This window comes from Schistocerca americana, chromosome X (genome assembly GCF_021461395.2).
Source record: "Schistocerca americana isolate TAMUIC-IGC-003095 chromosome X, iqSchAmer2.1, whole genome shotgun sequence".
Taxonomy (NCBI): Eukaryota; Metazoa; Arthropoda; class Insecta; order Orthoptera; family Acrididae; genus Schistocerca; species Schistocerca americana.
The window spans coordinates 885,730,640-885,874,818 of record NC_060130.1 but is presented as its reverse complement, the minus strand read 5'-3'; the positions used below and the strand labels follow the sequence as shown (position 1 = coordinate 885,874,818).

At 40.0% G+C, this 144,179-nt stretch overlaps 1 protein-coding gene across 2 annotated transcripts; it reads right to left on the bottom strand.

The window, feature by feature from the left end:
- Positions 1 to 43,832: 43,832 nt before the first annotated feature.
- Positions 43,833 to 101,083, bottom strand: LOC124555359 (UPF0669 protein C6orf120 homolog). 2 transcript variants are annotated; one of them, XM_047129242.1, is made up of 7 exons: positions 100,871 to 101,083; positions 91,668 to 91,781; positions 72,967 to 73,157; positions 72,717 to 72,833; positions 61,849 to 62,026; positions 45,662 to 45,754; positions 43,833 to 45,566 (listed from the first exon to the last, which is right to left on the bottom strand). In XM_047129242.1, exons 2-6 carry the CDS (start codon positions 91,698 to 91,700, stop codon positions 45,677 to 45,679), a joined length of 597 nt encoding a protein of 198 aa, XP_046985198.1. In that variant the 5' UTR covers positions 91,701 to 91,781; positions 100,871 to 101,083; the 3' UTR covers positions 43,833 to 45,566; positions 45,662 to 45,676. The 2 variants fall into 2 exon arrangements, with proteins under 2 accessions (XP_046985198.1, XP_046985199.1); XM_047129243.1 differs by lacking the exon at positions 91,668 to 91,781.
- Positions 101,084 to 144,179: the final 43,096 nt, after the last annotated feature.

Below are 144,179 nucleotides of genomic sequence, written 5' to 3'. Positions count from 1 at the left end.
GAGGGCAACAGATGTGGGACGTTTTCCAGTGAGATCATATAGTGTAATCAGATTTCATTTCCCCCCCCCCCCCCCCCCCCACGCCCGTGATGTAAAAATCCAAGATGGCGGGTCTAGATCATTTTCCCTAAATATAAAACTGCGGCGAATCCAAAAACGGCGTAAAAAATCCTACGTTTCAAAATATGTGTTTTCCCACCCCTCTGCCACTATAGCTCACTGGGACACACAAATTCAAAATCTGTGATACTCACTGTCTGAATTAGCATATTAATGACATTCAAAACCCACAGGAATGCTTGCTTATAAATGTTACTTTGTACCATACTCATGTGACCCTGTAGGCAGATGAGTAATCTCAATGTATGACCGATTAACATGGCAGCACCCAGTGTGTTCACTGTGAGTTCCAGAGCCCAACTGGCTTAGTTCATATCGTCGCCGCCAGGGGACGCTACTGTGACATTGGTTGATGACACAAGATTGTCTGCTCTCTCTCTCCTGGGCGTTATAACCGGACACGCGCCACGTCAGCGGCCCGCGAGCGAGTGTCCAGCCTAGACTTTTATACTCATGCCAGACATAGTCTTCTGTAAATATGCTAACGAATTTAACTGAACACATGTGACACCAACATCGCTCATCTTGAATAACTGCACTTGCATCATGACATCATGCTGGCGCCCTCTGGTGGCGACGATATGAACTAAGCCAGTTGGGCTCTGGACTCAGTGGCGAACACAATGGGTGTGGCCATCTTGAATAACGCTACTTGCAACAGCACCTGACGTCACGGTGGCGTCCTCTGGTGACAACAATATGAACTAAGTCAGTTGGAGTCCAGACCCAGTGGAGAACACACTTGCTTGAAATTGGTTAAATATTTAACACAAGTACTTTTTCCCCGACCTTTTTTTTTTTTTTTTTTTTTTTTTTTTTTTTTTTTTTTTTTTTTTTTTTTAGAGACAAGAGTGGTGTGGTATGGTGTGGTGTGCTGCTGGAATTTGAATTTCGCGCCACTTTTCTGGGGGAGGGGGGCGTGGCACTTTCCCGTCAAAATCCACCATCTTGACTGACGTAACAGCCACCATCTTGGATGACGTCGTCGCCGCCATCTTGGATAACGGTACTTTGGACTGGTGCTGGCTTTGTTCAAATACTATGGTGAAGCTATCTGGTCATGTATAATGGGTGTAGGTGAAATCAAGTTAGTTGTTGGATGCTTTTATTGGCCACCCAATTCCACTATGACAGTTCTAGAGTCATTCAGTGAAAATCTTCTGTTGGTAGCACGTGAACACCCTGGTCATGCAGTACTAAAGTGCGCGTCATTTATGTTGGCGGCTGAGTTTAGGTTCGTTCTGCGCATCTGACGTCACAAAACACAGTCAGCCAATGAACAGAGAACGACGTTGCCACATCTCGACTGCAGTGCAGAGCATGGACGAGTGTCTTCAGTTTTGGAAACGTTCAGTCATAAATAAAGTGATAGAACAAAAGCAGTGTCTTGATAGCAGACATTCTTTTATAGAAAGTTTGGAAAAAGCATTCTTTCTACCAATTGCTTCATATTCTATTAATTAATTAAACCAAACAAGCAATAAGACTCCTAATTCAGGCGATAGCAAGGAAAGGTGTTTGTATCACTCTCACGAACCGCTTTTTCGCAATAAAGAACAGCGGTAATTGTTTATTTCCTATTGTACTTCGACGAAGCGTGAGTAATTCATAGTCATACCAACAGTGTTTGTCAGTATTTTGCGTGACGTGTTATACTCCTCATGGCGTTAAGTGGTGAGATGAGGTGCGTTAGCGTAACGGTTAAAGTGCTGGGCTGTTACGCAGGAGGTTATGAGTTCAAACCTTGTGCGTTGCTTAATATTTTCATTATTTAAAAAATGTCGATGTGCCTTACTTCTCGAGTTATAATCGTTTGAATGGAATTTTTTGAAATTTCTAGTGCTTTGTCTCTTCATTAACCCTTTTGCTGCTGCAGACACGTGCTCGCCGCATTCCGCGCTGTGCGCGATTTTGTCATCACTGCACTGCTCGCCTGTGCAGACACATGGTGTTCCCACTGCTTTGACACATTTATCAATCGATTTCACAAAAACTATTTGGCCCAAAAATTTGATTTTTACACGTCTTCTTGACTGATACCTTCCCCCCATAAATGACTTAATTTTGTTTTAATGTTCAACGCAGTTATTATGCAGCTTTAAATGTAGTAAACCATTGCACGAAATTTTTAAGAGTTTGCAGAGGTAGAAGTCCATAGCGTATAATTTCCGTATGGTCGATTTTAGTTGCCACAATGCTGAGAATGAAATGTGGACAAGATACCTAAATTTCATATAAAATTTACTGTATAACAATATATCATTTAATTTAAGCACGACGTACGTGTCGTATGTAATATTGAGAAATATTCCGTCTTTCGCGACTGTAATAAAAGTATTATTTACACCGGACGCGTTTGGCTTTATTTTAAAGCACTTCAATCAAGGAAAGGTATGGCACATACACAACGGTACTCATGTTCTCTTTCTTGTTTTTGTTCCACTGTCGCAGTTTTACCAATGGTACTGAAATATATTCCTCTTCTGCAACTGTAACAAGGGGCTTATTTAGACCAGACGCGTTTCTCTCTTTTGAAGCAGCTTCAGTGGACAGTATTTTGTCTCCTCCACTGCCAAGTCACCTTTCGTAGTTTTGTGCTGCGGTAACACAATATTCAACGTTTGTGTTGGCAGATCAGTGTTTTAGCAAATAAATGATGTTTGTGTGTGCCACACACAAAAATTATATTTGACATAGCTCCGAGCACTTCACTAATAGACGGTAAATAGTTTTGTTTAAAATGTATTTTGTCTACTTCCTTTTGATTGATTGAAGAGCTTTAAAATAAATCCAAACGTGTTCAGTGTAAATAAAACTTTTGTTACAGTCGCGAAAGACTGAATATTTCTCAATATTACATACGACACCTATGTGATACTTAAATGAGCTATTGTTATACAGTAAATTTTATATGAAATTTAGGTATCTTGTCCACATTTCATTCTCAACATTGTGGCAACTAAAATCGACCATACGGGAAGTATACTCTATGGACTTTTACCTCTGCAAACTCTTCAAAATTTCGTGCAATGGTTTACTATATTTAATGCTGCATAATAACTGCGTTGAACATCGAAACAAAATTAAGTCATTTATGGGGGGAAGGTATCAGTCACGAAGATGTGTAAAAATCTAATTTTTGGGCCAAATAGTTTTTGTGGAATCGATTGATAAGAGTGTCAACGCAGTCGGAACACGATGTGTCTGCACAGGCGAGCAGTGCAGTGACAAAATCGCGCACAGCGCGGAATGCAGGGAGCACGTCTTTGTAGCAGCGAAAGGGTTAATGCGGCCGTGGTGGCTTTACTTCATGAACTGCGCGCTCCCCCCTAAACGTAAGCTTGCGAACTATGCTATACTATGGCGCTGCTTCTATTGGCGCGTGCGTCGTGTGCAAATGGCAACGCAGCAATCTCCCGCGTATGGGCGGGCATGCGCGAGCCGCCAAGGTAAATGAATTGAACTATAGTTGGAGGCGACTTTAACCTACTCAGTATTGACTGGGATGTCTATGGATTCATTGTGGGCGGTGCAGACACAGTCATGCAAAATATTTTTGAACACGTTTTCTGAAAACTGTCTAACGCAGCTATCTCGGCAGCCCACACACAATGAAAATATCTTATACCTTGTAGCTAGGCCGGACCTTATCGACAATATCAGAATAGAAATGGGGATTAGCGATCATGATGTCATATAGCAACTATGGTTACAAAAGTTAATAAATCAGTGAAGATGGCTAGGAGAGTGTTTCTGCCGGATAGAGCAGATAAGCAGTTGTTAGCATCTCACTTCGACAGTGAACTGCCAGCACTTAATTCCAGTAAGATGGACGTAGAGGAATTGTGGGTGAAGTTTAAGCAGATTGTAAATCGTGGTCTGGAGAGTTATGTACCTAGTAACTGGATAACCTACCATGGTTTAATAACGAAATTCGGAAAATGCTGAGGAAGCAGAGGCTGCTGCACTCTCGGTTCAAAAGAAAATGCACAGATAACGACAAGCAAAGTTTAGTAGAGATTCTTGAGTCTGTGAAAAGATCTATAAGCGAATCATACAACTACTACCACCATCATACCTTAGCAAAAAGATCTGGCAGAGAACCCGAGAAAATTCTAGTCCTATGTAAAACCGTTAAGTGGGTCCAAGGCTTCCATCCTATCTCTGTTGACCAGTCTGGTGTGGCAGTTGAAGACAACAAAACGAAAGTCGAAGTTTTAAATTTCCCGTTCAAGAAATTGTTGACACAGGAGAATAGTACAAACATACCGCCTTTTGACCATCGGACAGTCTCCCGTATCGACCACATAATAATAAGCATCCCTGAAGTAACTGAAAGATTTGAAACCAAATAACTCACTAGGTCCGGATAGAATCCTAATTCAGTTTTACAAAGAGTGCTCTACAGCATTAGCCCTTGCCTAGCTTGTGATTATCGTTAATCACTCGCACAGCACGAAGTCCCAAGCGACTGAAAAAAAGCGCAGGTGACTATTGTATATAAGAAATGTAAACGAATGGACCCGCAAAATTACAGACTAATATTCATAACACCGGTTAGCTGCAGAATCGTTCAACATATTGTCAGTTCGAATATTGTAAACTTTCTTAAGACTGGGAAGCTTAAGTCCTCGACTCAGCATGGTTTTAGAATGCATCACTCGTGTGAAACTCAGCTTGCGCTTTTCTCACAAGATATGCTGCGCACTATGGATGAATAGCAACAGGCAGATTCCATGTTTCTACATTTCTAGAAAGCATTTGACATGGTGCCCCATTGCAGGCTGTTAACGAAGGTGTGAGCATATGGAACAAGTTTACAGATATATGAGTGGTTCGATGAATTCATAAGTAATATAAGCCAGTATGTCGTCCTCGGTGGCTAGTGTTCATCAGAGACAAGGCTAACGTCAGGAGTACCTTAGGGAAGTGAGATAGGACCGCTGTTGTTCTCAATAGACATAAATGATCTGGTGGACAGGGTGGGCGGCAATCTGTGGTGATTTGGTGATGATGCTGCGGTGTCTAGTAAGATGTCGAAGTTAAGTGAATGTAGGAAGATACACTATGTCATCAAAAGTATCTGGACATCTGGCTGCAAATGACTGACAAGTTCGTGGCGCCCTCCATTGGTAATACTGGAATTCAATATGGTGTTGGCCCACCCTTAGCCTTGATGACAGCTTCCACTCTTGCAGGCATACATTCAATCAGGTGCTGGAAGTTTTCTTGGGGAATAGCAGCCCATTCTTCACAGAGTACTGCACTGAGGAGGGGTTTCAATGTCGGTCGATGAGACCTGGCACGGAGTTGGCGTTCCAAAACATCCCAAAGATGTCCTGTAAGATTCAGGTCAGGACTCTGTTCAGGCAAGTCCATTGTCGTGTAACCACTCCCCCACCGGCCGTGCATTATGAACAGGTGCTCGATTGTGTTGAAAAATGCAATCAACATCCCCGAATTGCTCTTCAACAATGGGAAGCGAGAAGGTGCTTAAAACATTAATGTAGACCTGTGCTGTGATAGTGTCACGCAAAACAAGGGATGCAAGCCCCCTCCATGAAAAACTTGACCACACCATAACACCACCGCGTCCAAATTTTACTGTTGGCATTAAACACGCTGGCAGATGACGTTCACCAGGCATTCGCCATACCCAAACCCTGCCATCGGATCGCCATATTGTTCAAAAATGGCTCTGAGCACTATAGGACTTAACATCTAAGGTCATCAGTCCCCTAAAACTTGGAACTACTTAAACCTAACTAACCTAAGGACATCACACACATCCATGCCCAAGGCAGGATTCCAGACTGAAGCGGTTCCAGACTAAAGCGCCGAGAACCGTTCGGCCATACCGGCCGGCGCCATATTGTGTACCGTGATTCGTCACTCCACACAACGTTTGTACAGTGTTCAATCGTCCAACGTTTAAGCTCCTTACACCAAGCGAGGCATTGTTTGGCATTTACCGGCGTGATGTGTGGCTTATGAGCAGCCGCTCGACCATGAAATCCAAGTTTTCTCACCTCCCGCCTAACTGTCATAGTACTTGCAGTGGATCCTGATGCAGTTTGGAATTTCTGTGGGTTGGTCTGGATAGATGTCTGCCTGTTACACATTACGACCCTCATCTACTGTCGGCGGTCTCTGTCAGTCAGCAGACGATGTCGGCCTGTACGATTTTGTGCACTTCACTATCACATCGGAAACAGTGGACCTAGGGATGTTTAGGAGTATGGAAATCTGGCGTGCAGACGTATGACACAAGTGACACCCAATCACTTGACCACGTCCGAAGTCCATGAGTTCCGCGGAGTGCCCAGTTCTGCTCTCTCACGATGTCTAATGACTACTGAGGTCTCTGATACGGAGTACCTGGCAGTAGGTGGCAGCACAATGCACCTAATATGAAAAACGTATGTTTTTCGGAGTGTCCGGGTACTTTTGGTCACACAGTGTACAAGACGACTTAGATAAAATTTCTAATTGGTGTGATGAATGGCAGCTAGTTCTAAATGTGGAAAAATGTGAGTTTATGAGGATGAGTAGGAAGAACAAACTTGTAGCGTTCGGATACAGCATTAGTAGTGTCCTGCTTCATACAGTCGAGTCGTTTAAATATCTGGGCGCACCTTTGCAATTCTATATTAAATGGAACGAGCATGTGAGAACTGTTGTAGGGAAGGCGAATGGTCGACTTTGGTTTATTGGGAAAATTTCGGGAAAGTGTGGTTCACCTGCATAGGAGACCACATATACGATGCTGGTGCGACCTATTCTTAAATACTGCTTGAATGTTTGGGATCTGTTCAGTTTAGATTGAAGGGAGACATCAAAGCAGTTCAGAGACAGGCTTCTAGTTCTGTTACTGGTATGTTCAAACAACACATGTTATGGAGATGCTTCGGGATCTCAAATGGAAATCCCTGGAGGGAAGGTGACGGACGATCTTTTCGAGAAACACCATTGAGAAAACTAAGAGAACCAGCATTTGAAGCTGACTGCTGAACGATTCTATTGCCGCCAACATACACTGCTCGTAAGGACCACGAAGATAAGACACGAGAAATTAGGGCTCATACAGGAGGTATATAGACAGCCAGCTCTCACTCTACTGGTGAGTGGAACAGGAAAGGAAATGACCAGTAGTGGTACATGGTACCCTCCGGCACGCATCATACTGTGGCTTTCGGAGTATCTATGTAGAAATAAATGTAGAACATAGATGGAGTTACCTCACAGGGAACACCTAATGTAACTCCATATAAGATTGTTTGTTCAGGATGTTATGGCTACAATGATTTGTTAGCAATGTCAAGCTCGCTCCATGTTACAAATTCACCACCTAGATATCATGGTGAAGTGTCGTCGTAAGAATGATTACCTGTAAGAGTTACCTTCCTCATCAATGAAAATATCTCCATTGTATGGAAAAATCCCACTCATAGTGTGGAATTACTGCTGTTATGATTTACACTGCACTTCACATGATGTCTTAGGGTTGCCAGCAGATCGAGCATGCTAACAGAGTGGTCCTACAGTAAATTCTTCCAGTTTTCGGAAGGTATATAGCATTGTGTTTTCCCAACTCGCGTAATTTGCAGGTGCCTAGCTGACGTTCAATAGCGTCCCACATACGTTCAGATAAGACGAGTTTGATGGCTATGTTGATGTGATTCCTTCAACAAAGTCACTACTGATTTATACCATCATCACTATGGTAAAGCATTTTATCTCTAATTATCTTAGTGCAGATGGTACATTAACACATTGACTTCCATGTGGCCGCCGGCAGCCGCAGCAGGCAACTCTGCTACGCTGCTGGCGGCCTTGTGGAATTCAGTTTGTTAAACTCCTACCTTTGACGAAGGTGTAGAAACATGCTAGATGGCAATGGTGTATTGAACGGCGTCACTGGGGACAGGAATGGCATCAGATAGTGTTTTCAGACGAATCCAGGTTCTGTTTATTTGAAAATGATGGCCGCATTTTAGTTCACCACAGAGAAGAGGAGCGGCATCACAGTGACTGCATTCGCACAGGATGTACAGTGCCAACTCGAGGTCTTATGGTGTTGGATGCTATTGGGTACAACCATAAATCACAGTTGGTGCATGTCCAGGGCACTGTGACCATTGTAACCTACATGAATAACATTCTGCGACCTGTAGCCATTCCCTTTCTGTAGAAAAACGTAGACACCATTTTTCAGCAAGACACTGCACGACCACATGTCGCTACACGAACACATGCCTTCTTCGTGTCACAGGATGTCAGCTTCTTGCCCTGTCCCGCCAGAACACCAGACTTGTCGCCAATCGAAATCGTGTGGGTTATGGTGAAACTATGGGTGCAGCACTCTGAGCCAATGCTAACCATCAGAGACGAACTTTGGAACCAGGTGAATGCAACATGGATGGCTATACCACAGGACGCTATTGGCACCTTATATGTGTTGATGCCATCGCGCGTGGAACACGTTATCAGGGCCCACAGCGGTCCCTGTGCCTATTAGGCAACAGGACACATGCTGAACCAAGGTGACTGAAATGCTAATCATTTCTGCAAAACCTACTAATGTACATGGACTGTGAATATGAACATCCTACCTCTAGTCGTTCAAGGTGTTCTGTTTTTTTCCGAACGCACGTGTTTTATACTATTGTCAATAAGTGCTATTTGCATGCTCAAAACCATGGAGGTAAGAATAGAGGGAGACGCCGTGACGTCACAGCTGCGAAGCTATGTGAAGCCGAGGGTAGCCATCTCAGTCCGACCAAAACATTGCTGCTGTAAGCTTGTGTGCATAGGCTTGTCGCTCGCTTTTGGAAGGATTTTGCGCTATTATGGTGACTTGTGTGGTGTTCGGATGTAAGAATCGTTCTGATTGTGATGCGAAATCGAAGGGAATAACATTTCATGCGTAAGTTGTCTCGTTAAGTGTGATTTTACAACTTCATTGTGAATGAACGTGTGCTACATCGGTATTTGTACTATAGCGTGTTTTTCTCCTGTATGATTTTAGATTTCCTAAAAATGAAAGTCGGAAAGCTCTGTGGGAGAATGCCGTGAGGAAGAAGAATTGGCGTGCGTCTAAATGGAGCACTATATGTTCTCAGCATTTCCGAGAAGAGGACATAGACCGAACTTCCCTTTCAACAGTAAGGCTCCGAGAAAATGCTGTACCATCAGTTTTCCCTACCCACCCAAAACATTTGCAAAAGGTATGTTAATTCAAAGAATTAAATTCTTAGTTTTCAAGTTCACGTTTCAGTATAATACGTACAACTCACTTTGTCTTCATCATGCACCAAATTAAAAGCTAACACTACATTAACTGGCGTAAAGTATAGGCCTAAACAGGACACTGTGTAGATTTGCCATTCTATGTACCGTATTTTAGTAAATATTGGTGGTAATGAACAGTGTTTCCCAGTAGTGTAACGTAACTGAAATGTCCCAGTACGTATTACAAACAAGATGTATTTATGGGGCTTTGGAGGGAGGGTATAGCTAACTCAGTTTTCAGTTTCTATTATTTAGTTTGTGATACACGTTTATTACTGAATAAACAAAATTGTATCGTTTACATTGAAGGCTAGCTATTCGTAATATTACATTAAAAACTATTTTTAATCAGAAGAAACAAGGAATTTCGCCTTTACGAGATTTTATTTTAAATAAAAACTTTGAAACAACGAATCAGATGACGTTACATGCGTATATGGTGCAATTAGCGACTGTAATACACGCAGCGCTATAGCACACTGGCAATGTTTTGGTCAGAGTGTCATGGCAGCGAGCCACGCCCCCATGGCTTCAAAACGTAGTACGGCTGGGATACGTAGCGCCATCTCCCCTTATTCTTACCTCCATGCTCAAAACACTGTAGCGTGATTTGGACCCTGAACCAAAGAAGCTATCCTGCTGAAAGACATCAATCAAGAAGAGGTGCGAGCATGAGGCTGGATAAAAGACATTGCCTGTAGGATTGACTACAACTACTCCAAACGAAATGGTCATATGTAGTACAGCGCATATATACAGTAAATTTTACTACAAATTTATGGAATTTTGTTATTTTTCCTCTATACTTTCACTGGTATTGTATAGCTTTATGCAAAGAACTCGGAAATCTGACTATTATCAATATGTAATTGTATATGTATGGTCATGAAACGGAAGTCTAAGAGAGAGGTTTTCTGGTACAGCATGTCACGCTTTCATCCAACACTTGACTACTGTTGACCTCTTCACTGGAGCGTAAATTCTGATTACCTGTTGGGCTCAGAATTGGTCCTGTAGCTGCCAGTGCGCGTGCTACCGTCATGGTGGTGGTAAAAAGCTATAATATTGGAACTAACAGACTTTGAATGAGAGCAAATCATCAGTGCAATAGGAGGTAATCTTCGCAAATCTCTGGTGATATTGCATCAAGTGTTATGATAACATACACTTGCAACGTGTAATATAGGATGACTAAGTAGTTTATTTAAAGAAGACTGTGACTGATATATATCTAGAAGCTGATAGCCAGGCTTCATATGCTCCTAGAGCATGGTGTCAACAAAAGCAGTAGGACAAGATCTATACCATCAAGCTGATGGCTAGGCTTAATACGCTTCTAGAGAATAGTGTCAACAAAAACAGTGACATAGGAACTTCAAAAAGCATACAACGATGCATGGCGCAATTTGTAACAGTGTTGCTATAGTATGACTATGTATAGCGAAATTCGTTACAATTTCGCTGCAACATGATAATGTAGGGGTAATTTGTTACAATTTTGCAATAAGATGACGATTAATGGGGCAATTTGGGAAGTTTAGAACGTCCTGATAGCGCATACACTTAAATGTAACCTGAGTGGAATGTGACTGGAATTATTTCTAGAGTGCACCCAGCTCAAATTAGAGCCAGGACACATATTCAACCAGGAATTCAACGTTTTGGTAGTACAAACAAGTAAATATAAACTGATTGGGATGCAGCAGCTGTATTATCACAAGAGCTTGTCACACTTTTCCTGTAAAATGAGGCAGCTTGTTGCAGTTTTGCTGTAACAGGGAGCAATTTTACACAACTTTGTTTGATGTTTATCTATAACTGATTATCGAAAAGAACACACACCACGCGTACATATAATTGATTCACCTCGAGGGGCAATAAATCCACAACCTTCAGTTCGACCTCTAAAAGGAATTTAAAATCAGGGAGCATGAAGGACATGGACAGGGACTGCCAATAGGTGGCGTTGGGTGGAAATGTGGGTCAGCCAGGGAGCATACTGAGATAGTGTGGGCATTTGTGATACACATTGTGTATGGCTGGCACAGTGGTTAATGTAGCTAGTAAGCAGGAGATCCCGGGTTCGAGTCCCAGTCAGGCATACATTTCCATTTGTCGCTGCTGGTTCCGCATAAAGTCCTGATGAAGCTGACATCACTAGTTCCTCCCCTTTCCTTTCGCTTCCTTTTTTCTCCCTCCAACTTCAATCACATAATCTAGAGAGTTTGGTTCAGGAAGGGCAATTCTTCTGAAAGGGAAGGAAGACGAAGAGAAAGAGGGGGAGGGAGAGGAGGAGGAGGAGGAGGAGGAGGAGGAGGAATACAAGCAAAGGTGAACATGATGAAGAAGATGAAGACATTAAGGACAAAGAAAACAATGTATTTATGAAATCAGAAGTTGGAGATATTAGAGGAGGAGAAGAGGATGATTACAGTGAGGAACATGATGATGCTATCACTGAAGTATGAAAGGCAACCCGGGAAAACCATGTATGTTGGGTCCACAACCTGTAAATTTAACAACTATTTGATAAAGGTTGGGCATAAAGAATATGAAAGAATGCCAGGTTTACTGAATCGAATACTCTTAAAAACTTCAAATTTGACAAGCTTTCACAGAAAGAAATAGAAACGTATGATCAAATATTATACATGACTGATGAATATAAGAAAACCAATGGAAGAACAAAAAGCTCAAATGGTGTGAAATACAAACGCATTATTAAACTGATATTAGAGGATGGTCTTATCAATAGGATTATTGATATTCAATATAAAAAATGAACAATCGATCCCTGCAAAATACATATATAGTTATAACAATCCAAACACAATAGTTGAATGATTAAGACTGCTTACAGAATTGGGCACTACTGAGAATACACCTCATTTGAATGAAATCATTTCAGTCATTTCATAACTTCAAAAAATATATACAGGAAATGAAATGCCAGCTCAAACATATATCGCTTTCTGCTCATGAGGAGGACTGGAGTTTAATGTGCTGTGTGTATCGAAATCATTGGGGACAAAATGCTAGCTCACACTGAAGAGGCTATAAATTGTTAGCGACCCTGCTGAAGAAACCGCATCGACGTAGCCAGCAAACTTGGCTGATCTTAAAGCATTTGGGCCACTACTGGACATGAGCTCTGCACCTTCAATTTATGGGAATTGTGTGAACATGTGATGCCACACACGTCTGGACACCTAGAAGAGCCCACTGTAGCACTGCTTCGCTAACATGCTCGATTTGCTGACAATTCTAAGCTGTCATGTGGAGTGCAGTGTAAGTCATAACAGCATTGGTTCTACATACTCAGTGAGATTTTTCCATACAACGGAAGTAATTTCACTGCTGGAGAAGATTGCTATCACACGTAATCATTCTTATGATTGCACTTTACAATAGTATCTAGAAAGAATGGTGCATTCATAACATGAAGGAAACCCGAAATTGCTGACACATTCTTGTAGCCATAACATCCTGAAACTTGATATTACTGTGTGCGAACACTCTTATATGAAGTTTATAGAGCCTCCTGGTGCAGGGTGGAATGGCTAGGAACCAGGATGGTGTGAGCAGGTGTTGGAGGTGAGCAGGGAGCCCATGTGGCTCCAGAGGAAGGCAGCTGGAAATGTAACAAGTTTTTTATTGATGCATGTGTGCTGCTTGATATACTGGCCAAGTGGCTGGCTGCTCTCATAGCGCACATTGCTGACACAGTATTACACCGTGTTGATGGTCTCATTACGTAAGCTGGCTGCACGGACCCTGCACCAGCAGTGTGCAAACTTGATGCTTCTATAGCTGCGGGCACGTTCCAGTGGTGTCACAGTGAGCGATGCCCTCTGCACTGTGATGCCCATCTGGTAGTGGTGGATGGTGGCCGGTGTGCTCGGGAAGTTTCCTGCTGCCACTTGGGCAGGAGTCAGCCATGCTGCTGGATATGATTTAGTGTGGCTAGCCACACCGTGGCACTAAGTCCGGGGAGGGACTTAGTGTGTACACAACTTTTGCCCTGCCATGGCCTCGAAGTGGTGACCTCTGCTGGAAGATCCATGTAGCATTTCATCTGGTATCCCTGGTTGGGCTGTGAGACTCCCAATAATTCTGTTACAAAAATAATCAGTACTTACAATCGGCAGTGACATTCTCTATCCAACCCTGACTTTACCTGAATTACATCATTCCAGTACATTGGATTGGAACAGGAGGAGCAGAAGGTGAAATTCATCGCCAGTGGCCTCCAGGGTCTCGAGACCTCAAAAATGGCTCTGAGCACTATGGGACTCAACTGCTGAGGTCATTAGTCCCCTAGAACTTAGAACTAGTTAAACCTAACTAACCTAAGGACATCACAAACATCCATGCCCGAGGCAGGATTCGAACCTGCGACCGTAGCGGTCTTGCGGTTCCAGACTGCAGCGCCTTTAACCGCACGGCCACTTCGGCCGGCACTCGAGACCTCACACTTTGTGGCTTTTATGTGTGGGTTTATGTAAAAGACTGTATTTTTATGCCCCCTATGCCTCGTACGCTTGAAAGTCTGCGGAATCGCATTGTTGAAGCTGTGAATTCGATAACGAGATAGCAGCTGCTTCGTGTGTGGCAGGAAATAAGCCACTGTTTTGATATTTGCCATGTAACACATGGTGCTCACACTGAATGCATAAAAATTTGAATTTTTCTCTTTCCAGGAGCGTTGGAATTGTGTTTCCATCTTTTTTAGTTGGAAGCAATAAATGTTTGATATCTGTTCCGTCTTTTTGGATAGTCCTGTACTTGAAAATGTATCGTAAAGTTCATTGTCTGTAAACTACTGTAAGCAACTCTTGAGTAGTGCATGTCACCGGGTTTCACATCGTTGAAGTAGTACTTACATTACAGTTGGCTTTAGAACCTATATTTTTCCATAACGTATCAGAATATCTTGATTGGCTACCTAGTTGTTTTACATGGTATGGCTATCAAATTACGGGACTGATGCTGTCACAGAGTAAATACGCATGCAGCAAAGATGAACGATCAATAGCTGTGAAGCATGAAGCCTTCTCAGTCAAATGCGGCATCTATGTTCTCTGTAGACAATTTAATGTCGTCGTGACATTCCTTTGTGCAAGGGCTGTTATTCTGTTTCGCTGGAAAATGGTAAGTGTTGTAATTGGGAAACAAATTGTCGTGAAGTTTCACATTAAACTTTGAAAAACTGCTAAACCAATCTTTCAGTAAAAGAAGTGTATGGCGAAGACTGTTTATCACATCACAAGTTTTTGAGTGGTTCAAGCGTTTCCAATATGGCCGAGGAGACGTTGAAGGTGACTCATGGCCAGGACGCCTTTCAACATCAAAAACGGAAGAAAATATCGAGAAAGTAGGTAATTTGATTCGATCTGACCGTCGGCTGAGTATTCGATCGATTGCTGAAAATGTAGGAACTGACGAAGAATGCGTAAGGAAAATTTTGCGTAACTACGCTACTGGCCATTAAAATTGGTACACCACGAAGATGTCGTGCTACAGATGCGAAATTTAACCGACAGGAAGAAGATCCTGTGGTATGCAAATGATTAGCTTTTCAGAGCATTCACACAAGGTTGGCGCCGGTGGCGACACCTACAACGTGCTGACATGAGGAAAGTTTCCAACTGATTTCTCATACACAAACACAATTTGACTGGCGTTGCTTGGTGTAACGTTGTTGTGATGCCTTGTGTAAGGAGCAGAAATGCGTACCATCACGTTTCCGACTTTGATAAAGGTCGGACTGTAGCCTATCGCGATTGCGGTTTATCGTATCGCGACAATGCTGCTCGCGTTGGTCGAGATCCAATTACTGTTAGCAGAATATGGAATCGGTGGGTTCAGGAGGGTAATACGGAACGCCGTGCTGGATCCCAACGGCCTCGTATCACTAGCAGTCGAGATGACAAGCATCTTATCCGCATGGCTGTAACGGATCGTGCAGCCACGTCTTGATCCCTGAGTCAACAGATGGGGACGTTTGCAAGACAACAACCATCTGCATGAACAGTTCGACGACGTTTGCAGTAGCATGGACTATCAGCTCGGAGACCATGGCTGCGGTTACCCTTGACGCTGCATCACAGACAGGAACGCCTGCAATGGTGTACTCAACGACGAACCTGGGTGCACGAATGACAAAACGTCATTTTTTCGGATGAATCCAGGTTCTGTTTACAGCATTATGATGGTCGCATCCGTGTTTGGCGAAACCGCGGTGAACGCAAATTGGAAGCGTGTATTTCATCATCGCCATACTGGCGTATCACCCGGCGTGACGGTATGGGGTGCCTATGGTTACACGTCTCGGTTACCTCTTGTTCGCACTGACGGCACTTTGAACAGTGGACGTTACGTTTCAGATGTGTTACAACTCGTGGCTCCACCCTTCATTTGGTCCCTGCGAAACCCTACATTTCAGCAGGATAATGCACGACCGCATGTTGCAGGTCCTGTACGGGCCTTTCTGGATACAGAAAATGTTCGACTGCTGCCCTGGCCAGCACATTCTCCAGATCTCTCACCAATTGGAAACGTCTGGTCAATGGTGGCCGAGCAACTGGCTCGTCACAATACGCCAGTCACTACTGTTGATCAACTGTGGTATCGTGTTGAAGCTGCATGGGCAGCTGTACCTGTACGCGCCATCCAAGCTCTGTTTGACTCAATGCCCAGGCGTATCAAGACCGTTACCGCGGCTAGCGGTGGTTGTTCTGGGTACTGATTTCTCAGGATCTATGCACCCAAATTGCGTGAAAATGTAATCACATCTCAGTCCTAGTATAATATACTTATACGATGAATACCCGCTTGTCATCTGAATTTCTTCTTGGTGTAGCAATTTTAATGGCCAGTAGTGTAATTTGACATGAGAGAAGTGTGTGCAAACCTGGAGCCGAAAATTCTCACGATCGAACAAAAAGAAGCTTGTGATAATGTTTGTACTGACACTTTGAATACCATTGAAAATGATCCTAGTTTCTTGGAAAGAGTGATAACATGTGACACGTGTTCCTTTTTCATGTTCGATCTAGATACTAAGCGCCAGTCCATGCTCTGGAAGGGCTCGGTTCACAGTGTGTGAAAAAGCTCGAATGAACAAATAAAAATTCAAAGCGTTAATGATTCTTGTTTTCGATATTGATGGAATTGTATATTCACTTGGTTCCTGAGGGGTCAAACTATTAATCAGCATTACTACCTTGAAGTTCTTGATCATTTCCGTGAGAAAATAAGGAAAAAAGAAACGATTTGTGGAAGTCCCAGTCATGGTTTCTGCGTTAAGACAATGCACCGGCTCAAACCGCATTGTCTGTTAAGAGGTTTATAGCGAGATACAGCATCCCAGTGTTGGATCACTCACTTTACTCGCGTAACCTAGCACCATGCGACCTTTCTCTATTCCCCAAGCTCAAATCTGCATTAAAAGGAACAAGATTTCAGACTATTGAAGCAGTGAACGAACTAGTGGCACATGACATCAAGGAGCTCGTAGAGGAAGACTTCAAGCACTGTGTTCATCAATAGAAAATTCGCATGGAGCGTTGTGGGGATAGAAGAGGGGAATATACTGAGGGAAACAATAAATATGTATGTTTTAGAAAGAATTTTTTTACAGCAATAATTCTGTTATTTTATAGCCACACCTCATAACAATGCATTTGAGCTTCCTCCTAATTTGTCCGTTTTTTTCTAGCAAAGGCATTCATTTGACATTTGTCATGCAACAATGATGCTCAAGTTGAATGCATAAAAATTTGAACTTTTCTCTTTCTGGGAAAGTCAGAATTGTGTTTCCGTCTTTTGTAGTTTGGAGGCAAAAAAGGTCTCAAATCTGTACCTACTTTCTGAGTAGTCCTGTTGATATCGGTGCATCAGCATCCCTCCTCAAGCCTAGTATAGAATGTCTGGTGTTTGTTCTGAGTAAAGACACCAATATGCCAACTCAGTAGCATCTATAGACAATTGATGAAATTTCTAAGCCTACCAATTTAAAAGATTTTCCTTCCAAATGTTAATTATAAAGAGCTCTTTAACCAGTTTGTGGCTTATGTTACATACCCCCCTCCAACTGGACTGGAGAAAAATGGAGTAAAATTCTTGAGCTCACCTGCTTGGGTCCGAGTTTCTCAAGAGCTGAAAGAAATTAAAACTAGCGCCCTGACTGTCTGCTTATATTTTGCGTAAAATGCTTATCCAAGTCGTTCATAAGTACCTCCAGTGTTTCAGAAAACGACTACACGAAAACTACAAGACACAGACAATACACACAACAGTGAATAGAACATCTCTCCACGTTTTAACTCGCATTACAGGTGCTCAATATGGACACAGTTTGTGACGCGGAAAACGTAAATATGTACAGTATGTGCAGATTATTGAACTCGCTACTGCTGAGCCGAGAAAAACGCGACAGCAGCCAGCTTTGGAAATTTATTCTTCGGATTGCCTATCTGCAGGTGCGAACTAATTCGATTGACAGTATGGGGTGGATGATTAGTCTGCATGTTCTGACACGTCTGTTCCCTGTTGGTACAATCTGCAACTACGCCATGGCACATAATGTGACTCGAAACTTGGAAAGCTCCTCTATTCACTAGTACTTGTAATTTTTCTGTTTGTCTTGCAGTTTCTGTGCAGTAGCCTCTGAAGCCCAGGAGGTACTTATGAATAACCTTGTATATGCCGTTCAAAAACTAAATTCTGCTCATACGGCACAATACTCCATTTGGTAACACATCATAAGCCATCGAGAGCAGCTTTGTCACCACCACAGAACTGCCAGAAAATGTGTCTCATTGACAGTTGTGCTTGTCCCCCTCCTTATTAGTGGATGCCGTTACGAAATCGTTCCCAAAGCAAGGAATGAAGATTGGGCTTTAACATCCCATCGTCATCAAGGTCTTTAGCCATGGAGCACACACTCAGAACAATTCATGGATGTCAAAGGAAATCAGCTATGCAATTTCAAAGTAAACACCTAGGCATTTGCCTAAAGCAATTTAGGGAGATCATGAAAAACCTAAATTTGGATCGCTGGACACATTTGAACAATCATCCTCCTGATTGCGAGTGCACTGTGCTAAACACATGCAACCTTGCTCGGCAAAGTCCTTCCCAAACTAACATGAACATGCATATGCAGTACCCCAGTTGCCTCTAGGCCTGTAACTGGTTTGTTATTCCCATGGGAGGATTTTTTCCAGTTCTAGGCAAAGATATACCAGGCAGTATAGGAGCCTAGTACTGCACTACCACTATGTGGGTAGAAAGCTTCTGTCCTGTCACTCATCGACTACTCTTGTGTGGCACTACATCTCAGCAAAAGGAAAGCTAAAGTTATAAATTTTGCATTTAAGAAATCATGCCTGCAGAAGGATCATACAAACAAACTATTATTTGACTGTCGCACAGATTCTCGGTTTGATGGCATTGTAATAGGAATCCCTGGGGGTAGAGAAGCAACTGAAAGAGATGGAAACAAATAAACTGCCAGGTCAGCATTGTAATCCCAATACAGTTTTACAGGGAGTGTTCTATGGCATTGGCCCCTTATTGAGATTGAATTTAATGTGAAAGAAGTGCAATGACTCATGTACATAAGAAGGGTAAAAGAACAGACCTGCAAAATTACAGACCAATATTCTTAACATCAGTTTGCTGCAGAATTCTTGAACATATTCTGAGTCTGAATATAATAAATTCCTTGAGCTGGGTAATGCAAAACTTAGCTTGCCCTTTTCTCATGATATTCGGCAAACAATCGATGAAGGGCAAAAGACAGATTCCATTTTCCTAGATTTCCTGAAAGCATCTAAAATGGTGCCCCTGGCGGACTGTTAAAGAAGGCCCAAGCACGTGGAAAAGGTTCCAACATGTGTGAGTGGCTCAAAGATTTCTTGTGTAATAGAACACAGTACATTGATGGCAAACATTCGTCAGGGACACAGGTATTGCCAATTCTGCCCCGGGGAATAGCGATACGGCCACTCTTATTCGATATATGCATAAATCATTTGACGGATAGGAAAAACAATCTTGTAACGTTCGAATTCAGTATTAGTGGTGTGCTGCTTGACACACACACCTTGATTAATATCTAGGGGTACTGTTGCGAAGCAATATGAAACAGAATGAGCGCAGCAGTAGGGAAGACAAATGGTCAACTTTGATTTATTGAAAGAATTTTAAGGAAACGTCTCATCTATAAATGTGACAACAAATAGAGCACTAATGTGACCCATTTTTAAATACTGTTAAACTGTTTGGGATTTCAGCCACATCAGATTAAAGGAAAACGTTGAAGAAATTCAGAGATCGGCTGCTATATTTGTTACCAGTTGGTTCAATCTACATGTGAGTATTATGGAGATGCTTTCTGAACTCAAACAGAAATCATTTCAGCACAACACTATACAGAAAATTTAGATAACGAGCATTTGCAGAACGATTCTACTGTCGCCATTGTACATTTTGTGTAATGACCACAAATTCAAGATAAGAGGAATTAGGGCTTGTACGGAGGCATATAGACTGTCGTTTTTCTCTCACTCCGTTTGTGAGTGGAACAGGAAGTGAAATGTCAAGTAGTGGTACAAGATATTCTCCACCCTGCATCATACAGTGGCTTACAAAGTATGTATGTAGACCAGATGTGTTGTTGCATTGGCTACAGTGAGGGACCTCTCAACCCTCCCCCCCCCCCCCCCCCCCCTCTTCCTATCCATCAGTGTATCTCACACTTTGTCCAGCATGGTTGGTTTGAGTATCTCTCAGCAAGGTCTGATCTGTTCCACTGCACTTACTGTTCACTTCACTATCAGCTGGTCCTGGATAATGAGATTTTGCTCCTCGGCACTGAATATGCAGTGCTTTGCGTACTCATATCCTGCTCTTATGGGCCATGTTTTTGCACTACCAAGTTACAGTCTCTGAGGAGTGGTCTGCATGGGAGGACTGCCTCACATTCATGCGTAATGACCAGGTATTGTTGACAATCTCCCCAGTCTTTTTTATGTGATCTATCCAAGCAAGGGCTATGAAGACCTTCACATACACTACAGCAGCTCGTTTGTGAAGAGATGTCCCTTGTTGTTGTGAATGTCCTTTCCAGTTTCCCATATATTATAGAAACAGACCATCACAGACGAGGCCAAATTCGCAGCTGTAACAAATTTATTTGCCATCAACAGCCCATCACACTGTAACATTACGAGTCAAGACAGCTGTAACGGAACTTGAATAGCGTAAAGTTATCGTTAAAAACGCACGCCGCGCGATTTGTTACGATTTGGTCGGTCATAATAGTAGTAACATGCTATTGAATACAATTAAAATATAACGGCGATACCTGTTTAGCGTTATTGGAAATAATATGTAATAAATTAATGAGTAAGGTAGCCGATCCTATAAGAAGAGGTAAAATTGGTCATATTAAGGTGTTTTGCTTTATATCGACTAAGCCGACGACACGGCGTCTTTTTTTTCCGTTTACTCTTAGAAGAAAAAAAAAGAAAACAAGTAACGAAGTGCTAATTGTGCGTTGTGAAAAATATAGGGGCGAATTTTAAATAGCTACAGTGTATAATCAGACTAACAAATGGACATTCAATTACGCGAAATAGCGAACAGTGAAGTGTGGTCATTAAATTGAGTACACCTACAGGGCGGTCAATTCCGGGATAAGTCTATTCGCATCTCACGAGGGACGCGGTATTGAGACCGTTTTTTTTTTTTATTATTATTATATCACGGAGAGCGGGCTTCAATTTATAAAAAGGAGAAAAGCTGTATCATTATCATTGACTGTTGGTGTTAAGCAATCAAAACTGCTCATCAAAGGGTTTCGGTGAATGAGTGGTGAATGCGAAATGAAACTGTGAACGAAGTTATGTTAAATAAAGCAGAAGAGACAAGACAGTTTGGTCGTATCTGTTGTTGTTGTTGTTGTTGTTGTTGTGGTCTTCAGTCCTGAGACTGGTTTGATGCAGCTCTCCATGCTACTCTATCCTGTGCAAGCTTCTTCATCTCCCAGTACCTACTGCAGCCTACATCCTTCTGAATCTGCTTAGTGTATTCATCTCTTGGTCGCCCTCTAAGATTTTTACCCTCCATGCTGCCCTCCAATACTAAATTGCTGATCCCTTGATGCCTCAAAACATGTCCTACCAACCGATCCCTTCTTCTAGTCAAGTTGTGCCACAAACTTCTCTTCTCCCCAATCCTATTCAATACCTCCTCATTAGTTACGTGATCTACCCACCTTATCTTCAGCATTCTTCTGTAGCACCACATTTCGAAAGCTTCTATTCTCTTCTTGTCCAAACTGGTTATCGTCCATGTTTCACTTCCATACATGGCTACACTCCATACAAATACTTTCAGAAACGACTTCCTGACACTTAAATCTATACTCGATGTTAACAAATTTCTCTTCTTCAGAAACGATTTCCTTGCCATTGCCAGTCTACATTTTATATCCTCTCTACTTCGACCATCATCAGTTATTTTACTCCCTAAATAGCAAAACTCCTTTACTACTTTAAGTGTCTCATTTCCTAATCTAATCCCCTCAGCATCACCCGATTTAATTTGACTACATTCCATTATCCTCGTTTTGCTTTCGTTGATATTCATCTTATATCCTCCTTTCAAGACACTGTCCATTCCGTTCAACTGCTCTTCCAAGTCTTTTGCTGTCTCTGACAGAATTACAATGTCATCGGCGAACCTCAAAGTTTTTACTTCTTCTCCATGAATTTTAATACCTACTCCGAATTTTTCTTTTGTTTCCTTTACTGCTTGCTCAATATACAGATTGAATAACATCGGGGAGAGGCTACAACCCTGTCTCACTCCTTTCCCAACCACTGCTTCCCTTTCATGTCCCTCGACTCTTATAACTGCCATCTGGTTTCTGTACAAATTGTAAATAGCCTTTCGCTCCCTGTATTTTACCCCTGCCACCTTCAGAATTTGAAAGAGAGTATTCCAGTTAACGTTGTCAAAAGCTTTCTCTAAGTCTACAAATGCTAGAAACGTAGGTTTGCCTTTTCGTAATCTTTCTTCTAAGATAAGTCGTAAGGTTAGTATTGCCTCACGTGTTCCAACATTTCTACGGAATCCAAACTGATCTTCCCCGAGGTCCGCTTCTACCAGTTTTTCCATTCGTCTATAAAGAATTCGCGTTAGTATTTTGCAGCTGTGACTTATTAAACTGATAGTTCGGTCATTTTCACATCTGTCAACACCTGCTTTCTTTGGTATTGGAATTATTATATTCTTCTTGAAGTCTGTGGGTATTTCGCCTGTCTCATACATCTTGCTCACCAGATGGTAGAGTTTTGTCATGACTGGCTCTCCCAAGGCCATCAGTAGTTCTAATGGAATGTTGTCTACTCCCGGGGCCTTGTTTCCACTCAGGTCTTTCAGTGCTCTGTCAAACTCTTCACGCAGTATCGTATCTGCCTTCCCTTCTTTGCGTAGAACTGGGTTGCCATCTGAGCTCTTGATATTCATACAAGTGGTTCTCTTCTCTCCAAAGGTCTCTTTAATTTTCCTGTAGGCAGTATCTATTTTACCCCTAGTGAGACAAGCCTCTACATCCTTACATTTGTCCTCTAGCCATCCCTGCTTAGCCATTTTGCACTTTCTGTCGATCTCATTTTTGAGACGTTTGTATTCCTTTTTGCCTGCTTCATTTACTGCATTTTTATATTTTCTCCTTTCATCAATTAAATTCAATATTTCTTCTGTTACCCAAGGATTTCTATTAGCCCTCGTCTTTTTACCTACTTGATCGTCTGCTGCCTTCACTACTTCATCCCTCAAAGCTACCCATTCTTCTTCTACTGTATTTCTTTCGCCCTTTCCTGTCAATTGTTCCCTTATGCTCTCCCTGAAACACTCTACAACCTCTGGTTCTTTCAGCTTATCCAGGTCCCATCTCCTTAAATTCCCACCTTTTTGCAGTTTCTTCAGTTTCAATCTGCAGTTCATAACCAATAGATTGTGGTCAGAATCCACATCTGCCCCTGGAAATGTCTTACAATTTAAAACCTGGTTCCTAAATCTCTGTCTTAGCATTATATAATCTATCTGACACCTATTAGTATCTCCAGGATTCTTCCAGGTATACAACCTTCTTTTATGATTCTTAAACCAAGTGTTAGCTATGATTAAGTTATGCTCTGTGCAAAATTCTACACGGCGGCTCCTCTTTCATTTCTTCCCCCCAATCCATATTCACCTACTATGTTTCCTTCTCTCCCTTTTCCTACTGACGAATTCCAGTCACCCATGACTATTAAATTTTCGTCTCCCTTCACTACCTGAATAATTTCTTTTATCTCGTCATACATTTCATCAATTTCTTCATCATCTGCAGAGCTAGTTGGCATATAAACTTGTACTACTGTAGTAGGCATGGGCTTTGTGTCTATCTTGGCCACAATAATGCGTTCACTATGCTGTTTGTAGTAGCTAACCCGCACTCCTATTTTTTTATTCATTATTAAACCTACTCCTGCATTACCCCTATTTGATTTTGTATTTATAACCCTGTAATCACCTGACCAAAAGACTTGTTCCTCCTGCCACCGAACTTCACTAATTCCCACTATATCTAACTTTAACCTATCCATTTCCCTTTTTAAATTTTCTAACCTACCTGCCCGATTAAGGGACCTGACATTCCACGCTCCGATCCATAGAACGCCAGTTTTCTTTCTCCTGATAACGACGTCCTCTTGAGTAGTCCCCGCCCGGAGATCCGAATGGGGGACTATTTTACCTCCGGAATATTTTACCCAAGAGGACGCCATCATCATTTAATCATACAGTAAAGCTGCATGTCCTCGGGAAAAATTACGGCTGTAGTTTCCCCTTGCTTTCAGCCGTTCGCAGTACCAGCACAGCAAGGCCGTTTTGGTTAATGTTACAAGGCCAGATCAGTCAATCATCCAGACTGTTGCCCCTGCAACTACTGAAAAGGCTGCTGCCCCTCTTCAGGAACCACATGTTTGTCTGGCCTCTCAACAGATACCCCTCCGTTGTGGTTGCACCTACGGTACGGCCATCTGTATCGCTGAGGCACGCAAGCCTCCCCACCAACGGCAAGGTCCATTCTCGTTGTACGAAGCCTTTATAGACGATCGTTATGACAATTTGCTTTGAAGGGATCTCGTTACGAGTTAAGTTTTGGGGACCTGGTCAACAGGGGATAGTTCGTACATCTTAACTACTGCAGCTATTCTGGAATCAGGTGCTACCGTGACCGTTGTGTGTTGTCAATGGCTTAAGGTCATCTCATGCTCTAAGATCGACGCGCCTTTCCTCTTGGTATAACGGTGTCTCACGGTAACCACGACAACGCCGACGGCGAAGGAAGATACGGTAGAACACTACATTGTTGCATAGTTAATAACTAAGCAGTTTTCCGCTTTTGTGAGCAGAATAACACTGAACATGACCTTATGCCTTAGTTTCCTCTCAATCAAATGCTGAGGGAGTGGAGACAATTCAAAAGTTCAAGTCGTATGTACAAAGATGTTCTAGAGTATCACTGACCTCAATTTGCAGTAGGATATTGGAGCATATACTGTACTCGAACATTATGTATTACCTTGAAGAAAATTACTTTTTGATACATAACCAATACAGATTCAGAAAATATCGTTCTAGTGCAATACGGCTAGCTCTTTATTCCCATTAAGTAATGAGTGCTGTCAACAAGGGCTCTCAGATCGATTCCATATTCCTAGATTTCCAGAAGGCTTTTGATACCGTTCCTCACAAGCGACTATTAATCAAATTGCGTGCCTATGGAGTATCGTCTCAGTTGTGTGACTAGATTCGTGATTTCCTCTCAGAGAGGTCACAGTTTGTAGTAATAGATGGTAAATCATCGAGTAGAACAGAAGTGATACCTGGCATTTCGCAAGGTAGTGTCATAGGCCCTCTGCTGTTCCTGATTTATATAAATGATCTAGGTGATAATCTGAGCAGCCCCCTCAGATTGTTTGCAGATGACACTGTAATTTTCCGCCTAGTAAAATCATCAGACGATCCATTCCAATTACAAAATTATCTAGAGAAAATTTCTGTGTGGTGTGAAAAGTGGCAATTAGCACTAAACAAAGAAAAGTGCGAAGTCATCCACATGGGTACTAAAAGAAATCCGATAAATTTTGGGTATACGATAAATCGCACAAATCTAAGGGCTGTCAATTCGACTAAATACCTAGGAATTACAATTACGAGCAACTTAAATTGGAAAGACCACATAGATAATATTGTGGGGAAGGCGAAACAAAGACTGCACTTTGTTGGCAGAACACTTAGAAGATGCGACAAACCCACTAAAGAGACAGCCTACATTACACTTGTCCGTCCTCTGCTGGAATATTGCTGCGTGGTATGGGATCCTTACCAGGTAGGATTGAAGGAGGACATCGAAAAAGTGCAAAGAAGGGCAGCTCGTTTCGTGTTATCACGCAATAGGGGTGAGAATGTCACTGATATGATACGCGAGTTGGGGTGGCAGTCACTGAAACAAAGGCGAAAATAGTTTGTTGACACCCACCTACGTAAGGAGAAATGATCATCATCATAAAATAAGAGAAATCAGAGCTCGAAGGGAAAGATTTAGGTGTTCCTTTTTCCCACGTGCCATTCGAGAGTGGAATAGTAGAGAAGTAGTATGAAAGTGGTTCGATGAACCCTCTGCCAGGCACTTAAGTGTGAATTGCAGAGTAACGATGCAGATGTAGAACAGAGATGGTGTTGATATTCTTTTGTACTTATCAGTTCATCCATAAAATCCTCTGTGTGGTAGCATCAGATGACGCTCATTTACTATGTGCACTGCAGGTTCCAGATCAGTGGCACCACATTCAGTACAGTGCAGGTGCCTGTGTCTGGACTTACATCTATGAGCATCAGATGATGCAAAGTCTGAGCTGTATTACGGGTGCCCATGGTTGCTGGACGTACTCCATTTAAGTTGAAGGAAGGCTTTATATCTGTTATCAAAAACGATTCTTTCTTCAGGATTACCAGCCAACTTGGGACCCCTGAGATTTCAGTATCTATGGAATCCACTTCGACAATTGCACCATCCTCTACACTGAAAGTTTCACTCGTGTCAAGTATCTACCCAGGTCAGAGAACTGCAAGCTGCTGTGCCTCAGAGCAGCTACAGCTGGATCTATAGAAATGGATCCTGTACTGTGATCTGTCTGTGTAGACAGAGGCTGTTGCTGTGACCCCAATACAAGATATCAAGATTAATCTGGCATGAATCACAACAGACAGGTATTCTTTTAATGACCCTTCTACCCCTCCCCTACCATTCTCTGCAGGAGCCTGCACAAATTTACATGTTTCCTCCCAAATGCGCAAAATTTGGAAGTGGTATTTTTTAAATCCTAATCAGTGTCTAATGACATGCTGAACTCATCAGTAAATACCACTATTTAACTCCAGGAGGGTGACAGTGGCTGTTCTTTTTTGTAGTCAACTTAGAGCGCAGTCACAGATCATCATGTGTGACCACCGACTAGTACAGGGTGAGGCATATAAAAGTGGCCCGGAGGACAGAGTTCCAGGGTATAAAGAAACACAGCAGAGGAAAGGAAATATAGTACTAACTTTACTACAGCAGAAGTTTAAAGTGACAACTGCAGAATGTAGCCTCATCTCCCTACTGTTGTGGCTGGGGGTAAGTGTCCCAGATGTTCTGCACCAGTTTCTCAGTCGGCTCAATTTGCTGGAAGGCCTCAAGAAAACTAGTTCTCCTACATATCTAAGTGAACAGTGTGTCTAACTGCTATTTTGAGGATGTGGGTTCGATTCCTGATACTGCTAAGGACTTTTCCTTGGTTGAAGGACTGGAATGGGGTGCTCTCAGCTTCGTGACGCCAACTGAGAAGCTACTTGAGTGATAAGTAGCGGCTGCAAGGTCAAAAAAGACAATAACGACTAGGAGAACAGTGTGCTGACCCCACACCCTCCATACTGCATCCAATGACATCATGGACAGAGGATGACACAGTGGTCAGTTGGTCCCAATTGCTCCACTAGGACCAGAATGCAGAGCCTGAAGAATATTAAGGGAATAAGAGCACATGAGAAACTAATTCTCCCAATAATGCTCCATTGGCTCCAGTGCCTTAAATATCATGTACAACTCAACATAATACTCTGACAATATGGCTGGTATATGGATCCTGAAGACATGGCCAGGAAAAACACTGAGCAGCCAAGAGAATTACCCTACTTTCGCCCACCTGTATATTATACAATATTTTTATAGTGCTCCTCTAGAATGCAGCACAGCAAAGATCCAAAAAATCACATTTTAAGTGTTTTTCTTTTCCTAATAATACAATCCCCCCCATGAACCACGGACCTTGGCGTTGGTGGGGAGGCTTGCGTGCCTCATCGATGGAGATAGCCGTACCGTAGGAGCAACCACAATGGAGGGATATCTGTTGAGAGGCCAGACAAACGTGTGGTTCCTGAAGAGAGGCAGCAGCCTTTTCAGTAGTTGCAGGGGCAACAGTCTGGATGATTGACTGATCTGGCCTTGTAACATTAACCAAAACAGCCTTGCTGTTGTGGCACTGCAAACGGCTGAAAGCAAGGGGAAACTACAGCCGTAATTTTTCCCGAGGGCATGCAGCTTTACTGTATGATTAAATGATGATGGCGTCCTCTTGGGTAAAATATTCCGGAGGTAAAATAGTCCCCCATTCGGATCTCCGGGCGGGGACTACTCAAGAGGACGTCGTTATCAGGAGAAAGAAAACTGGCGTTCTATGGATCGGAGCGTGGAATGTCAGGTCCCTTAATCGGGCAGGTAGGTTAGAAAATTTAAAAAGGGAAATGGATAGGTTAAAGTTAGATATAGTGGAAATTAGTGAAGTTCGGTGGCAGGAGGAACAAGTCTTTTGGTCAGGTGAATACAGGGTTATAAATACAAAATCAAATAGCAGTAATGCAGGAGTAGGTTTAATAATGAACAAAAAAACAGGAGTACGGGTAAGCTAGTACAAACAGCATAGTGAACGCATTATTGTGGCCAAGATAGACACGAAGCCCACGCCTACTACAGTAGTACAAGTTTATATGCCAACTAGCTCTGCAGATGACAAAGAAATTGATTAAATGTATGAGGAGATAAAAGAAATTATTCAAATAGTGAAGGGAGACGAAAATTTAATAGTCATGGGAGAATGGAATTCAAGCGTAGGAAAAGGGAGAGAAGGAAACATAGTAGGTGAATATGGATTGGGGCTAAGAAATGAAAGAGGAAGCCGTCTGGTAGAATTTTGCGCAGAGCATAACTTAATCATAGCTAACACTTGGTTTAAGAATCATGAAAGAAGGTTGTATACATGGAAGAACCCTGGAGATACTAAAAGCTATCAGATAGATTATATAATGGTAAGACAGAGATTTAGGAACCAGGTTTTAAATTGTAAGACATTTCCATGGGCAGATGTGGACTCGGATCACAATCTATTGGTTATGAACTGTAGATTAAAACTGAAGAAACTGCAAAAAGGTGGGAATTTAAGGAGATGGGACCTGGATAAACTGAAAGATCCAGAGGTTGTAGAGAGTTTCAGGGAGAGCATACGGGAACAATTGACAGGAATGGGCGAAAGAAATACAGTAGAAGAAGAATGGGTAGCTTCGAGGGATGAAGTAGTGAAGGCAGCAGAGGAACAAGTAGGTAAAAAGACGAGGGCTAGTAGAAATCCCTGGGTAACAGAAGATATAGTGAATTTAATTGATGAAAGGAGAAAATATAAAAATGCAGTAAATGAAGCAGGCAAAAAGGAATACAAACGTCTCAAAAATGAGATCGACAGGAAGTGCAAAATGGCTAAGCAGGGGTGGCTAGAGGACAAATGTAAGGATGTAGAGGCTTGTCTCACTAGGGGTAAGATAGATACTGCCTACAGGAAAATTAAAGAGACCTTTGGAGAGAAGAGAACCACTTGTATGAATATCAAGAACTCAGATGGCAACCCAGTTCTAAGCAAAGAAGGGAAGGCAGAAAGGTGGAAGGAGTATATAGAGGGTTTATACAAGGGCGATGTGCTTGAGGACAATATTATGGAAATGGAAGAGGATGTAGATGAAGACGAAATGGGAGATAAGATACTGCGTGAAGAGTTTGACAGAGCACTGAAAGACCTGAGTCGAAACAAGGCCCCGGGAGTAGACAACATTCCATTAAATCTACTGATGGCCTTGGGTGAGCCAGTCATGACAAAACTCTACCATCTGGTGAGCAAGATGTATGAGACAGGCGAAATACCCTCAGACTTCAAGAAGAATATAATAATTCCAATCCCAAAGAAAGCAGGTGTTGACAGATGTGAAAATGACCGAACTATCAGTTTAATAAGTCACAGCTGCAAAATACTAACGCGAATTCTTTACAGACGAATGGAAAAACTGGTAGAAGCGGACCTCGGGGAAGGTCAGTTTGGATTCCGTAGAAAGGTTGGAACACGTGAGGCAATACTAACCTTACGACTTATCTTAGAAGAAAGATTAAGAAAAGGCAAACCTATGTTTCTAGCATTTGTAGACTTAGAGAAAGCTTTTGACAATGTTAACTGGAATACTCTCTTTCAAATTCTGAAGGTGGCAGGGGTAAAATACAGGGAGCGAAAGGCTATTTACAATTTGTACAGAAACCAGATGGCAGTTATAAGAGTCAAGGGACATGAAAGGGAATCAATGGTTGGGAAGGGAGTGAGACAGGGTTGTATCCTATCCCCGATGTTATTCAATCTGTATATTGAGCAAGCAATAAAGGAAACAAAAGAAAAGTTTGAAGTAGGAATTAAAATCCATGGAGAAGAAATAAAAACTTTGAGGTTCACCGATGACATTGTAATTCTGTCAGAGACAGCAAAGGACTTGGAAGAGCAGTTGAACGGAATGGACAGTGTCTTGAAAGGAGTGTATAAGATGAACATCAACAAAAGTAAAACTAGGCTAATGGAATGTAGTCGAATTAAGTCAGGTGATGTTGAGGGAATTAGATTAGGAAATGAGATACTTAAAGCAGTAAAGGAGTTTTGCTATTTTGGGAGTAAAATAACTGATGATGGTCGAAGTAGAGAGGAAATAAAATGTAGACTGGCAATGGCAAGGAAAGCGTTTCTGAAGAAGAAAAATTTGTTAACATCGAGTGTAGATTTAAGTGTCAGGAAGTCGTTTCTGAAAGTATTTGTATGGAGTGTAGCCATGTATGGAAGTGAAACGTGGACGATAAATAGTTTAGACAAGAAGAGAATAGAAGCTTTCGAAATGTGGTGCTACAGAAGAATGCTGAAGATTAGATGGGTACATCACATAACTAATGAGGAGATATTGAATAGAATTGGGGAGAAGAGGAGCTTGTGGCATGACTTGACTAGAAGAAGGGATCGGTTGGTATGACATGTTCCAAGACATCGAGGGATCAGCAATTTAGTATTGGAGGGCAGCATGGAGGGTAAAAATCTTAGAGGGCGACCAAGAGATGAATACACTAAGCAGATTCAGAAGGATGTAGGCTGCAGTAGGTACTGGGAGATGAAGAAGCTTGCACAGGATAGAGTAGCATGGAGAGCTGCATCAAACCAGTCTCAGGACTGAAGACCACAACAACAACAACAACAACAACAATAATACTGTTCTCTATTTCATAAGAAGCCAAGGTGGTGATTTACTCCAAACTTGAATCAAAACAGTAATGCTGGTCACACATAATTCTAAAAGAGTACCAGTACACTTTGCACAAATACCAAAAGACCCCATTGTTCACCAACAACTATTTAAAGTTGTTTCAAGGGTGAGCAAGCAATAGAATGGTGTGGAGGACCTGGCATATGGAGTGTATTTTGAATGCCTATCACACCATTAGGTGAAGTAGCTGCTCACCAGCCTTGGTGCAGAGGACGGGAATGGGGATAGTCCTAACCATCCCTGAAGCTAGCTTAGTTCATGTTGGACTGCTTTCCATACCTGCAGCTATGATTATCTAGCAGATTCATCTAAGTGCACTGATAATCAAGTTGAGATCACATAAAGGCTCTGTAAACCTGGAACAGGCAGAATCAGACTGTTCCCCATGTATCAAATTCTATGCATGTTACAATATTAAGCACTTTGGGGGACCAAATGGCAGCCACGTAAGGTTCTCATTAAAAATGAGTCTCCCATACCACACCAGACCTTCATTCTTTCAAATCAGATTCCTCATTTTCAGATCAGGAAGATTAAACTCGCAAGAGGGTAAAGTTAGAAAGATCACATATGAAATTTTCTGGTAATTTAAAGTCAGTGTTTGTGCTTGTTTCCCCAGCCTCCTACTTGACATCTGCAGGTGGTGTGTACTGCTTCAGGGCTGGAAAAAAACTAATAACTGAAAAGGCATACACAACTAGAACCCTTATCAAAACCCTTTATACTGGAAGTAATACTATCCATAGGTATTAAAAACAGGATCGAACTTGAATCACTACCTTGAGGAAGACCAGTCTCTTGTATGAAATGAATTGGCAGGCTGTCACCGAATATCTGACACATGAGGTATGAGGTGAGGAATAACCACAGGGGGAAAGAAAAGGTAGATGTCCCCAGAAGCCCCATGCATGGATAAACGTTCTCTAATGGATTTTGCAATGACTTGGTGACGTGTTGTGTCATACAGATCCCACATGAGAAGGGGCTGTTGCTAACTTTATTAAGGATATAATTGAAGCTAGTGTGGAAAGCCATATCCTGGCTGGCACTAATGGTCACTGGAGCAAAATGCTCTGCCAGCATATGGATTACGTCTCCTTTGCCTGTCAGAAGGCTACAACTCTTCATTATGACATTAGCAAGGCAACACATCTTGAAACCCTTCTTATGATTTCCCAAACATGCATTGTCTGGTGGAACAGTTGACAATGTTCATGACCTATGCCCTGATCTCTTTTCGCTCTGTCCAAAGGTCGCAAGACTCTCATTAGAACCTCTGTCACCAACTTCAGAGTGACACTCACCACTTATTATGGACTGCCAGTCTTCTAAGTTGCCCTGAAGACTTTGGCATAAATACTTCTGCAGCATGATGGGTCATGATAGGGGTGTGCTCTCTGTCTTCACAAAACAGCAAATTGGGTGTACAGTGTGCATGTCTCCTTTGTGAGCAACCATGTGGATGGTTTTCTTCCTTGAACTGCTTAATCAGTTACATGCACATACACTGTCTGGAAAAAAAAAAAAAAAAAAAAAAAAAAAAAAAAAAAAAAAAAAAAAAAAAAAAAAAAAAAAAAAAAAAGATTCACCCAGAAGGTGAGGAGGAAACGAAATGAAACTTCACAGGTTGCACTGGTGTGTGATAATGCTTCAGTGATTACAAATCCGAGTCAGATTTACAAAGCACTTGACAGTACGAGGCCCATATATCGGTATGATGCTGCATCCACTCTGGCCTGGAATCATGCAATGATTTGCTTAGGAAGGGTGTCATAAAACCATTGTATCTTCTTCTGAGGCATGTTGGCCCGTAACTGTTGTAACTGGTACTTGATATCCTGGGGATTTCATTGGCCATGGGGATACTTCAACTTCATGCAGTCAGTTCATAGACAGATGCGTCATGTGGAGGAGTATTGTCCTTTTGAAAAATGGCCGCATGATTGATACATGAAAAGTAACACAAGGACGCAGAATGTCCGTGATGTACCAGTGTGCAATCTGAGTCACCTCAATCACAACCAGCCATGACCTGAACTCATACCCACTGGTTCCCCACACCATGACAACAGGAGTAACACTACTACACACCTCCAAAAAAACATTCACAGAATGGCCCTTTTCCAGGTCACTGTCATACTCACCAACAATGGTCATTTGGGGTAGTTAGGATCTGTGATTCAGTAATAACACAATGCGATGCCTTTTGTCAGCAGTTCATGCTTCCTAGTCATGGTGCCACTCCAAATGCACCCATTTGTATTGAGGTACTAACAGTAGTCCATGAATGGGATGGTATCTCTCTCAGTTCGACTGCTGCTAGTCTCTGACCATTGGTGCACGATGACATAGCAACTGAGAGTCTAGTACTTGTTCTCAGATTGCAGGTGTAGATGTGAAGGGTTATGATGTGCTTGGTGCACTATGCAACTATGCTCCTTCTTAGTGCCCTCCTTCTTAGGGCTCAGACTTGGTCAACCAGAACTTTGATGACAAGTATGTCTGCCCTCATGTTCCCATGCAGTCTAATATCTGTCCAGTGTCACATCAAAATGCTTCCGAATCTAGACATTGCATGATTCGACTAACCAGACAAATGGAGACACAATGAGGCACCTTTCAAACTCTGTCAGGTGCTGATAATGGTGTCTCACATGAGTACACAGCATCTCCATGTCCTTCATAGTGATCATTCAACATCTGACATTTTTCATGCTCCTTACATACCCCTGGTAACAACACTAAACACAAACACCACTAATGCTCTCAGGTGGCTGTTCTATCTGTCACAGAGAATTGGAACTCTAATCATTTACATACTCTCTGATGGAATATATGTGTACGAAGTTAATTGACATCTGACCATGCGTTCTGGGTGCTTCACTTTTTTCATACAGCTGTGTAGACTGGAATGTGGTCACTAGACTGCAGGTCCTCCACCACTTTCCACTGAGCTGCATGTGCGAGGTCTGGAGAGAATTACGCTAGATCAATGCTGGAACACTTACCAGTGGTTATGTTAAAGTGAATGCTTATATCCACATTCATAAGACACATTTTTTCTGATATCATCAGTGGAGAGCCTCGTTGTCTCAAGCTGCATTAGTGAGAAAATAGGGACATTGTAACTCCATGTTACTCAGAATGTACACTACAGCAGGTGAGAGAAAGAAATTTTAGTATACAATGTTTATAAAGATGACAATAATCACCCCCCTCATGCTATAATATGCTTCACTGCGAAAAAAATAGCAAATAAGAAACAGTAAGATGGTATTGGTGGTGATCGTGGCGATTATGTGTTTAAAGGTACTAAACTACTGGTCCACCGAAAGTGGCACTAAAAAAAAAAAAAGCACTCCGTCTTCAGGCCACAAGTGGCCCATCGGGGCCATCCGACCGCCGTGTCATCCTCAGTTGAGGATGCAGATAGGAGGGGTGTGTGTTCAGCACACCGCTCTCCCGGTCGTTATGATGGTTTTCTTTGACCGGAGCCGCTACTATTTGGTCGAGTAGCTCCTCAATTGGCATCACAAGGCTGAGTGCATCCCGAAAAATGGCAACAGCGCATGGCGGCTGGATGGTCACCCATCCAAGTGCCGGCCACACCCGACAGCGCTTAACTTCGGTGATGTCACGGGAACCGGTGTATCCACTGCGGCAAGGCCGTTGCCACCCACCGAAAGTGGAGGAGTATTATAATTTAGTGTAAAATGTGCTAGTGTAAAATCTGCTCTCTCTCAGGAAATGCAACACTTTGGTAGTGACTGTCTAATCATTCACAAGCTCTGAGGTAGCGAGGTAGGCAAGCAGAGAGCGTGCCACAGATCGGCCAGCAGGGAACACTGAACAACAACATTCACTGTTGTCAGCAGACTAATGCAGCTGCAGTGAGGAGGGTCCTCCCAATGCAGAAGAAACATGTGGTCGCCTCTCATGTGGCTGATGCATAGTGGGCACAACACAATGGCATCTTTTCGAGAGGCCTGGAAAGATGTATGCCACACCTTAGTGGACCCTTTAACTGCTCTCAACTTGTTTTGGGTCATAGTAGCCTGCCATTCCAATTCCCACAGCCTCAAGAATAGTCCTAGCAGGATAAAAATCAGCATTTTCTAAAATCTCAGAATTAAGTGGTCCATGCCCCACAAGGACCAACGTGCAAGCGACCAACGTGGACCATATTCCAGATGTCTGTGAGTGCACAGGGAGAGGATGATAGGAAAATGGTCAATGTTACAAAGATTGCAATGAATGCACCACTGGATAAGTGGTAAGATACCAGGGCTACAAACTGTGAGATCAGTAGCTGAGCATGTTCTGTGGGCTGCACTGAAATGTCTTGTAGCTGCAGTGTTGAGTAGGCAGATGTCCAATACTGAAAGAAAGTGTTCTAGTATGCGGCCTCTGTAAGACATGGTGTCACCGCCCCACAGAGGATTATGAGCATTAAAGTCTCCTAGTAAGAGGAATGGGGGAGGAGGCTGCTCCACTAACTCTAACACCTCATGATACTGGAAAGGTCCATCTGCAAGTGGATAAACATTACATATTGTCATCCACACTGACAGGCAAACACTAACAGCCATGACCTCAGTGCAGTGGTAAGGAGCAACTGCTCATTGAAAGTACCAGAGTGTATGAGGGTGCAGACCCAACTGGACGCTCTTTCAACGTTAACGCGGTTGGTGCAGTACAGCTTGTAGTTTTTTTGCGCTAGGAAGTGTGTTGCCATAAGCCATATTTCCGGAAGTGCTATGCCAATTATGTGGTAAGTAGCCATTAAATGACAGTTTGGTCAGATGGCGATAGTAGCCATTACAATTCCATTGCTGGATTGTTGGTGTCAGCTTCAACAAAGAGGCGAGTGGAAATGAAGGAGGTGATTACTTCGTTACCAGGTCATAGTCCACCTAACTGTGTGATCCATGCATCAGTGTGCATAGGTTCTCTGGTACAGAGCACTGCGGGTTTCGAAGCTGCAGCTGACGGCATTGAGCTCAATGACCACTAGAGGTCTCTGCAACAGTCGCATCGTAAGCCGTGGCTGCACGCACTCCTGGCCCGAGTCTAATGTGAGGGCACCACTGTGGAGCATGTGGTCCCATCGGCCAATAGTGACATACCCTGTCATGTATTAGGTGGCTGCCTCTCACTCAGTGAGGCAGTCTGGTATTCGCATTGAGTCAGTTGATATCTCACTTACAGACATCATGTTTACGTTGCATGTGTTTACTTCTCATTTACAAGTGGACATTGTTTTGATTTCATGAGGTTATCTCTTGTGACCCCACTGCTTAATACTTCATTATTGATCTTGGTGTCTTGCTCAGTTGTCTGTCATTGTGCTTGTCCTTCCATTCCCGTTCATCCGTCTTGTTTGTTCGGGGGCTGCTCCCGTTCGGTTCTGCCAAATTTTCATTTGCAGCAACCCCGTGACCATTCCTGTCGCAGTTACAACATTTTGGCGACTAGGTAAACGGTAGTCATTGTTAGCATGGAGGCTAAGTTGATCTGTCTTCAGGAACAACAGCTCATGCAGCAGCAGCAGATCCAGTTAGACATCCTACAAAAGTGGATGCCAGGGACACAACAGCTTCCAAGTCCTCGGGTGTCCAATGCTTTCTCACGTCTGTCATCATTCCCACCATTTAGTGACCCTAAAGAAGACTGGGAAACATACTTACATTGGCTGAAACAACATTTCACAGCTTTCCAAGTCACAGATGACCCCTTGCAGCAGTCGTTGTTTTTGTCTTGGGCCTCCCCAGACACATTCTTTCTTCTCCACAAGTTGGCACCCTTGTTTGATCCTGTGGCTCTCTCTCTCCAGGAGATATGCCTTTTGCTGACAAACTATTTTTCACAGCGCTACCATGTGGTCATCTCTCGGCCATAATTCCACCAGTACAATTAAACAGCATGGTCAATCATATCATTCCTAGGTCATGGGCTTGCAGGGTCTCACCCCATCGATGCGATTTTACATGCACCAATCAGCAGTGTAAGGCATCGTATACGGACTCCCTGATCTGGGATGTGGTGGTTCAGCTGGCTCCCGATCCTGAGGTCAGAACTGCGGCATTGAAACTCGATAATCCGTCATTGGAAGAGATTCTCCGCATTGCCCACGCATTTGAAATTGCTCAGGTGGCTAATGAGCGTCTCAAGGTGCGGCCACAAGTGGCAGCGATTGATGTGTCTCTGCGGGTTCCGCCCTCATGACATAGACAAGGCCCGGCCAACAGAGGCCAGCGCCATCAGGACTCCTCTTTTTCCAATGTCTCTACGGCATCAGAGCCTCCAGTCGCCATGCGTCACCAGTCGCGCGGCCCACTTCCGTTTTGCCCACAGTGCTTTACCACACACTTTCAAGCTCATTGACCCCACTGCTGTAAAACTTGCACGCTGTGTAGGAAGGAGGGCCGCATCCGATCTGTTTGTCGTAGTCTCTCAACTTGCTCTCATCCTGCTCCTCCTGGGCCTTAGGATACTGTACATGCCCTGCAATTGGTCGTCCTGTTGGAGGACCCATCAGCACGGAAGCTCTTCCTCATGCTCTGCCTTTTTACTGAGGCTGTCAGTCTTCAGATCAACACTGGGGCCACCGTCTTCCTGATTAATATTGCGACATATACCCACACCGGTGAGCAGTATTCAAGCAGTGGGCGAACAAGTGTACTGTAACCTACTTCCTTTGTTTTTGGATTGCATTTCCTTAGGATTCTTCCAATGAATCTCAGTCTGGCATCTACTTTACCGACAATTAATTTTATATGGTCATTCCATTTTAAATCACTCGTAATGCCTACTCCCAGATAATTTATGGAATTAACTGCTCCCAGTTGCTGACCTGCTATATTGTAGCTAAATGATAAGGGATCTTTCTTTCTATGTATTCGCAGCACATTACACTTGTCTACATTGAGATTCAATTGCCATTCCCTGCACCATGCGTCAATTCGCTGCAGATCCTCCTGCATTTTAGTACAATTTTCCATTGTTACAACCTCTCGACATACTACAGCATCATCCGCAAAACGCCTCAGTGAACTTCCGATGTTACCCACAAGGTCATTTATATATATTGTGAATAGCAACAGTCCTATGACACTCCCCTGCGGCACACCTGAAATCACTCTTACTTCAAAAGACTTCTCACCATTGCATTCTGTTATCTAGGAACTCTTCAATCCAATCACACAATTGGTCTGATAGTCCATATGCTCTTACTTTGTTCATTAAACGACTGTGGGGAACTGTATCAAATGCCTTGTAGAAGTCAAGAAACACAGTATCTACCTGGGAACCTGAGTCTATGGCCCTCTGAGTCTCGTGGACGAATAACGCGAGCTGGGTTTCACACGATCGTCTTTTTCGAAACCCATGCTGATTCCTACAGAGTATATTTCTAGTCTCCAGAAAAGTCATTATACTTGAACATAATACGTGTTCCAAAATTCTACAACTGATCAGCATTAGAGATATAGGTCTATAGTTCTGCAAATCTGTTTGACGTACCTTGTTGAAAACGGGGATGACCTGTGCCCTTTTCCAATCTTTTGGAATGCTACGCTCTTCTAGAGACCTACAGCCAGCAGTCAAGCAGAACTTGATTGTATCCAGGCTGCTGGTGTCCTAGAGCCTGTGACATTTAGTGTTTGGGCGACACCATTGGTGGTCATACAGAAACCCAATGGGGTCCCTTTGGCTGTGTGGGGACTTCGGCACTACTGTCAATGCTGAGTCCTTAGTGGACACTTACCACATTCCCTGACAGGAAGACCTTCTCGCCAAGCTTGCTGGGGGGGGGAGTACTTTTCTAAGATCGACCTGGCTGAGGCATACCACCAGTTACCCTTGGATGCCGATTCCCAGAACACCATGGTTATCAACACACCTTTTGGATTATACAAGTACAAGTGCCTTCCATTTGGTGTCTCTTCGGCGCCGGCAATTTTCCAGCGGTTCCTGGAACAGCTCATGCAGCCTATCCCAGCCTGCGTGAATTATCTGGATGACATCTTGGTCACCGAGCGTTCCCGCCAGGAACATTTGCACAACCTCAGCACCTTATTTCACGCTCTGCAATCTGCAGGTTTACACTGTCAGCTGGACAAGTGCTGCTTTTTTTCAACCGGAAGTGGAATACTTAAGCCACTGGCTTAGCAAAGATGGCATTCACCCTTTGGATTGCCATGTCGTGGCCATTGAGGCCCTTCCTCATCCCAAGGACTTATCTGAACTCCAGGAGTTTTTGGGCAAGGTTTCTTATTACTTAAAGTTCTTACCACAAACTGCCTCCGTTGCTCAACCCCTCAATCACTTGTGTCACAAACGGGTGACTTTCGATAGGACTCCTGCCTGTGACCAGGCTTTTCTCCGTTTAAAGTCGATGCTGAAGTCCGCCCATTGCCTTATTCCCTTCTCTCCGGACCACGCCTTGGTTGTGGCAGCTGATGCGTCGGCATACAGCATTGGGACAGATCTCACACACTGGGATACCAATGGCTCAGAACAGCCCATCGCTTATGCATCTAAGACGTTAATCCCCGCACAATAGAACTACCGCCAGATTGAAAAGTAGGCCCTCGCAGTAGTGTTTGCCATCAAAAAATTTCACATCTATCTCTTTGGGGCAAAGTTCACCCTCCTGACGACCATAAACCCCTAGTTATGCTTTTCAGACCCCACTCTCACCTTCCAGAGAGGACGGCTGCACATCTCCAGCATTGGGCGTTCCTTTTATGGAATTACCCTTATCCAGTATAAGCCCACCACCCACCATGCTAACACGGATGCTCCGTCACGTATCCCAACAGGCCGTGATCCTGCGTTCGACCAACAGAAGGTCCTCTGCTTTCACATTGATTCCGCTCACCTGGATGCACTGGTCGGTCTGCCTCTTATGGCTGCTCATATTGCCATGGCTACACGCCGAGACCCTATCTTGAGGCAGGTTCTCCGCTACGTGGTCCACAGTTGGCCGTCCTATATTACTCATCAGATGCGGACCGACTTCAGCCCCTGGTGCCACCTGTACCAGAGGCTCTCCGTGGTCAATGATGTCCTTCTGTTGGCAATGGGAGTCAGGCCTTGCTCCATTTGCTGATTTCGTCACCCTCCCACCCCCGCTCCCGGCCCTCTCAGTGTTACGGCCCTGGTGCAGCCATGTGGGCTCACGTGTACAGGAGCATGGCGGGTTGATTCATAGTCAAAGACGGAAATGCCATAGAATTGTAAATCTCTGCATTAAGGTCACTGTTCTTGACTGGTGAGGTGGTGAGGTGGTCACGTTGGCATGGTCGCCATTAAGTCTGATCCATTTCATTGAAGATCATCTGCCCCCATGCCACTCACTCAAATTGGAGGCTCTCCTCATGAGTGCCACCTGACACAGTAGCCATTGCCCTCAAAGTGGTTAGGTACCTACTTCCTGACACAGGGAGGTTACAGCTCAATCATCAGCAGTGTGGTCCCTGAGGTGTCAGGGGGGAAAGATAGATCCACTTGATTGGTAGGTACAAAAGATAATAGGGCACAGTTGAAAGTTAATGAACCACAATAAAGTGTTTTTCCCCAAATAGCCCGCACTTCTGTAAAATTTGGAAATTGGAGGTCAAACCCAAAATGCATACAAGAATTTAAAAAGTTAAAAATGGTGAGGGGAAAAAGGTATTCAAAAATGAAAAGAGCGAAAACCTTCAGATGTCCAAACAATAGTCAAAATACCAAAGTAAAAACGTGACCAAACAAAAAGACTCCTACTACTCGCAAGGAATGGGGTTGGGTTGTTTGGGGAAGGAAACCAGACAGCGAGGTCATCGGTCTCATCGGATTAGGGAAGGACGGGGAAGGAAGTCGGCTGTGCCTTGTGAAAGGAACCATCCCGGTATTTGCCTGGAGCGATTTAGGGAAATTGTGGAAAACCTAAATCAGGATGGTCGGACGCAGGATTGAACCGTCGTCCTCCCAAATGCGAGTCCAGTGTCGAACCACTGCGCCACCTCGCTCGGTCACGCAAGGAATGGCCATGGATCTAACCTAACCCTAGACACCGTGCAGGGGTATTGGATAATTGAAAATCATATGCAGGAGCAGTGCCCACATGTATACTGAATTCTACAAGTCATGGGGCTGCATATTTTTTTGGAACAAGTTAGGGAATTGAAGACACCATGGAAAATTGATTATGGTGTGTACTACAAAGCTCATGCAACTTAAATCTGAATATTCAAACATGAATTTTAAACTCACTACTTCAGAGCATTAGATACTGTTACAGTTCACTCAATATGTCAGTTTCTCTAAAACAGCTGGAATTCAATGTCAAAAAATATACTGCTAGATGAGTGTAATTGACTGGATTTCCAGTTGTTTATGGACCGTTACCAATTTTACCAGCATCTATACACATTTTATATCAATCCTACTCTAACTACAATAATAAGATAATACTGAATACAGTGGTGCAAAAATCATAAAGTCTTATGAATCAATTAAATGTCTCAACTATGTACTGCCACCTGTTTCAGGTTGCAGTACTAATCCAAATGTCAAATAGGAAAATAAAAATACTAAATAAACTACAAATTGGGAAGTAGCTTCAGTATGTCTGCTCAACACACACAAGACCAGTTGTTGCTAACTATCTTCCTATATCATTCACATAGAAAAAAATGGCATTCCTCGACTGTCATTTTTCTGAGTACCAAACACAATGAGTTTTATCACTTTCACATTTTTCACTACACATAACATGCATGGGTTTTCACTACACGACAAATACAGCCCTTAAAATGCCAATTCCAACATGCATAGACTGCAAGTAATATCTGTCTTGGTTATGTTAACTGTTAACACAAACAAAACAGCACTGATTTTTTAATCATAAATACATGAAAATGAACATACAAATAATTACAAATATTTTATTAACATTTGTGCTTATCAGACTAAATTACAAATAAAAAACCATAGCACAGTATTTCACAAATTTCATAGTACAAGGAAGACAAGGTTTTTAATGTCATTTTGGATGACAACTACAAACATCTCACAGGGAAGAGAAATTGACTGCCTACAAAAAATATAGGTTTTTTAATCAGATGACACTGCCCACCCTAGTTCTGTCATATGAGATTGGTCCTATACAACTGTTCAGTCAGTTTATATCATGCTATGCTAACCTTAATAATAAAAAAAAATATTTAACACAAGATCTCATTCATGTGTGTCATAAAGCAGGCTTCATATGAGGAGTAACACAATAAATATTGATATTTCAATTGAGAATACATACATAACATGCCATAGACACATTCAGTTTAAACAACAGTATGTTAGAACTACACTTCTACTCAATCTTAAAGAAATAACAACCATTTTTGGTATCACGGACAATAGCGATCAAAAGAACAGACCACCACTATCTTTGGACTGACCTTTGACCATTATTTACATTTCAAAAAGGGCTTTCCATTGCTGTAATGATATTAGGGCTAGTTTTCATAACATAATACATTAACAAATACTTTCACTATTTCAACCCACTTGATGAAATGGACAGATAATGCTGAGTGATCAGCCAACCCATTACAACAGTATCTGAATGAAATAGGCAACTAAACATTACCAAAGAACAGAGTGCAAATGATACTCACTGTAAGTAAATAATAAAGCAAGAAGCCACTGACATCCACCATTTTGTCAATGACAGCAACACAGTCCACAGATAAGAGTATTGATTTTGTTTTGGGAATGTACTTTGGAAAGTACCCAAAGGATCTTATGCTTTTGGTGTTTGTGAATATTCTTAACACCACCAGCATTTCAAGTGCTCCATAGGACAATGATAACTTAGAATGCGTGATTCATAAAAACAGGACAGAGAGAGAGAGACACATAATGCGACACCAGTATTTCCAGTTCCATAGTCAATGGACACACGAGATATACCGGATGAGAAAGTCAATTTTGTGTCTCAATAATAAAACACAGCTTCTAAACTTAGGGCAGATCACATACACAAAAGGAATCACATACCGTAGAGAATATTATGTCATCTTATATGTATAGCAACAATGATAAGCATCCAAAAGCTAGTAGGAACCAAAGAAAACTAGAATATACAAACTGAGTAGTCCATGGGTAGCATATGCAACATCAAGGACGACGTGGGCACAAGAGCGCCGTGGTCCTGTGGTTAGCGTGAGCAGCTGCGGAGCGAGAGGTCCTTGGTTCAAGTCTGCCCTCGAGCGAAAAGTTTACTTACTTTATTTTTGCAAAGTTATGATCTGTCCGTTCGTTCATTGACGTCTCTGTTCACTGTAATAAGTTTAGTGTCTGTGTTTTGCGACCGCACTGCAAAACCGTGTGATTAGTAGACAAAAGGACGTGCCTCTCCAATGGGAACCGAAAACATTTGATTGCAATGTCATAGGTCAACCGATTCCTCCACAGGAAAACACGTCTGATGTATTCTATACGACACTGGTGACGGCGTGTGCGTTACATAACAGGAATATGTTGTCGATCCACCTAACTTGCACACTTGGCGAATGGGTAAAAATATTCTTCTACCTTGCCCGATTTAGGTTTTCTTGTGGATGTGATAATCACTCCCAAAAAAGTGATGAAAACGTAAGAGTTTGTCACATAAACTGAAAATAAAAAATTAAATTTTTTGCTCAAGGGAAGACTTGAACCAAGGACCTCTCGTTCTACAGCTGCTCACACTAACCACGGGACCACGGCGCTCCTGCACGCATAGTATCCTAAATATTGCCTATGATGCACATGGACTACTCAGTTTGTATATTTTGCCAATTTTTTCATGGTTCCACACAACTTCTTCCTGTTTTCTCAATTGATCTGCGTTCACTTTTTCAAGGCCTATCTACTGTGCCAACTTATAACTAAATCTGAGGGGGGTGCGATGGGGAGGTTCCCTTGTTAGTAAAAAAGAGACGTTGCCATGTAGGTAGAAACATAAATTACACTGTCTTCAATTACAGACCTGTGACACACAGTTATTACTCTCTCCATTTAAATACATTGAAACAACTAAGAAAAAATATTTACATGAAGCAATATAGAAATGAAATGCCATATTCTGAAGAAAGAGATTCTGAATCAAGAAAATTCAGTATATAAGAATATTCACTTGACATCAGCACTTCGTAGTTTTAGACTGTAGACTGTTGAAGCGTAAAGCAGAGAACAACCCTTTGTGACTGACTTAGGTGAACTAACTGGCTAGATCAGTAGTTCAATAGATTGACAGTGATAAACAATAGTGTTTTTGGTACAGAAATACCAACTCATACAACAAAAATCTGGGAAGTCTGAAAGAGGAAGAATAACCATCCTACCAGAAACTTATAACAATAATCTAAGCACAATAGTTCTCTCTGGCATGCAAAATATTTTAATGTCATTAATGTACCTGACACTACAGTGGAGGGATTGTATGTTGAAATTAAATTTTTTGGCAGATTAAAGGTACATGGTGAATCATACTTCAAACCCTAATATTTGCCTATTGCAGGGAAGCCTCTTTCGTCTGATTCTTCAGAGCATCCTTCAGAGCATCCCACTTACTTTAATTCAAAGCTTCACTCTACTAATACTTACAAACTATTTTTCTAAACACCGAAGAGAGACTGTTGATTACATAGATATATTATTAATATTTCCAAGAGAAACAGACTATGCACATGTTACACATTAGTGCATAGTTTTAATCTGTCAGGTACGTTGACTCAAATACCTTTCTCTCGAATGGCACATAAAACGGGTGGAGTATTAACTGCCCATCAGCACAACGTAAATAATGTTTGACAAAAAACATATTGAAATGTAGTGACTGTGCCACATTTCAGAATATCACACTTTGAAGACATGAGTTGTACATTAAATCATCTTAAAGCATTAACTATACACGATTACCACACTGCACATAATTTCAGCTGTTGCCGCAGTATTTGATACTGGCCACTATTTATTGTACTATCCAGACAATAACACAGTATAGCTACACCAGTGCAGTGTAATTCCACACAATACTCAGTCAAGCCATTATGTCTTACAATTAAACAGTTGAGGGAATTAATGTTCAAATGCTTGAAATATTAATTTCAAGCACAATTATTTAGTGGAAAGTCATCTAAATGGACGAAGTATAAAAATCATCAGACACATTCTGTCACAGGATAATGTGATAATTCATCACAGGAAAGCTCATTATTCACAGCACACTAGCATCACCTTTTAACACCAATGACTGATGTTTCTGGAGGAAGAAGTCCTGAATTCACTAATGAAATACTTTGTTTCATTCACTTCACTGTCCTGGACTCTCAGGAACATTACAAATGCTGCAAAAATAAACACATCAGATCAGTTGTAATTTAGTTCAAAGCTATAGTTGTAAAAACATTCAAAGACATAATTTAAAATATATGTTTCTCACCAAATATCAAATTCGTCAAATAAACATTATATCAAACGCAACTTCAAAAATGTAAAATACGAATGACCATATCACACTTTCGTCAGTTGTGTCCTGAAACAGAAATAACACACTTCACTGTCAAAATCCTACACTACATCAACAGACAATTATTTATTTGATTTTTTGCTTTTAAAATAAATCACAAAAGAACATTTTCTATTCCAAGATGAGACCTCCCCAATATTTACCTGGAAGCAACTTCTGAAACTATAGCACTGAAACTACTTGGATATGATTTTGTATCTGGGTGTTGTGTATGGCACTTGAACTAAATGTAAGCAAACAAAGAACTGTTTTTCTTTGAGAAATCATTACTGATGAATAGGTCCATGGAGATGAAGTGTGTACTCCATCCCATGTTCAGAAGGAAAGAAGATTCGAGTTTAATGTCCCATACATGACAAGATTATCACAGATGGAGTACGGAGGGAACCATTCCGGCATTTGCCTCAAGCGATTTATAGAGAAACCGCAAATAAAACTGAATCTTGGTGGCAAGACGGGGAGTTGCACAGCAGTCATCACGAATGCACGTCTCGTGTCTTATAATCAGCAAGATGTACACTGTTTATGACATCATCAGCATGTGCAGTAGTCATGTGCAGGTTTTGTGTGGTGTGGGAAGAAGCTGGCAAAGACTTGAGGTGACTGCCTCTGTGATCACTTGCCTTGTGTGTCTCCATTTGGAGAACACCAAGTGAATTGTGTATACAACTTAATGACCTATGAGGCTAATATACATCATCATATTCACCTGAAAATCATTGATTGGCAACAATTTAAGATATATGGGGAGAAAAATGGTGAAAAACATAAATTATTAATGAGGAAAGAGAACATTCATGAAGATTGAGTGCATCAGTTCTAAGCCCTTGAGAAGTAGAGTAATAATTGGAGCTCTGTTATATGATTTAATTAGATAGATAAAAGATCTACTCATCAATTGTCGGCAGGGGAACACTTCATGGAATGGTACTTAAATTTGCAAGCTTTTGGTGCCAGTGGCTTCTCCTCCTGGCAGAAGGATTCTCCTTCAACCCTTCTGCTAGAAGACGGAGCCACCTGCTCTGAAAGCTTGCAAATTTAAATACCATTATGTGTGTGTTCTCTTGCCGCTGCTTGGTGAGTAGATTTTTATCCATCCAATTACATTACATTTTCAAAAACTGATTATTTTCATTAATATATACATTAGTGATCCTTAGGTGCACTTGTTGTACACTACTCACCATTTTTGGCATAGTGATAAGAATACAGGCTTCTTGCATTGGTCTCTAAGGGAAAGTGAGATATTATTGTGAACATTGGTGTTCAAAATGTGTTTGGGCCAAATGTGTTGTTAATATTTAAATTGGAGATGAAATATTGTGATTGCATTTCTCATAAGATTAAAGTTAATCCACCACATACCTTTTGCTTTCAGAATGTCGAAATAAGTAATTGGCTTTCACGAAAATGTATTTTTATCAAGAAGTTATGTAGAAATCTAAACTGTGCTCTCTTATTAAAATCAACAATAAAAGATTCCAAACATTTAAAACTGTTGTCATCTTCACAATATATGAGTAATGCCTTATTTAAATGCACTCTATCTCATTTGCGCAACAGTGAACAATATTTACAAAAGAAGAATGTTATATTTACATTGGGTGTGTACCTGAAATTTAAAGGGACAGTTCTGAATTATAATGTTGGATCAGGCTTCTTGTTAGAGTAAAATTTACATGAGGGGAGTGGAGAGGGACAAAATAGTATGAACAAAATGCAATATCCTACATCTTGCTGCAAGTTGGCACCAGTGCAAACATGTAAATAATGTGATGTGGCTGCAGTGCACGGATGACACACCACATCTTGGACATTATCTTCCAGTGTATTATACACTTTGTTATTCAACAATTAACACAAGCAGTCAGTGAAATGTGTAATCTCTCAGACTTCCAAAAAGGGCAACTCATTGACGTGTGGTTAGTGGGAGCATCCGTGACAAAAACTGATGAATTGTTTGATGTTTCCCCAGTGACAGTATCCATGGTATAACAGCATACATTAAACGTGGTAAAACAACATTTGTGAAGAGGCATTGTGGGGGTGAAAGCCAAAGTTAGCTGACAAATATCATTGAGCATTACAAATAATTGTTGACCAGATGGTGTAAAACTACTATAGCAAAAGCGTCTGCAGAACTCGACACTCATTTGAGTAATACTGTGTCAACAAAAACAGGATGGTGGGAGCTCCATAAGGCTAACATTCATGAAAGGGCGGCAATTGTGAAATCTTTAATAATGGAAGCCAACGCAAAACTGTAAAAGAAGTGGTACCACGATCATAAAACCTGGACACTTGATGACTGGAAGAATGTGGTACGACCCAATGGATCTTTGTTTACACTGTTTTCTTCAAACGGCCGGGTTTATCCATGGAGAACCCATAAAGAAGCCTGTGGTCTGGCCTCTTCGTTTCCAACAGTCAAGTATGGGGGAGATTCCATTACGATTTGGGTTGCTATGTTGCGGTATTCAGCTGGTCCTATCATTACCCTCACTTGTTGGATTATTGTGAATTAATGTCTCAACATCCTTGACAAAGAAGTACTTACTATGAGCAGCATATTGCTGCCGAACACTGCCATATTCCAAGATGATAATGCACCCATACACACAGCCAAAATGGTTGATTTTGAAATACTGTCCATGTTCATGAACTTCAGCCTTGACTCAAGAACTGCTTTCCAACACAGAGAGATGTAACAAGCAACAACATTATGCTGTGGTTGTGTGCACTATGGGTAAACTGAGACAGAGTCCATAATTGGTATTGTTTCTTCAATGATGTTACAGTTATCTTATGATGTACATAGAGTGACACTGGAATGGTGTACACAGGAGTAATTAGCATTATTTAGAAAAGTAGGTACTCTTGCTCTACCTCTCTCCTCCTTAAGGTTATTCTTTTTGTAGTTGTAACCACTTCACACAGATGCATTATAAACTTTAAAATGTTTCTCCTGGACACATCTGCACAAAAGTCTTCTCTGCACAACATCTTTCAGTTTCTCAATGGGTATCCTTGTCTGGTATAGGAGTTATCTTAGAGGAGATTTTTTTCTCTTTCTTTTCTTCTGTCTTTCCTCCAATGGAAGTCTTTATGGCAAAGGTATGTTACTTAAGGGATTTGTTGGTTCTGGCATGGTGTAGTGGTTCTGCACAGGACCTTTTAGGTTTTCTGTTGAAACTGCGTTGAGGTTTATTAACAAGCAGCATGTACCATCCTCATGATACAGTTAATTAAAGCCAAAAAATTCTGTCCTGTGTGAGAGACAAGAGTTCAAGAATTGTCCAAAAAGTGGCTGCTGCACATCCAGAGTTTATGGAAACAGGGTACTGGCTGATGGCACTGATTAACAACTAGCTCAAGAGTCCCCAGGTTAGCAACAGCAGTGCTCAGCCGACGTCTGTTTACTCTCCATTCTGGAGAGGGGGGAGAGGGGGGGAGAGAGGGGGGGGAGAGGGAGAGAGGGAGAGAGAGAGAGAGAGAGAGAGAGAGAGAAATGGGTACAATAATTATGATCAGTCCCTATTCTTGTACAACACATGTACTAGTTAATCTTCAAGTAACTTTTGACTACTGATACATGCATATGGTGTCATTAGTTTTTTTTCCATGTGTTGATATATATTTCTTGTATCATTTACTTCTCCCATTTAAATTTTCTGATTAAACATCAATTAAACATCATACCTCTCACTCTTTTACTAAAATCTCCCAAAAAACAGGACATTCTGGCACATACCACCACATGTAATTGCATAATTTACAGCATTTTAAATCCTTTTACTCTAGGCAAATGGGCAATTTAGACTAAATTAAGTGGTTCAGGTTTCTTAATTTGTCTGAAGTTGATGTCAATATCAGTTTACTTTGTATTGCAGACTGATTTTCCGTCACTAGTTTCTCCCTGCAGAATATCACCAGGAAATCTTGTGCTTGTTACAATGTATTCACTATGAAAGACCTCTGCATTTGAATATGTACATCACACTACCATTCACAATGTAGATGGGTTGAAGGAAGGCTGGAATTGGTGCTTATTCAGTAAGTGGAAGAGAGGTATTGGAATGGTGTTCAGACTGTGCACTGCAGAATTTGAGTTGTTAGTAGTGGTACTGTCATGAATTGCCATTAAATGCTGGTTCTGGTAAAGTGACGTAGGGTTGAAACAAGCATCAGTGTGCAATACAGTTGCAGTCAACATGGGTCTGGACAAGATGATCACGGCTTTACTCACAAAGCTGTTTTATCAAAAGTTACTCTGTAACACATTTGGAGAAAACCACATCATTGGCCAATCATTCCAAACTGTGTGGCCTCTAATATCACCAGATTTGAAGCTGTGTGACTTCTGCCTGTGGGGTTGCCTGAAGAATACATTTTATCAGCAGGTCAGTAACACACATCAAAGGTTGAAGATGAGTATAGTGAAGGAGGTAGCCAAAATCCCACCTGAGATGTTTTCGGCAGCAGTAGAGCAGTCTTTAGTGTGGTTCCAGGCTGTCGTGGATCCAAATGGTGGTCACAACTGTAGTATACACATGGCTGCTATTCCTTGGCACGATGTTACACACTGCGGGTTACTGCTCGTAACTCCTGCAAGCGCTCCTCCTTCGGAGACAAACGGTTATGCTTCTCGCCAGTACTTCCTGTGCTTGTATTTGGTACTAATTGAAGCTCAATGAGCACGTGCAGCAACAATGGTGGTGCTGTTGTTACAGACTATCTTATGTCCACATATCACCTGATCCTCAAAGCCCCTCTCTTCTCACCCATGCTCCTTTGCTTGTTTTTCAATTGGTGTCTTTCTCCACCATCTCCGCATCTGGTGCAGTGGCTGCCGCCTCTCCTCCCAGTTTGGCTCGTGTTGCAGCTGACCCTCCTGTCCCCACCACAACCGGCCCCATAGCTACTGCCACTAGCCATGTGACCACCGAATCAACGTCTCTTGTCGCCGGCCTGCCGGCGCCCGGCCTTGTCTCCGCCGCCTTGCCTCTCAATGGCACTGTCTCTGCTGCTGCTGTAGTCAGTCTCCACATCTCTTCGGGCACAACTGAGTGCTCTGGTGCGCAACAATATGCCTACATGCAGTCCCCCATTCTGCCTCACGCACATGCACCACTAGTGATTTCGCTTGTTTCCTTGTGTCCCCTGACTATCACATCATGTTCCGTCATATTTCCTCATGTTGTCTTGCACCATGCCTTATCGTCTGCTTCTCTCTTTCAACAGGTGGCCCTCTGGCAAGTATGGGCCTTCCACAGGCTCTCATCGAGCACTGCTCCGACCCAACTACCTTACCTGGCTGCCCCAACCTGGCCACCAACAGTCTAGTAGTCTCCTTCAGTGCTCCCAGGGCTGCTGTGAAGGAAGTTCTGTCACAAGTCATGGTGGTGTCTCTCCTGCTGGCTTAGGTGGACCAGCTACCCTTCCACGATGATGAAACTATCCTCGCACTGCCTAGCACAGGCCTCTCTTAGGAAGGCTGTGCCATCTACGGGGGAAGGATGGAGTACAGCCATGGTTGGGCCCCTGCTACTCCTGTTCTGGCACAATGCTACACCCTGTGGATTGCTGCTCCTCACTCCTGCAGGCACTCCTCGTCCAGAAGCAAACAGTTATGTGTCTCGCCAATACTTCCTGTGTTTGTATTCGGTGCTGATTGTAAACATTTTGTTTACAGGATCATCACCAGGGACCGCTACCATCGCATACAGACAGTGTGCACAGCAACAGTGGTGGCACTGCTATCACACACTATCTCGGTCTATCTAAACGTCCACAGATCACATGAGCCCTGAAACCTCTCATGTATTTCTGTACCATGGTGTACTTAGCCATGGCGTATGCTCCAGAGGACAGTTGCAGTCACAGCTTCACTTCAGGCCATTCTCTCTGGTCACCTACAGCATTCCATTCATTGGAGCACAGCCAACTATACATATGCACTACACTGCAGCACTCTCTTACGCTGCCCTAGAAGCCATCATCACTCTGTTTGGGACCTGGTACTACAGCATAGTTCTGCAGCAGTGATTACATCATGACCTACATCATGACCTGTGTCAAGATCCAGTACACAACACACTCTTGGTGTTGCTACATTCATATCAATGAAGGACAATCTCATCTGCTACCAGTTTCTTATGTGGAACTTTTTTTTCATTGGTAAGACTGCAATAAATATGAGTTGCCAAACTAGCTGTGGAATCATCAATTTTTGCAGGCAATACAGCCTACTGTCCAACCTATGGACATAAAAACAGTGAGCAACATCTTTGCTCTAGAATGTAAGTACGGCATGCAATTAACAAATGTTAGCCTCTCATGTGGAAACTAAATTGTGTTTCTTTCAATGGCTTATTCAGTATCTCTCTTCCACAGTGCTTAAAATGTTTCTCTAAAGGTTCACTGTCCTATGATCACTCACCATTCATGGGGGTCTACCAAGTAGCGAAAGTTTAACTACAACTACCCTGTGTATTTTTTGTGTTTTCTGTAATATTTGTTTAAGATTTGGCATTCTGATTCGTAACCATTTGGCTTTTGTGTTGGTTGCCTGCATTATGGTTTACTTCTAAGATTCACTCAAAACTGAAAGGTTAACTTACTTCTGGTGGATATCTGATACATGAGGTTGGACTAATTTCTCTGGACCAATTTCTCTCATTCAGGTAGGAAACAGGTGGTCTGACTGTGTGTTTACTTTGTGTTTCATCATCATAAAATTATAACAACTCAAATGGTTCTAAGAGTTTCATGTCATGATTGCATACTCAACACGAAAGTTAAGCTGGCTTATTAACAGATAGTCGAGATGCAAAGTAAATATCTTAGACCACCTAACTACAAACAGAACCAAGTTCCTGAGACTGTCAACAAAGAAGCGGGGATGCTATTAAACTGGAAAGAATCACCAAGAAATCTAGGACAGTATTTATATTTGCTAGAAATGATAGAAAGTCACTATGTAAAAATACATAAACTGACAATACTGGGAGCAAATCTGACTAATGTACATCAGTTTGTCACATTTCCTTCAAATCATAAACAGTGCTCTAAATATGTTTCAATTAAGGTAATGAAAATGGCAAAGAATGGTTTAATGGAACCATTCAGAGACTAACGAATTTGTTTCTGTAGCCATCCTCTGCAGCACGCACCGAAGTATTTCTTTTGTAAATAAAATCACCTTCTCTTGCTGCACTGTATTTTATTTTCCCAGACGCATTGCGGCTTTTTTCACTTTAAGGCATCATCAGTGGAATCTATAATGATTCAACTATCATACACTTTTGTTTTGATATGTATTATTCGTAAATTATAAAAAAAGTTTACTTTTTATGTAAATAAGTGACTGCTTACGGTTCTTCCTGTTTTTAGTTAGCATTGGTGTTTCCTCCCATCTAGTCACGTGAAGGTCGCACTACTGATCTATTTTCAAAACATGTTTTTAGTGTTTTGAACATTTTTCTTCCCACTTTTCATTTTGTTTGCACTTGTTGTTTTAATGTACTATCAGTCTTCTATCCCAATACAGACGTAACACTAATATAGACAGAACCTTTGAGTTCACTGTGTATCTCATCCTGTTTGGTTTGTTCATGTACATGTACATGTTGCCAACCTAACAAAGTATATGCTGCAAACAAACGTCTATTCATTATTGTTCTCTCTCTCTCTCTCTCTCTCTCTCTCTCTCTCTCTCTCTCTCTCTCTCTCTCTGTGTGTGTGTGTGTGTGTGTGTGTGTGTGAGCGCACACGCGCGCGCACGCACGCATCCATTGATTTTTTTTTTTATCTGAGTTTTATTTAAATGTTTTGTGGAGAGGTTCATGGACAAGTGAGTAGAAGGGAGGCCGGGAGATGATGATGATGATGATTATTATTATTATTATTATTATTCTGCTGTAGTCTTACTCTAATATTTTACCTATTAGTATAAACAATGAGTTGTTGGTGTATGTACTTGATCATTCAAACAGGGTTTTATTTTCTGCTTTGGTTTTCTGTATGTGACAATTTTCTTGCAGTATTAGGTGGTGTCTTTAATTGTTGAGTCTAATTATTTTTATGTCTTCTTCTTCTCTGGTGGTTGGTTTGTGACTGTGTTCTCTTAGGTGTTCTGCAAATGTGGAGTGGTTTGTCACACACTTCCAAGCTCTCATGTGTTCCTTGTATCTGACATAAAATGTTCTATCTGTTTGTTCTATGTACGTGCCATCACAAGTGTTACACTGTAATTGATATATACCTGCTTCCTGGTATAGATCTTTGTTTTCTGTCCATTCTGGGATGTACTTTTGGTTAGAATTGTTTGTTGTGTATGCTATGTTTATTCCTGTCTTTTGAAAATGTTGGTGATTTTATGAGTGAGTTTGTGTTTGTACATCATTGTACGCTATCTTGTGTTTTCTCTTATGTTTTCCTGATTATTTTGTGTAGTATTATGGTACTGAGTGACTGTGATTTTGTTTGGTTCTGTTGTGATGCTGTCAATGGTTTTGTGTTTTCCGCTTTTATCTTACTTTTAAATTTGTTGTTTAAGCTTTGTAACTGTTACTAGTGTAGCCAGTGTTTTGGGCTATCTGCAGTATTATATCCAGTTCTTTTTGGTAGTTTTCTTTGTTGAGTGGGACTGTGTTGAGTCTATGGAGCATGTGTTGAAGTGCTGCTTGTTTTTGTGAGTGTGGGTGGTTCGGGGATTGGGGGATGATAATGTCAGTTGCTGTGGGTTTACAGTAAATTTCAGACATATGTTTATTGTTTTTTTATTGTTATATCCAGAAAGTCAATTTGGTTATTCTGTTCTCTTTACATTGTGCATTTTATATTTTTATATACCTTGTTGATGTCAGTATGTAATTTTTCAATTTTTGTTCATGGTTCATCTAATAAGCAGAGAATGTCATTCATATACCTGAACCAGTATAGTATGTTGTATTCTTTTGCTATTATTTTTGAGACAATTATCTGTTCAATGTGGTTTATAAAAGTAGTTGCTAAGGCACCTGACACTGGGGATCACATTGGTAATCCTTCTTCTTGTAAATAAAATTCATTATTGAATTGGAAGTAATTTTGTTCTGTTATGAGCTTTATTAATGTATTTCCTTAATCTGTTCATCAGGGGGTTGGCTATGAGTTTTCAGGTTCTTACTTATAATTGCTATTGAATCTGGTACTGGTATATCGGAATGTATGCTTTCTATATCAAATGAGAGGAGTGTTGCTGGGTCTGGGATTTTTATATCTTTTACTCGTTGTATTTTTAATGGTTCTGTCTTCTTGTACTTTGAAATTTCAGCCAGTAATTTTAAAATGTATCCTGCAAGCTTGTAAGTGGGGGATTTTCTGGAATCCACTATCAGTCTCACAGGAAGAGATCTTTGGTTGCTTCGCAGGACAGATGCAGTGGGACTAATCTGTGTCAGCTTTCTTTTATCTGTGTTATCCAATGTGATGTCTATATTTTACAGAGTGATATTTTTTGTTTGGAATGTTTGTTGGGTCTTATTTCTGTTTTGTAACCTTATTTCGTGAGATGAATTCTTGTTGTTTTCAGTGCATTGTTCTCCGTATATAAGCACTACTGTGTTCCCCTTGTCTCCTTTTGAAATGATGACATTACGATTCTGAAGTTTTAGTTTTTTAAGTGTTATAGTTTCTGTGTTTGTGTTGTTTTTGATTTGTTGTGTTGTCATATTGGTTCTTATATGATGGATTTCTCTTTTTTTAATTAGTTCTCTAGTTAATCCAACATTGACACTGCTGTTTTCTCTCTTATCTTCCCTTGTCAATACACTTTCTGTGTCTATAATTAGATTTTCTATGTAACCTTCATCTATTTCTGAATTTAATTGTATTTTAATCCTTTCTCCAACAGTTGTCTTTATTTACTGTTTATTTGTGTGTCTGCAAGGTTCGGTAATATTGGGTAGAATTTGAGTGTGTGTTTCTGTTGATTGTATGTAGAGCCATTGTGTTGTGATTGAAGTTTTTTGAACTGACTAGACTTTCTTCTATGAACTGTTTCCATTCTCTGAACAGCAGTTTTTGTGTATATATCAATTACAGCGTAACACGTGTGATGGCAGATACATAGAATAATCAGGCAGAACATTTGATGTCAGATACAAAGAACACATGAGTGTCTGAAAACATGGGACAAACCACTACACACTTGCAGAACACCTAAGAGAACACAATCACAAACCAACCACTAGAGAAGAAAAAGACATGAAAATAATTAGACTCAACAATCTCCTAATCCTGCAAGAAAATTATCACATACAGAAAACTAAAGTAGAACTGAAAACCCTGTTGAATGATCAAGTACATACATCAACAACTCACTATCTACACTACCAGATAAAATAATAGAGTAAGAATACAACAGAGGACTATTATCATTATACTAATAATACCATCATCTCCAAACCCCCCTTCCATTCACTTGTCCATGAACCTCTCCACAAAACACTTAAACCAAAACTCAAATTAAAAAATAAATAAATAAATAAAAATCAATGCATGTATATGCGCTCTCTCTCTCTCTCTCTCTCTCTCTCTCTCTCTCTCTCTCTCTCTCACACACACACACACACACACACACACACACACACACACACACACACGCCCGCGCGCGAGAGAGAGAGAGAGACATAAAAGTAATGAATATACGTTTGTTTGCAGCATATACTTCATTAGGTTGGCAACATGTACATGTACATAAACAAACCAAACAGGATGAGACACACAGAGAACTCCAAGTAGTTCTGTCTATATTAGTGCTATGTCTACATTGGGATAGAATACTGGTACTGCATCAAAACAACAAGTACAAAAAAAAATGAAAAGTGGGAAGAAAAATGTTCAAAACACAAAACACATGCTTATAGATCGGTAGTGTGACCTCCATGTGACCAGATGAGAGGAAAAACCGATGCCAACTGAAGACAGGAAGAACCATAAGTAGTCACTTATTTACGTAAAAATGAGACTTGAAATGTTTTACAATCTATGAATAATACATATCAAAACTAAAGTGTATCATTACACGAGGGTCATTCAATGATTAAAGAGACAAACTGGTCTGGGGAAAAACTGTTAGAAGGGCAATTTGGTACTTTTATGGCTTTAAGTTGGCATCACTGGGATTAGCCCTGATCAGCTGATATATCAACATTGTTTTGTTTACAACCTGAAAAATACATTTCAAGATAGGGAGTCCGCTTGAAACATCTACATTAGTTGAACAACATTCTGTTATTCGTTTTATACTTGCTGAAGGCAAGAAACCAGTGAATATATACTGTAGAATGTCTAAAATTAATGGTGAAGGTTGTATGAATCATGCAAATTTTTCCAAGTTCAAAAATGGTCACGACTCAGTGACTGACGAACAATGTTCTGGTCGACTAGTTGCAGTTTCAACTCCCTCACTTGAAAGTCAAATTGATGACATTATTCGTGCCAACTGCCAAACCGCCATGTGACTGTGGAAATGATAGTTGATAAGGTTCAAGTTAGTACTGGTACAGTTCATAACATTATCTGTAACAAGCTAAAGTACTGTAAAACATGTGCAAGGTGGGTCCCAAAGGAGTTGACGTAGCTACACAAGGAAACAAGGTTGAGAGTGTGAACAGAGCTACAGGGATGTTATGGCAAAAGGTGAGCACTTCCTCAACAAAATTTTAACTTGTGGTGAAACTTGGGTTCACTATTATGAACCAGAATCAAAAAGACAAAGCATGGAGTAAAAGCACACCAACTCACCTGTCAAGAAAAAATTCAAAACCAAAGCATCAGCAGGAAAAGTCATGTTGACGGTGTTTTGGAATGCTTAAGGTCCAGTGATTATCTCGAAAAGCAGTGTACAATGAACAGCCAATACTACTCAGATTTGCTTTTAAACAAGGTGAAGCCAGCCCTGAGAGAGAGATGTTGTGGATTTCAGACGAGAGGTGTGACTCTCCGGCAAGACAACGCACGTCCTCATATTGCTCAACTAATCCATGAAACCATCAACAAAATGGGCTGGGAAGTACTGCCTCATCCCCCTTGCAGTCTTGATTTAGCACCTAGTGATTTCCATTTGTTTGGTGCATTGAAGGAGGCATTACGTGGGAAGAGGTTCCTGGACAATGAGGACATGAAAAAGTTTGTGGGTAATTGGTTCAAACATCAAGATAAAGAGTTCTTTGCAGTTGCAATAAAAAAGCTTGTAGCCTGTTGGAACAAGTGCGTGAATGTTCAGGGGATTATGTTGAAAAGTAGAAAAAGTATTGTTTTGTAAAAATAAATGCTTTTCCTCCAGACCAATTTGTCTAATTATTGAATGACCCTCATAGAAATGTGTCTGGGAAAATATAATATAGTGCAGCAAGAGAAGGCATTTTTATTTGCAAAACAAACATTCAGAGAATGTTTCAAAAACAGAGACTTATCTTTTCACTACATAAAAGAATGTAGGGAAACTTGGAGGAAAGTTAATGCTAACCCGTGCATCAATAAGAAGAGCTATTATGAAGATTACAACAACTTATATAGTCAGATAGTGTAAACAGTTCTGTCAGAAAATCCTTCGGGAGTGCTAATCCCACGTAAAAATTATGAATTAATCAAAATTTTTTATGTTGTCTCTCTCATGGATCAGTCGGGTGCTGAAAGTTAAGACAACAGACAGAAAGCTGAATTATTACATTCTTTATTTAAATGGAAAGGCAATGGGAATTGATGAGATTCCTGCAGAACTGTTAAAGTCATTGGAGAAAGAAGGGAAAATGGAGTTGATTGAATTGTCTAATCAAATATACAAGACAGGAAAATGGCCAAAGGACTTTACAGAAAGTATCTTAATACCTATAGAAAAAAAGAACAACAAAAAATGTGAGGAACATAGAACAGTGAGCCTGATATCGCATGCAGCCAAAGTCTTGCTGAGGACGCTCAACAGAAGGCTATATGGAAAGCTGAATTGCGTAACAGGAGATGAACAATTTGGTTTCAGGCAAGGAGTGGGAACTAGAGATGCCACTGGGATACTGAGAGTGATAGGGAAGAGGCACATGGAGAAGAAAGGGAGGGTGTATGTTGTGTTCATTGATCTTGAGAAGGCTTTTGACTGTGTCAGATGGGACATTGACTGTTGTTGAAGGCTCCTCCTAGAGCATATTTTAAGCTTGAACTTTATGATGTCCCTGGAAGAACTTTTCTCAAAGTATCAGCATGGAACCTGGAAAAATTTGAGCCATAAGACAGTACACTTTTTTTCACAAACATTACCTTGCAAATGGTAGATACAGATGAAGGAGGATATATTGTCTTCTTGTATTTTGAAAAGGTAATCCACACTGTTGAATGAGAACCAAGATTTGATCATTTAGAGCAGCTTAACAAATATGACACCCAAAGACTTTTTCACTAATAGGACCCAGTTAGACTGGCACAACATGACTAGAAGAAGGGATCGGTTGGTAGGACATGTTCTGAGGCATCAAGGGATCACCAATTTAGTATTGGAGGGCAGCATGGAGGGTAAAAATCGTAGAGGAAGACCAAGAGATGAATACACTAAGCAGATTCAGAAGGATGTAGGCTGCAGTACGTACTGGGAGATGAAGAAGCTTGCACAGGATAGATTAGCACTGAGAGCTGCATCAAACCAGTCTCAGGACTGAAGACCACAACAACAACAACCAACTGTTCAACAGAAATGAAAGTAACACTGAGTGTGCCTGGAGAAAAAGTAATAACACTGCGGATGTTCTCAACAAACATGCACTCAGATTGTTCAGTCAATGTAAAAAAAGAGTATCATCACTAGATGCTCATAATGAAATGAAGAATGACTTTAACAGTATTTCCACTTAGTGTACTGAATGTCAACTCTCTTTAAAAGTGTAAATACAAGATAATGCCCATAACAAAGAGAAAGAACATGATAATAATCGATTAGAGTAAATCTATGTCTGCATTTACAGCTATATGATTACTCTGCAATTCACAATTAAGTACCTGGTAGAGGGTTCATCAAACCACCTTCAAGCTATTTCTCCGCCGTTCCCCACTCGAACGGCATGCAGGAAGAATGAACATTTAAATTATAATGTGCGAGCTCCGATTTCTACTATTTTACTATGATGATCATTTGGTGGACAGCAACACAATTTTTTCGCATTCAGAGGAGAAAGTTGGTGATTGAAATATCATGAGAAGATCCGGCTGCAACAAAAAATGCCTTTGTTTCAATGATTGCCACCTCATTCATGTATCACATATGTTGCAATCTCTCCCCCAATTCATGATAATACAAAGTGAGCTACCCTTCTTTAAAGTTTTCCCCCAAGTCCTCCACAAATCCTATCTCATGTGTATCCTACACAGCACAGCGATATTCCAGAAGAGGACAGACAAACATAATGTAGGCAGTCTCTTTAGTTAACACTTTTCATTAATTCGAGACAATTGACACTTTTTCCACCACACAGATATCCTGTCCAAATAATTTTTCAATTGGTTTTGATCATTTCAGGGTTTTACAAGATGGTAAATGGCAGCATGATCTGAAAACAATCTACGAGGGCTGCTCAATTGCCTCCTGTATCATTTACCTTGATCAGGAACTGCAAAGGGCCTATAATATGTCCTTGGGTAATGCCAGATATTACTTGTGTTTTACTGAATGACTTTCTGTCAATTACAATAAACTGTGAGGGTGTCAAAAGCCTTCTCGAAGTCTAAAATTATGGAATCGTTTTGACATCCCCAGTCAATAGCACTCATTACTTCGTGAGGATAAAGAGCTAGCTGCTTTTCACAATAATGATATTTTCTGAATCCATGTTGGCTATTTGTGAATAAATAAGTTTCTTTAAGGTAAGTAACAGCAGCAAACTAATGGAGTCTGCCACATTGTTTAAGACAATGCTGTGAGTCAATATGTGAAATCAGTGGTATGGAAAAAGAATAGAAGACTTATATTTGTTGGGAGAGTTCTGTGAAAGTGTGGTGTATCTGTAGGGGAGTAATAAGATAAGAGAGATCAGAGTACATATGGAAGCTTAGAGACAGTCCTTTGTCCACTGCTCAAAACACATATGCAATAGGACAGTCATTAATATTAGTATGGAGTAATTTCATAGTCATGCACTATTTTACTGTGGCTTACAGCATACTTATATATACAAAAATGTAGGTGTAAACATTACCTTTTTTTTTAAAAAAAAAAAAAAAAAAAAAAAAAAAAAAAAAAAAAAAACACCCACTTTACTGAGTGAGCAAGATGATACAGTGATTACACCCTATACACTGTTTTAAAAAGGGTGGGATTCAAATTTCTATTTGTTGATTGTTATTGAGGTTTTCTGCAGTTTCCTGAAACTACTTGAGGCACATGCTTTGGTATTTTCTTCCAAATTAATGCAGCCAATTTGTTGCATCATTGTTTATATGAGTTTGTGGTCCATTGCTTATAACATCAATGTATAAAGCTTGTTAAGATATAACAAAGAATTTCTGAAAGTAACATAACTGCAACAAATTTTCACCAAAGTTTGATCTGTCTCTCAAAATGCTGTTGATATTAGAGTACTGTTTGAGGGGTAGCAAATATAGATATTTGCTAATGCTGAAATAGACAATCAAAACCTATTCACCCAAAAAGTCAAATACAGATTCAAACGGAAAATAATGGATACTGAAAAGTGGAAAACATGTTGAATGTATAACTCAACCCCAAGCAATCAACTAATGGAACAGAGTAATCTATAGCTTATCAAGAATGTAAAAATTCACATAAAAGGAAGTTTACATCACAAAATTAGTACTAAAATACTCAGAACATCGAAGCATTGTGTGTGTGTGTGTGTGTGTGTGTGTGTGTGTGTGTTTTCTGAAAGGAGCAACATAATTCTGGGCTACAATTTTCAGCATCTTATTCCCATCTGCTGTTCAACATCTATTTTACATGGTAAATTGGGGTCATGTTTCTAGTCCACCCAAGTCATTTCATTACTTCACAGAAGGCAATTTTTCTATACTTAGTAATTAAAAGATTACAGGCGTTTAACAACCACTTTTCTTACATCAGAAGCTTTCTTTTTCTTTGGTACACCAGTGCTCCCAGTCTCCACAGTGCCTGAGGAACGGATATCTACATCTCCACTATCATGTTCATCATCAATATAGTATGCTTCAAGACGATATTCACTTCTTTCATGTGACGGATGGCCATAGACTCCAATCCCAACAGGTCGCCTGAAACTTAGGCAAAAATAGAATTTCAGAATACATATAAAGTTGTAGACGAAACTTCTCCAAAAGGTTGATGACCATTAATGTTGAGGCATCTAGTAGTCTTTATGACTATCAGTAATTACATATAACATAAAGAAATTTTAATGATGATAATGTCAGAGTTGTGAAGTAAATAGCATTTATTCCAAAATTATTTTTTTATGCAGACATTGATTATTTAGGGGACATAAAAGATAATTATGACTGAAAATGTAAGTTCTATGACAACATAGCTTCTCCACATTGCAGGTGACAGATGTGATTATAATTGTAGACACTACTGATGATTATTGGAGTAAGATGACAGAATGGCATATGACTCAATCCTCCAACAAATCTTTTCATGCAGACTTGTGCTGAAGATATTCTTATAAGTAGCTGTTCTATTCCTGAGAGCCTCCAACAGAAAATTCTTGACAAAATAAACCATACACAATGTGAAAATGTACTTTCCTTGTAGAGACACAAACATCTGAAATATGTGACAATTTAATCAAATGTGATTACACTGCACCTGGCTTCATTACAATTGAAAGACAAGTGAGAATGCCACTCACGAGAGTCGAGGAAGCGAGGAAGCAGAACAACTTAGCTGCCCCTGAAGACTGGCAATACTACTACTAAATATCATCTTTAACAAAGGGCATGCTTATATATACCATCAGCTGCTCTACATGCTTTACTGAAATGGGCCACTAGTTTTGGTTTACGTAGACCATCTTCTGGCATTGGACAAAAAGTGTTTTTGATTTCTGCTGTATTAAACATATTTGCCTTAGCATAGACTTAAAAAGGCAAGCATCTGAATTTATATTACATGTCAATAACACACTTTTGATAACTGCAGACATCTGTACTCCCACTGGAAAGGCAGCATATACACTTCTTGTGAGACCTATTCATGTTAATCTTATTACATTTACATCACAACTGTTGCAGAAATTTCATAATTTCATTGGTAAAAAACATATTCCACTTGTCTTTGAGTCATCACATTGCATATTTACTGGAACCTCCACTTCTAGAAAGCTCAATTACCACCCGATCATACAGCAAATTTGCAATACAGTCTACTTGTCCAGTGCCAGAAGATGGTCTATATAGACTGAAACTAGTAGCACATTTCAATAAAGTTTATACAGCAACTGAAGATGTATACAAACATTTTCTTTATTAAATACATTATGGCTGTGGAACACCACCTTGTAAAAATAAAGGTCAATAATACTCACTTTAAATCTAATATCTTCCCAATCAAGAACACACTGAATGTGAAGAAATTAATTCACCAACACACTCACGTTATAAATCTATCATAGCAATTCAAAATTTGTGCCAGACCAGGATACGGCCCACAATATCCTGTTTACCTGAGACAGCTGCCTTCAATGATTATAACACCTAAACATGCCTCCTGAACCAACTCAAACCTTCAGTGTCATTCATATATGCCATCTAATACTTCCAAACATTACAATAAGTTTAAAAACGTCTACAAACCATCAATTGACACTTAACTGTATGAAAATACATTCTTGATCACACAGTTACAACAGGGCTTGCATTACACGAGCTCCTCTATTTTTATTATATGGGGATTACCATCAATCAAGAGAACGCTAAACCCAATATTTTCTCTGGCAGGCCTAAGAAATTAACAGACAAAAAGCAGTAAACATAATGTATGAGTTAATCCTCAGACATCCTGTTTATCTATTACATCGGAATTGGATTCCAGCTTAGATACACGGCCAGAATATGTCATTGTAAAGTGCTGGCATTTTCCATGGTCATGCATTAGAGGGGGGGAAAATGTGTGATATCACATGGACTGATGCAAACATTCCTGTTGTTCTGTGGAGCAATGGAACGAGCTTTCACTCTGCCTTCCCCCTTTCTTTAGTGCTGTCACAATTCATAAAGTGGTTCTCAGATGTGCATATGTGGACCTGGTAGGTGCTGCTGATTGTTTCATTTCCTAGTAGGTGGAGTGTAGCGTCATCCACTGTTAGTAAGTCATGCTAGTTTCAGCTTGCTTGGTGTACTGGCATGAGCCACCAGTCCAGTTATTAAACTATTAACCTGAGTTAGACAGCTACAGAGCTGGAATGGGAGCATTTCTGTGCAACAACTTTTTTATGATTTTATGGTAAGACTGGATGTAGATCAGAGTTTGTAACAGGGCCCTTCAATGATCCCAAATAGCTGTTGCAATGTCTTGAGACAACCATGACACTGAGCATTTAACAAAGTCAAAAGTAAAATTCTGTCTACCGACTTGACAGAAGATCCTAAGAAGTTTTTGTCTTATGCTAAGTCAGTAAATGGACCAAAGCCATCTGACAACGACCTTGTGACCACAATTGCACTGCAACAGAAGATGTCACAGAAATGGCTGAATACTAAATACTTTTTTTCCAAAACTGTTTCACAGAAGAAGATTGCACTGTAGTTCCTCCTCTAAATCATCACACAACAAAATTACTTATATTGAAATAAATGACCATGGGATAATAAAGTAATAGAAATTGCACAACAGAGATAAGGTTACTTTACCTCAGGGGATACCAGGTATGATTCTACAAAGAGTATGTGAAAGAACTTGCCCCTCCTCTAGCAGCAGAGTATGGTAGGTGCCTGGAGGAGTGAAGTGTTCCTGTTGATTGAAAAAAAAGTAATAGTCATTTCTGTTTTCAAGAAGGATCATGAAACAGATGCACAAAGCTATTGGCCTGCTTCTCTAATGTGTGTGTTTTAGAATTTTGGAAAATATTTTATGTTCAAAGATTGTGACATTTCTGGAGACCAAAAACCTCCTCGAAAGGAGTCAACATGGGCTGCAAAAACAATGCCGCATGAAAACCAGCTCACTCTGTTGGTCCCAAGATGCAGAAGGTGGTAGATATTCATGCCTACATAGATGCCACGTTCCTTGACTTCCATAAAGCATTCAGCACAGTTCTGCACTGCCCGTAATGAACAAAATATGAGTCTATAGAATATCGGACTAACTGTGTGACTGGATTGAAGAGTTTCTGGCAAACAGAACACAGCATGTTATTTTCAATGGAGAGAAGTCTTCAGGTGTAAAAGTGACTTTGGGTGTACCCCAAGGGAGTGTTATACGCCCATTACTTTTCACAGTGTAAATAAATGATCCCTCATGAATCACAGATCTCACTGTGGTGGGATGGTTTGTGTGCCTCAACAATACAGATAGCCATATCATAGATGTAACCACAATGGAGAGGTACCTATGATATTGCAGTGCAAGGAACAGTCACTGCAGTGACTACTGCTGTTATGAGACACACACACAATGTATTCACAGTTGTGAATATGGACAACCTACAGCTATGTAACGGAATGACGACATTGAAAATTTGTGCCAGACGGGGACACGAAACTGGATTTTCCACTTGTCGAGAGTTGTCACCTTATCACTTCGGCTATCGGAGCATGCTTCACAGCCAGACCCAAACTTCCATATGTCATTGTTCATGTGTTTACAACCTTCACTCATGCATTCATTATGTATATTCCCATACAGAGGATACATTTTTTAAACTGGAAGTGACTTGCCCAGTATAGGTGAATAAATGCAATATTGCAGTACGCGTATGTTTGTATTTATCCACCAACACCGGGCAGGCAACTTTCAATTAAAAAATGTCTCCTATGTATGAGAATATACATAATGAATGTATGAGTGTACAAATGGACGATGGCATATGGAAGTATGGATCTGACCGTGAAGTGTGCACGGATACAGGTGCGGTTAAGGAGACCGCTCATGACAAGAGGGAAATCTAGGTTTGAGTCCCAGACCAGCACAAATTTTCAATGTCATCATTCCATTATACAGGTGCAGCTTTTTCATATTCATAACTGTGAATACATTTCATGGAGGGGTAGCTGTTGAGAGGCCAAACAAATGTGTGGTTCCTGAAAAAGGGCACGGCCTTTTCAGCAGTTGCAGGGGTAACAGTCTGGATCATTAACAGATCTGGCCTTGTAGTGTCAACCAACATGGCCTTGCTGTGCTGGTACTGCAAATTACTGGAAACAAGGAGAAACTACAGCTGTTATTTTCCCTGAGGGTATGCAGCTCTACTGAATGGTTAGATGATGATGATGACAACATCTTGCATAAAATATTCCGAAGGTATTGGGATTTCTGGGTGGGGATTACTCCGGAGTATGTGATCATCAGGAAAAATAAAACTTACTTTCTGTATGGGTCAGAGCATGGAAAGAGCTCTTAATCGAGTAGGTGGGCTATTAAATTCAAAAATGGAAATGGATAGATTGAAGTTAGAGATGGTTGAGATTAGTGAGATTTGAAGGCAGGCTGAACAGGATTCCTGGTCAGGGAAGTATAGAGTTATAAATAAAATATCAGATAGGGGCAATGCAGTAGTATGTCTAATAATGAATAAGAAACAAGAAATGCAGGTTAACTACTATGAGCAGCACAGTTAATGCATTATCATAGCCAAGACAGACATGAAGCCACAACTCATCACAGTAGTACAAGTTTATTTGTCACCCAGCTTTGCAGATGCCAAAGAGACTGAAAAAGTATGATGAGATAGAAGAAATTATTCAGATAGTTAAGGAAGAGGAAAATTTGATTGTGATGGAGGAGGATGGGATTTCGGTAGTAGGAAAAGGAAGAGAAGGAAAAATAGTAGGTGAATATGGACTGGAGGAAAGGAATGAAAGAGGAAGCCACTTGGCAGAATTTTGCACAAAGCACAATTTAATCATTACTAATACTTGGTTTAAGAATCATGAAAGAAGGTTGTATACATGAAAGAGACGTGGAGAAACAGAAAGGTTTCAGACTGATTAAAAAACGGTAAAACATAGATTTCAAAACCAGATTTTCAATTGTAAGGCGTTTCCAGGGACGGATGTGGACACTGGCCTCAATTTATTGGTTATGAAATGTAAATTAAAACTGAAGAAATTGCAAAAAGATGGAAAATAAAGGAGATGAGACCTGGATAAGTTGAAAGAACCAGATGATGTTGAGTTTTCTGGAGGGAGCATTGTGCAACTGTTGACTGAAGCCAGACAGAGGAATGCAGTAAAAGACAAATGGATAGCTTTGAGAGATGAAATAGTGAAGGCAGCAGAGGATCAAATGGGCAAAAAGAAACAGCACAGTAGAAACTGGCTAGAGGAAAAATGTAAGGATATATAAGGGTATATATATCCAGGAGAAAGGCAGATACAGCCTACAGGATAATTAAAGAAATTTTTGGAGAAAAGAAAAGCAGCAGCAGGAATATCAAGAGCTCACATGGAAAACCAGTCCTAAGCAAAGAAAGGAAAACTGAAAGGCGGAAGGAGTATTTAGAGGGTCTATACAAGTGAAATCGACTTGAAGCCAATATTACAGACAGGCAAAAGGATGTAGATGATGAGATGGGAGATATAATACTGTGAGCAGCATTTGATAGAGCACTGAAAGACCTAAGTCGAAATAATGCCCGTGGAGTAGACGACATTTCTTCAGAATTCTTGATATACTTGGGACAACCAACCATAACAAAACTATTTCACTTGGTGTACAAGTTGTATGAGACTTCTTCAAGAAGAATGTAATAATTCCAATTCCAAAGAAAGCAAGTGCTGGCAGGTGTGAATACTACCAAACTATCAGTTTCATAAGCCATGGTTGTAAAATACTAACACGAATCATCTACAGAAGAATGGAAAAACTGTTAGAAGCCCACCTCAGGGAAGATTAGTTTGGATTCTGGAGAAATGTAGGAACACGTAAGGCAATACTATGCATACGACTTATCTTACAAGACAGGTTAAGGAAAGGCAAACCTATGTTTACAGATTTAGTAGATTTGGAGAAAGCTTTTCACAATGTCTACTGGAATACACTCTTTGATAATCTGAAAGCAGCAGGCTTAAAATACAGGAGCCAAAGGTTACATACAACTAGTAAAGAAATCACACAGTAGTTGCAACAGTCGAAGGGCATTAAATGGAAGCAGTGGTTGAGAAGGGAGTGAGACAGAGTTGTAACCTACCCCCCATGTTATACAATTTGTATATTGAGCAAGCAGTAAAGAAAACCAAAGAACAATATGGAGTAGGAATTAAAGTTCGGAGAGAAGAAATAAAAACTTTGATGTCTGCCGATGACATTGTAATTCTGTCAGAGACAGGACTTGGATGAGCATGGAATGGACAGGGTCTACAAATGTGAATATAAGATAAACATCAACAAAAGAAAAAGAACAGTAATGGAATGTAGTAGAATTAAAATCAGGTGACACTGAGGAAATTAGAAGAGGAAATGAGACACTAAAAGTAGTAGATGAGTTATATCATTTTGACAGTAAAATAGCTGATGATTACCAAAGTAGAGGATATGAAATGTAGACTGCCAATGGCAAGGAAGTATTTCTGAAGAAGACAAATTTACGAGGGTTGGAACTTAAATAGTGGCAACTATTTATTCTCAATCGATACAAAAGAGTTACGTGTTTGCACCTGTTACTGTCCTTCAAAGTAGTCACCAGCGTTGTGTAGAACCCATTGCCAGCGATGTGGAAGGCATAGTATACCGTTAGCAGAGCCTGTCCTGCTGATGGTGACGGAGTGGTCTACTGCCTGTCGAATCTCTGGAACAGGTCTGAAGCGAATGCTACGAAGTGATTCCTTCATCTTCAGAATCAAATCAAAGTCACAAGTACTTAAGTCCAGGGAGTATGGTGGACGGTACAGTACTTCCCAGTCCCATCGACCAAACAGAGCAGCCACAGCTTGCACTGTATGCACCCGCACATTGTCGTGAAAAATGATGCGTGGGTTGCGCAGAAAGTGCCGCTGCTTCTTTAGCAAAGCTGGTCGCAGGTAGTGCTCCAAAAACAAAAAGTAATACTGTGCATTGACGGTCTGCCGTGGAAGAACGTAATGCATTAGGATAACACCATCACAGTTGTTCACGAGAATCACCATTAACTTTAGACCACTTCATTCGCAACATTAACAGAACAGGCTCTGTTAATGGCATACTACACCTTCCACATCACTGGCAACGCGTTCTACACAACGCAGGTGACTACTTTGAAGGACAAGTGCAAACATGTAACTCTTTCGTATCGGTTGTGAATAAATAGTTGCCACTATTAAAGTTCCAACCCTCATATTAACATCAAATACAAATTTAAGTGTTAGAAAGTCTTTTCTGAACATATATGTCTCGAGTGAAGCCTTGTATGGATGTGAAACATGGGCGATAAACAGTTCAGCCAAGAAGCTTCTGACAGCTTTAAATAGACTGGGGCCCATGGCGGGCTCTGATGGTGATTCTCTCTCTCTCTCTCTCTTCTCTCTCACACACACACACACACACACACACACACACACACACACACACACACAAAATTCTGAGGTGCCCTCTGCAGATGCACTGCTGCACGTGGGGGCTCTCGCAAATCGCACACACGCCCTGTTGTCCAGCAGGCCTGTACACGATATACGAAGTGGATCGCTTGCTCCTCCAAGAGTTTGCATAGTTATTCGTCTGCTTGTGGCATTAGGTCCCAGTGAAAAATCAATCCCTGTACCAAGTTGAGGTTCTTATGGGGTGTGATGGTAACAGGTGCATCACCAAATTGTTTGCAAGAGACTAACATCTGAATTTGGGTAGGATTTGCCATCTTAATTAAAAAGGACCCACTTCATATTTTACTGAGGGAAGAGACTGCTACAGTACTGTGGCGTGGGGACTTCGACCCGTACCAGCATTGCAGACATGTACCATCAAACAAACAAATAATTTATTGTGCAACTCTATTTTTCAATGTGGTGATTAAAACTTTATGACTATCCTTTACACAATTTTATATATGATAGCACAAACTGTGATTTTCTGAATATTAAGCTATCATCTTGTTACATGTGTGGATTTCTACAAACATTCACTGCTATTCTGTGCAGTCTGTAGTTTCTGTTTCTTTCTCTGGTTTTCATCCAGCATAGGATACCTTCACAAGATGAGAAAGACCTACTATGATCAAACAGAAAATTACACTGAACATAGGTGATTGATTTTATTTCAGCCAACTACATCTATTGGGAAAACATCACACCCTTCTCATGTCTACTTAAACGAAGAGATATATTCCTAATTTGGCATGTAAAAATGTACACAAATCATTTTACTGCTAATAAATAACACAACTTTTATGATCAGCTTCAGACCTATTTGAATTGAAAATACCACACTCATTGAAGTTTCAGAGATAAAATTTCTCCTCCTCCATCTGTTCATATCTAGACACCACATCCTTGCATAAGTCGGTGTTCATTTTCCTGTTATGTTCAAAAACTTCTATCACTCCACCACCTGCCAGCCAAAACCCACTCCTCTCAAAAGCACCATAAGGTACACTGCATGTACCATTTTTTTACTAGTGTCCTAAAATTTTTTAATCACCTGATCACCTTGAAAGAACAACTCAAAACAAAAATTTACAACAGTACATTTAAAAAAAAAAAAACACTAGTGTACTTTTTATGTAGATGGATTTTCTTACCTGAAAGCCTAAAACCTTGCCAGTTGTAAACCAACAAGGAAACTAATCTTTAAGACAATGAAATATGTCAGTGTTTGCAAGACCTTTGACATTATGAACAATTTGAATACAAATGCATTCCAATTGGCTCAGTGCAAGAACAAGTATGTGAAAATTATTCAGAATCCTTTGAAAGTATGTAGTGACAAACATCATATATTGCATGTGCTGTCAACAGCACTAGCATAAAGATTCACTAAATGTGTTGAATATTTGTTGTAAAACATAAAAAAATAAACTGTCACAAATTTAATTTATCAAGTATTTCAGAGTCATGATAACTTAAAATTTTGCTACAGAAACTACGTTCATAATTCATAATCATAAACTGAAACACCATAATATGAAATGTATGTGACGTGTTCGGTTTGTGACGTAGCAGGTGGATTCTTAGCATCTGTTATAGTTTTCTAATCTCATAAATAATCAATTTTTTTGCCAATTTTTATATTACTTGCTGACAAGTAATACTTACTTTAAAATCTCAAAATGCTGTATTGACCTATTTTCATTTAAATTTGTTACTCAGATTCCAATTTCAAGTATTCTGATTTCATTTGTGTAATTAGTTCTCATTCATGCTCTGTTAATTAAAAGTTACAATTACTTAAAGTTAGCACTACAGTTCAATAGAGGCAAAAACCTACAAGATAAATTTATATTTGGGAAGGGCGATCTACACCATCTGAAAGTTAAGCATTTTAGTTTCCCTGTTAAGAATTTTAAATTACTTAAAAACAGTTATCCTCTGCAATAATTAATATCAAAGATCACAGGTAGACTCATTTTCCAGCACAGATTTTGTAAGAAGCACTACTAGTTTCTGAACTTTGACAACATACTTTTGTTGCCTTAAATTTTCTGCATAGAATGACTTACAGCATTAGTTAATTAATTCACTAATTAATAATATCAAATAATTTACCATGATTGGCGAAACAGCACTCATTCCTAAAAACATAGTGTATGGACAATAGCGACCACATATTTTCTAAATGTCTAACCAACAAACAAAATCACATTAGTACTTGTAGTTTACAAAAACACTAAAATCCAACCTAGCCAATTTTAAAGCACTACGTAGCTTTAAAAATAACAGTTTGTTCTTCCAGCCATCTAATGTATTTGGATCTCATCCAAATTGCCAGTTCGCAGTTTGAAAATAAACAAACATCATCTAAGTCAGGTGCACTCTCAGTGTTGACTCGTGTCACAATTATGGATGCTCTGTACATGAAAATATGAGCACGGGTCAATGCAAAACTCAAGAATTCTAATGTTTAATCATTTTTGAGTGAACCCTATAAATTAAATTAATGGACATTTTAAATATAATTTAAGTGTGGAATGTTGACATCGAACTGAGGTATCCTTGGACATTGCGTTGGTCATTAGGGACTGACTTAATTGAACTGCTACAGTGTATGGTACTCTAACAAATTACTGCAGGACAACACAAACTGAGTTGATTTCATGTAAATGTGAACCGTGCTTTACGGTGCCATGAGAGAACAATTAACTTCACCATTGGATAGTTACTGTGTATTGTGGGCTCTAATCGGGGTATTTGCACTGATAATTTGTTTGTAATTTATAAACTGCTCACTGTACTTTATGAACAAACTTTGAAAGGAATAAAATGTGTGTTAATTTCATTCAAAATATGGCATTCTGCAAATCTTTGAGCAAACACCATCCCATACTCATTTCAACCAAGGATGTAACTATGATATCCAGGTCAGTTTTGTCACACTATTTTTTTTATGGAAAAAACAAGCACCTTTTATGACTACACAAAACAACCTTATCCAAATTAAAATTTCTCAATTCTTTTCTCTCAAATAATATGATGACTGATTAAAAAGTTACTGACAAAAAGGTTAGAAAGTGATGTCACACCCAGGACTGTTAAGAGCAAGTGATGTGATGCTTTACACATCAGGTTATAGTTAACTTGCATTTGACAACAACAGCAACAATAATTATAATACTAATAAATGAAAAGACATCTTCAAAGAAGTGTCTTAGAAATTACATTAAATACAAACCTTCTTGGAATATCTACGACATCCACCCCACATGTTGTTGACTGAGCACAGTTCAGTCCTGGATCATATGTTGGCTTTGAAACATACTGTGATACATACAGATCAGCATCGCCACTTCTGAAATATATTCAAAATGCAAAAATTTCATCTAAAACTCTCCCTTGAAACAAATTAGTCTAACTATTAGTAGCTTCAGATTTGCTATGGACTAGTGTTACAACTAACTTTTTTCTAAAAATTGTATACTCACAGGGAGTACAGATAAAGTCTGATGTATCCTTCATAAGAAAGACTGTAGTATGTGTAATTGTGAGCTGTTACTTCTTCAACCGACATGTGTAGCAAATGCTCTGCTGCACATTTTCCAGTGAAAATTAATAGCATTAGTGCAATTTTACATAACATGTTTGAAGCACTGAAGAAACATCTGTACACCACTTCCTGCAAGAAAAAAGAATGTCTTTGTTCAGAAAAAAAATTTCAGACATCACAAACCTTACATACACATGTGAATGCTGTACATGAGTGTCTAAATTTACAAGATATTAAATTTAATTGGAATTTCTTGGTCACTTGTGATAAAGTCAGGTAAGAAGTATGTGATCAATTTATCTGGAGCACTAAATAAATCATTTAACTTATTGCCAACAAACTTTACTTTGTACCACAAACCTGATAATGGAAATATTCTGGAATATGTTGTAAAGTTAAGGTACAGTAAAGTTTGTTGATGATCAAGACAATGGATATTTCCTGAGATATAATTTTTTGCTATTTGATTGCGTAAGTGTACTAAGTTTAATTTATTAAAAAGGGAAGGGGGTGAAAGTCTGAAGTTAGAGCCAGGTGTAGGGCTTCCAGTATTAATTCTCTAAGTGGTATTTGTGGAAAAACATATATGATCAGCAATATATCTGGATTTAAAGAAGCTGATTTAGATTATGTATTTTCCAACCAAAGTGCACAAAACTGCAACATGGTCATACATAATATCTGCTGTGACTGTTCATTAGTTAAGAAAGACAGAGGGATTGTTACTTTCTTAGATGACAAAGCTCAAATTTTAAAAAAGAACAAACATACGCCCACATAAACCACAGTGCACTATACTTTCCGGTCACGCTAATGTGACATTGTGCAGGAAGAGAGTCAATGAAATTGTGGAAGGTACTGACTGGGATGCAGAGCCACGCTAACTCCAGTGCTGTGGTTAATTCCACAATGTTTCTCGGTCGCGTATCTGTAGCGTGAACAGCCCAATCGAGGTGGTCACAAAGATTCTTGACTGGGTTTAAATCCAGGGAGCTGGTGGCTATGGGAGTACGGTCAACTCGTACCTTCTTCGAACCGAGCACATATGCTGCATCTGTGCGATGTGTTGCATTGTCCTGCAGTACACGTCACTGTGCTGAGGGAAACCAAACTTCATGTAAGGGTGGACACGGTCCCCAAGGATAGATGCGTATTTGTGTTGATACACTTTGCCTTCCAAAATGACAAAATCACCCAGAGAATGCCACAAAATCATTCCCCAGGCCATAAAACATCCTCCCCCGGCCTGGACCCTTCCGACAACTGTTGCAGGCTGTTTGCTTTCAGACATTTCACACCATACACACCAACAGCTGTCTAATGCAGAATAAAACATGGTTCATCTGAAATGGCCACCCATCGCTGCTCGTGGGACATCCAGTAGCAGTACTGGCATGCAAATTCTAGCCTCCATTGATGATGAATAGCATTCAACATGGGTGCATGAAGCAGGTATCTGCTGCTGAGACCCATATAAAGAACATTAACTGTCGCTGAGGAGGCACTGTTCATCTGGGCAGTCAGTTCGCAGTCAGCATGTGTGCATGAAACAGGTGCCTACTGCAGAGGTCTATATGAACCAACAGGACAGTCGCTGAGATGACACTGTTGGTAGCCACTTGGTTCACCTGGGTGATCAGTTGCTCAACATTTGCATTTCTATTTGTCCATATACTTCTCCGCAGCCGTCATTTGTCCCTGACATCTATCGGCCGTGGTGCACCACAGTTGCCGTGGAGGTGGGTTTGGATAGTGCCATTTTGCCATCCGCAGTATACTTTAACCATGGCGACATTCTAACAGTTTACAGACTTAGCCATTTCAGAAATGCTTCCATCCTTGGACCAAAAGCCAATTATCACGCCTTTTTGGGCATCAGATAGATTACTCTGTTTCCATGGTACGACAATGGCTGCACAGTTTTCCATGTCCGTCTGATTATACAGGGAAATGCTGACTGTAAATGTGAACTGAGTACTATTGCCTAATTAAGGAAGAGCAGTTTCACAAAGTGAAGATCTTATTTCCAGCTGTGTTACAATATAATCCAATACCTCAAAGTACATCTGTTTATATGGCCAACAGTTTGTTTTTCGTATTGTAATTCTGAGACACACCACTGAGCACAGGGAATAAAGCAGCCTCCGTTCTAGCTTCACTAAAATCATGAAAATGTTTTTTAATGTCGCTGTTGGAGTCCACTAGCCTCACAACAACAGAGCGTTGTGATTTGTCTGAAACATTTGTTACTTTGTTCACAATGCAGGCATAAAACGATGTTTTATCCAAACTTGAATGTATATGTTCACAAATCTCTTGATTTATATATTCAATTAGTCTGTTCTGTATAGTTTTTTAAAATCACCGGAAATAGCCCGTTTTCTTCCAGTGTACTTTCAAATCTTCATTTCTGTTTAGCCCAAGTTCAAAAATAGCTCTGAAATTTGCAGGATTCAGGGAGTCTTCTAACTCCTCCTCATCATCATTGTATTCTCTGAAAGCTAGCACCTGCCTGCACAAAAGACACGTGACGTCAATTAGAATTTTCACGATGTGTCTGTTAGTTTTCACTTCATTATTGTGTCCAATTTTCATCACTGTGTGATGTTCATTAAGTAGTTCTGAAAGACTAAACACCTGTTTGGACAGTTCTTTATACGAAAAAAAAACTACTTAGATTATTTTAGAAGAAGCATGTCTAGCTAAACCTCCAGCCAGGTTCTTCAGATTGTTGAAAACCTCAGCAGAATATACAGTTTTTTCCCGCATAAGAGCAAACAGGGCCAGCAGAATGATTTTTATTTTCTAGGGCTGGATCGTAACCACTTGCTCATGCCCTGAACTTTGGAATGCATGCGTTTTTATCTACGTCCGCTTTCTGAGAAAGTGCATTGCTGTATTGGACGTCCTTTCTTCAAAATTTCATGTGGTTCAGTTTCACATCTAGTTGAAAATGAAAGCCCCTGAAAGGAAGTAATGATGTCCTCGCTCGAAAGCATTACATCAGTACATGTACAAGGTTGGGCTTCATCCATTTTCACATATTCACTGTACACAGTACAACTAACGTAAGAGAAACCTAGGGGGGTGGCACCACGGCTAAGACAGTTTGTACCCCCCACTCCCTTCTCAGCAACAGCAACAACAACAACTACTACTATTACTACTACTACCACCACCACCACCACAGAAAAGTAAGAAGTCTGGCCTCCCTTGCCTCCTCTGATCAACTACCACTCTGCAATGGTCAAATTAGTGTGACTGGATTGTGTATATCTTCTCTCACTAAAAGAAGCCAGAGCACAGAAACTTTTTTTTTTTTAATGTCATTTTGGCTTGTGGCAGACTGTAAGTTAACAATAAATATAAGATTTTAAGGTAACTGCTAAGACACATACTGTGCATATACACATAAGCTCTGCCAGCACCAAAAGACTCCTTTGCTGGGGCATGTATGGATGCCCCAAGTTTTGAGGGTTATAATTTAAAAGTTTCCTAATTACGGCAAACATACTTGTTTATTAATTATGAGGCCTTGCAAAGATATAGTGTTATTAAAATTGAGAAGTGCCTTTCACTTGGAATTCAAGAAAAACAGTACAGTGATATGACATAAATCTACACACAGAAAATTTTTACAATAGATCTGAAACGAGTAGGTGCTATCTGAAACTTCCTGGCAGATTAAAACTGTGTGCCGGACCAAGACTTGAATTCGGGACCTTTGTCTTTCGCGGGCAAGTGCACTACCAACTGAGCTACCCAAGCACAACTCACGCCCCGTCCTCACAGCTTTACTTCTGCCAGTACCTCATCTCCTACCTTCCAAACTTTACAGAAGCTCTTTTGCGAACCTTGCAGAACTAGCACTCCTGAAAGAAAGGATATTGCAGAGACATGGCTTAGTCACAGCCTGGGGGATGTTCTCAGAATGAGATTTTCACTCTGCAGCAGAGTGTGCGCTGTGAGGATGGGGCGTGAGTCGTGCTTGGGTAGCTCAGTTGGTAGAGCACTTGCCCGCGAAAGGCAAAGGTCCCGAGTTTGAGTCTCGGTCCGGCACACAGTTTTAATCTGCCAGGAAGTTTCATATCAGTTAATATAAAGAGGCATCATTTAAATTGTTTTTGTGTAAACAGTGAAAGTAATAGCTTTTGAAAATAAATTCCAGTAAGAAAGAGGTTTTCTCAAAGTGAAATGTTCAGTATAAAAAGTGTGTGCTTTAGTATCCAAGTATTTTAGTATTTAAGTTGGTTGGTTATAGAAAGCGCTTTTCTATAGATACCCCCTGGCCAAAAAATTTTTAGCTTCCTTGAAGTTATCTTTTTCTCTTTTAAAAATGTAATGTATAAGGGTGTAGTAGTCAAATAATTCCAGTATCTACACCAATATTGTTTACGTGGGGTAATATTTATTTGAAGAAGCAACTTAAACAGTAGCAAAAAAGTAGGCAGAATTCATACTTCTGATTTTCTAATACTTCACTATTTCAGTGCCTGGATAGGCTGGCGACTGTTAGTACATATTTTAAACCACTAAATCAACTTGGAACTGAATTGTCCTAGCTTCAATATAATACTATTCACACTGCTTTTCTTTCTAACTGCTGGGTAAGATCTTAGGAAAAGAATTGAATAGTCTGATTTACTTATCCATTAGACACAACACACGGTCAAATCCTGTAGAAAGGGTAACTCTACTGATTAGCTTTTCCTATTAACAGGGCTATCCTCCCATAGTGTACTCTATTTGAAAACTAAATTAAATTTAGTAAGAGGGTTATATGTGGCAACATAGATACAGGGTTTTCTGTTATTTAGGTAAAAGTATACTAAATTACAATAGTAGTGGTAGGGTTATACTATCATCATACAAATATTCAAGGTGCTACTGTAGAACTACCTTAAAGAGTGGGGTATCATGTATTTATATGAGAGATGACATTTGAAAGCTAGTGAATACCTGATCACAATTAGTGTAAATAAATATCCTGAATTGGCACCCACTGGCACACACTGTTGCATGTACTGCTCACCTATTGGTAATACCGACACTTTTTGGAACAAAATAACTGAAGTCCTGGAAATAGTCTCAGCCCCCAAAAACTAATATAATAATATGTGGAGACAATATTAACACAGAAGCTGAGAGTGAAATTGGTAATAACTTCCTCAAAATTTTGAGCACTTTTGGCATGGCAAAAATGATAAATATTGCCACTAGGGTATTAAAAATTTCAGCATCACTATTGTACCACATGCTTAAAGATACTGATAGGGAAATCTGTGAAGTATTTATAAGAGATCTTGATCTTTCTGATGATTACTGTCAGACTGAATTGTCCACGTAAGTGTTTTTAGCTGGTGTGCCAACTGGACATGACCTTCCAAACTGGTAATGCACAAACAAAGAAGTAGTATAATTGAGATCTATAAACTGTATTCAGAATTTCCAAATATTGCAGTAGTAAAAAAGAAAAGTGAATTTTACAGAGGATGTAACAAAAGAAAATGGATTTTACTTAAACACTGATGGCAGAAGAGAAATCTATAATTTCATATTAGGAACCATGAAGAATGAAAAAGTACTAACAAGGGGAGGCCGCCAATTGTGAAATTCAGATTCGATTCATACTGCGCATAATAAAAGCTCATGGCCAGAGGTGTAATGTGGCAAAGCACCAAGATGCACTTCTCAGTCGTTGTAGAGAAAATCGACAGTTAAAAGAAACCGTTGCGGTGAAATGCTCTCTACGATTAATGATTTTCTACAGCGTCGTGGCACAGCGGAAAGCGCTCAGGTTCATAATCCGAAGGTCGCCGGATCGAATCTCGCGCCATGCAACTTTTTTTTATTATTAGTTTTTTGTAATTGAATTGCTTATGCATGTTGGTGAAGGCGGATCACTCTCCAATTGTACCGCCTCCATTTTTCCCTTTTTTTTTAAACAGGGTGTACCAAAGCTCTCCCGTCCGCACTGATTTTCGACGATGTTATAAGTTGCGCTAGGGACCGCATCTACCTTCTTTCGAAGTTAGCACGCAACTACGCTGTTATGCGGCGGCTCGTTTCGGCCCATTCAACATCTGTCGTTCAAGTGTAACGAGCAAGTAACGGAGTTTATATTTCATACCTGCCACAGCAAATTTGTGTTCGTGGTGTCTCTATTCTAATTCGAACGTTTGACTTACGCTATACATATTCGTTCCGGAATATCGTTTCTACGTCTTCCGTTAACTATACGTGGATAACATTATGAACATAATTAATAGCATTTGTGAAATACAACTTTGTTTGCGGAAAACATAATGAAGTTCGAAGTCGCCAGTTTTTCCACGACAAACGACTTTCTACATCTTATTATATGCAAAAAAAAAAAAAAAAAAAACGGTTGCATGGCGCGAGATTCGATCCTGCGACCTTCGGATTACAAACCCAAGCGCTTACCGCTGAGCCACGACGCTGCAGAAAATTATTGATCGTAGGGAGTATTTCACCGCAACGGTTTCTTTTAACTGTCGATTTTCTCTACAACGGCTAAGAAGTGCATCTTGGTGCTTTGCCACATTACACCTCTGGCCATGAGCTTTTATTACGCGCAGTATGAATCGAATCTGAATTTCACAATTGGCGGCCTCCCCTTGTAAGTGGTTCCATAATACCATTCAATTACTAAAAACAAATCATTCCCAGTAACAGTTTTACATCTGATAAATCTCAGTCTCTTAACTAACCAAAACTTGGTACCCAAGGTCAAAAACAGTGTAAATCATATAGATAATGCAAGTGAGTGCAGTACACTTGATATTGATAACAAATGTATGAAACCCAAGGCAAACCACTCTGCAGCAAGCTAAAACACCACAGTCACATCTACTGCAAAAAAAGCTCTAAAGATACAATGAATAACCTTGTTGCCACTGTGCTGGAGTAAGCTGTCACCAGCACACTGGTCGGTAAAGATGTAGCAAGAAGATCGATAGTATGTGCTGGATCAAGCACACCTATCAGGGAAGACGCCAAAGACAGATTCACAAGCAACACATTGCCAACGCCCTTTTGACCACAAGTATTTAAATTGCGGCCCCAGACTGAAGGGCTCAGTCTCAGTTACTAGCTCATGTCTCAGTCACTAGCACAGTCACTGAGTTAATAGCTCAGTCACTGACACACCAACCTGCACTCCAGTTTGGCGTCTGTCATTCAGCGCACAGCGGGACTATTACTTCACCAGCAGGGAGGCTAACGTGGACTAATACTGAAGAGCTTGTACCACAACACATAGATGCTGTTAAAGTTAAGTAGCAGGCAGCTACCTGTTTACTTAAATAAAGAACCCTGTTAATATGTGTGTGCAGCTGTCTTGTAGAAAGAAGATACCGGTCATCAAACAACATCCTCTCCCTTGATTCCTACGGTACAAGACTAAAGTGGCAATGAGTATATAACAGCCACTAACACCATAAATGATGTTCAGAAACAAAATGCATGCAGTACTCATCAGAATGGGGAACAGGCAGACCTAAAAGGTAAGCTGGACAAATTGATAGAGCGACACCTCCAACCAGTGTTCAGCACTCCAAATGTAGATTCAAATTAATTCAACAAAACTTCCAAAGTCTTAACAACAAGCACAATGACTTGGATACCATTGCAGCAGGGACTGATGACCCTGATGTTTTAGTTGTAAGTGAACACTGGTATACAAATGAGCTAATTAGTGTTTGTCAGCCACTCTCCAAGATCTTCTGCTCTGCCTTCAGCAAAACAGAGAAGAGTGGTGATGGGGTAGGACTCCTTGTTGCACAATAAACTAATGCTAATACTAAGTCAGCTTAACTTAACTTCCATAATATATAAGACCACTAGAGAGGTAAACAGCAGGAAATCACACATTGACAATGTTAAAGTTAGCATGTCTCACTTTACATACAATCCTGCCCTGATATGTACCTCCTCCCTGAAATGATGGACATCCAAGATCCTTCTCACCCCTCCTCAAGTGGTGTACCATAGCCCATCGAATCTACACAACATCCTAATTCATCCCTATGCCACTACCACTCCCAGCACTTTGGGTCATATTCCTACGGCAGACCAAAGTGGAAGACTTACCCAATGCACCCACCCCGCACCTTCTAATCTAGTCCTGTCACAGGCTTATCCTACACCACCAAAGGTCAAGCCATCTGTGAAAGCAGCATTATCATATACCACCTCTGCTGCAAACATTGCACAGTTTTTTATACTGATACAATTACCAACCAGCTGTCCACCAGGCTGAATGGCCACTGCCAGCTTTTGACAAGAAAAAAGTTCATCATAGGCAGATCAGAGTTACCTTTACAACACATCCTCCCCTCCTGTAATCGTTCTGGCCTCAATCTCAGGTAACTCACTGCCCCTGCACTCTCCACCCAACAGTTTCCCCTTCCAATGTCTGTCACCCCCTCCTAATCACATCTCCATTGCCTTCTGCATAAGCTACTTCCCACTGGTCGCTACAGATGTGCCAGTCTATATATCTGCCACCCCTTGCATCCAAATTCCTAGCCAGCAAACTGGCTGCCTCCCTCGAAGCTGCTAGCCACCCATCCCCAATGCCTCACCCTGCCTCCCGCCTCCCTCTCCCTCTCCCCATGTCACCCGACACCACCGACTTTTGGTGAGTGGTCTTCATTAATCCATAAGTATTTACATTCTACAAGAGCATTCGTACAAAATTTGCATATAACCCATCTGTTCTGAAGCTTGCTGTTTCTGACCACTCAGTTGTTCAGGTACTGATGAAAGCTGAAAATCGTGTCAGCAACAAAAAGAAAAACTGATGTAAGAAAAAGAATCAACCTTGATAACAATGTTGAAAATCTCAACAGTATGCTAAAAGGCATACAATGGTATGAAAATAACTGCATTACTTTCAGTGAATTTGCATCACTTTTATTACTGCTTCAATGTCTCATGCTCAGAATACACCTTACTAGTAAATGACTGCAAAAAAAAAAATACAAAACAAGATAAATCATGAAGCAGAAACAGCAAGAGAAAAACTGACTTTTCCAATGTGCAATGCTAAAGGATAGCAATAATCACAAACTACAGATAGAACTGAACTATTATGATTATTTCAAAGATCTACTATTAGAAACTAAGAGTAAATGCATAGCCACAATGTTAAGAAACTTGAGTAACACTGGCATAGCCATTTAGAAAGTTATAAACAGCTTTACGGATTGTAAGGGCAAATTAGCTTGTTATCTTACCATTGACTACAAAGTTGATCAAATGTCAATATCAGATTGCAAATGTTTTTAACAAGTTCTTTTCTTATGTTGGAAAATACATCAATGATCACTTCAACAATCTCCAGTATAGATATATGGGCATTCCAGTTAAACAAAGCATATACTTGGCCACAACTAACAGCAAGGAGATAAAATACGTAGTGCAGGTCACTGAAAGATTCAAAATCGACAAGCTATGATGGGTTGCTAATCAGCACATTAAACTGGTGCATAGACAGCAAGTATGACAGCATTAGGGTGACCCATATTTCCCATGATCTACCATATTACAACAATCTTTCTTTAATCCTCCCAGCTCCCTTACTGACCGCCTGTTTCTCATACATATTTTGTCCGTGATGACTGTTATAAATATAAATCCAGTGAAGTACTATCGATAGCTCAAATTCCCTGACCAATAGATCATGAAAAGTTTTTGTATAATAATCAATACTACTGTGGACATATGCTCTTTTTTTGGAATGCAAAACGATACATATTGCTGACAAAAAATTTTCCTAAGGAATTCATATACTGTGCAAAAAAGATGGACCATTATTTACAAAAAAAGATAGACCCAACTCAATCTTATCTGCATCATTATGGTAAATGAGAAAGTTATTTATACTAGACTAAAGATGTTGCACCATCAACACAACCCAATATCTGAAAATCAGAATGGCTTTACGAAAAAAAAAGTCAACTTCAGTAGCTGCAGTACAGTTAACAGATGAAATAATAATTGCTGTAGAGAACAAGGAGTATGTTACTGGAGTCTTCCTTGATCTTGAAAAAACTTTTAATTGTGTCATCACTGCCGTATTATTTGACAAGCTGTTGGATCTGGGTATTAGAGGAACTGGCTACGAGTTGATAGAATCATATATGAGCAACAGGAAACAATGTGTGTTGTTTAAAACAAACAGTGGGTCATTCAAATCCAGAATTACTAATATCAAATATGGAGTGCCTCATGGTTCCATGTTGTGGCATCTTTTTTCTTGATTTATGTTAATGATATAAAGTACAGTTATCCTAGCTCTAAAGCGATACCGTATGCAGATGTTATATCAACTGTGTGCAAACATAAAGCCTCTGACAGTCTGGAGGTGCCATACAACAGTGTTACTAATGAAATAATCAACCATTTCAATGAAAGCCACCTAAAAGCAAGAGCTTCAACGACTGAAGCAATCGAATTTAACACCAGAGAACTAACAGAAATTGCTATGAAATTATCCATGGGAAATGACATGGTAAAAAGGAAAAATGAACACATCACAATCCAGGACAACTTCAAGTGGGACATGCATATACATATATTCCTTAGTGTGTAAACTGTCTAAAAACATGTTTGCCATAAACCTGATTGGCAAATATTGTAACAATATGTATGTGCTAAAAACCCCATTCATTCATTATTCTCATAAAACATAAAGTAGGCTTACATACTTTCTCTAGGACATTACCAAATCAAACCTGCAATGAAGTGTATATGTAAAACAATGCAGATGCTAAGTTCTCTAACTTCTGCAAATCGTTTAAATTAGTTTTTGAGAAGATATTTCCAAAAGTAGCCACATCAACAGTAGCAGCTAAAGGAAAACAGATGGATAATGGCAGGTATTAGAAAGTTCTTCCATGCACTTAAATTTCTCAGTTCTTTACAATAGCAGTACACTAATCCACAGTTTCTAGATTACTATCACAGGTTTTAAAAAAGGTACAGGAAGGTACTACTTGCTGTATAAAAATTATTCAATGATAAAATAATATATATAATGGAGAAAATAAAAGCAAAGTTGATGGGATGTCATAAAAGATGAAACTTGAGAAGGCAGGCAGAAGTATAACAACATACAAACCAAAGATGGGGGTAAACAGAAAATCCTCAGAAATTCACAAATTCTGTAGATGAATATTTCTCTGCTACCGCAGATAAGTTGCTGCAAAATCTTTCGAAAACACTTGCAGCATCCACAAAGATGTACACAATGATGATGTTTCCCCACAACAGATCATGAAGTCACAAAGACAATGCAGAAATCAAAAATAAGAAGTCAGCATGCATAGATGAGGTTCCAGTCGCTGTTCTTAATGCATGCAAGGACAGCATACAAGCTCCATTAACAAACATAATAAATGAGTCAGTTAATTCAGACAGTGTAAAGACATGAAAAAAAAAGTTTTCTTTGATGATGGCAAAAATATCACAGCCACTGTTAAAACAGCAGAACTGCTATTAGTGAAAGCAAATGATATCCTCAAGAATGTTTATGATTGATCAATACATAACAAATTAACATTGAACATAAAGAAAAGCAATATGCACTTCAGCATAAAGAAGGAAAAGAAGTCTGTTGCATCAAACATAGATGATAAATACACAGATTGTGTAACAAACAAAGTTTTTAGGGATGAATATTGATTGTCAGTTAACACGGAGTGAACTGACAAAGAAAGAATATCAGTACATTACATTCTTAAGGTTCTATCATTACCTCATAACAGTAAGTGTCTTATGGTGGTGTACTGTTCCTACATCTTTTCTAGTAGTGATTTCTATTCAATTACATTATATGAATTCTTGCCTATGGTATTCTTTTCTGGGGATCAAAGACACAAAACATGGACACAATTTTTAAACTGCACAGAAGGGCCATAAGATCCGAAAACAAAGGAAGTAGGTTACAGAATATTGCTCACCAGTGTGGGATCCGTACCAGATAGGGTTGATAGAAGAGATAGAGAAGATCCAGAACATACCTTCACCGAGGAGTCAAGCAGTATGTTGCTCCCTTCTAGGTATATCTCGTGAAGAGACCAAGAGGATAAAATCAGAGAGATTAGAGCCCACACAGAGGCATACCGACAATCTTTCTTTCCATGAACAATGCGAAACTAGAATAGAGGGGAGAACCGATAGAGGTACTCAAAGTACCCTCCGCCACACACCGTCAGGTGGCCTGAAGAGTATGGATGTAGATGTAGATGTAGAGACGTAGAACAATAAATAGTAGTAGCTGGGCTAATTGTAAGGAACGATTTTTTTTTTTAAAAAAAAAAAAAAAAAAAAAAAAAAAAAGAAACTAGGTATCATTACTGCATAAAGTGAGTACATCAACCAATCTACTGTGCAAATCAGGGAAAAAATTACCAAGTATTTCACTAATAGTTCATGGAACAAGAGCCCATTTGGACCTACATTTACCAAGGGAAAAACAAACAAAAAATTAAAATCAGTATTTCCTATCAGGGAAAAAATTGTACAACAAATTTACCAAGGAAATGAAAAAGATTACTAAAATATGTATGTTTAAAAAGGCTGCTAAAAGTGCTTCATAAGCAGTGCAACTAAACAATTAAAGATGACTCAGAGTAGTAGTTAATTACGAAAGTGGTAACTCCAACAACCTATCACATTACAATACTTCATCACGATGTAATGTTTTTACAAGAAAATCATGTGTCAAGTTCTAAAGTGCACGACAGTACATCTCACTCATCATAGGGGGGTGCTGACTCAACTTTCAGGTGGACTGTGGTGAGTATATGACAATGTGCACAGAGTATAGCTCACATGTTTGCGAGCCTGGAGTCAGATTTCCTAACAGGCCGCAGTTAGTGCAAGGGGCACAGCAACATGTTCATGGTCCAGAAGCCACCAAAGTGACCCCTTACTGTGTGCACTGATGAAGAACAAAACAGTGTTTTACATCAATCATAAGTTATCTGAAGCAAACTATATGTGAGTCAAAGAACATTATGCAGTAGGAACCTATTGAATGGAGCAGTTCAACTGTTTTGACATTGGCCCTCATATTCGGGAGAACGGAGTTTAATCTGTCCGACCAACCTGATTTGACATCACCAAAATCATTTCAGGTAAATGTTGGGATGGGTCCTTCTTCAACACCACAGCCAACCAACTGTCCTATCCTCCTAAAGCATACTTCTATAATAATAGCATAGCATGGTAACTAGTATCTGTATACAATAGCTGAATATTAATACTATATATTAGAGATACAATTATTTTAAAAAAAGGTTTAAAAATGGCTTATCAGGAGCTGGAACTGAGTGTCAACTAAAATTTATCACTGCACTCAAGCGTGTACAATGATCCTGACATACAGGGTGTGTCAAAACATTTATGACAAATACCAGGGAGCGAATCCTGGAATCAAAGCAAGACAAAAGTGTTCCTACAAATGTATATCCTACAATGCAGTTCTGTACTATGTAATCTAAAAGAACTACTTTTTGCTCAACTTTTGAGTAGACTGAAAACAAAGCTCCCTAGAAATTACACAATGGATTTTTCTCTAAATTTTCATAGCCGAACGAGGACTGAGAAACAGACAAATGGGGTACATATATAATCTACATGGGTACTCTGCAAATCACATTTAAGTGCCTGGCAGAGGGTTCATTGAACCACCTTCACAATTTTCTATTATTCCAATCTTGTATAGCGGGCCGGCCGAAGTGGCCGTGCGGTTAAAGGCGCTGCAGTCTGGAACCGCTACAGTCGCAGGTTCGAATCCTGCCTTGGGCATGGATGTTTGTGATGTCCTTAGGTTAGTTAGGTTTAACTAGTTCTAAGTTCTAGGGGACTAATGACCTCAGCAGTTGAGTCCCATAGTGCTCAGAGCCATTTAAACCATTTTTGTATAGCGGGTGGGAGGAACGAATAACTATATCTTTCCGTACGAGCTCTGATTTCCCTTATTTTATCGTAGTGATCGTTTCTCCCTATGTAGGTCAGTGTCAACAAAATATTTTCGCATTCAGAGGAGAAAGTTGGTGATTGGAATTTCGTGAGAAGATTCTGTCACAAAGAAAAACGCCTTTATTTTAATGATGTCCAGCCTAAACCCTGTATCATTTCAGTGACTCTCTCTCCCATATTTCGCAATAACACAAAATGTGCTGCCCTTCTTTGAACTTTTTCGATGTACTCTGTCAGTCCTATCTGGTATGGATCCCACACTGCACAGCAGTATTCTAAAAGAGGCCGGACAAGCATAGTGTACGCAGTCTCCTTAGTAAATCTGTCACATTTTCTAAGTGTTCTGCCAATAAAATGGAGACTTTGGTTAGCCTTCTCCACAACATTTTCTGTGTGTTCCTTCCAACTTAAGTTGTTCGTAATAGTAATTCCTAGGTATTTAGTTGAATTTACAGCCTTTAGATTTGACTGCTCCCCATGAACCATGGACCTTGCCGTTGGTGGGGAGGCTTGCGTACCTCAGCGATACAGATAGCCGTACCGTAGGTGCAACCACAACGGAGGGGTATCTGTTGAGAGGCCAGACAAACGTGTGGTTCCTGAAGAGGGGCAGCAGCCTTTTCAGTAGTTGCAGGGGCAACAGTCTGGATGATTGGCTGATCTGGCCTTGTAACACTAACCAAAACGGCCTTGCTGTGCTGGTACTGCGAACAGCTGAAAGCAAGGGGAAACTAGGGCCGTAATTTTTCCCGAGGGCATGCAGCTTTACTGTATGGATAAATGATGATGGCGTTCTCTTGGGTACAATATTCCGGAGGTAAAATAGTCCCCCATTTGGATCTACAGGCGGGGAATACTCAGGAGGACATTGTTATCAGGAGAAAGAAAATTGGCATTCTACGGATCGGAGCGTGGAATGTCAGATCACTTAATTGGGCAGGTAAGTTAGAAAATTTAAAAAGGGAAATAGGTAGGTTAACGTTAGATATAGTGGGAATTAGTGAAGTTCGGTGGCAGGTGTTGATGTGAACTTGCACTTGAGGAAGTTGTGTGACTGGGGTATAAAACAATGACAAGTGTTGAATCATTCCTCCAAGGCACTGGCATAGAGTTCTCATATTTCTTCACATTTTACAAAAGCGTAGATAATTTTTTACCTGTTCTTTACAGAATTTAAACAGTTTTGAGGTGTCAAGATCTCATTCTCATAGGTCCGCAACAGATTAGCTTTTGTGACAGTTTGCTTTGTTGTACCCCTGATGGCTCACACACATTCTTCCCATGGCAAATAGTCCATTTAAATTGCACAATATTAACCTTTTTATTTTTGAACCTTAGTACCATTTTCTTTCACAGAAACACAATCTTTTTTGCAGGCATCAAACAATTGTTATTGTCATCTTCATAAAACCTAATACCTTTTTTGATCATGTTCCCATCTATCAAATTAGTTGCATTTTCCTTCCATAATGCAGGTAGAATTCCCTCTTCTTTCACTAAATGTCTTGTTAATTTAACCAAACACTGTGACACATTAAATTAGTCACTAACTTTTGCTAAACTGTAAGAATTTGGCAGCAAACTGATAATTTTATCCTCTTTGTTTGAAATACGAAATTTAGGTTTCAGCTTTTCTATCAAATCATCATATTTCTTCAGTGAATTTTTAGAACTTCCATCACATTTAGTACAAATCTGCTTTTGAAACGAAACTTCCAAATTGTTTTTGACTGTAGCTGCCACTTTCTCTGTTCTTCCATTAAAGACAAAATGTCTTTGTTCTTCACTTACTTTTCTAATTTTACTGGCATGTGATATATTTAGAATTTCACAAGCTGAATCTACTGTTTCTTACAGTTTCTGGTAAGTCACAAAATTCTTTACCTGAAATATCACTATCCCTTTCTTTGTTAATTACAAACCTCTTACAATAAGATGTTGAACGCAATGATTGTCCTGGTATTATAATGATAAATGCACTTTTATTTTTACAACAATGAGCAAACATTATTTCTCTCAGACCTTTTGTTGTAGGCTTCCTACGTTTCTTAAAAGGGTCCAAGCATGCCTGGCCAAAAAGGTGGTGAAATATATTTGAGTACTTCATTTCATGGTGCTTGCAAGTTGACTTAACCTCTGAGTCAACTCTTAAGTCAAACAAGACGTTTTATTTTTCACTGTAATCTACAGTTAAAGTAATGTCTTCCGCAAACACCCCATACATACTTTCATAACAAGCTTCGTTAATGAGACTGCCACTGAGACTCCATTTTTCAACTGCACTGCACACTTCAGTACCTTATATTTAACTGAGTGCCAGTAGACAGCTGTTGGTGGAAAGGGGAAGACGACACACAGAGTTGTATAGGCTTGTCTGTCAGCCTGCACAGACTTCCATATGCTGTCTTTTAGCCTGCTGAAACTTTCAGGAGAGGATTGTCTCAACAAATAATCATTAGTTACTTTAATTTGATGTGTTTAAATCATATAGCTGATATACTTCATTCCAACAGTCTAGATATCACTGGTGTTAAAAATGTATTTTTGACCCATATTTGTAATTTTTGTTTCGTAACTTCCAAATGAGTTTCAAAGTTGAAATTTATACTCAAGTTTGACATCATAAAGATTTATCACGAGTGTAATTTTGAGATTTTTATCTGGTCCCCTAACAATGATATTGCAGGCCATAAAATGAAAAATTTTAAAAATGTATTTTTTAAGAATTGTCTACTTTTCAAGTGCAACAGAAAAAAAAAAAAAAAAAAAAAAAAAAAAAAAAAAAAAAAAAAAAAAAAAAAAAAAAATCAACACTGAGAAATTACTGCTCCTTCGGAAAAATGGTGTTCCAAAATTGATTTTTCAAAATTTGTGGCCAATAACTTTGAGCTATTAAAATATATTAAGGAATACATACAGCTTAACTGTGGGGGTGGGGGTGGGGGGGGGGGGGGGAGAGGGGGGGGGGGGGGTACCCAAGACGCTTGTGGGGGAAAAAAAGAAACCTTGAGGCCTGAAATGAAAGTAACTGTTATTTCTAAGTGATAAACATTTTTTTTAAACAAAAAAGGTCTTTTGAGTCCATTAAACATTAGGATTAGGGCCACCACACAGTAAATATCAAATTTTTCTGAGATGGTCAAGCAACCAGGTATTTTTTTTTCCTGGACCACTTAGTATGGGATGACCCAGAAAGCAGATATAGTAAATGAATAAATAATGTTAAAAAAACATGAACACAATATATTTACAATAGAGTATATGACTAAACAATGCATTACAACTAAAGGATGGAAACTACTGTGAAGAAATTGTGGGAATAATAAAAGGAATGTGTCACCATGAATCCACTCAACTTAGATGAGAAAATCTGGGGTTTATCACTCATAATTTTTAGGTCTTCTAGAAGCCGACTTTAAATGGGACATGCAGAATAGTTAGAATAGTTTACATATTTCAATACAATAGTTTCAATATTGTAATGTAATCAATCATCGGAAATAAAGTTTATCTCATGTGAAAAGTACGATGCCCGCAGTAGAGAGTTCAGGTGATTTCATTATGTTGTCAGAAAATGTGTTTAATTTATTTAATTATGAATATTTTCTTTTATGATAAATAATGGACTTGTTTAAGATGTTAAATGCTGTATATTTATATACATATTTATTTATACGTATCTTTGGGGTTTATTAAGGTCAGTAAACCAAAGAATCTAGAATGCAGGAATGTCTGCAACTTCCGGGCACATGTTGGATTGCCCACCACTTCTTTGTCAGTATTGGAGGGAGATGGACGTGTTTATGTGACAAGTGCAGTATAATGGATTTAGAGTATCAATGGTCATAGTGAGAATGGTGTAGTTACTAACAAAAAGTACAAATAAATATAATTTTTAGCTGAAAGTATTTCAGATACGGTGGTGTTTATTTCAAACAAGAAGAAACCCCAGGCCATGCTTGTTGGAATGATTATTTTGCAGACAAAACTTCGAGAACCCCCTAGACAAACGAGATCTGCAGTGTGTAATCTTTCAACAGGTACTAAAAAATAAGTCTTGCTGAAATTGTGCTGAAACTAGTCGTATTATTCTCATTCAAAAACACGTGGTGAGAGTGTGGTCCTACCACAATATACCACGTAAGATTCCACAATTTTTCAGTTATCTAAGAAACGAAATAGATAACAACCAGTACAATCTACACTTGATACATAAATGCTGTAGTAGTTTCTGAATGAATTCATATTATTAAACACAAATCCTTAATGTATTTGAATAGCAGAGTTAGAACCAACAGATACTTTAACAATGGCCAGAAATCAGTTTGCAAACTGACACTACAGATCACATTCTCTTGGGCTACTTAATAGTCTTTGAACACACCATGTTGCCACAAGGTATGATAACATAAGGAGTTCATGTCTTGGGTAACAGTTAACAGAATGGTGTGGAACTCACAGCTAAATAGTTTCTCTGTGTTTTTAATCATTTGGGCACCCTACTTTCCTTTGCAATTTCTGTTTTATCCTGTTCTGATGATTCATTTATGGTTTTTCCAATTTTCATGTCAATACATTAGTCATACATCATAATTCTTAGTACATGGTCCTGTGTCTTTTACTCACACTTCCTGAAGCCCATAGTATATCCTTCCTCATAAAAACACATCGTCAACCGACCTTGCATCTATATGTTATGAGATGGTGATGGATCCTGCGGAGCTCCTTCAGCACCAGAACCTAAAAATGTTTGAAAATCTGCATCTTTAATTATTTACAAGCAAATATTTTTAGTCTGTTACATGGCTAGTTTGCACTAACAAATAATGCATGTTGAATCATTGATACCTTACTTGAGAGGGTCTAACATTAACATTACAGAGCTGTGTGACATATTATTATGCATATATATGAAGATGGTGGGCAACAGCCTTGCCACGGTGGATACACCGGTTCCCGTGAGATCACCGAAGTTAAGCGCTGTCAAGCATGGTCGGCACTTGAATGGGTGACCATCCAGGCCCCCATGCGCTGTTGCCATTTTTCGGGGTGCCCTCAGCCTCGTGATGCCAATTGAGGAGCTACTCGACCAAATAGTAGCGGCTCCAGTAAAGAATACCATCATTACGACCGGGAGAAGATGGCATCTGTTCTTTTGAACATGTCCGAAGAATGAAATTACAAGGAAATCCAGACCATTAGCTGCTTACAGGCATTGATAAATATCAAGGGGGACAGTTGAAAATGTGTGCCCCGACTGGGACTCGAACCTGGGATCTCCTGGTTACATGGCAGACACACTATCTGACTAAGCCATCGAGGACACAGAGGATAGTGCAACTGCAGGGACTTATCTCTTGCACGCTCACCATGGGACCCACATTTCCAACTTACTGTCCACACACTACATTTGTAGTGCCTCTGCCCACTATACTCATTACTTGCAGCAGTCAATCTACCGATTCCTGTACGAGTTTGAGCAATGTGAGTGCATCTGCACTGAAGAAGATCATTGGCTTGTAAGCCTTATTTATATGAAGATGGTTCTGAAAGAACAGTATGTGGATAGTAAGTTGGAAATGTGGGTCTCACGGGGAGCATGCCAGAGATAAGTCCCTGCAGTCACACTATGCTCTGTGACCTCGGGTTCAAGTCCTGGTCGGGGCACACATTTTCAACTGTCCCCGTTGATATTTATCAATGCCTGTAAGCAGCTAATGGTCTGGATTTCATTGTAATTTCATATTATTATGGATGTCAAATAAAAAAATCCAGTTGCCAAAAGATTAATTAAACATTTATTTGCATTCTAAACAAAATCACTGAAGCACATCCCTAACCAGTTTGAATCAGCCTTCATGATTTTTTCCACACAACCAATGTATGCTAGTTTTTTAGCTGTCCAGTTTCATTGAACTGTTGCAGTGTATGTGCCTATCACTGAATGCAAAGCAATCATATAGTCAAGTAGTAACAAAATGGTTGGTGTAGTAATGAAAAAGAGCCTCAAAATCCCTGCAACACACACTGCTGCACTTTGTTGAGTACTGAGGATACCTTTGAAGCAACAGTACTGAGAAAGATTTGGGCTATTGAGTTAACTTCGCTATTATGACGTTGTCTAGGAAATAAAATAGGCCGTATAACCATGTATGTAATGTTAACACTTTTGTTTGTAGCTATAATGGCTGTTTGCAACAGACTTCTATAACAAAATACAGTTACTACTTAGTAGTAGTACTACTGCCACTACTACTGCTGGCACAGCTATAATCTCTACTCTTCTTCCTCCACTAATGGCATCATTTATTTCTATAATTAACCTGCTTAATCTTATACAGGTGTATTTCTCACTACTACACACATTCTCAATTATACTGCTTTCTTCACTCTCTGGGCTTGGGAAGACACACTAGCAGTGTGTTCACAGTTGTTGTTGATTCTATGATTCAGTGGATCATCTTTGGACTCCTCATTTGTGTAGGATGTTTATTAGTAGAGGAGTTAATCATTCTGTTGAGTGGTAGGAGCCCTTCACAAGATCTCCCTGACTGTCCTGGATATCATAAATACAATGTCATCCCAGGTGCACCATATTCTCCTATTCATCAGTACTGCTCTGGAACCCACCATCCTCATATCTTGTCACTTATGAACCACTGTATCCCGACAATGAAGCACCTGTGGCAACACAAACTGCATGCCAGTATCTGTGCACCTGTCTAATGGAACTCTTTTAATGTAACTGAACGCAGTCCTTTCCAATAACACATCTGTAGCCATGCAATAACAGAGATGCCAAAGCAGTCAGTGACTTGACTGTGCATTCAGTGACATATAATGTGCAGCAGCTTTGTTTCTCTTCCAACTATCACCTGTATAAAACATGTGAAGTTGCTTGATTTTGTCTAGGAATTCACCTACAAATCTAGGAACTATGTCTCTTTCAATTTTTATTGTTTCTCTTATTTCCTGATTGTCTGCCTTTCAGGTAACTCTTTTTGTAGTTAGGTCCATTTAACACCTTGGCACCCTCCTCCTGGCTAACAAAGAGCAACATTACACTTATCTTCTACCTCCCAGACCACCACATAACAGTGAACACAATATCTGCGTGTGTCACAAGTCCATTTTTGTGACAGCCATTTGGGAACTTCTGTAAAACTAAAATGACACACTCCCGAAAAACATTCAGCTGAAGTAATTTTTACAAAAAATATGGAAAACCTAAACCAGGATAGCCAGAGGAAAACTGAATATCACTACTCCTCAATCTAAATCCATTATTTTAACTGCTGTGCCACTTCATTTGGCCCCCAAATAGGCCCAGTGCCAATTACTGAGCCATCTCACTTAGCTATCCTTTCCTGTAGTCTACTAATTCAAGAAACAAAAATAAGCGCTATCACTTCTGCCTTATCTGTCAGTTAAGATCTGATGATAACAAGAAAGCCAGGTTTAAGATTAGTTAAGTGTAGTTTTATTTCTGCATCACTGATGTTGGTAGAGAAGAATGGAAATGCCTTTTTATCATTTACTTATCTACCACAGAAACTACAATGGAACAATGCTTACAGAGTTGTGTCCATAGTATTATAATACACATTCTACCAATTAACTTTGATCAAAATATAGACAGGAAAGGCGTATAAAGGTTTAGATTCTTCTTCATTTTTAACTTAAAAGTGTGATGTCTCTCAATGTGTAATGTTTGTCTGAAAAATGATTAGAACTGTGAGATATATACACTATTTAACAATAATTAACACCTACTCAATATGTGATATCAATAAACAAACAGTAATTAGTATTTGATGATTCATAATTCATGGCCTTTCATTATATTGAGTACATACATATGTAACAGCACCTCAAAAAACATCTTACCAGAGTCAGGGGATTACACAGCCGTTTAATAACAAGTTTCTGATAGGATGAAGTCCTTAGGTGTTTATTTTTTTAACCTTTCAGCATGTTTACCATATGACTGGCTTCATAAATTGAAGTTACACACGTATATGTACTTTTTAGTAAAATACATATTATTTTAAAGCATTACTCTCCGATAATTCTCCCCTCACCCAGGGTACAAGGCGACTTTTCTGTACCTCTCCCCATTTCCTAAATCTCACCAGTCCTTTTCCTTCACCATTCTTTCTTCCACTCCAACCCTTCTGCCAGGAGGAGTCACTGGATCCGAAAGCTTTCACATGTTCTTAAGCTTTTTATATGAGTTTTCTCCTGCCACCACTTGGCATATATTTTCTTTGAAATATATTAAACAATTATGCATATAGAGACTTTGGAGTGTCATTACATTGAGCTGAATGAAAGTTTCTTACAGGATCATCTAGGACTCAGTTCTTGAGTACATTTGGTTGTTTTTTCTGTCATTTGAAAATACAGTTTGTACCTAAAATTTCCCCATAACAGTACTCCATATTGCAGTTCTGACTGACAGAGCATATTGTAATAAAGAACTAGTAAATTTTTAATAAAATATTTTAGCTTACACAGAAGAAAATTCACAAATGTTAATTCATCAAACAGATATTCGATACGTTCATCCCATGAGAGTCTGTGGGTCCAACCCTCCCTTGTTCACAAACAGTAATTGTCACCTGTTGCTTAGGCAATATTTAATTAAATTTAGTGGTTTATCTACAGTTCCATAGTATTCTAGCTTTATTTGTAACATTCTCATCTGATATAGAATAAAAAGCTTTACTTAAGTTTAAAAGTGTAAACGAGGCAGACAGTTTCCTATCATAAACGTAATGAATTGCAGACTTATCCTGAGCATGAAATTTTGCCAATGTCACATCATATTTTCAAATATCTATTATGTCCCACAATCAGTAACAGACTGAAGTAGAGCATGTGGATACAGGTTGTGCTCAATGAATGAAAATTTTTTCAAAGTCATTTTCCTGAGTAATCTGAAATCACAAACTCAGGTGGCTCAACCAAACTAACAATGCCACAAAAAGGTAGCCATTCAGTCTAGCATACAAGTCCAGTCTGCCAATGAATGTTTAAAGGAAAAATGTTTTCAGAAAAATATAAGGACAACAGTTCACAAAAAATAAATAATTTCAAAAAGTTAAGAACAACTTAGTGAATCAGAAAGCCTTCATTTAAGTTATAAAGCATGCTTACTATGCAGATGATGAGGCCTAAAATATATATCCAAACGAAGATACACTAGGAAGACACTTTTGTTAACTATTTTGTACCATTTTATTTATATAAAAAAATACTGCCATTTACTAGACCATTTGGGAGGGGCCACACAGACACTTAGAATAGAAATTTTTAAAAGATCTAGGTGCATATTTTTTCACAACCTTTTTAAATGTAATATCACTCAGTTGGCCAACTGTTGTTGTCAACTGGTGAATCCACTTTCAGAAGTTGCTCATAAGTTTAAAGAGATCAATGCAGTAGAATGGTAGTGAATTTTTGTTACACTGCTGTCTTTCTATTTAGTCAACATTTCTGAGCACTGCCAGTGGGTCTAAGGTCCTATATGCTCAGAAATTAAAAGAGATTAACCAAGACCAAATGATGAAACTAGGCATATCAAACCAAATCATAACAGAGATTTATCAAATGGCAGGGTAACTGCAAGAATGCCTAGCATTTGAATGCTGTTTACTTGAACAATATGAACCTTTTGAGTTCCTTGTTTTAGTTACCTGTGAGCAATTTTCAGTTATATTGTGTACATAAAAAAAGGCTATCAAGTCCAAACCAACATAAACAGATAATGTCTCCAAACCTGCCATAAATGAAATGTGCGCTAAAGTTATGAATCATCAAACCCTAAACCCAACTTACAGGCACTGGGAAAAAAGGGGGTTTGGAAATTTGTGGTAAGTTCTATGGGACCAAACTGTTGAGCTTACACACTACTTAATCTAACTTAAACTAACTTACACTAAGGACAACACACACACACCCATGCCCGAGGGAGGACTCGAACCTCCGACAGGGGGAGCCACGTGGACCGTGACAAGGTACCCCAGACACCACGGCAAAGAGATATATATATCTCAAGTTTGTATACACTGCCCGTTCAAGCAACAGGGAGTCAGTAAATTATCCAGTTTAGAAAAATACCTGTATGTGCAATATTAACCATATGAAACCAACTCTTATAGGCTGTGTTTCAGCTACAAGGCTTTGCAACCCCTTCCTTCAACATCTATGCCAATATATACCATAGTTTATTTATTTGGAGGATATTATGTTCCACTTATGCCTCTCTTTCTCTATCAAGTGATATCATGATTTCAACATTTATGGGACTCTCACAAAAAAAGTAATGGCACAAATTGATTGTGAGCTGCAATGGTGTGAATGTTGAAACTGTAATAAGTGCCTAATAAAGACAGACAGCCATAGGTGACAGATAACGCCCTTTAAATTAACATGTATGGGCTGCAGACACTTTTCTTACAAATAATGGATAATTTATTTACAAAAAATTGCCGGTTCAAAATTGTAACATCGATATAGTTAGGTCATCATCTGGCAAATTTCAATCTCGATATGTTGTTTATCGGAATTTAGAGAGCACGTATGAAAAAAATAATAATTCATAACAATTTTCTGTTTAGAGTGCACTCTGGTGAGGCCCAAGTTCTAGTACACCAGTTTTATCTAGAGATTTACCAAACTCTGAAAGCAATTAAAACTCACTCTCAACAGTTTACAAGTCATCCTTGAATAACTAGTCTTGCCTGTCACTTTACTTGATCTAAGTCTGTTTTTCTCCATTTATTGTGTAACTCAGAGTAATTTGGACTCCGCAATCCAACCAATACATCAACCAACATCAGATTTGACTGCAGGCTATGTTAGGCCTTCCATCTGCATGTACCATAGGAAAATATTAGAAGCCTGAACCAATCATATATTCAGACACTTTTTATACTCAATGTTTAAAAGTTGGTAAATATATTATGGCTGCTTGTAACTCTACACATCTTGATTTTTTTAAGAAGTACAAAATGTATGTGAAACTATATGAGTAATAAAAGAATTTCCACCAGCCAAGCACACATTAACATTGAATATCCAATGTTCACACCCTGTGCTCACCTGTGCACCACTGTTTCAAGCATACAGCTCACAGGATGTAGCATCATTACTGGACCAACTTAGGCGGTAGACTAAACAAAAGTTTCCACCAGCCAAGTAACTCCACTTTGAAATACCATACATGCTAAACATACATTGGGAAGTTACTAACTTCCCATTCAATAGTAGGTAGACAGCAGCTAATTGATTGACTGATTAATGCAACAATGTAAGCAACATGCATTAAAGAGAGAGTGTTTGAAATAATAAAGCAATTTATCTGGCCTCCACACTTCATTTTAATCTTCTCCAGTTGAATATTAAATTATTTGGTTTACATACCATTTATATAAATGTGAGAAAGTGACTCATCAAACAAGTTGTCTCACGCTGTGATATTTTACAACTTTTCTGTTCAATTCTCAACATTTCTTAAATAACTGGCAAGGTACTGTCTTGTCGCACAATAAATTACAAAACATGTCACATAAAGCAATACTTTGGATATCATAGGCAGCTTGTCGTAAATATGTATGTGGAGCAACACATTTTGCTTTCGTTTACTTAAACTGCAACCCACATACTAAGTAATTAGGAGCTTTCCTTTCCTTTCTAAGAACATGTTTCGAGAGATATATTTAATTTAAACAACAAAGGAAAACTACAGCTTTACAAGATCCTCATTTTCACTGAAGTTTATACAGACTACAATAGTACTAAATGAAACTCTACAAATAGTGAGTGCTTTGAAATTTACAAATCCATTGCATAAAAGCAACATGAGATGTACCAGTCATGACTGCACTTACCAACTGCAATTGTTTTGACCTGGGCACCCCCCCCCTTTTTTTGTTGTTGAATATCCCATTTTGGCCACTGGCCATCTTCAAAGGGGTGTACAACAAGAGAGTGTCAGAAAATAATCATGCAGGTAAACTGTGTAACTGTTTCCTGATATTATTGTGTAATAGCAACAACACATTATTATATCTGCATATTTGTTTTGATAGTTTATTCTTGTTATTTTGCAGTCCTCTGAAGCTGGCCAGTCGCCAAAACATGTAAGAAGCGAGCCAATAAAAAACATTTCTCATCAAGACAGAACAACTGTGTCATGTCGGCTTTAAATTTAAACAAAACATTCACGTGAATTAAGCTTTTGCAACATGTTAAAAGAGTACGCTGAATCAATGTGGTTACAGGAATTTCATGAGCAGTGCTCCTCCAATTGAGCCATAAGAGCATGCCTCAATAAATCATTCATTGCTTTCACGTACAACTCATTCCTCTTCATTCCTAGTTCCAGAAAGTTTTTGCTGAAGAGTTTGACATTTCATTCTAATACCCTCAACTGCCTCCGTTAAAATGTTTCCTACAGTGATACACAAGTAAAAGACTTTTCTCAAGGAATGACATGTCATTAAAGTTTCATTTATTAAAAAGGTAGCAACATATATGTAGTGCCCCCCCCCCTTTTCTCTTGAGTTTTCATAGTTGATGTATAATATAAGTACGCAACATATGCCAAAATACTTGCTGGAGATTAATCTATTAAATACTACAAAATTTCTGAATATACAGTGCACTATTAGTTTTTATACCAAAATTGGCAACAAATATGGTGCGAACACAGACATCAAATACTTAAGATCAGCATGTTATCACAACTGCTATTTTGCATTCATGTTCATTGTCTTCACCAACTCTTAAACAGTCATCTTCCAACCTAACCTACACTTAGGGCAACACTGCAAATGAGTGTCAATCAAGATGTTGACTCCTACCACACCTGAACTGAAAAGGAAAAAATAAATCATGCTGAATTGTATTGTTGATGGAACCAGTTAAACACTTTTCTGAATTCACTGTGTTTACAGAGAGGTTGGAACACAATATCTTACAATCCATTACATTTCACAAAAGTGAAACTAATTTAGTTCTACAAAACTTCAAGCATTTAATCTGCATAAACAGACACGTATTCAAACCAGTAATGAATTTAGTTTCCAATTTGTTCTGCACTAGTAAACTTCCAGAGCCAATCAGCTTTAGAATATTCATAATATATTACTTTAATGTAAGGTATTTCACACTGCTCAAACACATTTCTCCTTCAAAGTTCTGATGTCTATTATTCTGATGATTTAGCTGGTATTTTATAACGTGCTACTGAAAATAACACTCTTCACAATTGCGATATGTGTAAGACTTCATTTATCGTACAAATTGGTAGCATTTTTTGACATGTGTCGTACAAGAATAATCGCATGTCAAAATGCGGTATATCACACTACAACTTTTGCGTCTCATTTTACATGTATTGGAACTGCAACGCCTTTTCGAACTCCTGCTTTCACGTGTTAGCGTTATATGCAAAACTTTCTGTCGTCCTTAATTTATACTGAATCATAAGGTCAAAACATAAATTTGGTTTGCTCCTCCTCACTCTTATTCTTTGCCGTCTGAATCTCCAATAATAAATCTGTCAACTTCTTTTCGGCTTCGAGAATAGTATATTGTACATTTCTCGCCGAACGTACTTCATGTTCATGGTTCAATTTCAACAAACAGTTTACAAATATTATTACGCTGGAAGTGAAGCATGTCCACTCATACAAGAAATTTGGTTCCCTAATGTGGTTACGAACACTTCCACACAAATTTAATGTAAAGAAAATGTATACAGACTATTGTTCCTTATAAACAGCAAAACAAGCAGAAAGCAGCAAATACTGAAACAATACCTCTACATAAACGTTTCTTTCTGTCGTGTCGCCTCAAGATGCTGACTGACACCAGTTGATCACTGCACTGGCGTATTTATATAAAACATTTTTTTATTACTTTGCAGCTTGAGGAAGGACAACAATCATTCGGTTTTATCGCACTTCAATCCTACAAGTTGTATAGGCACAATGTTGACGGACAGCTGTTATCAAAGATATCATTAGGCAATTGTTGACTGTAAACAGAGACAACACCAAGTACATTTTCCTATGGCTGAATTACAACCGTGTAATAAGAGAACGCGTTTTTTTTTTAATGAATATGAGTCAGTGACGGAAATGTGAATGAGTAAAGGAGCTACTCGTTCCCCCATTACAATACAACTTCACATCATAGCTGAAAATAAATGGAATTACTCCGCCACAGAAATATGTATAGGCCTACTGAGGTTTTCATTGTAGCTAAAGTTACAATGGAAATTGTTATCCTAAAACACGAGGAGGTCTTTCAAAAGTAAAATACATATCACTACGGCAGGTCAAGTAATTTTAGTGAAGCTGCACTACACTTTAAAGTGACACAGATACATGACAATATTTTATCCCAGGCAGTCACCAAGTCTGTGAACACAACGGTTGGAGCGTTCTACAAATCATTCAATTACTCGACGATAAAAATCCGCTCTTTTGTCATGGAGCTATTCGGGAACCGCTGTGTTAATGTTGTCATAGTTTGATAATTTGTGATAGCTACGAATCAGTTCCTCCGTTGCCCAGAAATCTGCTCTGTAGTCGATATAGATGGCCGTCCTTCCCGATCAGCAACACTCATGTTTGTTGCGGCCTTGGTGAAATTGTTGGCACCACGCTGGACGCGACATTGCGTTTGGTCCCCATACCACTGGAATGTAATGGTGAATCTGTGTACAATTTAGACATTTTGCCCCCAAGAAACGTACTGTCACGCGTACTTCAACTATGGAGTACCGAAAGTCTCCAGTTGTTTCATCATTTCACACGCATGCACATGATATCCACACTGTAGCACAACTGTGTCTGCAGGTAAACCAGAAGATGTACAATGCGCCACTCTGTCGCGCAGTGGTCTTAGAGCGGGACGACATGATTGTGTAACTTAATTTTTGAAGTCTCGTCGTATAACCGCAATGAGAGTAAATTAATTGTGCGTTAGCCTTGCCTTGCAAATGACTTAAGAACGTCATGCAAAACTACGACCAAACTGTACTTCAGATCGAGGAAATTTAAAACTACCGGTACAGTTACGGGGATAAATAAGGCATTTTAAGAAGAAGGTAAGACCTATCGAGAATATTTTAAGACTGAGACCAGTAAAACATACAATGGAAATCAGAAAATGGAGTTACAAGTAAATGATGATCTGATTGATTGATAGTCCCTACAAGTGTAACCTTGTTTAATTCTTTTTTTTCTGAGTCTCACCTTATTTAGTATTAATCATCTGATTCTTGCATTTCACGCAATGTCTGATAAGAAAGTTTCAGAAATAAGATTAATAAAATTTATGCATTCCATGCACTAGAAAAGAAGAAAGAAAGAAAAGTGGGTGGCAGTTTGCTCATTGTTCGTGGTTTTAACTTCAACATAGGCCGTATGTATACTTTGGGTGTTGTCAATAGCGTAACAATGTTTAGATACCACTGTGCTGCAGCCTAGGGACCTCTGCAACGGCAATCAAGAAGCAAACACAACTGAGGACTCAAACGGTCCTTTTAAAGGCTCACGTCCTTCCAACCGAACACTTTTGCCCTTAGTTAACTATCTACCTACTTAACATTGAAGGCAGCAGTAAGATGAACAGATACACTCAGTCGATGTAATCGTACTGCAGAAAACTTGCACAGAAGACTGCTGTCAGCTGCGTAGCAGGGGTAAAATACCAGGATACAAATTTCCTACTGTACTAAATCAGCGTGAAGTATGGTATTTCCAATTACGTCAGGACAGACACAGAGAATTAATACATACTACAATATTATACAAATGAAACATTTTAAGTCACCGCTCTGCAACAACTGAATGCTAACATTTAAAAGGCGATTTGCAGTCAGCTGGAGAGATCCTGTCACGATCATGTACATAGAAAACAGCATAATCCTTGGACACCTCAAAAGCAATCATACTTCATGTGGATTTATTGATTTACTGATTTATTCATTCACCCATAGTACAACAGACATTGTATGGATGCCATCAGACGTTTGTTCAATATTTCTTACTAATATAAACATTTCTCTTACAGTACTTCACTTTGTTCTACTTTTATAATCGTACCACAAAATTGTTATATAGTGCAATATTTATGAACATTAAGTTATGATCTATAATTATTTTAAATATTCATTTACCATGTAGTAGCTATTATTTAGTAAATATTTTTTTAAGCTTTGGCTAAAAGTGTGGGGGTCATTTGCATCTTTCATTTCTTGTGGCAGTCTGTTGTACAATTTTATTCCATAGTATAATAGTCTATTTTGACCTTTTGACTTGAAAACTTATTTCCCAAAACATTATCCCATAACTGAGGACTGAATCCATATATCCAAAGTTAACTACCTTGAGGCATGTACATAGATACAAGGATTCACAGGGCATAACATGCTGAGGATAGTTTCTTTGCCAAAATTCTCACATGTTCTGTCCATTTCAACTGACAATCTACATTATCCCCAAGAATTTGGTATCAGTTGCACAACCTAGTATAGCATTATTTACTTTTAATATAGTATCACTAGGCTTTTTTATTTAGTCAGAAGTTTATACAATTTGTGTTTACACATTTAAAGTTACTCTGTTCCTTAATGCAAGGTGCTCTCAGCCTCGTGATGCCAACTGAGGAGCTGCTCTACCGAATAGTAGCGGCTCCGCTCGAAGAACACCATCATAACGATCCAGAGAGCGGTGTGCTGACCACACGTCTCTCCTATCCGCATCCTCAGCTGAGGATGACATGGCGGTCGGATAGTCCCAATGGGTCAATTGTGGCCTATAGACGGAATGCAGCTTTATTACTTAATGACCAGTTGTGGACGTCTCTGAGAGCTTCATTCTCTTTTTCCACTGGGTTCGATTTTTGTCTGTAATCACTACAGTGCTGTAATCAGCAAATAGTATTTTTTCTCCATACCTGGCACTCTGTGGGAAATCATTTATATATACACTAAAGAGCCAAAGAAACTGGTACACCTGCCCAATATAGTGAAGGGACCTCGCGAGCACTCTGAAGTGCTGCAACATGACGCAGCATGGACTCGACTAATGTCTGAAGTAGTGCTGGATGGAACTCATACCATTGGCAGCCCTGCATCCAAGCGGATGCGCGTGCACGAAGCTCTCACTAAGTTAAGCGATTAACATTGAAATAAGAGCTAATTTAGTTACTATTATATTTTAGACTAGTGCATTTACTTCTTATCTAATCTATCTATTGAAGGTTTCGCTTTTCTACACGTAATTACATGGAAAAGGAAGTATTTCGTAAAGGCCGGCAGTCGCGAGTTTGTCTACATACTTAGGCGTAAATTTCGAATGAGCGTAGATATTTGTTTTTGACTAGACTTAGTGCTTCAAAGTTAAATTAATTCGTGTCTCTCATCCACAATTTGTGTGGTTAATTAAAAGTTTCTGAAGCAAGTTTATAAGTATGTTTACATTAGTGTTCAGTTACGTATTAGTACAGGTTACGAAACTATTGTGTTGTTGAAGTTATTTTCTGCTTTTGTGTTACGTTTTACTATCAAGCCATGTGTGACAAGTGTGGTGGTTGCCGTAGAAATTTGAAAGGGGGGTGTTCTGTATAGACTGTAGGTTGTGGTTTCATTGGGGCGAGTGCAGCGGAGAGGAAACGAGGGTAGATAATGAGGCTCTTCCATGGCAGTGTAGGTAATGTAGATAGGACAGAAAAATCGCGGAACAGGAGGCAAAGATTTGTGCCCTTAAGGCTGAATTAGGAATCGAGAATTTGGAATTACGTAAGCTAAGGGAGGAAAAAGACTCTGGGCGCTGGGAAAAGGTAGCAAGCAAAGGGCGAAAAAGCGAAACAATTGATAACACTTCTGAAATTCAGTTTGCCAATGAGTTTGGCTGGCTATCTGAAGTAGCGGAGGAAGGGCCTCATTCAGATGTAGTTGAATGTAGGTTGAAGCAGAATACTAGCTTAAAGAAAAAAGACAGTTAGGGATCAAACCGGAATAGGAAAGGAAAAATTTTGCTTATAGGTAGCGGTCATGGGATGGGTGTGACCCAACAGCTTCAGGAGAAATTAGGGACGGAATACCAGGTGACAAATTTTGTGAAACCAAGTGACAGAAAACTTAGGTCAGCTATGCAAGGACTTTGGGAAGGAAGATCAGGTAATTATAGTTGGGGGAGCAGGAAACAGCCTGGCTATGAATCCAAGATATAGTATTAGGAGTGACCTGGATGAAATAGGAGCAGAAACTGGACATACGAATGTGGGGTTTGTGGAGGTCTTTCAACGCCATGATCACCCCTGGGTAAACACTGCTGTAAGGCGTGTTAATGTTAACACTGAGCTGAATGGGATGCTCCAGACACTGGCAAAGTTTCACGTGAGTGTTGTTCCAGTTGATGCTATTGGTAGGTGGGGTTACACTACACATGGCCTGCACCTTAATAGGAAGGGGAAAGATAAGTTAGCTTCTCTATTAGCAGATACTATAAGGGGGGCCACAGTCACACAAGGGGTGATCCCTGTGGTTATTGGGACCAGGCAGACAGGTTTTTTAGGTTAAAGCCAAATTCCAGACAGACAACAACCAAGGAAAATAGAAGAAAAGAAACTTCATGCACAGCAAATAGGGATAAAGCTAAGGGGTGTATCAACTTACTTCACCAAAATATCAGGGGAATAAAAAATAAAGTAGATGAGCTGATTATGTGTTTAGATGATCTCAAAAATAAGAATGGGATTGATATACTTTGTCTGTCTGAGCACCATGTAACTGTGGGGATGGAAAATGGCAGTATAAATGGGTATAATGTAGCATTTTACACTTGTAGATCTAGTATGGATAAAGGAGGAGTTGCCATTTTCATAAAACAAGGGTATAAATACAGAACTGTTGAAGTAAGGAAATTTTGTATTGATTTGCACTTTGAGGTTTGAGCATGTGAACTTCAGCTAGAAAATGTTGTTTTGATATTAGCAACAGTGTACAGGTCTCCACTAGGGGATTGGGAGTTATTCATAAAAAAGTTTGACTCCTTATTATGCTGACTGTCAAACAAAAAGAAGAAGTTATTAATCTGTGGTGATTTCCATGTTAACTTTCTAAGCAACTCTGATAGGAAAATTGAACTAGAAGTGTTGTTAACAACATATAACTTAGAATCACTGATCAATTTCCCTACACATACAGCTCAGGACTGTAGTACTCTAATAGATAATGTATTTGTACAGCAAGTCGATGTAGAACAAACACTTGCTTTCCCTGTGGTAAATGGATTACCTGACTATGATGCACAACTGATTAACTTACAAAACCTAACAGGGCGTACACTTCAGAAACCATTAAGTAAAAGAGTGAGGGTGCTCACCCCGGTATCTATAGATCACTTCAGAGAAAGTTTAGGAAATGTAAACTGAGACGATTTATATAATGAGCCAAATGCTAATGATAAATGTAGCATATTTCTTGATAAATTTATATCCCTTTTTGAACATTGTTTTCCAAAGAAAATTACTAAATGTAACACAACAAACTTTTCAAAGAAACCTTGGATTACTACAGGTATTAAAGTGTCTTCAGAAAGAAAAAGAAAACTGTATAGGACAGCAAGAACTAGTAAAGATCCAGAATTAGTTTTACACTATAAAAATTATTGCAACATACTGAGAAAAGTTGTAAGGAAATCAAGAAATATGTATGTTAGAGAAGAAATTAACAAGTCCAGCAATAAAATAAAATCAATATGGAATATTGTTAGAAGGGAGACAGGAAAAGTAACCACTGGGGTAGGTAGTATTACTGTTAAAGAGAATGAGACCATCTTAACCAACAGTACACACTTAGCCAATGTATTAAACAATCACTTCTTAAGTGTAGAAGAAAATATTGGTGAGAATAATTCAAAAGAAAAAGCCAGGCAGTACATGGAAGAGGCAGTTCTGAAAAATTTTAGTCAGATTAAATTTCATCTAACACACTCTTGTGCAATAAGGAAAATTATTAAATCTATGAAAAATAAATGTTCTGTTGTAGAAGATGACATCTCTAACAAGTTATTAAAACAATGTGGAGCAATTACAGCTGATTTTTGAGTCACATACGTAATGCATCACTGACTCAGGGTATTTTTCCAGACAGGTTAAAATATACCATTATCAGGCCTCTCTACAAAAAGGGAGAAACCACAGATGTCAATAATTACCGGCCAGTATCTTTGCTTACAGCATTTTCAAAAATCTTTGAGAAAGTAATATACTCAAGAGTGGTTAGCCATCTCAACAGTAATGGGATACTTAGTAAATTACAGTTCGGATTTCAGAAATGCTGTTCCACTTGTAACATCATAGATTAAGGGTCGACCTGCGACAACAATCGCACAACTTGTGTAAGGGCCGCTAGATGCCGCCGCGAGCGCTAAGAGTGCATTGCGATCGCAAGCGCGCGTGTTGCGTATGGGCCGCTAGGTGCCGCCACGAGCGCAACCGTATATAAGTGCCGACGGACTTTGGCCAGCTCTCATTTTGTTGGCATCTCACTTTTGCCTATTCTCTTATTTGCTTAGTTGCTTAGCTCTTATTCGTTTATGGTTCATGTTATTGTGCTCTCTATCAGCCATTCTGATTGTTTTTATTTACTCCCAACTGAGAAGTGCTCATTTTGGCATTTCACTTTTGCATATTTCTCATTTTGCTAATAATATGCTCCTTAGATTTTTACAGTTGAATTGATTAACATACTCTCATGTACTGTTTGTTCATTTCAGCCTGTTCATATTTAGATGTTCCTTAAGTACTGTAATAATTATCAGAAGCATTTCTTCCCTTAAACTTGTGTAAAGTATTCTTGATGTAGGATGTGTTCTGTGACACAGGTGTAAGGTTTTGAATATAAATTATATACGAAACTGTGCCTTAAAAGGAATTTATTTTTTCAGTTTGTACTACATCAGACGACAATTTCGTGATATGAGGGAGAAATTTGAAGGGCGAACCCATGGAAATAGTCTTAAATGATCCCCTTTAAAAATAAAAATTTGTGTGACACTGTAGGCACAGAAAATTTATATACAGGGTGTTATAAAAAGGTACGGCCAAAGTTTCAGGAAACAGTCATCACACACAAATAAAGAAAAGACGTTATGTGGACATGTATCCGGAAACGCTTAATTTCCATGTTAGAGCTCATTTTAGCTTCATCAGTATGTACTGTACTCCCTCGATTCACTGCCAGTTGGCCCAAGGAAGGTAATGTTGACTTCGGGGCTTGTGTTGACATGCGACTCATTGCTCTACAGTATTGCATCAAGCACATCAGTACGTAGTATCAACAGGTTAGTGTTCATCACGAACGTGGTTTTGCAGTCAGTGCAATGTTTACAAATGCGGAGTTTGCAGATGCCCATTTGATGTATGGATTAGCACGGGCCGATAGCCGTGGCGCGATATGTTTGTATCGAGACAGATTTCCAGAACGAAGGTATCCCGACAGGAAGACGTTCAAAGCAATTGATCAGCGTCTTAGGGAGCGCGGAACATTCCAGCCTATGACTCGCGACTGGGCAAGACCTAGAACGACGACGACACCTGCAATGGACGAGGCAATTCTTCGTGCAGTTGACGATAACCCTAATGTCAGCGTCAGAGAAGTTGCTGCTGTACAAGGTAACGTTGACCACGTCACTGTATGGAGAGTGCTCGTATTGCGGACGGCTGTGATACAATAGGCCATTCTACAGGGCTGCATCAGCGCATCAGACCCTGTATATATATAGTTATACGTCACACACTGAGACAGCAATATAAAATTTCACTGTCCACGTGATAGAGTCTTTAAATAGTAAAATGTCACCAGTAGGAATATTCTGTGACTTATCCAAAGCATTTGATTGTGTGAACCATGACATTATGTTAGAGAAATTACAATTCTATGGTATAAATGGAACAGCATATGAGTGGTGTAAGTCATATCTACAGAACAGGAAGCAAAAAGGCTCTTTATATGCTTCAAGTGATTCAAAGGAGTTTCCCACTACATCTAACTGGGGTGAAATTACATTAGGTGTTCCACAAGGTTCAATCATAGGTCCCCTCCTGTTCTTGATATATGTGAATGATCTCCGTTCTTATGTGAAACAAGATGCTGAACTGACACTGTTTGCTGATGATACAAGCATAATTATTAATCCAGTAAAAGAAAGTCCGATAGAAAATGATACAAATAAGGTATTTGGAAAAGTTATTAATTGGTTTTCTGTTAATGGACTTGCTCTGAACTTTGAAAAAACACAGTACATCCAACTTTCTGCTGTAAAATGTGTAATTCGTTCAATAAACCTAACACATCAAAAGAAGTCAGTAGCCAGCTAGAGCATACTAAGTTTTTGGGTGTACATATAGATGAGAATCTTAATTGGAAAAGCCATATTTTGGATCTCCTAAAGCGACTAGGTTCAGCAACTTTTGCAATCAGAATAACTGCCAATTTTGAGGATGTAGAAAATAGTAAACCAACATACTTTGCATACTTCCACTATCTGATGTCATAAGGAATAATATTCTGGGGCAACTCAACACTTAGGCAAAATGTATTCACTGCTCAAAAGAAAGTAGTTAGAATAATGTGTGGGTTTCATAGTTGCACATCTTGTAGGCATCTGTTTAAAAGGTTAGGAATTCTTGCAACTGCTTCACAGTACATTTACTCAGTAATGGAATTTTTTCTCAACAACATGGACCAGTTTAAAATCAAGAGCGACATTCATGATTACAATACCAGAAAAAAGAAAGACCTACTCTATCCCTTACTTAACCTATCTTTGGCACAGAAATAGGTAAAATATGCTGCTATAAAACTTTTTGATAAATTACCAGATGAAATAAAATGTCTGACAGGCAGCAGTAATAGTTTCAAAAACAAATTGTAATCATACCTCCTTGACAACTCCTTCTATACCATACATGAATTCTTCAATGTGAGTAAATAAATCTGGAGATATAATATATGCATTTTGTGCCATTTAAGAGAATGGGATAGATAATAGAAATATTTAGGTATAACTCTATAATGTAAAAAAACCTTGTTTCATGTGTGCATTTCTTGAGCATTTGACACATTCCATATCATAACGGGTTTTCTGTGCTATTGATCAATGGAACACGTAACTAACAAACTAACCATGAATCCTGCAGGGCTGTTCATAAATCCGTAAGAGTACGAGGAACAGCATGTTGCAAGGCGTCCCAGATATGCTCAATAGTATTCATGTCTGGGGAGCTTCGTGGCCAGTGGAAGTGTTTAAACTCAGAAGAGTGTTTCTGGAGCCACTCTGCAGCAATTCTGGACGTGTGGGGTGTCGCATTGTCCAGCTGGAATTGGCCAAGTCCGACGGATTGCACAATGGACATGAATGGATGCAGGTGATCAGAAAGGATGCTTATGTACGAGTTACCTGTCAGAGTCATATCTAGATGTACAGGGGGTCCCATATCACTCCAACTGCACATGCCCCACACCATTACAGAGCCTCCACCAGCTTGAACAGTCCCCTGTTGACATGCAGGATCCATCAAGTGGTGAGGTTGTCTTAATTCTAGTATACATCCATCCGCTTGATACAATTTAAAACGAGACTCGTTCGACCAGCCATCATGTTTCCAATCATCAACAGTCCAATATCGGTGTTGACAGGCATAGGTGAGGTGTAAAGTTTAGTGTTGTACAGTCATCAATAGTATACAGTGGGCATTTGGTTCCAAAAGCGAATATCGATGATGTTTCATTGAATGGTTTGCATCCTGACACTTCTTGATGGTCCAACATTGAAATCTGCAGTAATTTGCGTAAGGATTGTACTTCTGTCACGCTGAACGATACTCTTTAGTTGTCGTTGGTTCTGTTCTTGCAAGATCTTTTTCCGGATTCGATGTTGGAGATTTGATGTTTTACCGGATTCCTGATATTCGCGGTACACTCATGAAATGGTCGTACAGGAAAATCCTCAAATCCTTGGAGATGCTGTGCCCCATCGCTCGTGCCCCGACGATAACACTGCCTTCAAATTCACTTCAACCTGCCATTGTAGCAGCAGTAACCGACCTAACAACTGTGCCAGATACTTGTCTTATATAGGTGTTGCCGACCGCAGCATCGTATTCTGTCTGTTTACTCATCTCTGTATGTAAATACACATGCCTACACAAGTTTCTTTGGCGCTTCAATGTATAAGAAAGAGGATTGTGCCCAATACACTTCCCTGGGGGACTCCTATATTAATATACTTCGGATCTGATACGTGTTTTACTACTAATCGCTTAGAAATATTTGAGATTTCGACTTTTTTCGCCCAGTTTTCCAAATATGACTTAAACAAATTCTGTGCCATACCCCTTATTCCTAATGTTACTAAATTGTGTAGTGAAATTCTGTGGTCAACTGTGTTGAATGCCTTTGACAGATCAAAAAAATGGCTTTTGCATCCTCACCCTTGTCTAGTGCTTCAAGTACAACTTTAGTAAAGTGTGCTGTAGCTGACTAAGTACTTCTTGTGGGCCTGAAACCAGATTGTTCATTACATAGAAGGTTGTATTTATTTAAGTACTTCATTAGTCTATTTTTATATTGTTTTGGAAGTGCAAGATAATAAAGAAATTGGTCTATGGTTTTCTACATTTTCTGGATCACCACATTTTAGTATTAGTATTACTTTTGTTAGTTTCAAGTATTCAGGAAAGCAGACAGATCTGAAAGACTCTTTAATTAATACAGTTAAGGGTTTTTTTACGTTGTTTATAGATTTCTTAAGGACACTGAATGGGATCTCATGGAACCCTGAGGATGTTTTATTGTTTAATTGGTGTATTACCAGTGACACCCCTTCCTCGGTTGTTGGAAAGAGCATCATTGAGTGCGCAGGCTGATCCTAGTGGTGTAGAGCATATGTGTCTGGAAATTTCTCTTGCAGTTTCGTAGTAATAGCGCTGAAGTATTCATTCACAAAGTTTGCTAGTTCCTTTGGGTTGCTGACTTGACGATCTTCGTTTTTAATCTGTGTTTCCAGGTGTTTTGGTCCAACATTTGCTGTCTCCTGTTTGATTATGTTCCAGATTTCTTTCCTTTCATTATTTGCCTTCATTAATATTTTACTGTTTGCAAGATTTTTTGCAGCTACCAATACCTTTCTATAAGTTCTCCTGTAATTTTTATAAAATTGTGAAAAGGCTGGGTCAGTCTGGTTATTTTTTATTGATGTGAGATACTGTAGACTTTCAGACGATTTTTTCATACCTCTGGTCACCCATATATCTTTCTTGATGCTCCAATGGAATGCAATGTTCTGGGAAATGCTTCCTCAAATTTTAGTTTAAATATTGTCATGAACGTATTAAACGTATTGTTTACATTTGTTTCTGCATACACTTCCTCCCACCTTTCATGTTGTAGCTGGAATGAGAACTGACATAGATTTGGTTCTGAGAAGACCGTTTTGTATGCATGAATTTTAGCAGACTTTTCTGCGTAAATATTTGCTTTTAATATCTGGCAGAGATGATCTGATAGGCCTAGATTTTGAACAACTAACCTGCAGTGCTTTCTTTCTATGTCTGTTGATACATATTCTGTTATCTTTACTAAGATGGTATCTGTTCTCTCGGACAGTTTTGAAAGAACAGATACCATCGGTGACCGAGCAGCTCGTCATTTCATTGTAATTTCATTCTAACGAGCTGCTTGGTCACCGATGGTATCTGTTCTTTCGGACATGTCCGAAACAACAGATACCATCTTAGTAAATATATAGTTAAGGCTCACCGGCCACTTGACCATCTTCTTCTTCTGTGCGAATGCACAAACAGTGCCCGAACTCTTACGGGAATCGGCAACGCGCCGCGAGTAATGAGTGTAATGGACGGGGCACTACGAATGTAGCGCGGGACAATACGTTGAGAATGTGGGTTTCGCGGGAGGCGTGCCAGAGATAAATCCCAGCAGTCGCGCTATCCTCTGTGTCCTCGGTGGCTCAGATGGATAGAGCGTCTGCCATGTAAGCAGGAGATCCCGGGGACAAGCATTACAAACATTACTTAGTGGAAAGTGCCAACTACTCATTATTATTATTAGATATTTTTTAAATGATTTCCTTTACTTTGTGCCTATAAAATTCTATTGATTACTCACACTCTCCTTTCTGCTTCTCTTATGTAATATGACAAAATTTTCTCTCTTCTTCAATTTAGGTATATTCTGTAGTATATGTAAAAAAAGTTTCTTTCACTTCTGCTCCACCTATCATGGTGACGTTTCCCTCATACTGTCCCACTTAACAGTGTAACTAGAGGAAGAGATCAAACCAGAATACACAATGTGCCTGTGGCATCACAAGTGCATCACATACAGAAACATAAACTCAAAATCAATGCATCGATGCCAAATATAAACTGTTATGCCTGTCCTGCAATGTCTACCCCCTCAAAAAAAAAAAAAAAAAAAAAAAAAAAAAAAAAAAAAAAAAAAAAAAAAAAAAAAGACGACAAATGGCCATTTCTATGATGAATGCTTCCCAGAAACACTTTAATTCTCTGAGTGATGGTTTGCCTCTTTTATTCAGATGCAAGCCATGTGCTGTAAAGTGTTTTCCTTCCAGGTCATCTATGCTGAGAAAGGAAGTATTTGGATTGGATTGACAAATCTGTCTGTAAGTCATATTGGTCTTTTTGATCTCCTTGTTTATAATGGAAAACGCCATAAGGTCATGCCTATGTGGTATGCCTATTACAATAGCATTTTGATCATCTATTTTACCCAATGTGTCTCTTAGAATTGTGGTTGCAATTCTGAGTTCGTTTTTGTACACAGCATTTGCACTGTCTAGAATCACGAGACACTGATTTTGTAATACACTGTTTTTGTTACTGTAGTCCTTCAAGATTTCCCGCAATCCAGCTCCAGGTTTCATAATGCTAATAATATTTACATCTTGCTGGTAGCTAGGCATTTCTGCAATCCGTCTGGCGTGGCTGTCAGCAAGCAGAATAGTATTAGTATTATTTTTTGTCATTTGCGTGTCATTGTTAAATGGGTTGTTTACTTTTCCTTTACAGCAGTCGGGTTCTACTAATGAACTGTGTGGTGTCACCGCCAGACACCACACTTGCTAGGTGGTAGCCTTAAAATCGGCCGCGGTCCGGTAGTATACGTCGGACCCGCGTGTCGCCACTATCATCTACATCTACATCTACATCTATACTCCACGAGCCACCTTACGGTGTGTGGCGGAGGGTACTTATTGTACCACTATCTGATCCCCCCTTCCCTGTTCCATTCACGAATTGTGCGTGGGAAGAACGACTGCTTGTAAGTCTCCGTATTTGCTCTAATTTCTCGGATTTTTTCGTTGTGATCATTACGCGAGATATATGTGGGCGGTAGTAATATGTTGCCCATCTCTTCCCGGAATGTGCTCTCTCGTAATTTCGATAATAAACCTCTCCGTATTGCGTAACGCCTTTCTTGAAGTGTCCGCCACTGGAGCTTGTTCAGCATCTCCGTAACGCTCTCGCGCTGACTAAATGTCCCCATGACGAATCGCGCTGCTTTTCGCTGGATCATGTCTATCTCTTCTATTAATCCAACCTGGTAAGGGTCCCATACTGATGAGCAATACTCAAGAATCGGACGAACAAGCGTTTTGTAAGCTACTTCTTTCGTCGATGAGTCACATTTTCTTAGAATTCTTCCTATGAATCTCAACCTGGCGCCTGCTTTTCCCACTATTTGTTTTATGTGATCATTCCACTTCAGATCGCTCCGGATAGTAACTCCTAAGTATTTTACGGTCGTTACCGCTTCCAATGATTTACCACCTATGGCATAATCGTACTGGAATGGATTTCTGCCCCTATGTATGCGCATTATATTACATTTATCTACGTTTAGGGAAAGCTGCCAGCTGTCGCACCATGCATTAATCCTCTGCAGGTCCTCCTGGAGTACGTACGAGTCTTCTGATGTTGCTACTTTCTTGTAGACAACCGTGTCATCTGCAAATAGCCTCACGGAGCTACCGATGTTGTCAACTAAGTCATTTATGTATATTGTAAACAATAAAGGTCCTATCACGCTTCCCTGCGGTACTCCCGAAATTACCTCTACATCTGCAGATTTTGAACCGTTAAGAATGACATGTTGTGTTCTTTCTTCTAGGAAATCCTGAATCCAATCACAAACCTGGTCCGATATTCCGTAAGCTCGTATTTTTTTCACTAAACGTAAGTGCGGAACCGTATCAAACGCCTTCCTGAAGTCCAGGAATACGGCATCAATCTGCTCGCCAGTGTCTACGGCACTGTGAATTTCTTGGGCAAATAGGGCGAGCTGAGTTTCACATGATCTCTGTTTGCGGAATCCATGTTGGTTATGATGAAGGAGATTTGTATTATCTAAGAACGTCATAATACGAGAACACAAAACATGTTCCATTATTCTACAACAGATTGACGTAAGCGAAATAGGCCTATAATTATTCGCATCTGATTTATGACCCTTCTTGAAAATGGGAACGACCTGCGCTTTCTTCCAGTCGCTAGGTACTTTACGTTCTTCCAGCGATCTACGATAAATTGCTGATAGAAAGAGGGCAAGTTCTTTAGCATAATCACTGTAGAATCTTAAGGGTATCTCGTCTGGTCCGGATGCTTTTCCGCTACTAAGTGATAGCAGTTGTTTTTCAATTCCGATATCGTTTATTTCAATATTTTCCATTTTGGCGTCCGTGCGACGGCTGAAGTCAGGGACCGTGTTACGATTTTACGCAGTGAAACAGTTTCGGAACACTGAATTCAGTATTTCTGCCTTTCTTCGGTCGTCCTCTGTTTCGGTGCCATCGTGGTCAACGAGTGACTGAATAGGGGATTTAGATCCGCTTACCGATTTTACATATGACCAAAACTTTTTAGGGTTCTTGTTTAGATTGTTTGCCAATGTTTTATGTTCGAATTCGTTGAATGCTTCTCTCATTGCTCTCTTTACGCTCTTTTTCGCTTCGTTCAGCTTTTCCTTATCAGCTATGATTCGACTACTCTTAAACCTATGATGAAGCTTTCTTTGTTTCCGTAGTACCTTTCGTACATGATTGTTATACCACGGTGGATCTTTCCCCTCGCTTTGGACCTTAGTCGGTACGAACTTATCTAAGGCGTACTGATTGCAGACCGAGCGCCGCCACACGGCAGGTCTAGTCTAGAGAGACTCCCTAGCACTCGCCCCAGTTGTACAACCGACTTTGCTAGCGTTGGTTCACTGATAAAATACGCTCTCATTAGCCGAGACGATAGTTAGCATAGCCTTCAGCTACGTCATTTGCTACGACCTAGCAAGGCTCCATTATCAGTTGCTATTGATCTTGTGATGCATGTACCGTCAGACCGACGTTCACCATTTATGGATTAAAGTTAAGTATTCCACCAGCTACGTCCGTTTTTTTCTAAAGTCTAATTTCCCTGTCCTGTTCCAGACCTCACGCCAGCCTGCGTGAGCTAAAATGCGTGCCTTTCGGCTTCCTCTAGATTCCTGGGTTGGCCCTCCTGCCAATCCACAACAAACTGTTACCTAGCTGGTGATGCAAGCGTTTTGTTACTTGCGATACAGTTCTATGCACCATATCTGATTCACGAGTCTCAACAGTTTTGTTCGTCGACCAAATGTAAATTTCAGACACTATTTTTTGAAGGAAGTTCGAATGCTTCTGAAAGCTAGTGTATGATGCAAACTATTTAGGAACATTACACTCAGGACGTTGGATTACAGGTATTGTACTTATCTCTGTTTTGTTTATGACAGCCTCTTTATTCAGCAGGAAGGCGCTGAATAACATACCTCAGAGACAATACAGACCTAGAGATATAATAGTTGACCTCCAAATCCTGGATATAAGCTCTACACCCAAGTCTTGCTGGAACTTCCAAAAACGTGACTGCGTATGCATTACATACAGATGCTAACCTTAGATGGATAACTTCAGTTCAAGACTGCTATGGAGGATTTGTTGGGTTGATAAAATCAGCTGCGAAAGGAAGCGTTTTTTAAGGCTATTGAAAGAATTATAGCTGTTGTTAGAATAAGGAAACAAATTATCTTTAACACTTAATATAAGGAAGATACTAGTCAGGGGAAAGATACTAAACTCTGGAAATCTTTTGCTAACACTAGAAGAGAGAAGCGCATATCAGTCATAGAAGATCTCAAATTAACACATTGTAGCAGAAGAGTCTGTGGTAGTATTCGCAAGTTTGATGCATTTTCACACCTCTAAGAAATTTTCGTGAATAAACACTTTCATTAACGAGGGATAAAAAGTCTTGATGAATTTTTTCTATGTTTTTGTCTATAATTAAAAATTTAATAGCTAGGCATTGCCCACTTGTCATAAAAAATGCCCCCCCCCCCCCAAAAAAACCAGACAGAAATCACAGCACTCTAACGAGTGGCACACTGAGAAGCTTGAGCAAATAAGGATACTGCAACTTATGCACAAAAATTATTGCAGTAAAAGTGAGGAAGCCAGGCAACACTATATGTCCCTTAAGAAGCTGTACACATATGAAATAAAATCCGCTAAATGTAAAGTAGATGATGAATATATCACAGGCTCAAAAAACACCTGTCAAGCAGCTTGGAATATTACAATAAGTGAGATCAATATGGGCAAAGGAAAAACCACATTCCTAATAGATTGTAATGCCCATAATGAAACCCTTATAAACGGTACTAGATCCCATTTTTCATATGCTACAAATAATTCTATTAATTGTTCAGCTGCTGTGTCTCTGCTTAAGCAACAAAAAACAGCTGCCAAAACTTCTCTGCTCGTAAATCACCTCAAATAACAGCATCAAACCTACAAATGAACTTAAAAATCAAAAACAGAGGATAACCATAGTGTTAGTAACAGTGGTATTAAAGAAATAGCCTTTGCAACCGTGCTGCTACTAACATATCTGACAAATTGTATTCTCGATGAAAGTATATTCCTCGAATGTTTGAAAATGACAGTTTCACTCCCAATTTATAAGAAAGGTGAAAGAGAAATGCTAAAAAATTATAGACCCATATCAATAGTTCCTATTATATCAAAAGTCATAGAAAACGGCATACATATGCAAATTTTCAGTTACTTTGAAAGCAATAAATTACTGAGTAATAGCCAGTTTGGCTTACGATCTCAGCTATCAACAACAAATGCTGTAGAGTGTCTCCTCAGTAACATATCTGAAGAATTTGAGAACAAGAAACTCACTAATGCAACACAGTTACATTTAATTGACTCTGTCATACAACCTAATAATAAAAAAGCCAGAAGATTATGATGTTGTAGATAAGCCATTAGAAGTATCTGAGTCATACTTAAGCAATAGGATACAATTAGTAAACACAGACAACCAAATGTCAACACCTATGAAAATATAGAGAGGAATCCCTCACAGCTCAGTGCTTGGGCCTTTCCTTCATTGTGCATATTAATGTCTTCCCAATTACATGCCATGTGACAATGTACTGTATGCTGATGACGTGACACGAATTACAGATGGAGACTATCAGCAAGATGTCTTAGAATACAACAAAGTTGTAACTGAAATCAGCAGGGACTGGGGCAGGTCCAATCTTTTACTTATAAATAAAATTAAACTGAAGTAGTTTTCTTCACCCTAAAGACATTTAAACAATAAACGAAAAGCATTAAATTACTGGGATTGCATTTGAATCAAAAACTCACTTGGAATACGCATACAAATTATCTATGTGGCAAACTTGATCATACTCTCTTACTGCTTCGCAAGCTGAGACAATTTATTAGTAAAAGTGTTGTAATTTAATTCACAACAGCAGTAAGGAGTATTACTTTGGGGTAAGTCTGCGAGTTCAAGCACCATCTCCAAGTGGCAGATGAAAACAGTTGGAGGTATATTAGGTCTAGTACCAAGACAAAACTGCAAAAAATTTTTTTTTAAAGAACTGAAGATAATGACGCTGCCTGCCATGTATATCTAAAGAAAATATGCTAAAGAAAATGTAAACAATTTTAGCTTAAGATCTAAACTCAATGCCCATAATACCCAAAATACACTACTTGTCATTAAAATTGCTACACCAAGAAGAAATGCAGATGATAAACAGGCATTCATTGGACAGATATATTATACTAGAACTGACATGTGATTACATTTTCACACAACTTGGGTGCATATATCCTGAGAAATCAGTTCCCAGAACAACCACCTCTGGCGGTAATAACGGCCTTTGTACGCCTGGGCATTGACTCAAACAGAGCTTGGATGGCGTGTACAGGTAGAGCTGCCCATGCAGCTTCAACACGATACCGCAGTTCATCAAGAGTAGTGATTGGCGTATTGTGACGAGCAAGTTGCTCGGCCACCATTGACCAGACGTTTTCAATTGGTGAGAGATCTGGAGAATGTGCTGGTCAGGGCAGCAGTCGAACATTTTCTGTATCAAGAAAGGCCCGTACAGGACCTGCAACATGTGGTCGTGGATTATCCTTCTGAAATGTAGGGTTTCGCAGGGATCGAATGAAGGGTAGAGCTACGGGACGTAATACATCTGAAATGTAACGTCCACTGTTCAAAGTGCCGTCAATGCGAAAAAGAGGTGACCGAGACGTGTAACCAATGGCACACCATACCATCACGCCGGGTGATACGCCAGTATGGCGATGACGAATACACGCTTCCAATGTGCGTTCACCGCGATGTCACCAAACACGGATGCGACCATCATGATGCTGTAAACAGAACCGGGATTCATCCGAAAAAATGACGGTTTACCATCCGTGCGCCCAGGTTCGTCATTGAGTACAACATCCCAGGCGCTCCTGTTGGTGATGCTGCGTCAAGGGTAACTGCAGCCATGGTCTCCGAGCTGATAGTCCATGCTGCTGAAAAACGTCATCGAACTGTTCGTGCAGATGGTTGTTGTCATGCAAACGTCCCCATCTGTTGACTCAGGGAGCGAGACGTGGCTGCACGATCCGTTACAGCCATGCGGATAAGATGCCTGTCATCTCGACTGCTAGTGATGCGAGGCCGTTGGGATCCAGCACGGCGTTCCGTATTACCCTCCTGAACCCACCGATTCCATATTCTGCTAACAGTCATTGGATCTCGACCAACGCGACCAGCAATGTCGCGATACGATAAATCGCAATCGTGATAGGCTACAATCCGACCTTTACCAAAGTCGGAAACGTGATGGTACGCATTTCTCCTCCTTACACGAGGCATCACAAAAACGTTTCACGAGGCAACGCCGGTCAACTGCTGTTTGTGTATGAGAAATCGGTTGGAAACTTTCCTCATGTGAGCACGTTGTAGGTGTCGCCACAAGCGCCAACCTTTTGTGAATGCTCTGAAAAGCTAATCATTTGCATATCACAGCATCTTCTTTCTGTTAGTTAAATTTCGCGTCTCTAGCACGTCATCTTCGTGGTGTAGCAATTTTAATGGCCAGTAGTGTAACTGGAAATGTACATAAAAGTTATGGGATAGAGACACACACATACAGATGGTGGTAGTATTATGTACATAAGGTGTTAAAGGGCAGTGCATTTGCAGAGCTGTCATTTGCACTCAGATTATTCATGTGAAAAGGTTTCCGACGTGATTATGACAGCACAACTGGAATTAACAGACTTTGAAAGCGGAATTGCAGTTGGAGCCAGATACTGAAGACATTCCATTACGGAAACTATCAGAAATTTCAAAATTCTGACGTCCACAAGATCAAGAGTGTGCTGAGAATATCAAATTTCAGGCATTACATCTCACCATGGACAATGCAGTGGCTAACGACCTTCACTTAACAAACGAGAGCAGTGGGATTTGCGTAGAGTTGTCAGTGCTAACAGAAAAGCAACTTTGTATGAAATAATCGCAGAAATCAGAGTGGCTATGTACGACGAACATATCCGTTATGACAGTGCAGTCACATTTGGTGTCAGTGGGCTGTGCGGGTAGACGACAGTCGAAAGTTCCTTTCCTAACAACACCACATCGCTTGCAGCACCTGTCCTGGCCTTGTGACCATATCAGTTGGACCCTAGACGAATGGAAAGCCATGCCCTAGTCAGATGAGTCCCGATTTCAGTTGGTAAGAGCTGAAGGTAGCCATGAATCTCGATTGTCAACAAGGCACTGTGCAAGCTGACGGTGGCTCTGCAGTGGTGTGGACTGTGTTTGAATGGAATGAGCTGGGTCCTTGTTATGTTCAACTACTTGAAGATCATTTGCAGCCACTCATGACTTCACGTTCCGAAACAACGATGGTTTGTTTTATGGATGAAAATGCGACATGTCACTGGCTACAGCTGATCTGAAAAACATTCTGGACAGTTTGAGCAAATGATTTCGCCACCCAGATCGCCTAACATGAATCCCATTGTAAATTTATGGGACATAATCGAGAGGCCAAGTCATGCACAAAATCCTACACTGGCAGCACTTTCGCAGTTATGGACAGCTATTGGGGCAACATGGCTCAGTATTACTGAAGGGATCTTCCAATGACTTTTTGAGTTCATTCCATGTCGAGCTGCTGCACTATATTGTGCAAAAGGAGGTCTGGCGCGATAGTAAGAGGTATCCCACGACTGCAGCGTACAATGTGAGATTTAACTGATATGTTGGGCATTAATAGTGTACTCAGTCACATTTTACTAGTGAAATAGCCATTCTGTGCATATGTAATTTTGTTGTTACTTCTGAGTTAGTTGGTGAAACAAAGGAACAATATTATGTGCAACAATCGTAATTACTATACAATTAGTGTGGACTAGTCTAGGTTGAGATCTGAAATATATTTTTCATGTTATATGTAGCCAAAAATGCTATACTAATAATCTCTTAGCCACAGTTAGAAAATACAATTTTATTTTGTTTTAACGAAGAACAGTTGTTTTGGTAAAAAGCAAATGTATTAATACCTATGAGCATTCAAACAAATGCCACACAAATATGGACAAATGTTGGCACCCTGTACTTATGGAACATTAATTATATAAAATATCAAAATTATGGAGTGAAGAAATGTCAATTTATAATAAAAATAAAGTATTCAGATCTCGTTGAAACTAGGGAGAAATTTGAAATACATGTTGTTACACAAAATTTTTAAAATCACTAATAGGTATTAGAATTAATTGTCAAAAATATGTCAAACAATGTAAAGAACTATTGTAACTGCTAGCATATTATAAATACACTACTGTTTGTGAGTATTGCAACACCAAGGAAGAGATACGTGATTACAATGAAATTTATCGTATAGATTAAGGATATGACAGCACCAAAATGACTAGAATCACATAACTGTACATGTACTAGACTGTGAGAATTCAGAAATGTTCACAAAGTATTGACAGTGGTTGCAGGAGTGCCAGAACAAATAACTTGGCAACTGACCATATAACAGACATGTATGATGGATGACATGTCTGGCAAATATCCAACTGAAAATATGAGGAAGACTAGACAATGTATACTGTTGCCTTAATACAGATAAATGTAATGTTGAAAAAGTGTTAGAACATTTTATCTACAGCAAGCCAATGTTTCTGTGGGTATTGATGTACTGTGTTCATGGTGTTGTTAGGTAATTGCTAGTTGAAGTATTGAGGCTTACTGTCAGGAAATAAGGAAAACGCATTCTTCATGAATTATTGTGATAATGATTATGATAAGATTGTATTGAGGAAGACTATAAGATATTATGAGAAGTGTTGAATTATTGTGTGATATATGGTGATGATTGTCAGGGAGAGGGATATGTAGTCAAGAAATGTAGTAGGTTGTGTTAATTGAGTATGTGACATATATGTACACAGACAGGTATAAATAATCTATTAAAACTAGACATGATTGTCTCAATGGGAATTCCGCGATCGTACAGTAAATAAAATATGGCGTTTCAGCCTTCGATCGCTATTCTTTATTTGCAATTACCGGTTTCAGGCTAGCTGCCCATCTTCAGATCATATATTGTAGTTAATATGGCGTTTCTGCCTTCGATCGCTATTCTTTATTTGCAATTACCGGTTTCGGGCTAGCTGCCCATCTTCAAATCAAGATGGGCAGCTACCCCGAAACCGGTAATTGCAAATAAAGAATAGCGATCGAAGACTGAAACGCCATATTTTATAAATAATCTATGTGAGTAACTGAAGGTATGGTCACTACAAGAAGAAATGTAATGTGATAGCTGTGGATCTGAAACTTCTGTAATGAGACACGGCTGAAATACAGAATTTAAAATTTGTAAAATAACAGTAAACACACAGATGACAAAAGTAATGGGATAGCGACATGCACATATAAAGATGGCGTTAGTATAGCGTACACAAAGTATAATAGGGCAGTGCATTGGTGGGACTGTCATTTGTGTTCTACTGATTCGTGTGAAAAGGTTTCCAACGTGATTATGACCTCACGACGGGAATTAACAGACTTTGAAGCCAGAATGGTAGTTTTAGCTAGATACGTGGGGCATTTCATTTTGCAAACCGTTAGGGAATTCAATATTCTGATATCCACAGGGTCAAGAGTGTGCCGAGAATACCAGATTTCAGGCATTACCTCTCACCTTAGACAACACAGTGGCCATTGGCCTTCACTAAACGTCCGAGAGCAGGGGCGTTTGCGTAGAGTTGTCAACGCCAACAGAGAAGCAACACTGTGTGAAATAACTGCAGAAAACAATGTGAGGCGTACAACGAACGTATCCGTTAGGACAGTGCGGCAAAATTTGGCGTCAATGAGCTACAGCAGCAGACGACTGACATGAGTGACTTTGCTAGCTGCTCGACATCGTTTGTAATGCCTCTCGTGGGCTATTGACCATATCAGTTGGACCCTGGACGACTGGAAAATCGTGACCTGGTCACCTGAGTGCCGAGTTCAGTTGGTAGGAGCTGATGGTACCGTTCGAGTGTGGTGCAGATCCCATGAATCCATTGACCCAAGTTGTCAACAAGGCACTGTGGAAGCTGGCGGTGGCTCCATAATGGTGTGGACTGTGTTTTCATGGAACTGTCGGGGTCCTGGTTATTTCCGGCTAGTTGGAGACCATTTGCAGCCATTTATAGACCTGAAGTTCCCAAACAACGATGGAATTTTTCTGGAGGACAATGCGCCATCTCACCAGGCCACAATTTTCGCGGCTGGTTTGAAGAACATTCTAGACAACACAACCGGTTTATCTGGTCACCTATATTGCCTGTCATGAATCCTATCGAACATTTATGGGACATAATCGATAAGTCAGTTCATGCACTAAATCCTGCAGTGGCAACACTTTCGCAATTAGAGATGACTATAGAGGTAGCATGGCTCCATATTTCTGCAGGAGACTTCCAACGACTAGTTGAGTCCATGCCATGTCGAGTTGCTGCACTATGATGGGCGAAAGGAGATCTGACATGATATTAGGAGGTACTCCATGACTTTTGTAACTCAGTGTATGTAGTATAATGGAGTAATTGTGATCAACTATGAAGTAGGTAACCAAAAGTTGTGGTTGCTGCCTGTATTTGATTACCAAGGTAAAGTTATGTAGAAACAAATCCCAGTTATAACAAATGGTAACTGTAAAGGAAAATTAGTTAATGGAGAATGGATTTCAGTACCATTTCCAGAATGTGGAGAAACCTTATACCATCTTATTTTCACATGGATACTGTGAGCTGATATTTTTGAATAGTTTGTTTGTGAATATTTTGTGAATAGTTTGTTTTGGACTGAAGATTGCGGATTACTGTTTACATGAAAACATGAATAGTAATTTGGCATCACATTCTAACTTTTTTGCAGATTACTGTCATTTAAATTTGTTTAGTCTAGGTGACTCTTGCACGCGTAACAATTACTCATGAAAGTCTTATGTAATTAGATAGACAGTAATTTGTGTCTGTAAATATGATTTATTTGTTAACTGAGGTTTTCGGTTAGTATATTTTGCATGTACTGTGTACAAGATCTTGCTGCTCTGAGATCTACTTTGGATTGTAATTCACAGTAGGAACTATATGACCATCTTGAACAGAGTGATTACTAAAGAAAAGTAGTGTTTTTGACACACATTCATTGTGTATTTTAATTCAGACAAGTCTTTGTTTTCAAACATTTCTAGAGTAATGACATATTTTTAAAATTGGAAGTCCTTCCCAAAAACATATAATTACAAATGTGTCAGTGGATACCTAACGTTTACTTGTGAACTGAGCACATTGAACATGGGTTAGCTTCGACTTACCAGTGTTCACTTCCTGGGAAAGTTAGCAAAACATCACCATGAAACAGCTCAAATGTACAAATTTAAAAGGTCCAAATTGTTTCAGTTTATGAGGACAAAACCTGCATTAGCAGTTTTTGCAAAAGTAAAGTATAACAATCTCAAAAAGTAATCTATAAGTCAGCAGGATATGAAATTAATTTTTTTGTCACCTAACTAGAATATGTGAATAACGTTAAGGATAAAGCTTGACATTTCTGTCATAAAACTACCACGTAAATTCATGTAAACAATGGTAAGAAACACAACTTAATATTGTTTACTTGCTTAAATAATTATTCACATTTACGTGATTAACAACAACTTCTGAAATGCATTTGCATGCTGGCTGGGGTGGCCAAGCGGTTCTAGGGGCTACAGTCTGGAACTGCATGACCGCTACGGTCGCAGGTTCGAATCCTGCCTCAGGCATGGGTGTGTGTGCTGTCCTTAGGTTAGTTAGGTTTAAGTAGTTCTAAGTTCTAGGGGACTGATGACCTCATAAGTTAAGTCTCATAGTGCTCAGAGCCATTTGAACCATTTGCATTTGCATTCAAGAACATATTCAGGATATTAATCTGTGGTGTTATTATCCACATCATCCTCAGATTTGTACAAATCGACCCTACGCATTTTCCTGACATGAACACCACACACGTTACCAGTACTAACAGCCATGTTTTTGACACTTACCACTGCTTACATGCACATATCGTGGCTAAGCAGCGATTAGTGAGAATCTGAAATTACAGGTAGAACTGCCGCCATTTCTCAGTTTATCGTCGAACTATCAACTAATATGAATAAAGAACATCACATACCATGTTTACTCTGTTCCTCATCGACTGTCCCTTACTACCGTTTACAGCCGAGGTCTTCACATGAACTGCAACGAATATAAGGAATCAGTAACAGGTGATGTGTATGCAAGACTACATTTGCTGGAATGATACTAGTAAAATGCAGGGAATCTTTCATGGAGACCAGATATTAGATGCCAGAGCACTACGCAACTACGCAACTATTTGCAATTCTTTTAAAGTAGACCTCGCCATAAACTTTGAAGGAAATGTAACAGGTCTCTGTAGCCTATACAGAAGTTTAACAGAGGTGCTCAGGAAACTTAAATGAGAACCTTTGGAAGAAAGAGGATGTTGTGCTCATGAAACCCTATCAGGAAAGTTTATAGAACCTCAGTCACACGGAATAGGACAGAAGAGATACTGATGTTAGAGCAAAGTACCCTACACTACCGTGCACTATGCAATTGATCACAAAGCGTAAATGTAGATATACTAATAACAGCACTGGCAAGATCTCTTAAAACAAATTGTTGAGAAACACAAATCCCAACCATTGATATATTTGATATCACACGACCCAAATCTTTAACACTAATAATGGCAACAAGAAAGAGAAATACATCAACAGAATTTAGTTAAAAGTTTATTGATTAAGATGCAGGGTGTTTCACAATTCCTATTACATGGTTTTATGGGTTGTAGAGAGAACTGAGTAGATAAAGCTCTTATACCATTTGAATGTAAAGTAAGTTTGAATTTCAGATTACTTTTAAATCTCCCAGTTCATGGTATGCACACAGCAGAGCCAATGACCTCTGATCCATGTGCTCAACAAAAACTCATTCCATGGGAAATGTTTTGAGCACTCATTATCAGGTTCTCTTTTACATGGCGAAGGTAGTCCTCATGAAAATTGAGAGTGCAGTACGTTCGTGGAGCACCAGTCATCCCCCCCCCCCCATAAATGAGAACATACCAGCTTCTCGCAGCTGTTTTGTAGTTATAGGAAAATGGTATGAGTTGCCATAATTACAAGAAAGACTTACGAAGTGCCTCTTCTCAGTTTGTGTGGACACCATGAAGCAGGAGATTTGAAAGCGAGGTGATCTTCAAAATTATTTTTATCCAAATGGTACATTTGTAGACATGGGTTCCTTATCAACACTTTATCAACTAAGTCCCCTCTACAACCCCTAGGATTCTGTAATAGGAATTGTTGAACATCCTCTGTAAATCATGCCACATTGTATAGGTATTTAAGGGTAATACTAAGAAGCTATGTACGTGAAACAGGGTGATTATGTAAAATCAATATTAAGAAATGCGAACAGAAGAAGGTTGTTGGGAAAATGTAATCCATCTGTAAAGGAAATCGGATGCAAAATGCTACTGCGACCAGTTCTAGAATATTGTTCAAGTGTTTGAAGTCTGTATCAAGTGGCCATGACAACAGACACCAAATGAATTCAGAGATGGCCTGTTAGAAACATAACACGTTGATGTAGCCCATACAAAAGAGTAACTGAAATGTTCAGGGAACTTAAAGGGATTCCCCTGAAGAAAGATGACATAGTTCCCTCGAAACCTTGTTGGGCATATTTGGAGAATCTGTTAGTTATTTGCATATTCGATGTATGCGACTTCTCGCTATGATATGGCTGTGTACTTAAATGTGTTCGATGTACCCCTTTCCTCTCTTAAAACTACACACACACACACACACACACACACACACACACAGTGTAACTGGTTTGTGGATACTGGCACTGGGACAAAGTTGACCTCTCAGGCAACAAAAGGCACCTTGATACTGCCACATGAGATCTAACACATGAGGGTGTAGGATGCCCATGGCTTACTATTGTGCCATGACTATTTAAGTCATACCTCTCGGTTCCCCATACCATGATGCCAGGAGGAACATCACTGTGCCTCTGCTAAACATTGGAAGAATTGGTCCTCTCCTCAGGTCGCTGCCATGCTTACTAATAACGGTTTCCAGGGTAGTGCAGAATAGTAAATCATTGCTGAACACAATGCAGTCAGCAGTCCATGCTTCCTGGTGATGGTACCACTCCAACAGCAGGCATTTTTGTTGTGATGTTAATGGCAGCCTACGTATGGGAAGGTAATTTCCTAGACTGGGTTATGATAGTCACTCACCAATGGCAGAGAATGATACAGAATATCACAGGGAGTCCATTGTTCTCAGGTGGCACGGGCAGATGTGGAGAGGTTATAGTGTGTTTGGTGTGTAATATGGTGATCCTCTCTTGAAGTGGTCAGATATGGTCGACCAGAACCTTGACAAAGAGTATGTCTGTTCTCATGTAGTCCAGCACTGGGCCACAGTCCATCTGATTACCCGATAAATCTGGATAATGCATTACTCAGCCAGCCAGCCAAACAGAGACCCACTATGAGGCTCATTTCAAACTCTGTTAGGTGCTCATAATGCTTTGCACATGAGTAAACGGCATCTCCATGTACCTCAAAGCGAGTTTTCATCTGGCATTGTTCACGCACTTTATATGCTTTACTTAGCCTGGTAACTATAGAAAACATGAAGAACACTAATGCACTGCTGTGGCCATTCTACACATCACAGCTAATTGTAATTCTAATTATTTACATATTTGCCAATGATGTGCACATGTATGATGTTACATGGACATCTGATTTGTGTTTTCTGGGTGCTTCAACTTTTTTGTCTTATACTGGAGTCAATCATTATTACTTGGCTCAATACGCAAATGGAATAGGACATAAAATCGATGATACTGGTAAGATGTACCCTCTACCATGACAGTGCATTACAGAGTGTATATGTGACTAAGAATGCAATACCGATTCGGGAAAATGTGCATGTTGGCCATTCCTCGTACTGTGTCAGGAGGAGAGACTGATTGTGACGGGTGGAACCAAAAAGATGGTGCTAGGCTAAGCTCTCTCCTCCAAGTACATTTCAGTATTTTATGTGTCACTGGAATGAAACAGCTAATCACATACTAATATATTACCAGCCAACAATGTGAAACAGTCATTCTCAACCCAGTATTTGTACTAGGCATTAAAGTGCAACAGCCAATCATGTCCCAGCACTTAACCGACCATTAAACCAAAACAGCCAATCACAATGAAGCTCCATAATCGCCACCTTGGCTACATTCAAAAGTATCTGAACAATCTGAATTTTTTGCACTGTGTTCAAGAATATTTATCAAATAAATTACATAGAGGGTGCGACTTTCGGTATTCCTGTGTTTAAAACAGGTAAACTTCATTGCCAGCAAAACACACACACACACACACACACACACACACACACACATACACACAAAACATTTATGCCATGAAATTAGGGGAAGGCAACATTTGTGAATGTCCATAGTTCTATCTGTGTATCGTACTTGGCGTAAGGCACACTGGAACCTCAAATTAAATATTTTCGCACATAAATTGTTCTATGAAGCTCTTCAAGTATCGCAATACTAATTCAGTGTCACAAAAATATGTAAACTTCATCATACCTTTGTATCTTCACATCTAAAACATATGTCAAAATGCATAAAGACTGTTATCATTTCGATTTGAAGTTATGTTGTAAGTGGTTCATAGAACAAAATGATATCACCTGATGTTTTAGAAGTTTTTCAGTAATGTCTCACCTCACTATGCATCTTTTTTTTTGCGGGGGGGGGGAAATAATGTACCATGTTCAAAACTATAAAAACATAATTGATATTATTGACAAACTAATACTGTCAGTTATTTCATTTGAAATAGACCTACTTGAGGTTATGTACAAAAACAAATTTTTGAGGTGAAGCTGCAATATTTATCAATCAGAACTTAGGTGACAAGGTTCTCAAAAATATTTGTACACCGTATTTCCATACTCAACTACTAAGTAATTCCAAAATCAAATCATAATGCCCCAAAATATGCGCTGTAAAAACGTACAACATAGCCAATCTGAACGAACTGATAAAGCACCATTACAGAATGGGTAGAATATGTTTTGATGACATTGCAATGTCTCATTTAAAACGCAAATGTTCATAATATCTAAGGAGACATTCATAACGAATGGAACATCGATTGTTTAAATAAATGGCCAACGGTGATGGTGGAATAAGAGAGGGATGAAGGGTAATTTACAGTTCATAAGATTTCATGCAAATGTGACATCATTTTGACATTACACACTGTATAAAAGACGAAAAGAGCTGTCTGTCGTGATCATTCAGTTTGATTGAGTGATTTATTCATCCACAGAACAATATACACTCTGCAGATGCTGTCAAATGTTTGTACAATATTTCTTATTAAAATAAATATTCCTATTACAGTTTTTATAGCTCCTATACTTATTTCTACTTTTCTGATCATATCATAAAATTGTTTCATAGTATGTACAATGTTTATGAACATTGAGTTACAATCTGTAATTATTTTAAGTATTCATTTACAGTGTAGCAGCTATCACTTAGTGAATACGAGGGTCATTCAATAATTAAAGAGACAAATTGGTCTGTAGAAAAAAGCGTTTATTTTTACAAAACAATACTGTTTCTACTTTTCAACGTAATCCACTTGAACATTCATGCACTTGTTCCAATGGGATACAACCTTTTTTATTCCAGCTGGAAAGAACTCTTTATCTTGATGTTCGAACCAATTTCCCACAAACTTTTTCATGTCCTCATTGTCCTGGAACCTCTTCCCACGTAATGCCTCCTTCAGTGCACTAAACAAATTTTTTCTTGACAGGTGAGTTCGTGTGCTTTCACTCTATGCTTTGTCTTTTTGATTCTGGTTCATAATAGTGAACCCAAGTTTCATCACAAGTTAAAATTTTGTTGAGGAAGTTCTCACCTTCTCTGTCATAAAGTTCCTTTAGCTCTGTGCACACTCTCAACCTTGTTTCCTTGTGTAGCTGCGTCAACTCCTTTGGGACACATCTTGCACATATTTTACAGTACTTCAGCTTGTTACAGATAATGTTACAAACTGTATCAGTACTAACTTGAACCTCATCAACTATCATTTCCACAGTCACACGGCGGTCGGCACGAATAATGTCATCAAACCGACTTTCAAGTGAGGGAGTTGAAACTGCAACTGATCGGCCAGAATGGTGTTCATCAGTTACTGAGTCATGACAATTTTTGAACTGCTCTACCCCCTTGTAAAAATTTGTACGATTCATACAACCTTATAAACAAAACAATGTTGATACATCAGCTGATCACGGCTCATCCCAGTGATGCCAGCTTAAAGCCATAAAAGTACCAAACTTGCCCTACTAACAGTTTTTTTCAGGTTGCTTTTACACCGAGGAAATTCAGAAGAGCTCACAACCACAAGTGTTTCTCGTACAGCATGTCATAAGATGTCGAGGGAACAGAGCACTAGTTAAATGGCTTGGTTTCCCTGCAATGCAAAACAGCTGGATTGACACTGACTATTTGCGGTATTTTGGGGTGCACAAAATACAACCAGCACAGTAGCATAACATGCGTGATAAGAGATGCATTATAGGAGGTGGTAGTTTTGTGGACCTGGTACAAAGCTTCAAAAATTTTTGGCCCGTGGTGATAAGGGGATTAAACTCCTTGATGAGGCGTGTTTAGAACACGGCACTGTATATGAAAAACATAAAGATCACCGAGGACGTCACGCTGCAAATCGAATTTTGGCTAACGAAGCCAATGCAATACATGCAGGAAAGGATATTGGTATAGGACAGCGCATTGTAGCATTTTTAGTTGATAAAATCATGTGTGGGAAAATTAAGTTGGGCTTGGATGTGAATTTCAAGCAAGTTATGAACGCTGCATATCATGCACTTAAGAAGAAGTTGTCTTAACGATGAAGAAGAAGAAGAAGCCAGGGCAGGGGTGTTTAAAAACTGTGTCCTAACAGCAATGTATGCACCTAAAACTGCCCTGATGCATAAAGGGCTAGCCAAAGCACCCAGAGTTCTGCTGATACCTAAGGCAGCAGGTGGAACTATCCCATACCTCATTCCTGCCCTCGAAAGTCTCTCAGCGACGGGTTCACTGGCCGGTGATGCTGAAGCTATCGCCAGAACAGTGAAGAACGCACAGACCTCCCAGGAGCAGCTAGAGGAAGCAAGAAGACATAACCACATGATGGAAGCAGCAGCCATCAGAAAAGGACTGTACCTGAAGCCATACAAGAATGGACTAGGTCTCTTCATAAATTAAAAAACAAGCCTGTTAGATATCTTACCAGGTAGACCGCTTACAAATACAGGCCTGCTAAAGTTTGTCAGGAAAAAATTCAGCATTCCAAGATTCTGTGGTGTATTTATGTGGGATACATTACTGAAGACTGCGTGGAAATCTGTAGAATGTGGAATTGTGAATTTAGATGATGCTGGGGGACCAGCAACCCACGGGGTGGCGTATGTTAAGAAAAATACAAATAACATCTACTGTTTCGACTCATTTGGGGACTTGCAGTCGCCAGAAGAGTTACGAAGATACTTCATCGACAGAAGACGTGTATTCTGCAATTTTCATCGCTACCAAGACTTTAATACGTACTTATGCGAGCATGTGTGCATAATGTTCCTCCTAACATTTGCAGAGAAGCATATACAGGGTGAGTCACCTAACGTTACCGCTGGATATATTTCGTAAACCACATCAAATACTGACGAACCGATTCTACAAACCGAACGTGAGGAGAGGGGCTAGTGTAATTGTTTAATACGAACCATACAAAAATGTACGGAAGTATGTTTTTTAACAAAAACCTACGTTTTTTAAAAACGGAACCACGTTAGTTTTGTTAGCACATCTGAACATATAAACAAATACGTAATCAGTGCCGTTTGTTGCATTGTAAAATGTTAATTACATCCGGAGATATTGTAACCTAAAGTTGACGCTTGAAACCTCCGACGTTCAGTTGCGTGTTGTAACAAACACGGAACACGATCGGCGAGCAGCATCTGCAGGGACATGTTTACGATGACGACCGTGTTTACGAGCGTGGCCGTAGTGCACTGTTGTGGTTTGGTCTAGCTGTCGCAGTGTCCGCATGTAGCGCTTGCTGCTATTGTTATTCTGCATTCGTCTCTGCACGCAGACCAACTGTAGTACACCGTGTTACCAGACGTCTGTGATAGTGTAGTGTTGTAGGAACTGTGACCATGGTGTATGCGAACTCTGAAAAGGAGGAGATGATACTCATCAATGGCGAGTGTCGACGAAATGCAGCTGAAGCCTGCAAGGTGTATGCAGAACGGTATCCGGACAGAGAGCATCCAACGTGCCGCACATTGGAAAACATCTACCGCCAACTGCATGCAACAGATATGGTCGTAGCACGCAAACGGGTCCGTAACAGGCCCGTCACAGGAGAAGCGGGTTAGCTGCTGTTGCCATGAACCCACACGAGTACACGGGCCGGTGGACTGAGTCAAAGTAGTGTCATGCGCATACTGCATCGACACTGCTTTCACCCGTTTCATGTGTCGCTACATCAGCAACTACATGGTGATGACTTTAATCATCGAGTGCAATTCTGTCAATGGACATTAACAGAGAATGCGTTGCAGCTCTACTTATTTACCGATGAAGCGGGTTTCACAAACCACGGGGCAGTGAATCTAGGGAACATGCATTACTGGTCCGTGGACAACCCTCGCTGGCTCAGACAGGTAGAGCGACAGCGACCGTGGACTGTAAATGTATGGTGTGGAATCATTGGCGACCACCTCATTGGTCCTCATTTCATTGCAGGGGCCCAAACAGCTGCAACATACATCGCGTTTCTGCAGAATGATCTGCCAACGTTGCTCGAAAATGTCCCACTGGAAACGCGTCGACGTATGTGGTATCAGCATGATGGTGCACCTGCACATTTCACAATTAACACTAGGCTGACCCTTGACAGGATGTTCGACGGGCGTTTCATAGGATATGGAGGACGCATAAATTGGCCAGCCCGTTCTCCTGATCTTACACCTCTGGGCTTCTTTCTGTGGGGTACGTTAAAGAAGAATGTGTACCGTGATGTGCCTACAACCCCAGAGGATATGAAACAACGTATTGTGGCAGCCTGCGGCGACATTACACCAGATGTAGTGCGGCGTGTACGACATTCATTACGCCAGAGATTGCAATTGTGTGCAGCAAATGATGGCCACCACATTGAACATCTATTGGCCTGACATGTCGGGACACACTCTATTCCACTCCGTAATTGAAAACGGAAACCACGTGTGTACGTGTACCTCACCCCTCATGGTAATGTACATGTGCGTCAGTGAAAAAGACCAACAAAAAGGTGTTAGCATGTGGACGTAATGTGCTGTTCCAGTCTCTTCTGTACCTAAGGTCCATCACCGTTCCCTTTGGATCCCTACGTAATTCGGTGCTCTCCGATACACACGATCGAACAGCGGAGGAGTGGTACTGAAGCGTCAACTTTAGGTTACAATATCTCCGGATGTAATTAACATTTTACAATGCAGCAAACGGCACTGATTATGTATTTGCTTATATGTTCAGATGTGCTAACAAAACTAACGGGGTTCCATTTAAAAACACGTAGGTTTGTGTTAAAAAAACATACTTCCGTGCATTTTTTTATGGTTTGTATTAACCAATTACACTAGCCCCTCTCTTCACGTTCGGTCTGTGGAATCGATTCGTCAGTATTTGATGTGGTTTACGAAATATATCCAGCGGTAATGTTAGGTGACTCACCCTGTATATATAAGGGGATGCATTAAGCATCTGCCCATCAGTAGAGGCTCAGATGCAATGCCGTATACTCTGACTTTATAAGAACGACCGTCAGTGTCAAGTGTGAATTACTTGAATTACTTCCCACCAATTGATTTAAGCAACAGTGAATGATGTATTGCGCTGATTAGTCTGGAGACTTACAACAGCATTCAGAGTATCACAGAAGCTTCATCTGGAAATTAATGGTGGAACAGAAATTGTGGAAATAGTACCTGCTGCATACATATTGACGATTTAAACGAATTTTTAAAACAGTCTGGAGAAGGGCTTACACTTAAACCTAAAGTAAAGACAACCAGTTCAACGATTGACCTTAACCAGAAAGGATCAATAGGAAGGCTACTCTGTTTCACAAAACGACAGGTTCTGAAGAAGGATCTTAATAAATTGTACAGGTCCAACCAGTCAATGGATGTGCTCCCTGTCAGTACAATCCGTGTCGACTGTAATATTGCAACAAATTCTTATCCCAGCAACATATTGATTCATACAATTTACAGATTCTTCCCATCACTGGGAACAGGGTATAAGGTCATTGAGACCAACGCTATTTATCTCCCAGTAACAGTTCAGGCTTTATACTATCTGCAGCTGCGTATTGTCGATCAGGATAATCAACTTGTCGATTTTCTCGAAGAGGAAATCATTGTATGGCTACATCTAAAGCAGAACCAGCAGCGACTTTGAACGTGCAGAGATCCAGAAGCGGCGGCGGCCTTCAGCCAGCCAGGACCTGATGAAGGCAGAGTCGAGAGCGTTATCTTGCTGGCCTGGAAGCGCCAGCAGTGAGCTTTCACCCAGTCAGAGATCGCAGTGTCCCCGTATTGTCAAAAAGATAGGATGAGTGTGAGGTATAAAACCATAGTGCACAATGTGCAGTGTGGCACTTTACAGCAGAAGAGGAAGCTGATAACAAGTGCAAACTAGAAGTTTCTTAAATCAGTGGGTCTGAAGGCACGCAATGATGTCGTTCATTATAACTAGCCTGGTGGAATATAACTAGTTTATTATATGCCAGGAATACTTCCCACGTAAACCTTATGCATGAACCACATTTAAGAAGAATGATGAAATTATAATTGTCATCCAACACCAAGACGCTTTAACTCTCCCATGCAAGAGCTTCATATATCTTGATGGATCATTTACAAAAAGGCATGGTACTGCTATAGTGGCATAAAAACTTACACATAATAATTTAACGTTCCTGTTTTATGAGGTACGATATTAACTTAACAGGGTCGAGGTTGAATGTACACATAATGTAAGCGTATCAACTTTTAAAACATATGTCTCTGCTTCTCCCTCGGATTTGAACGATTTAGAAAATGCTGGATGGTTCATAGATGACCCAGTAGATAGAACAGTGGAAGAGTACAAGTGGTTTACTGCGTGTATACCTTTCAAATTGTTTATGGGATACTTTGAGGAATGCAACCGACTACAACTCATACATTCAAGGAGCTCAAAAGGAGAATAATAAAATGATGTGGAAAATGTCCCACATCACATTATCGGATCAACAGCATTTGAAGCCTTAAAAAGTTCTGAATGCTGATGTATTTCTACCGTTATCGTTCCATTCATGAGAGGTTTTCGAGTACCCAGTGCTACCGAATACAAACAGACAGACGAGTTTGTTAAAACCTCTGCTCAACTGGACACCCCCAGGTCAATCATACTTGCATTTCACACCAATAGAAGAGAGAATATAGCAAATTTTTCCACGAAATTTGATAACTGCAAGTTAAGTAATGCCAGGTGTACCTGAACTCTGAATTCTACAATGCGCAAAGGAGGAACTAGATAGGTTGAGGAGGGTGAAGGGTGGTGGGGAATGGGAACTGGCAGTTGGCAAGAAGGTAGCGGTTATAAGCTAAGTGCTGACAAACTTATTCGTGCTCTGTAATACAGTTATTAAATTTAGTAGATTTCAGTGGTGTTGCGTGCCGTTTGTGGCGAAATAACGACTTAATAAACTTTTGTGATCGTTCGCTCGCTGTGTTTTATAGAGTTTTCACTGTGTTGAAGTCGTTTAGTAAATTTCGTGCTTTAGTTTTCAATTGACGTTTATTATTCTTTCTAGTGAAATATCTCAGTAAAATTTTCATTTAGTGTTTTAACTTCGGTTAGTGTTACAGTGGTCGTTTTAATTTTTTGGTTTTAGCTAATAATTTTGTGAAGTTTTGCTGGTATTGGTATCGGCTGTGTTGTAGCAGTATTAATACAAGTAGCTGCTTTCTTAGTAGGCAGAGAATTTCGAGGCCATTATTGTTAGTTCTTAAATAGTTCTACTGGTGTAACTGAACTTTGGTAACGTAGACGTATAGTTTTTTTCAGTAACTGTAAAATTTTACCATGAGTGAAAAGTGTGGGCTCTGTCGTAGGTTTGTGAGTAGTGGATTACAGTGTGGGATTTATTCAAAGTATTTTCATTGGGGGGAATGCAGTGGGGAAGCAAGTGGTCATTTTAGGGAGATCCTCTCCTGGGAATATAGAATCTGTAGTAGAAACAAGTTAATAGAGGAGCAGGAGCGTAAGATCTGTGCCCTGCAGGTGCAGTTGCAATGCGCAAAGGAGGAACTTGATAGGTTGAGGAGGGTGAAGGGTGGTGGGAAATGGGAACTGGCAGTTGGCAAGAAGGTAGCTAGGAAGAGGAGGTATTCAGACAGTTTTACTTTGCATACATGCAATAGATACGACCTACTGTCAGAGTTGAGTGGAGAGGAGCCTCGTGTAGCTGTAGATGTAGGTAACTTGCAGCAGTCCTCAGCAATTAGGAGGCCTAGGTTAGTTGCAAAGTCTAGCAGAAAGAAGGTTCTGCTGCAAGGTAGTTCCCACGGTAGAGGTGTGGGCCAGCAGTTGCAGGAAGTGATGGGGAGTGAGTACCAGGTCACCCGCATTGTGAAGCCTAGTGCAGGGTTGGCTCAGGTGACTGAAAGCATAGGGGAGTTATGTAAGAATTTTGCGAAAGAGGATCAGGTAGTGATAGTGTGTGGAGCAGGGAACAGTCTCGACAGGGATGGGGAATATGATGTCAGTGGTGACTTGGTTAAGATAGCTACTCAAACTGGTGGCACTAATGTGCATTTCGTGCAACTGTTTCAGCGCCATGATCGGCCTCATCTTAATGCGGCTGTTAGGCGCGTTAATGTGGGGCTGGGGAGGGCACTGATGGCGGAGTGCATGGATCACATCTCCGTGGTGCCAGTTGGGTCTATCATTAGATGGGGTTTCACTAGGCATGGCCTGCACCTCAATAGGTACGGGAAGGGGAGGCTGGCTAAGCTTATAGGTGACAGTGTAGTGGGTGGTGGTGGTGGTAGTGGTATCACTCATCGAAAAATTCCTGTAGTAGTTGGTGTTAGAGCTGCACCTTTTTTAGACTGAAGTCAGGTATACCTGCTTAAAGGAAGTGCTTCTAACTAAGGGCTCACCTCCAGAGGATGTAATGCTTCCAAGTAGAGAAGGAATTAGCATATTTCATCAAAATATAAGAGGTATTAGAGATAAAGTTAGTGAACTGCTAATAGATGTTAACTCTGAAATTATTGGTATATCAGAGCACCACTTAAATAATTTGATAATTCAGAGGCTTTCTTTACCAGGCTACAGATTAGCTGGCTGTTTCTCATGGAGTTCCTTGAGAGGTGGAGGAGTGGCTCTGTACGTAAAAAACAATATTTCATTTGAGTCCATAGACGTATCACGACACTGCACTGAACAGATATTTGAAAGTTGTGCAGCATTAGTTGAATTTAGTGAAACTAAACTTCTGATTGTTGTTATTTATAGGTCCCCTAACTCCGACTTCAGAGCATTTTTGCTTAAGCTAGAGAGGGTTCTTGATTCACTTTGTAGGAAGTACCAGAATGTAGTTATATGTGGTGACTTCAATATTAATTTTGTACACGATTGTGTAAGAAAAAGAATGTTGGTAGATCTCCTAAAGTCATATGATCTTATGCAAACTGTGTTTTTTCCAACTAGGGTGCAGGGGAACAGTAGCACAGTCATTGACAATATTTTTATTCATTCTTCATTTCTAGATGGGCATTCTGTTAGTAAAAGGGTGAATGGCCTTTCAGGCCATGATGCACAAATTTTAACACTAAAAGGTTTTTGTACTCAAACCAATGTCGTATTTAATTACAAACTACGTAGGAAAGTTAATCCAACAGCAATAGAGCGTTTTTCAAAACTTGTCAAGGAACAAGAGTGGCAAGATGTTTATAGTGCTGATAATATAGATGATAAATACAATCCTTTCCATAACACATTTCTCATGCTCTTTGAGAGTTGCTTTCCATTAGAACATTCTAAACAGGGTACTAGCAGTAATGGACAGCCCGGTTGGCTGACTACTAAGGATATCATGTAGAACAAAGCAGGAATTGTATCAAAATGTTAGAAGTAGTCACAATCAAGCTACAGTAGCCCATTATAAACAGTGTTGTAAGGTACTTAAAAATGTTATTAGCAATGCAAAAAGTATGTGGTATGCAAATAGAATAGCTAATTCACAGGATAAAATTAAAGCCATATGGTCATTTGTGAAGGAAGTGTCTGGTCAGCAGCACAAGGTTGATGATATAAAGTCAGTTCACAGTAATAATATTTCTGTTACTGATAAATCAGATATATGTACAGTATTTAACAACCATTTTCTGAGCATTGCTGGCGAATTAAATAAAAATTTAGTTTCTACAAGAAATCATATAATTTTCTTAGCAAATGCCTTTCCGAGATTGACGTCTGAAATAATCCTCTGTGATACAGACAAGAGGGAGATTGAGTCAATAATTAAATCACTGAAGACTAAGGACTCTCGTGGTTATGATGGAGTGTCTAGTAGAATATTAAAGTACTGTGTTGCACATGTTAGCCCTGTATTTAGCCATATTTGTAATTTTTCCTTTAGGAATGGTCAGATTCCTGAGCGATTAAAGTACTCAGTAGTAAAGCCGCTTTATAAGAAGGGAGAAAGGGATGATGTAGATAATTTTAGACCTATTTCTAAGCCATCAGTGTTTGCAAAAGTTATCGAAAAGGCTGTGTATGTAAGGTTAATTGATCATTTTACATCACACGATTTGCTATCAAATGTACAGTTCGGCTTTAGAAGTCGTTTGACAACTGAAAATGCTATATTCTCTTTTCTCTGTGAGGTACTGGATGGGCTAAACAAAAAGTTTCGAACGCTTGGCGTATTTTTTGATTTAACAAAGGCATTTGACTGTGTTGATCTCACAATATTGCTCCAGACGTTGGACCATTACGGAATAAGGGGAGTAGCTCACAATTGGTTCACCTCTTACTTTAGCAACAGGCAGCAAAAGGTCATTATTCACAATGTTGATAATGGCTGTGATGTGGGATCTGAGTGGGGTACTGTCAAGTGGGGGGTGCCCCAGGGATCACTGTTGGGGCCGCTCCTGTTCCTTATTTATATAAATGATATGCCCTCTGGTATTATGTGTAACTCTAAAATATTTCTGTTTGCTGATGACACTAGCTTGGTAGTAAAGGATGTTTTGTGCAAGATTGACTCGGTTTCAAGTAGTGCAGTACATGGTCTCAGTTCATGGCTTGTAGAAAATAAACTAACGTTAAATCACAGTAAGACTCAGTTTTTACAGTTTCTAACACACAATTCAACAAAACCTGACGTTTTAATCTCACAGAATGGGCGTATGATTAGTGAAACTGAACAGTGCAAATTCCTAGGTGTTCAGATAGATAGTAAGCTGTCGTGGAAAGCCCACGTTCAGGATCTTGTTCAAAGACTTAATACTGCCATTTTCACTATTCGAACGGTATCGAAAGTGAGTGATACTTCGGCACGTAAATTAGTCTACTTTGCTTATTTTCATTCACTTATGCCGTATGGTATTACGTTTTGGGGTAACTCTTCCCATTCTAGAAGGATACTTTTGGCTCAGAAACGGGCGGTTCGGGCAATAAGTGGTGTGAGTTCACGAACCTCTTGTCGACCTCTGTTCACGAGTCTGGGTATTTTGACATTGGCCTCTCAATATGTACACTCCTGGAAATGGAAAAAAGAACACATTGACACCGGTGTGTCAGACCCACCATACTTGCTCCTGACACTGCGAGAGGGCTGTACAAGCAATGATCACACGCACGGCACAGCGGACACACCAGGAACCACGGTGTTGGCCGTCGAATGGCGCTAGCTGCGCAGCATTTGTGCACCGCCGCCGTCAGTGTCAGCCAGTTTGCCGTGGCATACGGAGCTCCATCGCAGTCTTTAACACTGGTAGCATGCCGCGACAGCGTGGACATGAACCGTATGTGCAGTTGACGGACTTTGAGCGAGGGCGTTTAATGGGCATGCGGGAGGCCGGGTGGACGTACCGCCGAATTGCTCAACACGTGGGGCGTGAGGTCTCCACAGTACATCGATGTTGTCACCAGTGGTCGGCGGAAGGTGCACGTGCCCGTCGACCTGGGACCGGACCGCAGCGACGCACGGATGCACGCCAAGACCGTAGGATCCTACGCAGTGCCGTAGGGGACCGCACCCCCACTTCCCAGCAAATTAGGGACACTGTTGCTCCTGGGGTATCGGCGAGGACCATTTCCAACCGTCTCCATGAAGCTGGGCTACAGTCCCGCACACCGTTAGGCCGTCTTCCGCTCACGCCCCAACATCGTGCAGCCCGCCTCCAGTGGTGTCGCGACAGGCATGAATGGAGGGACGAATGGAGCAGTGTCGTCTTCAGCGATGAGAGTCGCTTCTGCCTTGGTGCCAATGATGGTCGTATGCGTGTTTGGCGCCGTGCAGGTGAGCGCCACAATCAGGACTGCATACGACCGAGGCACACAGGGCCAACACCCGGCATCATGGTGTGGGGAGCGATCTCCTACACTGGCCGTACACCACTGGTGATCGTCGAGGGGACACTGAATAGTGCACGGTACATCCAAACCGTCATCGAACCCATCGTTCTACCATTCCTAGACCGGCAAGGGAACTGAGTTTGAATCTTCAACAAATCTCCTGAAACACATTGCAACATGTGCTCTAGAGACTGTGTGATTAACTACTACCTTCTCATTGGTATTTTGCAACGAGCTGTGTAAATGAACAGGTGCTTTGCCATATTCAGAGCATTCCACAATGGCATCTCAAGGTGTGAACATCATAGCACCCGCTCGTGGTTTCTATGCTGATGAGCATAAACAGTTTATACTTAAAGACGTTGCGTTCATAGAGAACAAGGAATTCTCTGGATAAATAGAGACATTATCGGCAGACAATGCATCACTAAAGTTTTTCATGGATGTGAAGCGTGCTAAAACATGTTGGAGTGCAAAGTGATTAACACGTTTCGACCATGAAAATTCCTGGGTGATCCTGGCATACCCTATAAAGATATGGTACCGTCACTTCGATTATTCGACCACACGGATACTATCATCTACATAAAGGAGGAGGAGAAGATCTCATGGATGTTCAAGTTTTCCATTATTCACGACCTGGAGTTCTACCCCAGAAGAAGATGTGTGAAAATAGTGTTGTTTTGTCTGCTTATGAAAATGTAAAATTACTTTTAAGTTCGATGAGAAAAAAATCATTGTTTTTACCTCACAATACGTGTATGTTTCCTTTTACTGATTTCACCCTATTCCTCCCCTTTGACAATATACAGATTTGGCCAGATACTATGGCTGTGGTTTTCTTCAAGCACTGGAGATATAATTTTAGACATGTTTGCTATATGTCTTTGGAAGTAGACATGGTCATGCGTCCCCTCCTCCCATAAGCCAATTCGTGCTGCACGATAGGTGTAATCCCATGCAACAATTCTATGTATTTTGTTGTCTTCCGTCTTAAACTTCAACTTCTTCATAACAGTCATCTTCAGAAACGTCCACCCCGATAGCTGAGTGGTCAGCATGACAGATTGCCGTCCTACGGACCCAGGTTCGATTCCCAGCTGGGTTGGGGATTTTCTCCGCTGAGCGACTGGGTGTTGTGCTGTCTTCATCATCATTTCATTCCCATCCCGAGCGCAGGTCGCCCAATGTGGCGTCGAATGTAATATGACCTGCACCAACGTGGCCAGATCTGTCCCTTAAGGGACCTCCCGGCCAATGACGCCAAACGCTCATTTCCATTTTTTTCTATCTTCAGAAAAACTAATGTCATTTGCTTCCTGCACGTCCTTTATATACATTTGTGAGGGTAGGAATTTGTGAAGTAACAACAAAGATAAATGGTAACGAATTTCTTCGTGTATTCAATTTACACACATAAAATTTGATTTTTGAGATACAGTTCAGTTCTTGAGATACAATTCATTTCTTGAGGTACAGATCTGTGCTTGAGATACAATTAGACTCTGAATCTACACGCTATTACTAATAATAGAAAAAAAAGAATCTCTCAACAGTGACGCTTTAAAACAAACTACGGATTGTGAAAGTGAAGTTAACAATGCGAGTGTACCATGTGGAAAATCAAACGACTTTGTGAATAAGGTAAAACATGGAATATTTCAACAGCAGTTAAGTAAAAGATCATATGCGAAAGTGCTCACGAAAAATCTTCCACCGCTAAGCTGCTCTACTGAGACAATATCGACATGTGTTAGCAAGAAAGACATAATAAATAGTGCCAAACAAGACTTCGCTTACTGCAAAGATAGGCAGAAAACAGGCAATCTCGGAACAGCAAGTACCGGTAAAATTGAACTGTATGCCGACAGCCAAGGACGAAATACAGCCGCTGAATTTCGGCGTACAAGTAGTCAGAATTTTAGTTTTAACTGTACAATAAAACCAGGAGCAAAATTCAGTGCTGCTACGTCAATGAGCCAAGAAAAAATTTCCTCATTGAGCAAAAAGGACTTTTCCATCTTCCTGGCGGGATCAAATGATATAGCTAGGAACGAAAAAAACGATCTCTTAATCTCGCTAAAAAGAAAACTGTATGAGCTGAGAGGAACAAATGTTATTGTTTTTTCAGTGCCACACCGTTACGACTTGATAGAATGGTCTTGTGTAAATAAAGAAATTGAAACTGCAAATAAAGAGATGCAAAATATTTGCAAGCGGTTTGAAAATGTAACATTTGTGAACATCAGCAACTTAGGGAAAAGATTTCACACAACACATGGTTCCCATCTAAATGTACTGGGAAAAAACG

What these genes read in the sequence shown, in the direction of transcription:
- LOC124555359 (XM_047129242.1), bottom strand. Translation starts at nt 91,700, where the DNA reads ATGAGGAAGGATATACTATGGGCTTCAGGAAGT. An exon ending in TACTATGGGCTTCAGGAAGT is followed by an intron (nt 73,158 to 91,667) that starts GTGAGTAAAAGA and finishes TTTTTCTTGCAG; the next exon opens with GAAGTGGTGTACAGATGTTT. An exon ending in AGACTTTATCTGTACTCCCT is followed by an intron (nt 72,834 to 72,966) that starts GTGAGTATACAA and finishes AATATATTTCAG; the next exon opens with AAGTGGCGATGCTGATCTGT.